Source organism: Sinohyriopsis cumingii, chromosome 9, assembly GCF_028554795.1.
Source record: "Sinohyriopsis cumingii isolate HCF-2022 chromosome 9, ASM2855479v2, whole genome shotgun sequence".
Lineage (NCBI taxonomy): Eukaryota > Metazoa > Mollusca > Bivalvia > Unionida > Unionidae > Sinohyriopsis > Sinohyriopsis cumingii.
This window is the reverse complement of record NC_142969.1, coordinates 61913331-62057509: the sequence shown is the minus strand read 5'-3', so window position 1 is coordinate 62057509 and position 144179 is coordinate 61913331. Positions and strand designations below refer to the sequence as shown.

At 35.1% G+C, this 144179-nt stretch overlaps 1 protein-coding gene and 2 long non-coding RNA genes across 4 annotated transcripts; 1 reads left to right on the top strand and 2 right to left on the bottom strand.

Moving 5' to 3' along the window:
- Window positions 1-36715: 36715 nt before the first annotated feature.
- LOC149791909 (uncharacterized) lies at window positions 36716-39127 on the bottom strand. The gene is made up of 4 exons (XR_016423227.1): window positions 38933-39127; window positions 38529-38569; window positions 37856-38110; window positions 36716-36924 (listed from the first exon to the last, which is right to left on the bottom strand). It is a non-coding gene; the product is annotated as an uncharacterized LOC149791909 (long non-coding RNA).
- A 28241-nt stretch (window positions 39128-67368) lies between these two features.
- Window positions 67369-89780, bottom strand: LOC149791908 (uncharacterized). Its single transcript, XR_016423434.1, has 3 exons — window positions 89261-89780; window positions 69250-69332; window positions 67369-67799 (listed from the first exon to the last, which is right to left on the bottom strand). It is a non-coding gene; the product is annotated as an uncharacterized LOC149791908 (long non-coding RNA).
- A 151-nt stretch (window positions 89781-89931) lies between these two features.
- Window positions 89932-132760, top strand: LOC149791907 (uncharacterized). Of its 2 annotated transcripts, none has more exons than XM_089970423.1 (2): window positions 89932-90369; window positions 125294-132760. In XM_089970423.1, the coding sequence occupies exons 1-2, from the start codon at window positions 90051-90053 to the stop codon at window positions 127105-127107; spliced, it is 2133 nt and encodes a 710-aa protein (XP_089826549.1). In that variant the 5' UTR covers window positions 89932-90050; the 3' UTR covers window positions 127108-132760. The 2 variants fall into 2 exon arrangements, with proteins under 2 accessions (XP_089826549.1, XP_089826550.1); XM_089970424.1 differs by lacking the exon at window positions 89932-90369 and adding an exon at window positions 91176-91444.
- The last annotated feature ends 11419 nt before the right edge of the window (window positions 132761-144179 follow it).

Below are 144179 nucleotides of genomic sequence, written 5' to 3'. Positions count from 1 at the left end.
AGATGCGGCATAAAAATATACGTTTGTGAACAGCAATCCGAGCATTTCAGGTGTTGATATTGTTGCGACACTCGCGAAATTACCAGAAACACCATGGGCTAAGTATCTAGGTGGAAAACGTCTTCCCGGATATAATTATTGTGTTCCTGAAACCCGACATGATATTAGACTTGATGATAAAATAATCAACCAACACCAGGTGATTGATCAAATTTTTCATACTCTTGATGTGTATAAAAACAAAGATATGCAACAAAGACATTTTGCGGTTGTCAAGTTCACACGGTGAAGTCGATGCAAAATAAAAACATACGAGAATCACTCTCGAACTGGTTGATAAGATCAGCTATGAGTGGTAAGTTAGCCATTGGTGCAGGGCAATTAATTGTCAAATATTTACATAGTCGAGTCGATTTTTTATAGTCTAAGAGGATATTGGAGAGGTAAAGCAGATATTAGCAAACTCGCCGATTCAGCATTTGTCACACGTGCCGCAGATTGGTTATTACGACAGGCAATATGGCTGATTTACTACCACGTCCCACAACAATTCAGCACGGTTTGATGTCGGGCATGCCCAAAGAAGTTCATCAAGCAGATTTCTTGTTTTTACCGTTGACGTCAAATACAAGCAAGCTGAAGCGCTGTCGACTAAAACAGCAGCTGAAATCTCAGCCGCGTTTGAACGAATTTATTTACGTGGTGGCCTGCAGTGGCTACAGTTGCTACAGGTTGATCCTGGCAAGGAATTTAATCTTATGCAACGGTGTGTATTATCAGATGACAACCCGTCGTAAATTTACCAATAAGTTTTCTGCAAATATCTTTATCATCACGTAGTAACGGGACAGATTTGTGCGGCCTTTACGACATTATCGCTGATGAAACAGTCAGCGACGTTAGTAGCAAACTAATAAAGCAATATTTTAGCCCAACCAAGAAGAAATTTTGCTCAGCAGTCATCGAGATTAATTGTTGTGTCTGATTTATTAAAATGACGACCAAACCAGGCAGGTAAAACCGCTGAAAACTCAAATGATTCAATCTTGGCAAGTCCTGTAAGATCGTCGTCAGTCTGAAGTTTGCCGTTTATTGCTAATTTGGTCATTTCATGTGCTGGATGACCGAATCGTTCAAAATACGGTTGACATTCACCGTATTTAGGAAAGCTAGAAAGATAAAATACCACATTGTCAACTGATGTCATATCTGCGGAATTATATTTTGTGTTCGATGTCCAACACGACACAAGATCGTGATTTAGAGTCGAGAAATTCGTTTTATAGTTAGATACCTTGAATGTTTGTATTGTGCTATATGAGCTACAACATATGAAGTAGTAAAAGAGGTATTGAGTAATTCATCACTGTCGCTGTATATTGTACCGCAATCACATTCATCGCACGTTGGAGAGATTTCTTCCGATGAAGTATACCGGACGCTAGCACAAACTGATCAAATGTTGATTCCTTTGTGGCAGACGTATCTGCGTCGTCATCTTGAAATAACCAGACAGATACAGGGTCACGCGCACTAATATTATAAATCTGCTCAAAAATATCAGCATCATAAAATCGTATTGTTCTTTCTTGTGGAAACTTTGCTATTGATTCAGTCCAGGCGTATGAATCATGGTCTATAATCTCTATTGGGGCTCCCATACTACAGCATTTGCAAGAATCATACAAAATCTCAGTAGTATTGTTGTTACCACGAGCGGAAACTTTTTTCCAACACTGGTACCTCGTTTATTTTTATACCGTTAATAAGAGAGTTTTTACAATGTGCTATTTTGTATTCGTGTGTTAATAAAATGTTCCCTTTCACGCTGGGCCACGCAATTTAATGTGCCTGTGGCCGCGGCATTGATGCTTGCACCACGCATCATGACAAGATTATCAATATCAGGACCGTTTAAACGGTAGAGTACATAAACCAATGCGGACACCGGATAGACGTTATTGTAGTATGGTTTGTTTATTCCGGTAAACGTGCTTGGTTTGGGAGTTTTTGTCCACGCTCTCTTTAACAAGGTCGAGTTTATTATGAAAAATATAAATTGGACCAACTTGGCTAACATGTTCGGTAATTTAAAAAAATTCTGAGCAGCTATCGTTTGTCATCCACAAGATTATTAATAATAATTGCTGTTCGTTTGTCGTTCATAGGAGAATCAATGAAAATAATATCGCTGTCTATCCTAAATGTTGAAAAAACATGAGACGCACCATCTTGCGCCAACCGTTTAGGACATTTCGATAAATTCGTGTAACTGTAACTCAAAATATGGTTGTTTTTTGTCAGCTGGTAAGTCTATCAAAATCAAATCTGGTGTTGTGTCGATAACCTCTCAATTTCACTCGTGGTTAATAATTCGTTAATCTGGAATATTACGGTTTGTTAGTGCAATTTTCGATCTCGGAAAAGGTGATGTTAAACTAGTTAGTTTAAAATGCTGTTCTTCAGATACTAATTAAGGAGCAAATAGACCTGGTGTTCTCAGAATTTGTAGTCATAAAACCTTATAGGAAATATCAATAATATGGGCTTCTTTTTTATTGTTATTTACAACAAGTTGTTTTAATTTTTTTCTCACAAATTTGTATATTAGTGTTTTCACGGTCTGGTAAATGATGGTTTTGTCACCGGTCATATTAATTTTGATATAACTGATAATCGTCAAGACAACCTTCAAAGCGAAAATAGCAGGCAATATGTAGTCCGATGTTCAGCTTTTCTTACTGTCGATTCAGAGTGTACAAACCTCCCACAATGCCCCATTGCAGATATACTCATTGCCTTGCTTTTGTTTTAGTTTTGGTTTCCTGAAATAGCTTTAATTGTAACTATAATTTTTAATAATATGTTCTAGTATTGTCTTAGTGTCATATTTTCCGGTGTTTGCTAGTTTGTTTAATGAGTATAATGATGTTAGCGTAGGTGAGTGCCATGTTTTGGTCCTTAGTCTGCTCGATACATCTGGGTAAGTCAATGCTGATTTAGATTATTGTTGTTTCCTTTGGATGGTGATTCTCTGCTTGTGATATTTTTGGACAGTCATTGAATGTATGATACAGATATTCCAGTGACGTGCAGTATGGAAAATGAGTGCCCCTAGGTCGAGTATCGATTATGTGCTTTCCAATTCTGTTTTATCATTTTCTGGTCTGTGTGGTGACTAACCTTTGGGGCTTTGATGTTCCGTATGAACTTTTTAAGAATGCCGAATAGTTTCCTACCTTTATTACATTTTCCCCATTTTTCGTGTTATTTTCTTTTGATTTTGGTCCTAATTTGGCTATAAAGTTATTGTACACAATAATGGATTGAAATCGGTTTTTGTTCAGCAGGTTTTCGTTTACTCTTTGATCTGCCTGTTCAATCTCGGATAGATTTATATGAGACGGGGCCAACATGAATTCAACTATTTGTTGGTTTTCTTAGATGTTTCTAATAAGCTGCATTGCTTCTTGTAGAAAGTTATCTCTACATGTTGAGCTGCATGTTTCAATGGATCATAGGACGCTGCGCAAGTCTGTAATGGTAATGATTAGGCTGTTGCTAGTGGTATTGGGTTTTGCTTCCCAGATAGTTTATTTGATTTTTTAAGGAGATTTAGGTCTTGGTTACATCTTACTAGCTCTTTGATGTGTGATTTTTAGCTGAACTAAAGGGGTATTCTGGAGTAGGAGCAGAGGGTAGGGTTGTTCCTTTTATTGGATGGGGAAACAACATTACTACTGTTTTATTAGTAGATATTTATCCGCCCATTTGCCAGTTGCGTTTAGGTTGGTTTGGAGTTCTTTGATTATATTGTTGCTTCCCTAATTTCTTGGTAGCCAGATTGGCGAACGCTTCCCTTTATATTTCCGAATCATCGACTTGAAGGAAATCATCCCCAACAAATCACATACAAAACATCCATAAATGAGAGTAGAAAACTGACTTTTCAACGTATTACAAACCAACACACAATTACAAACAAAACAGACTATACTCCATTCTAACATATTTTTTTGAGAATTGAAACCTTTTAAAGACGCTTACAAAATTATATACAATCACCAAACATACCAAAACACAAACTATCACACAAGCTTGACCTCGCGGGTCTGCTGCATCATCAGATTGAACAGTACCACCTTTGTATGTTCCTCTTCTTCTTTCTTCTTCTTCATTTTCCTCTTCGTTTAATGCCTTCATGGCCAGCTCGTCCGGGCGACAAGCATATTTCAAGTGAGTCTTGAGATGTTGCAATTTTTGTAGTCTGCTCATTTTTTAGTGGTGACACGTCAGCGATTTGTAGCCAGACTGGCGGAAACTCTGCGTTATATGCCCGAAACACCGACGTGAAGAAAACACAATTCACACAACCTAATGACATACAACACATACAAGACGCAAACATTGAAAACATTTACTGCGCGGACCTAAATGAAAAATATTCTCTTCACTTTAACATACAAACACACTATACTACAACATATGCATACAACCATACACCAAACACACGCTATCATACAAGTAAAGTTATAAAGTTTGTATAGACACGCCTCTAAACTCTTACGTATAAACACAGACTTACATTAGAGTAGGGAGATGGGTCTTTTGTTACGGAAAACACACACACACACACACTCTAATACCAACACACTATCATACAAACAAACACTTTATGTCAATTGATTAGTGTCTTTTCTAGCGATCTGGATACATGGTTAGTAGCATATTTCTTTCAAGATTTTCAAGTTTGTTTCGAGGTTTTTCAAGGTTCAAACGCATGTTTTTCAAGGTGCATTATTACATTAAGTTTAAAGGATACATAAATGAAACTGCATTTAAACACAAGTTAATACTTACTATTACTCCATACGAGGAACAGTTCTTTCAAACTTTAAAAAAACAAAACAAAATAAACATGAAGTCAATAGTATAATCATTGATATCTTTCCTATTAATATTAAACGTCCTACATATGCGCATTAGAACAATGTAGTCACTGAACAAATTTCATTTTACTCTGTCTACACTACACTATTTACAAAGTCCAAAATATTTTAGAGTGAATTTTTAAGTTCTTGTAGCTTGTCATCAAGATGTTTTTCAAGAGCTCTAAGTTTAACGGTTTTATCCTTTTCACTTTCCCTCAAATTATTTTGCTGTCGTAATAAAGGAAATTTTCCTATGGATATTTGCATTCAATCCATAGTCATCAGCGGTAGCTGTCAGTGTCTTGTTCAGCACCTTCCTTTCTTCTTCACGAATCCCCATAAACAAAAAAGTAAAGATATTTGTTTTTTATATAATCGCTTATTTAAAAACAGCGTATGGATATTTTAAACTATTTCATATTAATATTTCTCTCAGCTAAGCTGTATTCTATATTGTTTAGATTTATCGTGTTCATTGCAATTATCGTCTGTCCTATTTCAACTCAATCCAAAATTACGACTATGCATAGTTTCTATTTTATGTGTTCGCAAATATACCTCTTTTGTCAAAAATGATTTCATGCTGAACGCTTCTTGTTTTATCTGTATTAAGAACCATTATAAGAGCTTGGTTTTCTTCTCAGCTGCATGTGACCGAGTCTCACTCTCACCCTCTTTGGCATATTTGCATTTTGCAAAGCTCTCTGTGACAGATCTCGTAATCCAAACTTTATATTTTTCTTCGTCTAGCCATCAAAGTTGGAATCGGCAGTCAGCCGTGTTGAAGCGAATGATTCAGATTTTAAACTACTGCTACATCCTAGCTTCGTATAATCGGAAGTTCAAAATGTACGACTGCGCAGATGCCAGTTGTGGAAAAATATCCATTCCGGCATAAACTTAGCGATATATTGTTTTTGTTGTATTTTACCCATTTGTTTTTATTTAATTCGGTAAATCGAAAACTATTTATTAATTTATTTTGGTTGTATGAAAATCAATGCTATTCAATGTACCCAGATAATATTTTGAATTTTCAAGGTGTTTTCAAGGCCTTGAGGGAACAATTTATTTTTCAAGGCTTTTCAAGGTTTTCAAGGTCCCCTACGGACCCTATCAGTGTAGCCCCGAAAAGGGCTGTTTTGTTTTGGGGTTTTGACAACATCTTAACATAATCAAGACTTGCCACGTCTCGCTGCAGGTTTTTCCCACGGAATAAAGCCTGCTTGTGCGGTAGTAGAAGGAGAACTACTTGGTGACCACTCCACAAATCCTCAATATTGCACCTACTGCTATTGTTGGTGTTTCTGTTGTTTCTGCTGTCTATATATCCTAGTCCACTTTTTCTCTTCTTGATTCACATTTTAGTGGACAATTTTTTATGAGATCTTTTCGCCATTTTCAACATCCTGACAATCTCTTTTTCTTCTGGGTTCTGAATCAGGTTCTGTCTGACACGATGTAAAGCACGTGAGCCTCATTCAACTTGGCTTATTTTGACGGCATGTTTATATATTAACGAGTCAACGATGGATAGTCAGATTGATGATGATGATAATAAAATTTAGGTCGCATATACAACTAGTGCTTTCACGACCGATTAAGTCCTGAACGTCAGGATTCTTAATTGGTCGGGGATGTAAGTATGATGCCACCACAGCCTCGTTTTTATCTACAAATGTCGCACTCATTAATTTTGGACATGTCTAGGTGAGGCAAAGAGGAAAGGCACCCCGGGGACGCAAAAAGCTACAGGAAAGCGGAACGCCCTAAAACGTTGAAGCGCGTATGATGAAATGTTAGTCCAGTTTAGCTAGTGGACAATTACTTTCCCAATAGTGTGTAAGCCACCTGTGCAATTTTCCAATTTAACTGAGTTGTATAATTTCCTTTACTATTTTGACAAAAAGTTAGAATGTTGTGTACATGGTGTACTTTCAATTTTCTAAATAGTACCAATCAGCTTGGTGTCAGGCACCCTATGTGCTTTTTGTGTCCTGTTATGTTTTCTTTGGTTTTGAATTTTGATGGTGGTAATCAAAGGATCAGATCAGGATTTTGGGGATAAAGCTTTTGTTAAAAGAGGACTTCATAAGCCAAAGGAAGAACCTCAGATAAGAAGGCAATTTGAAAGTCCGTCTTCTTTTTTATTCTTCTTTGTTTTCTTTTCTCCTCTTCTTTCTTCTTTCTGTTGGTCTGGTTTTGGAGGAAGGTGTTTTGGTTCCGACCCGACTTTCAATGATCGAGGCCGGCCATGATGTTTGCGACTGGTCCATGGATGTCATTTCTTGTTTACTTGTTGGAATTTTTGCGAGTACATTGTACCTCTAAATTTTGTTATTTATAAATGTATTGGTCTGATGGGTAATGTTGGGATTTGAGTGTTGTATGTTTAATAATTTTAATAATTTTGAGTCTATGTTATTTATTTTATTTCCGCCTTGTGCGGTGGGCTGACGACTGGGCTTTTGTCACCTTATAGTCTTAATTCTTATGGGGACCTGAGTCTTTGTGGTGTTTGTTTATACATTACCAATCTTTGTCGCCTTGTGCAACCGGGCAGGGGGCCCCGAGTGGCCGAGTGGTCTAAAGCGCTCTTCGTTACGGATCACTGCCATCTCACCTCTGTCTGCGGCGGTTCGAGTCTAAGATTCAGCCAATGTGGGCATGTTAGAAAGCCTGCCAGTAGCTTCTCGTGGGTCGGTGGTTCTTTCCGGGGTTTTCCGGTTTCTTCCTCCACCATTAATACTGGCCGCCATGTATAGCCTATCGTGCTGAAAAATGGCGTTAAACCCCACAACAACAACAACAACAGCAACCGGGCAGGGTTAGACAACTTATAGACATTTTTTTTTTTTGGATAGTTGAGTTGTAGAGTTATTGGAATAGTTATTTCAGACCTGTATGGTTAATATTGTATTAATATCCTGAACACATGCAGTGGAAAGGAGTGTTAATTAATATAAAAAAATATTTGATTATTTTGTATCAATAATATATACACATACCTACATATACATACATACATATACATATAAACATACCTACACATACCTACACATATACACACATACATATAATAATAATAATAATAATAATAATAATAACGATGACTTTGTTTTGCGCCTAATCTTTAGAAGCTCTAAGCGCTTTACAACATTAGACAACACATATAAAAAAAAAAAACGTATAATGATATGATTACAAAAACAAACACCATACAATTAGAAAACATAAAGAAAAAACATGCTGAGAATATTTAAGGCAGGAAACATTATTAGGTCTTTAAGTTTGTTCCTTGCAGTCGAAATGAGTGAGTTTTGCGAACACTCTTGAATGTGATCTCTGTGTCATTGTGTCTAAGTTCAGTGGGCAATTCATTCCACGTTGCTGGTCCCTGGTACGGAAAAGAACGCTGTCCATGTGACTTTGTTTTCATAGTGGGAATATTGAGTATACGATTGTCAGAAGAGAGGCGTAAATATCTTGCGGGTGTTTACACATGGGTGATGTCGGACTGGTATGTTGGACTAGAGTTCAACAGTGAAACGTAGCACAGAGAACAAATTTTGTGTTTGATTCTGATCGAATGGATAGCCAGTATAGGGTACAGAGCAGCGGGGAAGTGTGATATGATCGTGGTACTTTAAGTATGATCCGAGCAGCTGTATTTTGAACTTTTTGAAGTTTCTGGAGCAGATATTGAGATGAACCAGACAGAACTGAGTTACAATAGTCCAGTCTTGAAAGTAATTAAACGCATCAGCTCAATTCGCAAATATCTTTCAGCTGATGCCACTAAAACACTTGTGTGTTCATTAGGAACATACAAGTGTTTTAGTGGCATCAGTTGAAAGATATTTGTGTTCATTAGGAACATACAAGTGTTTTAGTGGCATCAGTTGAAAGATATTTGTGTTCATTAGGAACATACAAGTGTTTTAGTGGCATCAGTTGAAAGATATTTGTGTTCATTAGGAACATACAAGTGTTTTAGTGGCATCAGTTGAAAGATATTTGTGTTCATTAGGAACATACAAGTGTTTTAGTGGCATCAGTTGAAAGATATTTGTGTTCATTAGGAACATACAAGTGTTTTAGTGGCATCAGTTGAAAGATATTTGTGTTCATTAGGAACATACAAGTGTTTTAGTGGCATCAACTGAAAGATATTTGCGAATTGAGCTGATGCGTTTCAGCTCAAGATATGCAGCCTTGCATATGTTCATGACATGTTGGTGCAATGTGAGAGTACTGTCCAGAGTAACACCTAGGTTTCGTACTGACTGTGTGAATTTAATGTTGGTGTTGCTGATATTTATTGTTTGAGGTAAAGGATGTGAATGAGAAAGTCTTTGTGTTGTGATCAGAATATACATATATCTAGACACACATATACATACACAGTTTTTTGAATGTTTTTCTTAAATAATTTTTTTCATTCTCTCCCCCCCCCCCCTTTTCTCAATATTGACTTGCCCTTCGGTTAGCGGTCTTACCCTACCGCTTTAGTCCTGTCTGGTGATTGATGTATTGATTTGATTGTTTTCCTAGTTTGTGGATATATTTATTTATGTGATGTTATTTTCAGGCTAGATCTATATTTGTTTTGGTTTGATTATTTTCCTATTTTGTTGATTTAGTTATTTATGTGATGTTATTTTCAGGCTAAATCTATTTTGATAAGACAGATATCTTTGACGAATTTTAAGTTTGTTAGCCTTTCTACTAGTTATGATAGGTTTGGACTTATTTGTTTTGTTTATTTACATAGCCTGTGGTTAGGTTTACTTATGTGATGTTATTTATGTGATATTTTACTCTACCACTTTAGTCCTGCTCAGCGATTGATGTTTTTTTATGTTATGTTTTTATGTTCTTATGTTTGCTTATATTTTATCATATTTGTTAATTTGTTTAAGGTACCATAGTATATTTTTGTATGTAGTTCGATGATTTTATTATATACCTTGTTTAATATGTCTGTGTATGTTGTAGGGAATCCGTATTTCTTCTGTTGTTCTTGAAAGTTAGTTCGTTGATTATGATATATGGGGCAGGTGTTGAAATATTTTCTAATGTTTCGATTGGCGACTGAACCGTTTATATACACCTCAAGCGCGGACGCTATGGAAAACATCCCATTTCAATTGCAACTAAAACATGACCCAGAGGGTTAGTGAGCGGTTAAAGAGCAAATATTCATAAAATGTTAATTTAAAAACATTTTTTGTACTGATCGCTGCTGCTGCCGATAGCCTCTCAGAGATAGTCTGCATAGAGGGAGTGAACGACTGGGTTGGAATGTTTGGCTCGGGAAGGTCTTTTACTCTCAGATCGAGTTAAAGAATTCTAAAACATTTGCCTCAGGTACGTTAACTCTGACAACATGTATAGTAGCACCGTTACCTTTTGACTTTCACTATCGCTCTTCTCTCCTTTGCACTGCCTCTTCTCTTCTTCATCTCGTTTTCGCCCTTCCTCTTCTTGATGTTGCTGTTAAATGGCAATGGTTTATTCCGATTCTTTCTTCTGGTGTACAAAATTTCTCCAATTCTTATTTCTGCCTCTGTCTAAAATCCTCTGCTTGAGGTATGGATGGGGAAGGCGGTGAAGGTACTGGTACCGGTAAAATTTCTTGCGAAGATGAGAGAAAAGAGACTAAATTCCAATTAAAAACATTCTCTTCTGGAAGTATCACTCCACCGCAGACACATCCAATACATCGTCTTCTTAGTTTCAGCCATGTTCCTACTATGACGCATCGATTCACTGCGCAGAGACGCTAGCACACATATATAGGATATGTGACGTCACACATATCTTTCCTTTGATTGGAAGAGAGCCTCCTTGCTGTCACTGAATGTTGTAACGCTCGCGGTGAAAGATATGAATCAGTTTCAATCCGTCCTTAGATTATAAATAGCCGTAGCTCACGTATTTGATTTCACCTGTTCCCATGACAAGATGTGGACTAACGCTGAGTCGTCTACCCTAATATCGGGGATGCTGTTCTGCCCTGACTATCCCATGTATGTGAAATCATCACGGGTATCAGACAAAATTTGAGGAAATGAAGAAGACCAATGCAGTGTTCAGTACGTTAACTCGATGGCTTTAGGACACTCATCGGTCCTTCTCATAATCACTTAATTGTCTCTGAAAGGTGTTTTTGGGTATGTGTATCCCTATGTGTTGTTTGTTCAGTATCACCTTGGTGTGTTTGTTCGTATGTGTATCTCTATGTATTGTTTGTTCAATATCAACTTGGTGTGTTTGTTCGTATGTGTATCTCTATGTGTTGTGTGTTCAATATCACCTTGGTGTGTTTGTTCGTATGTGTATCTCTATGTATTGTTTGTTCAATATCACCTTGGTGTGTTTGTTTGTATGTGTATCTCTATGTATTGTTTGTTCAATATCAACTTGATGTGTTTGTTCGTATGTGTATCTCTATGTGTTGTTTGTTCAATATCAACTTAGTGTTTGCTCGTAGGTGTTTGTTCGTATGTGTATCTCTATGTGTTGTTTGTTCAATATCAACTTAGCCTTTTCCATACCTACCTACAGTAGTGGGTATTGAGGTCAACTCGAACACTGTTGCTAATTCAATGCCCGAATTAGGTCAGCCATTTTAAGCCATTTTTCTCTAGTGTCCATTACCCAGATGAAGTCAACAAACATTTTTTAAATATTACACGTTCATGACTTATTGTTTAAAATGCTTTTGTATTTTGTTCGAAGAGGCGGTCAATCCGTATGCTTTACTTTATTGTTGGTATTTAACACTACAATATATTGCTTTGAATTTAATGTCATATTCATTCAATCATTCTACTGCGTCAAATGTTCAATGATACTGTTGGTCTTTTGTGCTCATGGACCTTATAATGATTGGTATTGCTTTGAATATTTTCCACTTTGTAAATCCCATTTTCAGCCTTATCATGCTTGAAAATATCCATTTTGATTTTCAAATATCAAAGAATCCATTCGTCGAATATGCAACTATTTTCTACAGGATATATTTTCATGAATCCTTTGAAGATGCCGATCTGTATTTAAAGTGGAAACGGAAATAGACGATAAAAGGTGATGTACTTACTCATTTTGCAAAATCGCCACATAAGTCGTTTTTAACCTTGGTTTTAATGTCAAAATTGGTCATTGATGCCATATAAAATGTTATTTAAGTTTTTCATCTTTTGGCACAGGGAACATAAAATATAAGGTTTACGACTGTCTTAAATTTTATGACTTTTCACACAAAGTATTTATTGGTCGACATCAGCAGCGAACTTTGAATCTGTTTCCATTTTTATAAAGAAAGGTTCTAATCTCTCCTAAATTTGTATTACAGGTGTTCGAATAATAGGTATCAGTGCAACCTCATCAACCCTTGAATAGCATTCGCATTAGATGTACAAAACAATACTTACCTAGAGAGAAAATACCTCAGTTTCGTTTCTCTTGAACTTCATTATTTTTATATTTTGGGAATGAATAATTAGCATATATTTACATTTTGAAACAAAATTTGCAATTAGCCAGGTTTATTTGATTTTGATATTCACTGGCCCTGTAAAGGTGTCATGTGTAATAATAATAGTAGCAATAATAAACATAAACGGTGACAAAGGAGTCCTAGTTGTCATCACCGTCACCATCATCAGAATGTCATCAATATTATAGCTCTAATTTTCTTCACTTAAGATACTCGATTTCAACTAATTTTTACATAATTTTCTTCGTTTTTTAGGTAAAAACTGTATTTTCTTCGGTACAATGCCATTGTTACCCGCCATTGCTACCCGTGTTTGATATTTTTCATATTTAATGTAATGCCATCAACTGTTTCGATAGTTGTTTCAATTTGTCTTTTACTCCTTTACTTTGCTTGTTGGTTGATTTTCACATTATTTTGTCCCTCTGACGGCACATTTTTCTCGGGTACCTCAAACGGGATGGTATACCAAATTCCGTTATGTTTTTTGTAATATATACTCCTTGAGACACCGGAAGTATTTAAATGGTGTCTTTAGAGTCCTGTCCTTACCTAGGTCACATAAACTGTTCAAAGGTAATGAGAGTTTTGAAAATTTAGTAAAATCTTTGTTTATGTGGCGTTTTGGGGGGTTGCGTTGAAGCTATATCACTGACACACAGCGAAATAGTCGATAACGACTATACCTGCTGTCTGGACGATCTATCCTGCTACCACAAAACGTCATTTAAGGAGCCAATTACAATGATGACTATTGGTCTACCTCATAATACAGGCTTCAAAACCATTTACAACACGTAGTCCTCCAGAGTCATAGATACACTATCCATTGACTTCAACTCGTATACTGGACAGTCTGACAAATTAATTGTTGCTTTTTAGCTTCAATAGAATGTAATGTACTGACTCAAAAACAATAGCTCAAAATGTGACTAACGTTACAAACGTAAGATGTTTCCTTTCGGGAAAGCAATTTATTTGACATACAAGACCGCGGCTTTTTACTGGTATAATAAATACAGTGCCCCTCCAATGAGTTTCTTGTTGATGGAACCTGACCTACCTCTTTTTCTTTTGTCATACTTTGTCCTTCAGCGTTAATAAACGTGTCTACCAAAGTTTTAAAATTTCTCCACCTTGCACAAAGTACATCAATTAATAACAATTAAGTCACTTCGTGTACAATTAATTATATCCATTACAACAACTCGTGGCAGAGGCTTGTACCTCTCACCTTTGCAATTACTCCATTTACATTACAATTTTGGAAGGAAAATAACAAAACATCAGGACTTGGACCAAGATGAAAGATACTGTTTTCATTTACAAGACAATTAGTTTAAGAAATATCATGAGCCGTTCTTCTTGAGTCAGTCGATTAAATTCTATTGAAATTCTGGATTAGACTATTGTTTCGTTTCACCATTTTGAGAAGGTAGCATAGTTGTTAAACTTATCAAAAGACTTTTAATTCGTTGTGTCACATTAAAGTAATGTACAGGGTGAAAATTGCATTTAACGTATGCCTGCAAGTCGGTTGTGTATACACATTTATTTTATATATATTCTGTTTAGAAGGTTTGGTGGTAACACACTCGCTTTGCATATGTGAAAGTGTCGATTAGACTATTGTTTCCTGCACGTATTATACAAGATAGTTTTGCCTAGTTTATGCAACTACCTTCGGTACCCCCTCCATCAATCATGCTAATATCGGGGTGTTACAGAAGTCATTCTATATGTCGACATGTAATGGTGGTCGTCGTATATATATATATATATATATATATATATATATATATATATATATATATATATATATGACCACCACTTTTTATTTATTTATTCATTTATTGCTGCTTTTTTCACCATCTTTGATTGGTTCCTTCTTATCGAGGGAAACTTCTTTGCGGACCATCATCAAGTGTTACTTAACTTTGTTCATGTGTGTAAATTGAAATGATATGCCAAAGGGACAAATGATTTTGTATTCTGTACTCCTTTGACACCAGCATTTTCTGTATGTTCTCCGTATCTTTCTGTAATTTCCAGGTTCAAAGAAATTTAACGAGAGTCCGTAAGTTTTAGTAATGACTTTGGTGTCATTGGCCGAAATTATTCAACTCGTATACTTCACAGTCTGAAAATTGAATTACTGCTTTTCAGTTTCATTATAATTTAATATATTTACTCATCAAAAGTCACCCAAAATGTGGAGAAAGTTCAAAACATAACATCTTTCATTTTGGGAAAGCAATTTGTTTGCCATTGCAAGCTAACTTAATGTTCCTGTCGCCTCTGTCATTTATTATCCTTCAGTTTTGATAAAAGTGTCTACCAAGGCTTTAAATTCACCATCTGCTACAGAGTGCATCAGTTAGTAACAATTAGGTTACTTCTTTCAACATTAGTTATGTCCATTACGTCAGTTGGTGGCAGGGGTTTGTATCTATTAACCTTGCTCAGTTTACAATTTATTTTCTGGTGGAATATAGCAAATGAACAACATCAAAATCTGAAATGAAATTAAATGTCTTCCTGTGTTTAGAGGACAAATATTGCATTATTCACAAATCAATATGTGATAGAAGATGACTGTTTTACTATTTTGAGAAGTTTAGTTTCCTACATTTGTTTGGGAAATATGAACGAGTTCTTTTTCGCCCTCTAAAAAATACAACATAACCTTACGAGTGCAGTATGGCTTAGATAAAATTCAATCATAATTTCCGAATAAAATATAGAAAGTTGGTTGGCATCCATTAGTCTTGAGCGACGATGTAAGTGCCCCCATGAGAGATGTCCCGGTTGGTGGTTGTGTATTGTCTGCTGTAGCTACAGAGTCCAACATGGGAGTGGCAGTCTGATGTGGGTGGGATTGGAGCTGCTTCTTCTTCCTCTGAGATCGCTTTTTATCAGATAGCAAGCGTTGCTTGTCCTCGCCGGTTTTCAGGCCAGTGATGAAAGCGTGTCGCCAGCTGGACCTGTCTCTGCCCAAGTGTTGACATCGATGCCAAGGGCTTTCATGTCGCGCTTGCAGATATCCTAGAAGCGAATATGTGGCCGTCTGATCGACCTTTTGCCAGAGGCAAGTTTAGAATAAAGAAGGGTTTTAGAGATGCGTCCGTCATCCATCCGACGAACATGGCCCAACCGTCTGATGCGTCGTTGGCGGAGGACTGTGACCATGCTGAGAATCTTGACACGTTCAAGCACCTCGTTGTTTGTTACTCGATCGCTCCAGTCGATCCCGAGTATGCGTCGGAGGTATTGCATGTGAAAGGCGCTCAGTATTTTCTCTTGTGAGGCGTAGAGTCCAGGTTTCACTGGCGTGCAGGAGAGTGCTTACACGTATCGGCTTGTCCTTTCCCTAGGACCCATTAGCTGCGTGTAGAGGGGGAATCAGTTGCATAGGCAACAACTGGTTTTCATATCACCCTGACCAGGCTTGCGACCTGGAGAGGACACTCCGGCTTGGCTTCACAGCGTCGACACAACACGGGAACCAGCAGTTTACCGGTTATAAGTCATCGCTCGATTAGTATAGGGTCAGACGCAACCCCTGGCGTCTGACCCTACACCAAACGAGCGGTGACTTATAACCAACATGTGTCATTGAACAGCTATAGCCCACCTCAAGCTGGGCAGCCCCCGCCCAAAAAGATTCCGCCCCTCCACAGTTCATCTGCCTTGGTGGGTGCGTAGTGCTTAAGGTACGCGAGTACCTGACAAGCGGACTGCAACTACTGCACCAAGACATAACAGACGAAAGCCAACAAGGACACCGTCAAGCCCGAAGCTAGATACCTGGAACGTCCTGACCATGCTGACTGGGCTATCAGATGATCTCCAGGCAATCGGCGATGTTCGAAAGCCTTCAGACATCAACGACGAACTCGCAAGAGTCCTGGTCGACATTGCCGCACTACAGGAGACACGGCTACCAGATTACAGGTCCCTCAGAGAAAAGAACTACACCTTGCTCTGGTAAGGAAAGAGAGCCGACGAAGCCAGAGGGTTTGGTGTTGGAACTCTCTGCTGGGGATGATAGAACCCTGCCAAAAAGGAAACGGAAGACTGCTATCCTTCTGCATCCACACCACAACCGGGCATGTCAACCTGACCTGATTTAAGCTCTACACTAAGCACCACCGCATATACTAGAGGATGATTTCCACGACGAGTTAAACTCGCTCATCGGCAACATTCCCAAGGAAGAGAACTTGATATAACTGGGCGACTTCAATGCAAGGGTGGGTGCCGACCGTGACTCTTGGCCTTCCTGTCTTGGTACGTTTGGCATTCGGAAAATGAATGAGAATGGTCAGCGAATCCTAGAAATGTGATATTATCACGACCTCAAAATCACCAATTCATTCTTTCCGACAAAGTCACAGTATAACGTGTCTTGGAGGTGTCCCCGGGCCAAACACTGGTATCAGATGAACTTGATTATTACGAGACGGTCTGCCATGAAGGGTGTGCTTCTTCCGCGTACCTTCCACAGCGCTGACTGCGAAACTGACCATTCGCTATTGTGTTGCAAAATGAAGCTTCAGTCAAAGAAAATACTTCGTTCTAGGCAAGAGGGTAAAGCCCGCACTGATGTGAGCAGGACGTCATATCCTGACAAGGCTGAGGAATTAAAGTATGCCCTCTCCATGTCGTTTGATTAAGAACCTCCCAACGGCAGTGCCTAAGAGAGATGGGATGACAGCACAGCCACACGGATCTTTGGTAAGAAGCAGTCAAAGAACAACGACTAGTTTGAGGCTAACTCTGCCACACTCATGCCAGCCATAGAAGATCGTCGCAGTGTTCACCTGGAATACAAACGATCCCCCTGCCAGAGGACACTACAGGCATACAGGTCTACTAGGACATGAGAGGCGCCAACATTGTAACCTTGTACAAGAATAAAGGCGACAGAAGTAATTGCAACAACTACAGGGACATATCCCTTCTCAGCATCTTGGGTAAAGTCTTCGCACGCGTCATCCTGAACAGACTGCAGACGCTTGCTGACAGAGTGTATCCAGAATCGCAGTGCGGTTTCCGAGCAGAGAGGTCCACAATCGACATGATCTTCTCGGTCAGGCAACTGCAGGCGAAATGCAGAGAACAACACAGACCCCTCTTCCTGGTCTGTATAGACCTCACCAAGGCGTTCGATCTGGTCAGAAGAGACAGACTCTTCACAATCCTGGCACGTCCTCCAAAGCTGCTAAGCATGATCCATTTCTTCCACGTTGACATGAAAAGCACAGTGTAGTACGATGGCTCAACGTCTGACCCCTTTGACATCCGAAGCGGAGTGAAACAGGAATACGTCCTTGCCCCCACGCTCTTCGGCATATTCTTTGTTGTCCTGCTCATCCACACTGTTGGGACGTCCACAGAAGGGATCTACCTGCACACGCGATCAGACGCCAGACTGTTCAACTTGGCACGACTGAAGGCTAAGATCAAAGTGCGTGAATCTACCATCAAGAACATTCTCTTCGCAGACGATGATGCTCTAGCCAATCACACAGACGCTGAGCTACAGCACTTGATGGACCGCTTTGCAAAAGCGTACGATGAGTTTGGGTTGACCATCAGCCGAAAGAAAACAAACGTTATGGCTTTGAATGCGGACCCTCCAAGCATCATCATCAACAACTACGAAATTGAGGTAGTCAGGCAGTTCTCGTACCTCGGCTCTACCATCACCAACAACCTCTCGTTCGATGATGGGTTCAGCAAGCGGATTGGAAAGGCATCAACAAATCTCTCCAGGTTGTCGCAGAGAGTGTGGAACAACATCATGCTGACCTTGAACACTAAGATCTTCGTATAGAAACTTACTTATAATATAATAATTTTGCTATATCTGGAAGTCATTAAATAGAGGATGTTTACTTGAAACGAGTGAATAACATATATTTCATTCTGTGGTTAAAGCACTTAGAAATATGTCCATTATTGTGATTTTCTTTTTCGTTTTCTGCTCATACGTATTGAATTAGCAATTTATTCTTACTGGATCCCGTGAGATGTCTGTAGTTAACCGGTTATGTTCTGCTGTGTTTTGTGACTATTTACACAGAAAATAGAAACAGTCCAATTCTCCATCCCAATTCAAAGTAAAATAGCACATTCAGAAAAGTCGTCTTCATTGACTTAACAAACGCGGGGCGCGATTTGGATCATTTTGGGCGTGCGGGGTCCACTCTGAGCACGACATTAAAAATAAACTTTTAAACAAGATTCATATGATGGTGAATTTAAAATTTTCTCCCATCTCTTTAAAATAGCTGTCTCTCTAAAGATATAGTTTCAAAAATTACCAACGCGAGGGGCCTTTGTGAGCGAGGCGGCCCTATTAGGTCCTAAAGCCGACCCTGTTCATCGGGAGGCAGACTTTTTTTACTCCTCTGCCACGTAAGCATCTAATAAGAACTTCAAATGTCACGGTTACCTTATTATCGACGAGGCTGTGAAAAATTATTTATCGTATTTCATTCCTGTGAATTATCAGAATTAATTTATTTGGAAAATCCAGTAATATAAAATAACAAAATGTTCATTTGAACCTGACTCGTCTCTATGTACAAAACACTGAGGTACGTAGGTAGTTATGTTTCACAACCGATGTCTCCTTATGATGTCCGCGCATATTAGCAAAATTAAAGCTCTTTATTATACGTTCATGTTTTTTCTCAGTCATGTCAGAATCGTGCAATATTTTTTCCATATTGTACGATACGTGCGTCTAAAATAGTATTGTTGGGATATATATGAACACCTGGTGCATGATTTTATCTAATTTTTTAAACTGTACTCATGGATGTAAACTGATTAAGGATTAAGAGAGTAGTAATTACATAGGACCTTTAAATAGATACTTACGAATTTGTTGACAATTATCATTACTACTCTTAAAAATAAGACTTTACTAGAACCTTAGTCTCTTTTACTCATTGGGTAGTGGGGATTCGGCGTTTCTAGAATAATGATGCAACTTCCCATTGATTGTGCTCGGTCACATGAATAGTCCGAAGCGTTGCAAACTGAGTAGTGTATTCTGTCACAATGGGTCTGTTGTGAAATACAGTGGCTATATATAGTGTAATTAAGGGGAAAATTAAACTATCACTTTCATTCCGATTTTGGAGTCATTCTTACTTATGTTGTTCATGTTGTAAGTCTGCAGACATGTTTTATGTTATACTTTGATATTATTCGAGAGGGAAAAGCATTTGTTCAGAGTAAATTGAAAGTGCTCATTTTTCGGACTATAACATTATTATGGAACTGTTATAAATTATTCAACATAATTCTGGACAACGCCATCTTCACATTGTCTCGGTCTTGGAGGACCAGTATATTTCCAATTTGAAAGTTATAAGGACCGCTTCATTCATTAGGACTTACACAGACATTTATAATGACTAGTTTATATTTACTTCATAATACTGTAATTTTCTCTCATATTTTCATTTGCAACTTTGATAATCAATTGTTTGTTGCGTTTTACAATACTTGCAGGTTTAGCTTTCTTTTCTGTTACTTAGTTTGTGACTATAGAATCTTAACAAAAAAATTGCGGCTCGACCGTGATACGAATTTCAGAGTAATTATATTATTTTTTAAATTTAAATTCTTTTTTGAGAATATTCTATGTCATTAATCTTTTGATTTTACATAGTAAAACCAACAACCATTGAAAAGGACATATATCTCCAACTTGCCAGACAGCATCATCTTCAGAGGCAAATCCATCCTTGTTAAAACAAGAAATATAAATATATTGGTTCAATATTTGGTTAAAAAATACTTCTAGTAGACCTGGCTCTAACTTGAAAGTTATGGAATGTAAATTGAAAGACAAGAATGAAATGCGGTTTAGAAATCTTGAACTTGAAAAAAAAAAAAAAAATAACGAAGAGGGTCAAATTCAAAAGGAAAAAAGAAACGAAAATGAAAATGCAAATGCAAAAAGAAGATACAAACCATGTCCACACATACAGTGGACAATTTATTTTTTAGTTTATTAGATGCATATGGATGAACTACACAAGCTGTTTCATCTATTTGAAGGTAGAGATGATAAAGATAACGATGTGGACGAGTTTACTGAGACACAAGGGAAACAATCCAATAAGCATGCGAATGAATGTGATATTCGCTGCGCCCGCAACAAACGTGAGACGCCGCATTCAAAATACCATTCTGATCATTTATTCAGTTATTTAAGAGAAATGTTCGCAACGTTTCGTAAATAGAATGGTTCAGACTATGACCAGTGCTTTTTGGGTACATAGGAAAGTATACTGAGGCCAAGGGCTATCGCATGTATATCAGAGACGTACCATTTTATAAGTCAAAGTAATAAATTCGAAAAATGGCAACTGAAAGTTGTTTTAGAAAGTAAGGGCTTCAGAGTCAATAAGCCAATATGACGAAAAACATTATTTCTGCTGGCTGAACGGACTCTTAAAAACTAGCTGCTTTGCAATTGTCAACGTTACCTTTATTTTATACAATGATTCGAGTTTATGCTAGAGATAGAAGCAATACTACAATAGAGATCATAACATAGCTCGGGTCCCTAAAAAGAGCATGCAGGTGAAAAAGCATAAACATATCTTCTTTAGCTGGTAATAAGAATGGCAAAAAATATATCTACACTTTTGCATCTTGAATTTACTCAAAACATACTTTCTTGGCTCTGCAAATCCAATTGACATTAATTATGCTATGGGTTCTAAAACTTTATTACACACCGCGAAATTGTAATTTCAATTAAAATTCAAAATGCAATTACGTTCTCCTTGCTGCACCCAAAATTAATGAACGTGATATTTCATAATGTCTTTTTGCTAATTGCAACTGAAAGAGTTCATATTTGTCTTACATTATGATTCAAAACAATTAATGACAGAACAGAAACAAACATGCAGCTTATTCAAGGAGGGTCCGTCCCTGCTCAAATCACATATATTCATGCGGATTTATTCAGCTATAAAACAATCCTGTCCATCATAAGCAGAAAAGCGGAATTGAGTTGGATCAACAGAAAAACAAGATCTATCCATTCCAGACTAACTGGACAAGTTGTTTCTATGCTTTCAATATGACTCTAAAATATCACCCATAAGTAGACCAAAACAATATTAGTTTTAAAAACAAATGTCGAGTGCGCGACGAAGTTCAAAAGTCTATCACGTTTGTTGTTGATATTGAGACTATCACGTTCATTCGCTTACTTCTTAAAGTTTCATTTGTGACTTAGCGAACTCGTCTGCATCGTTAAATTTATCATCTCTACTTTCAGATAGACAAAACATCTTTCGGTATCCACAAGCGAATCTAATAAAGCAAACGCTAAAGCGTCTACTAAGCCTATATAAGCGTACATGCTTTTTTACAAAGTAGTTTCTAATACACGATGCTATTTTTAGACACCCGTGAAAAGTGAAACCCTGTGGTAAGGAAAAAGTATTGAACGATTCACACAATGTAAAGTTAACGGAGACAAAAAATGAGCATGTAATAATATTGCATATAAAATTATGATCCGACTATGGCGGATTAATACGGATAAAAAAATACTGTTTCAATATTATGTTATATTTCAGCAGTAGTGTTGTAATAAAATAACGATACAAATGTTAATAATCTCCGTCTTAAAAATGAATTAAAAATGGTACAGAATTTCATCAAAATCCTCTCTGTTTCCCCCTTGATATATCATGCATAAGGGAGAAAATAAAAGTAAGTATATGAAATGAGAGAAAAAAGAAAACGAATTTACACCAAGTAAACTACAAAAACCTGGGACATCGTAACGGTTATGTGTACATACTAAACCGAGGGAAAGCGCATATCCCTAAATCCCAAATCCCATATTATACGTTATGATGTTTGTATTTATGTCGTCAACTTTTGCTGACATTAGTTTGTGTATCTTTGACTTTAAGTGTTCTGTTATATAAAACAGATCTCTTCAACATTTATATCTAACATATTTATATTTTCTTTACATCCTATTTCTCCTTTGCTTATTGAACATTTTATTTATATCCACAATTTTGTACATCGTACAGCAAAATTTTGAATAGGCAACGAAAAATGTCAAAAATCTTAACAAAAGAAATCGACAATTAATTGTTTGTTTCACAGAAGAAGAGAATAAACAAAGTAAAATGTATTATTTAGCTGAATGAGCTAGTTATGAGTTGTTTTGTTTATTAAAATAAACTATATCATTTCAAAACACGAGGCATGGCCAGACCTATTCTTAATCAGGTTGCACCAAGTACAACGGCATAGCCTCTGTAGATCACAACGTTAAAGCCTATATCATAGCGCAACGTTTAATAGCGTGTCTTTGCTGGACGGAGACGAAGTGCAACAACACAAATACGTTACATTACAGCTGCCAAGCGTATGTCAGAATGGTAGAACCTGAGCATGGCACAATGACGATACCTACGTTATGTAATAGTAACTTTCCCTACATGCTGTACAGGTGATAAACAAATGGCACTGCGGCCAAATTGTTCCAGTTTAAATGGATGTCAACATGTGAAAGGAAAACACTATCATTATCACGACTTACCAGGAAACATTAAATATAGGGATAACTGATTGCAATGGTAGACTACTTGAAAAAATATTCAATTAAAAGATAGGTCCGCAATCTAAAACGGAGTAAATAAATAGTGACTTCGTTTTAAGATAGCTGAAATTAACTATTAAAAATAGCGAATCGTGATACCTGTTCACTGAACGATTAAATTGTTGTGTTCTTGTTTTGCAAACATATGATCGAACTCGCGTGTATGTGTACGTGTAGACAAATGCTTTGTATGCTTGAACGAAAAGCAATAATTTTAGACCTTGATCAGAAAATATATGTGGACAAAGGGTGCTATCATGCAAAAGACACCCTTTTCATGTAGATCACAGATTTGCTAAACCCCATGGGCTTTGATTTAACAGATTCGTTTCATGTCACTGATTAAAATTGTATTGATTTAGACTTTATACAATTCTCGTGATTACTCTCTGTACACCATTACTCAAGTGAATAGTTACTAAAATGAATCACTATTTTATCTTCGTTAATATAGGGTTTAAAAAAAGCTGCTTTTTGTTCGCTATGTATTCTATTTTAAGTGATACCCACAGTCTTTAATAATGGATTACATATTCAGTTTGGGGAAGAAAAAAAAAAACATTAGTATAACAAGTAGCAACTACATTACGGAAAATTAAATTTTGTGTATTACTACTAAGAATAAAGGAGAAAAGACATTGTGTTTCAAATCAGTGTATGTATATTTTCCTCTTTACGAAATAAAGAAACAATAGAAGCTAAGAAATAGGAAGACAGAGAATTCACTTAGATTGAATTGTCCCAAAGTTAGATCTGTTCAATTGCAGTTGTGCTAGAAATGGAAATCACAGACAATACGGATAAAGAGGATTTCTAAAAACTGAAGCATTATAAAAGGAGTTTGATATGGACGGTCAAAAGGTGGCTAAATTGCAAGCTTTATAATTGGTAAATTTCAGATCTACCACTAATTGGATTATTTGATTTGGAACAATGCTTTGGTTGAATAACTTTCTGTCAGCTGGGAGACAAGGAAATATCCACGGTCTTCTCTGAACAGAATTTAATTATATACTCATCTTTGTTAACATTTAAACACTCGTAGGTGGGGTGCCTGTTAAAGGTATATACCCTCAGCCTTCTAGTCATTGACCAATATCTAAGTTTGTTTGTAACAAGGTCCTCTGGGCTTAATTGGCTCTATCTGAATCCATGTAACCTCGTTTTTCCCTGTGCCCCTTGGTCAATCGATTCGAAAATCATAGAATAAATATTCCAGAAGGAGGAGGAAAGGACAATTCGCACGGTGGCAACAAATATGTAAAGGGAACACTGGGCAAGAATTTCATAGGTTTATTTGAAAAAATTAGATTCGCATAAAGTGATAATTTACTGTGATGACATATCGAAAATAGGAAACTACAGACACTATATGTATAGGGTACCAACTATGCGATAATTTTACTTATGTAAGACTTCTAATACCTGACTAAGTCATAAACAACGTGTTAACGTCGTGGGATGGAAACGCGCAACGACCGAGGCATCCGAATGTATTTCAAAGTCGGTGTACTGCACTAATCTGCGATACAATCTAATAAATTCTGTATTTTCATCGAGCGATAAAATGCAGTTTTGCATTTATGCTCATTGCAAATATAATTTATGAAAATATATGAAGCATTTCAAGACAACAATTATTCAACTCGGTTCATTGAAATGAGCACTCATGTGAGAGCCTCGATGCATACAACGGACATGTACCACATTTTTAATTTGTAAGGGTATGTTGAAAAACATGATCCTCATTTATTATATATTGCATAATGAGATTCTTTAAATATATCAATGGGACAAAACCTATACTTCCTGTATGGTCACAACGGCTCGATATATCACTTTTGGCACTACTTTACTTCTTCCATTTAGCAATATGTATATTACTGAAATATGTATTTATATGTTGAAGACTATTTAATTTGTCATCTTCAGCGCTCTCTCTCTCTCTCTCTCTCTCTCTCTCTCTCTCTCACACACACACACACACACAGGATGAACATATACTTAAAGTTGCAAAGCCTTACATCCTCTAATGAACATTTATGTAGTCTACAAGGAAACGTCATCAAGAAACTTCTAAACACGAACTCAAAACAGCAAAATGTAGGCTTCTTGTATTCATTTTTTAATGATAAGTTTTAGATATCAACTGTGTACATTTTAATTGACAGAACGTACAGGTCTTGTTGCCATGCAATATTATGTGTCACTGGTATAGTTCGTATACCTTTTACAACGCACGAAAAATAACACATATTTTTAGGAATAATTATTGATTAAATATATCAAAAAAAATGTTTAAGTAGCGCGTTTAACTCCCCTGACAATTAAAGCCATGTCGGAAAACGATGAAAATGAAGTGACATTCGAAATTTGGGTGCATCGTCTGTTATCGAATTATGCTGAAAGCCTGACAAAACCACACAAAAATTCACATTTGAATGTATAAATATACAAACTAAAAAAGACAAATTCCTGAAAACTCACAATCATTAAAATATTCCGTTTAAAGATGTTACGTTCCGACTATATTATATTAGATATCATCTGTGATGTTTCAACAGTAATTATACCGTAACAATGTTTATGGTATCGATCCGCGCAAGAAAATATAATGCTGAGATAAAAAAATCTCTTCATTTTCGTTTGAAAAAACATTAATTTGACAATATTATGCACTTTATGTACAAGCTACATTTGTAAAACATCGAAGTCGTAAAAGTATTGCAAACCATATTGGAAGTTCTTTATTTTATGTAGCCTTAAATTGCATTGGCACATGATGGAAATACAAACCATACAAAATCGACAGTTTTATGCCTAAAACAATTGCAACAGAAAGAACACATAGGTTTCGTGACAGTACAATATTTCCACTTCACGAGTGAAATATTTCCTTTTATCTACCAAACAATCCCCGCTAGATATCATCCGTCTAGTGTACACTTAATGGTTTAATGTCACACTTAATAGTTCAATCTCACACTTAATGGTTTAATGTCACACTTAATAGTTTAATGTCACACGTAATGGTTTAATGTCACACTTAATAGTTTAATGTCACACGTAATGGTTCAACGTCACACTTAATAGTTTAATGTCACACTTAATGGTTTAATGGCACACTTAATAGTTTAATGTCACACTTAATGGTTTAATGCTACAATTGATGGTTGAATAGTATTTTCATGATTGTTAATCAAAGAAAGCTGCAGATACTTGTACAATATAGGTAAATACTCGTTCTTATATTCATAATTTCTCTTTTCATATATAATAATGTCCGAAATAATAGTTTGAATTCAATCTACAAAATGGTGTAACAGTTGATATTATTTATTATTTCTTTGACATTATCTATTGAAACGATTTTGTATATTGCAACAGTCCCTTTAGACCTTTGATACGTTTCATATATAATTTCGAATTGCTAAAAATCAGACGCAGTAATCATGCACTAACTCGGAATGGGCTTACAGTGAAATATGGCTCTGAGTGCCAGTAATAACAGTCCCTACCTTGATTTTCTCATTTTTAGGCACAAATGATTAATGGTAACTATTCAGCTTCATAAATAGGAAATAGAAACAGAAACAAAGAAACACACACTCTTTCTTGAAAATATTCCTTTTAGGCATACATTTCCAAACGTAGCATGAAGACATCTGACAACAATTTAAAACACGCTGAGGATATTGAAATTGTATAATAGGACAAAAAGGAACAAGGATCGCATTCCAAAAATAGGAACAAATATACATATTCGCATGCGTATCATGCTATAAAGTTATCTTTTGCGATGGATACATTATTCCTGTACACGATTTTTAGTGATCATGTTTGACATAGAAACAGGACGAAACCTTAAACATTCAATTTCTCGCTGAGACAGCAGTAATTTGGAATTTCATGTTGTTGATCAATATTTCTCAGGAAAAGACTTATTCCATGTTGTCGTCCAACATAACATGAAATTCGACATATCAACAGTAGTATTATTCCACGTGCATTTAAACATATGCATCCATTTCATGTTCTGTAGAGCTTTTTTGTCCAGAGAGGTTGGTAAACTCTTGCACAAAGAACGAATTGGTAGAGATTATGCATATTGCATTTTAGTATAATTTCTCACGTACTTGACTAGAACGACCTACTTTCAAAACGTGATATGAGGCAGCTTATTGTTGTCTACGTAACACCCAAAACATCACACTCATCTATACCAGGTTTCGGTGTCTCTGCTTCCTTTTTCAGAGGTTCTTTCCCTCATGTACTACTTGTCTTTGGGACTCTTTTCCTGAAGATATCTGAAAGCTCCTATTCTTTATGTGTTTGAAATAAATTTATCATCACCGTGTTATGATATTGTCGAAAGTCACCTTAATATTCTACATATCAAACTTATTCACTCTTGTAGTCCCATCCAATCCGATGTTTGCAGAATGAATTTACTGAATTCCCCAGTGTGTGCATGGTGCTGTGTACTGTTTCCCCTATTACCTTTTATTTAATACCCAAATATATTCCATTCTATCTTTTGTTAGATACCTTGTGCAGCTCTGGATTTAATAACAATAGGTGAAGTCGAACTAAGAAAAGAAATAGAGCCTGACATACTCCTAAATGCTCAGAAATATATATACAAAACTGGACGTATGTATTACTTCCAATTATATTCTACATTGAGTTGCTCGAACAGCTTCGGATATTATCCCCAGTGTTACTTTATGATAAGCTGATAGTATCCACAGTGTTACTTTATGATAAGCTGAATGTAAAATTCATGTCAAATACTACAGGACTTCTTCAGTTCTACTTTCCATTGCACTAAACTTTGCTTTCTAAATTAAAGAGCTAATATTTACAAAGACACGTATTCATTCAACATGATTTCCGTTTCAACATCACAGCGCCTGTACACGTGTCCGTTTCGCTATTGTTTCTTTCTTCTTATTTTGCTATTATTTTATTATTGCATGCAAACTCAAGTATCCCAATTATATATTTGTAAAAGCCGGTACTGCCAATTTAACTTTAAGGCGTTTTGCAAGGAGATTTTAGTTAGTTCTGTTGGACAATTAAAGTAAAGTGTATTACCTACGGATACAACGCTTGGCATGGAAACTGAAGCAGTTATTTCTGTATTGGAGCCCATCACTTTAATCCTTTTAAAGTTAATGAAATACATCAGAATAATTAATAAATAAAAACCCATTTTGGTTGAGCCGAGCCTGCTTTATGGTATTTTGCCATAGAAGACTATGCTGTTTAATTTTTTTATTTACACTCAATCCTTTAATGATAAGGAAAGATATATACTAATCTTTTTGTGCTTCTAAATTGTGAATTTGAGACCTTCCTGATATCACAATATAAGCAATTTGTGTAAAATGGAACCAAAACGCTAACTTGATGGCTTTGTATACGTTCCTGTAAGGTAAACTGGAGGCCATTTTGAGACTAACTCCACCTTTCCACGGATTAAACGGCTTAGTATCAATATATATTTTTGTTATTGCCTCCATTGGATATTAAGACCAGTAACTCCATTAAGAAAGATTGGACAATAGAGAGCACATTTATAGTCTCTAGGCATATTAAAAGACCATTAACACCTGCCTTGTCTGCTGATTGACAATTTATTCTAAGAAGTTATTCTCGTCACATGATAGAAGAGGGTCGACTTACAAACGCTTTAATTTAACCGCACGACATCAAAATTAGATTACGCAGAGACTGTCAAGAGTGGAGATCATCTGGTTGAGACACAATTAATTCAAACTGACTACTTTTCTTATTATTCTGCGACAATAGGATGAATCCATATTTCTAGAACGAATTATTGAATTCCTTGAGGAAAAAAATGTTTTACATATTTGTTAATTGCTACAAACAAAACAGAGGCAAATTTGTATGTATGTGTATATTAGTGTTTAACGGTACCGCAGCCAAATAATAGCTATAAGGTATCTACTAAGGAATGTTCTGAAACTGTCCAACTGAAAAATTGTACAAAATGATGATACTGCCCTTAAAATAAATGTAAACATGAAATATGTACAAGATATATTTTTTAAGAAACCGGTTAAACGGTTAAGATTATGGAAAAAGGTATATAAAACAAAAACAATAACGGTAACCCATGTAAACGTAATAAATACAGATGTTCGAAATTTGTTATATTAACGCATTCCTCTAAACATCCATTCTGGTGATGCATGAAATTGAAATTTCTTTTGTGTGTGGAAGTGATATGCATTCTTATCGATGTTCACCATCTAGAGGGTGTGTACGCGTCCGATATGGGTCCGATACAAAGCGAACGACACAATACCACCTCACCTATGCCAGTTGTCTTCAATTTTTAACGCAGATGTTGCACTCATATTAAGATCGTAAGTTTAAATGATACATTTCAAATAACTAATTTCATCATCTGTTTGGATTCTTTTTCGAACCATATAAACCTTACTGAAGACTGAATTTGAAATCCTGCTAAAGCCATGAATGCTCATATAATCGGGGGGGGGGGGGGGGGAGTATGGTATAGAGAAAGCTGATCTGTAGACACCCGATTCCAGATGGAAAATTCCCCATCCTGACTTCAAAAAAGTATTCAACTCTGCATGTTCTTTATACATAGGAAAAGCATGTGGAATGAAAATTCTACAAAAATGCCGCGGAATATCAATCCTAAAATTGGAGAGTGGCGGTTCTCGTGTAGGTTTAAAATTGGAGAGTGGCGGTTCTTGTGTAATTTTAAAATTGGAGAGTGGCGGTTCTCGTGTAGATTTAAAATTGGAGAGTGGCGGTTCTCGTGCAGTTTTAAAATTGGAGAGTGGCGGTTCTCGTGTAGGTTTAAAATTGGAGAGTGGCGGTTCTCGTGTAGTTTTAAAATTGGAGAGTGACGGTTCTCGTGTACGTTTAAAATTGGCGAGTGACGGTTCTCGTGTAGGTTTTATCTGAAAACGGATTGAGATGTTGCAGTGGCAGCAATCCTTGTCTCCGTCGTGTCTCCATAGAGGGACGAATGACCACGATGTGAGGCTCTGGTTTCACTGAATTTAAACAAGAGAATTTGTTGAGGACTTTGTGAACGAACGTTGATCAAATATAGTTATAGCCAGTGCGGAGTTTCTGGAACATATGCTTGCAATATTTCTAATATTGTTTTATGTTATTTCTAAGTGGGGACGAATTCGTATGTCATGGAATGAAATTAGGTTCCTGAGCAGTCAATGTTTGGTCCTTGGACCTAAACACTACATCACATTCCGGATTAGATGGATTATAATTTCCTGATTGCCAGAACGACAATACATACATACATACATACATACATACATACATACATACATACATACATACATACATACATACACACAGTAAAACGTAACTTTGGTCAACTAGGAATACGACAAAGAAATCAATCAGATTCATAGGGACAATGCTTTTGAGGAATGAAGTTTTTAAACGACTGATTTGGCTAGAATTGTCAGAAAACATGTTACACATCCACTGTGATTGGTCGATTATTTATAGTTTAGCTATCTGTTTGTGTCAAGGTGCTAAAATACCTTTTAATCTACTGGTTAATCTCGTGTGTACGGTGCTTTATCAAACAAGTCTTCCGTTGCAGCCAATTTACACTTTAAAGGTTTCAAACTTCAACTGTGAGTAGCTGATAATATATGCTAACAGACTCTGTTCTCTAAAGACTTAATGAAAGGATGGAGATAGACAACATGTAAGTGGGTCTTCTCTGTCATAAATATGTGCATTTTAAACGACTACTTGTCTGATGAGCCACACGTAGTGAATGCAGATACCAATGGTATCATATTCAATTGATCACGTGTACTAATAACATAATATTGCTTTGCACGCAACACCATACAATTCATAAATATTTTAACTATCATCACATTTAAGCACATAAAGTAATGAATTTTAACATAGAAATAATTATGGATGTAATAGGAATGTTCACAATATATTTGTCTTAAACAGTCAGTTGTCAATGGTGAGTTAAATAGCCGCAAACGTCATGTTGGTGATCCCTTGTTATTTTTTGAAGCCAGCATACTCTCTGGCGGGAGGTGGTCGATGTGATTCACAAGGCTGTTTGTACACTCCATGAGAAATGTAAGGAGCAGAACCCGAACCTGTACACGACATGTCTCAACCAGACTAAAGGCTCTGACACAGCCAGCTATATGGGCCTTTGGCTGCCCAAATAAATTAAAAGTATAGGTTCGGTGCTTCCTTGATGGCATGTTCGCTCAAGTCGTGGACGACAGCAAGTCATCTGAAGCATTCCATTCACTAATGGAGTCAAGCAGGGCTATGTGTAGGCCCCAACCCTGTTCAGTTTGATGTTCTCTGCGAAGCTTGCAGTTGCCTTCCATGACCATGGCACTGGAATATACAATAGATACGTGACGGCGAGCTCTTTAATCTGAGGAGACTACAGACGAATGCGAAGCTACAGGAAGTGACTGTTCTTGATCTCGTATTTGCTGACGACTGTTCCCTGCCACATCTAAGTCTGACATGTATCAAAGTCAGCTTATGACAAGTTCGGTCTCACAATCAGTATCAAGACAATAGCGGTGATGCACCAAGATGCACCAGAAAAGCCTTATAAGTAGTTTACCATCAGAGTAAATGGCAAACCCCTGGTGGCAGTGGACACGTTCATCTATCTTTACAGAATACTGTCACGTGCAGTCCACAGGGATGATGCGGATCGGTGCTTTAGAACTGCATAGCAAGTATTTTCTTTGGCAGGCAACGTTAGACATGTTGGAGTACAGAGGTGGTAGTCGACAATAGAAATTCATGGTCAGCAAAACCATTGTGTTGCCGACCCTGCTGTATGATTGTAAATTCTGGACGGTAACAGACGCCATGCCAAAAGTTGAATCATTTTCATATGGACTGCCTGAGGAAACTGATGAAGATAATATTGCAAGGCATTGTCATAGACAATGAGGTTCTTACAAGAGCAGATATTCCAATGATTCACACTTTGTTTATAAAATCACGTTTGAGATGGGCGTCACCAGGATATCAGAATAACGAACACTGAAGATATTCTTCTACGGCTAGCTGAACAACTCACGGTACTAATTCAGTTTCCATAGTAAACCTATTAAAAATGCAATAATTTTAAATTTCTGGGTGCTCATGATCAAAGCTATATTTATCAGTATAGATGAAACCTGGATGTTACCTTCCGTGTAGAGAAAAGGATATCACCTGGACCTACATTTGTTTGAAGCATGTGCTTTCAATTCCGCACCAAAGAATCAGCTGCTAATTTCAGTAATGAGTGTTCCAAGCTCAATACTGATTAAGGACTGAAATTACATCAAGAAAACAATGTCTATGTTTTCGGTTACAACTAGGATAATGTGGCCAATAGACTATGGAACGATGTTTGAATTTGAAATGTTCTTAGCATAGTCGTTCTCCCAGCGCTAAAATGGTTTTATGTTCGATATATAATTGTACAGTAGATTATATCAACAATGCTTTTTATTATATTTGTCTTCTTACCAAATGACCATATGTACTCATATAAGATACACACTTAAAGTAAATGACCTTAAAATGTCTTCAACGATGTTAACAAAATGTTGCAATATATATATATATATATATATATATATATATATATATATATATATATATATATATATATATATATATATATATATATATATATATATATATATATATATATATATATATATATATATATTCATTCTAATTTTGGTACAACGAGAGCCAGTACTACTTTCCAGACATATTTTATACTAAAGAACTTAACTGTGTTGCAGAACTGTGAAGCAGCAAACCAAAATAAAAGTAGGCCAATATGACCTACCCTCATGCTTCCCTGACATAAGATAAGTTTTTGGTCACTCATTATTGGTTAGAGAGACATGCAACTTACACGGTGGATGCATCTTCTGTAAAATACCAAATCACCCAAAGTAGACTAGTCTGAACTAGTTCCTGGGAATTGATATGTCGATGTTTCTTGACAGTTGTAGGTCCATTCAACTTCTACTGGAAGAGATAAAATAATAGGTCATGCAAGATATTAAATTAATATATAATAATTACATACAATTGAATAATATATTTATGTTGCTTAATATTGAATTAACATTGATATCATATCTAAATAAAGGCTTAGATGTTGTACAATGCCTACACAATGCTATACTATTATAGGAGATCAAGATAATACATGTCCAGTTACGTTCTTGACGTATTTGAAAAAGCTATATAAGATCATGAGCCTAACAAATGAATCACAAGCAAACTTCCGCATAGGTACTCAGCAGCATAAATTATATTTTCTCTTTTGGTAAACTGGTTGATTTACTTCTATTTCAAAATAAGAAAATGTTCGATGTATTTATTAATTTTCCGAAATAGTTTAATCTCTATTGATGAGAGAACTTTGGTATGAACTTCATGTATAACTGACGGAAGTGTGCGAATGAAAATATGAATATGAATAAGCAAATAGCGTGAAGTTTGGAGACAAACTATCACTAGCTTTTTGTTCACAAAGATTTCAAATTAAGTTTTTGGTTTGTATCATTAGTACTTTAACTTGTCAGCATAATATTCATTATGGTTGACAACGAAAAACTGGGACCGGACGGAAACCAGAGACACACGTTTTTGTTTTTCTTATGCACATATTATCTTTCACATGTTTACACATGTACATATTTCATTTAAAAATGATCAAAATAACCGAAGAACTAAATGGAATTCTCTCTGCATTTTCAGGTACGACACTCGCAGCGTATCAATGACACAGCATTAAAACCGTGGTTAACTGTAGAAAAAAACAGGTATTATTGAGGCAGCCCATTGTGATTGTATGGCCAGCCTTGGGGAGGCCTGTAGTCATATCGGTGCACTCCTTTATTTTCCATTGAGACAGCTGTGCGCATAGAAATACAAAGACAGTTCCTCAGAAAAAGCATACTGGTAGCTACCATCACGCATTGACAAGGTTGACTACAGAGGAAATTCCCAGATTATTTGACATCAGCTGAAAAGAACCTGGACAATGTCATCCGTAGAACCACCCATAACAGGGAACAAACGAAAACCAAGCCGACACTCCCATATATTCCTGCAGCAACAGATACTAAATTGGATGACTTCATATCAAAGTATTTTTCGACCAAAACTAAACCTGTATTGCTTTCAATCATGCCCAAGTATGCGGATCATTTTATTGCTTCAATTGTAGGTAATAATCTTCCACATCCTCTTTGCAAACTCACAGATGATAATTGTACTGTTGTGAAAATATGTTCCAAGACATTAATGTTACTGCAGAACAACCACAAAAGCATGCAAAGAGGCTCACCCGTGGACAAGCTGAGTGTAAAGACTAACACCTGTTAAGAATAACGTCATCACTAAGCAATATGCTATCTTACATTGATAAGCCGTCTTTTTCCACCATAAGAGACAATGCCACCAAGTGAAATTTTCTAATAGGGTAACAAGGTGAAAAAGTTGCAGTGTATGCATATCAGGGCATGTTCATGACAATCTCACAGTTGTTGAATGTGGTTTTATAATCAAATATGAATTTCCCCATATTTGGATCATCTCCCGATGCCATTGCCATTGTTTCATGTAATTGTTATGAAGAGGGGACAGTAGAGGTGAAGTGTCCGTATTCTGACAGATTCTGATATTAAAAATGAAAATACAAAGACAACAGGCTGAAAAACATGCCATCTGTATTATTATCGGGTACAAACACAAATCTTTTTTTTTGTCAGTAAAAAGAGGTTTTGTGACTTTGTTATCTGGACACGCACAGAAAGGTATATTTGTGGAAAGGATACTGCCACACACTGAGCAGTGGAACGATATAGTAGCGAAGTCAAGAGAATTCTTTGTTCATGTTATTCTCTCTGAACCGACAGGAAAATGATTCACCAGACCACAGCCTACAGGAATGAAACCTATTGCATAAATGGAAAGGAAGCTGCATTCATCAGTGTTGTAACTCTCTCTCTCTCTCTCTCTCTCTCTCTCTCTCTCTCTCTCTCGTCTGTGATAATGAGAAATTCAAATTGAAATGGCTTTACTTTAGGCACATTAATATGACTAGAGCACCAAAAGGATCATACATTTGTCCAGAATGTCTTCCAATGTATGACAATAAAGCTAGAAAGCATAAAAAGTGTTAGAAGGACAGTCTCAAAACATTTGCATGTAAGAAAACATATACATGCACATTGTGGTGCTTGTACAATATAACAATGACAGAATGTTGAATATATTGTGTTCAGTTATTTCTTGCACGTTCTATTGCATATAATAATAATAATAATAATAATAATAATAATAATAAACAAATTTCTTTAACAATGATAACACATTTGGTAATGACTGACATATCTGTCATGTTCTCCTCAGTTTTTGTAATTGGTTATCTTTAAAACAATAAACAAAAATAAAAACAGAATCATGCATATACCCAGGTATCGTCGCACACTCACCCATGCGTATTCAACATGAAAAACTATGTGCGACTGTATTGGAAAATATATACATGTATAAAAAAGATTCTATACACTGTCCGCCTCTCCAAGTTTTACACCATCTAGCACTATCTATCACTCCATTGTGACTGCTAGGTATCCTATCTCTACTCCATTCCAATTTCGTATCTCAGCTTGTATCTGGTTCTCGTTTCTTTTCTTGTTCTTATTCTCCTGAATATGTGCACACTATCTCTTACTATTACATACATACATACATATTTATATATATATATATATATATATATATATATATATATATATATATATATATATATATATATATATATATATACATATACATATGTATATATATACATATACATATGTATATATACACATATACATATACATATGTATATATATATATATATATATATATATATATATATATATATATATATATATATATATATATATATATATATATATATATATATATATATATATGGTTATTTATATTTGATTTATATTTGATTTAATTATATCTGACTTAATATATATTTATTTCAATTGAATTGTTTGTCAGTTTAATTTTTTGCGTTTCATTTACATGATATTGTAGTGTAACTTTATTCACTAGAGATGATCCATTTTTTTCAGAAAATAGTTTGACAGTGACTGTTAATTATATGAACACCAGGTGTTGATCTAAAACCTGACCTTGATTCAAAATTTGTAGCAATCACGTAAACAAGTTATATTTTTATTTCAAAATGATTGGTTGTTGTCGAGGTCATGATGGGACTACGAGATTAAAATGTAAACAATTTTTTACTTTTTTTATTTCTTAGAGTAAAATGATTGGTTTTCGTCAGAGCCATACTGGGTGTACGTGTATCTTAACAAATCCCTAACTTCTATAAGCTTCCAGAATATGATCACGTGACCCCTTTTTACGTTTTAGGAGACGATATAATCTCTGTTTTGGAGAATTATTCTCAGTTACACTGTGCGTTCTCTTACGCTGATAGTTGTATGTTGTGCTGTTTGGATTTATTGCAAATCACTTTGATTCAAAAGATTAATTCTGTTGTTTTTTCTGGAAAATATGTGTGCTCATGTGAAATTGTTGAATAACGACAGTTTTTTTATATAAACTTTATTCAAATATCCTAAACCGGAGTGATAATTCTTGTTTTTGCAAGGAACTGTAGACTTCAACACTACAGATTGCAGCTTAAGTTATCGTCTTCCATCTTGGATTCTTCGTCGGGATTCGAACTTGAAATAAGAAGAACAATTTGTTATTAGGACTACCAAAATTTTATTCTTGGATTATTTTGGATTTGATTCTATAAAACCGTATGTTCATATTTTTTCATTTTTACATAATTTTTCCAGGGAAATAAATTATTTTATTTTTTTCAAAGCTTGTTAATTTCACTCTTTCTTGTGGTACTATTTATTCGAGCCTAACACACACACACACACATATATATATATATATATATATATATATATATATATATATATATATATATATATATATATATACAAAATCATCTCATCTCATAAGCCCAGACCCTGGCTAACTAATATTAAATTATGTAGAACAAACCTTTCCCACCCCAGATCATACCTTAACTAAATTGTGCTGATATAGCATTACATATGACCCAGTTACCCAGATTTGTCATGATGCTAATTTATTACCCAGAGTTGTCATTGCTTCACCCACATCCATCCCAGAAATTCGTATATTTTCCAAATTCTCACAACCAACATATTGCTGATTAAAAACGTGTTATTCTGTTAAAAACGTGTATATTTTACTTTTTTCCCACACTGAAATCCTTTTTATCATAGGTACTAAAACTCCTTATGGTCATAGTAAGCTGAAGCTCTTCCCTCTAGGGCCAGAACAGAAGAGGCTTTAATTTAATATATACAATACGAATAACATCTAAAAATGCCCTTAACACGGATTGATACCTCAGATAGCTTTGCAAGAGGATGTTGAGTTTAAGTCTCGTTAGAGTCATCATCATTTATTTTTCAAACATCGCATCATCATGTCCTCTATTGATTAGAATGTATGGAACTGCAAAATCAAACAGGGGTGTCAGGGTCATGTAGCTTGGCATTCCAGTGTAATATTTAACTTATCGTCATTTTCACAAACCGAGTCCTGTTTCATTTTGTAGCAACTTACTTTATTTTTCAGCACTGTGCTTTCTGTAATCAGGTGTTGAATTTCACTATGGCTAGAGGAGTTAGTCTTTGATGATGGTTCTTTATATTGTTTCATGTTTCCCATGACTAGAACGGAACAAACATTGCTAACCCTGTGATCAGCAGGTTCATCCATTTCCTGGGCAAGAATGGTTTCTGAAAATGCTGCAAATGCAGCAACACTCTAGCTATGTCAAGTTCTTATCTGGTCTCCTAATTTTGTTTTCAGCTGTACCTGTAATTTAAAAATATATGACTGAAGCTCTATCAAATGGAATATATCTGAATACAAGGAAGTGTAGTGCTGTGGGAACTGCTTTCATTTATTTCTTCATTTAGCACTACACCACTGATTATACAACATATCAAAATTATTGCACAGTTCTGGAAATTCCAGGAAATGCAACTGTTAATGTTATTTTATAAATAAGTATAATGGTATTTTAAATACTGACAATCTAATAACTATTAGAAATGCAAACCCTTAGTGAATAAATGCCATCAAACGATATTGTTCTGATAATGTTCTTATTTGGTTATGAATATAATATATTGTATTAAATTGAGTGATATCAGTCAAACGGAAGGCTGGATGAAAAACAAAATGCTGTTTTAGAATATACAATATAAGGAATAATATTTTGGTAAGTCACCAAATTTAAGGTTGAGAGTACAATCAGGTCTGCAGGTTTTCCTGAAAAAGAAAACAAAACTAACTTTTGTAAATATTTCAAAGCGACCAGATATATAATAATGGCATTGTTACAAACCTAGTCAGAATCGTGATGACATATAAGAAATTGAAAAATGAGAAAATTATCAGCATAATTATTTTCAGAAAAACATTGATAATAACTGTAGCTCACGTTCACTTGAAGTTTCTAAACATATAAAGAGAAAACAGCCACAAAGTTCTACCTTTCTGTGTTATTCACTGTACGAATTACATTTGGTAGATACTGCTACTATTACTACTACTACTACTACTACTACTACTACTAATAATAATAATAATAATAATAATAATAATAATCCTTAGTACATTCCATAAAAGTACCGTGAATAAAGTGGTCTGTGCAGATTTTTGGAATACTTCAACGGCAGGTCTTTTCTGTTCGTGTTGGGCAATCGTGTCCGTCGTCGCTCATCACTTAGTTTCTTCGTTTGCTCTCCTTTAAATTTCCTCACAGCAGGTATAATGTCAAACAAAATATATTTCACGTAATCATATGCACGGTTTGAAGATCCTTTAACAGAGCATGCATGAACCATTGTGCGACTGCAAATTATATTCAGTAACGTTATTCGAAACAAAATCATTGACCCACAAAATGACGGATGACCTTACGGTGCCTGGATACATTGACGTCATAACTATGTATAGCAAAAAAGCACTGATTGCAGCAGATCTAAGTCAATTAATGGTTCTCTTAACCAAACTTGAATCTGAGCCATGACAACAGATGCAGACGACAGAACAGGCAAGCAAAGATAATGTACACAGTTCAAGATTCACGCCTGCTGATGATTCTGAAATATATAACAGTATCGTAAAGCACCCCAACATAATACTTTATTTAAGGAGAACGTTCTATGCTATGAAATTGATAACAGCTTTCTTCAAACAACCCGCGACAGTGGATTACAAGGGGGGGGGGTCATCAAATCATCCATCCATCCCGCCCCAACACCAACACCAATTAACTTTGCAATCTCAGGTATTCTTTACGTTATTAGGAATAGGATTATCAAACTATGTCGCATTTTAAACTTGAAGTTTGCGATTATGTTTTCAAGTGTAATGACATACAATGCAAACGAGAAGGAAAGTGAAATTTTTCGAGCAGAGCGAAGCCAGTTTCTAAGAATAAAATTAAACCTTGGTGGAAATCTGGCCAACAAGGTGAGACAACACCCGAGAACGTGATCAATACATTCTGATATTTTAAAACAGTGCTCTTCGGTCTGCGAGGGTCGGCAGAGGACTGAGATACATGTTATTGGGACGTACAAGACAAAAGTAAAGACCTATGATCAGACTTACTTGGAAGTTTCAAAAACAAGCTAAAAGAAACGAACCGGTCAAAACCAGCTAGATTTCGAGTTAAATGGAAACAAATGGGACAAATTATGGCAGGCCAAATCGTTCAAACCGGATGAGATAGAAGCGTTCGTATAGCGAGCTGAAGAGTTTGCAAAATGAGCTGAATATATCGTAGGGTGAGCTGGAGAGATTGTAGGGTGAGCTGTACCGATCGTAGGGTGAGCTCTATTGTATACTGTGCTGGTGAAGGCAGCTGGAGATAATGGAGGGTGATTTAGAGAGATTGAAGGATGTGCTGGACAGATCATAGGGTGAGCTCGATAGACCGTAAGCTGAGCTCGAGAATGTACGTTGTTTCATTCATAAAGTTCCAAGCTTGAGTTGTACAATAGTTCAGATAAACAGCATGTGATCCAACAAGGACCCTGACCTATTTCCTGATTTGTCAGTGTAAATTAGCGAATTTGTTTACAGACAGAGTATTTCAAAATACCATGAATTTTCATTCAAAGCCTTGCATTGCATTCTGGCTAGAATTATTACACAGATCTATGCTTTCTTAGTAGTAAGATTGATCTCGGAAGAGTCTCATAGAGAGCATTGCTTCATTTATTTAATATAATTATTCCTTGGCATTGCAGTGTTCTAACATTCATTTAAAGACTATTGAGATATATAATAGCTGTAATGACTGTGAAAAATTCAAAGACATTGGGATTATTAGCTATATTTGAACAAACAAGATGGCCGCTATCGCTTAACCGGCTTGAAGCAGCTGTTCCGTTTTTTAGTGCCGTTTTCATGATATTTGTGCTTGTTGCCTGTTTTCATCCACGTCATTTTGTTCATTATGTATTGGCTGTTAAATTTGTGTGTGTTTCTTCATCTCCTTGTTTTGGAAATGAGAACAATTAGACTTTCTCTCAGCTGTCTTCCTCCACTGTTTTTGAACAAACCGCCATCATGTGATACTCGCCAGTCAACCCGTTTATGCTATGATGGACACTCATTAATTGCTTTAAATGATCACTCCTTGGCTCTCCACACTACATTGTGCTTTAGACTAAACGAACTGGGACAACATTCATCATTACCTAAATGTAAACAGAAGCCAAAAAAGAAAGGTTGTTTCAAAGCTGGCCGGCGTAGAACAGGAAGAAGAATTCCAGTTATCTCCCTTATTTCGGTTCAACAATTTTTAAAAATTCGACCGTTAATTTAAATAACCTAATTCAAATCCCTATTAATTCGTCAACCTTTGTGTCAACTATCCAAGAGATACCTCTGCGTATTGCATTATTCAATGCCCAGTCAGTAGGACCACCGGAAAAGCGCACAGAAATAATTAATTTTATCAACGACTAGAATATTGACGTCTTTTTCCTGACAGAAACATGGCTAAAAACATCAGGCGATGTGCCCAAGTGTGTGGATCTAACACCCACTGGTTACTCCATCAAGTCGTTCCCCCGTAATTCTCGCGGAGGTGGAATTGCTGTCATCACAAAGAACACCCTGATCAAACGTCTTAACCACACCACAACATTCAATTTCGACCACACATCGTTTGAACTAGTCCAAACCCACACTGAGCAAAGGTCAGTCCATTTTTTCTGCCTATACCGCCCTCCTCCTAGTAGAAAAAACAAGCTGGCTGACTCTCTCTTTTTGGAGCAGTTTCCGAATCTCCTGGACTATGGAAATTCGATAGGTGGCAACCTGATTATTCTTGGAGATTTCAACTTTCACTTTGACTGTCCCGGAAACCCAAATACATAAAAACTCATAGATTCCATTAATGTTTTCAACCTCAAACAGTCAGTTAACCAACCCACCCATATGCATAGTCACATTTTAGACTGGATTCTTCATAGACCTGGTGATAATATTCTACGGTCCTCCCTGGTATCCCATTACCTTGCATAAGATCACCTCTGCATTATATGCCATCTTGACGTATCAGTCCCTAATCCTCCACCTTTATCTGCTACTAAGAGAAACCTCCGTTTGATAAATAGAACCAAACTAATGCACGACATCCAAGCTAACCTAACAACTTGCTTGCCTACTACCGCAAAACAGCTCGATAACTGCCTCCGTTCATTGCTTGACAAACATGCCCCAGCTACCAAGTGCAGATTATCAATTCAAAAGTGTCATCCATGGTATAGCAGTGTTAGGGACCAGCTTCGCACTGCTGAAAGAGACCGCCGTAAAGCAGAGAGGCTTTGGCTTTCCACCAGACTCACTATTCTAAGCAAATCTATGAAGCCGCTAAGAAGAATGTCACAAATATAGTCCATGCAGCGAAATCAGCCCACTACACTACTGATATCATGGACAGTTTCAGCTGCAAAGAGCTCTTCGAGATTACTAACAAGCTAATGTCAAGGAACAAATCTACACCACTTCCAAGTACCTTCTTTCCAGTCGACCTTCCGGACATGTTTTCGCAAATTTCTTCCGTGACAAAGTACAAACCATTAGAGATAAACTTGACACCACAATTTCATCTGACTGGTCGTCACCATACAGTTGGGATACAGAATTTGAGCGGCAGCCATTAGCAGCTCTTGAACCTGTCTCTATGGATTTCGTACGCACAATCCTGATGAAGAGTGCACCAAAGTCATGTGAACTTGATCAAATTCTAACATCACTGCTGCTTGAGTGCTTCGTTCCAGTATTACCTTCACTAACTGATGTTATTAATACCTCCCTCTCATCAGGGGAATTTCCCTCATTTTTCAAAACTGCCATTGTAAAGCCTCTGCTGAAGAAACTAACACTAGACCATAACGATTTAAAGAACTACCGCCCAATTTCTAATCTCCCATTCATATAAAATATCTTAGAAAAGGTTGTTCTATCCCAGCTTGTATCTCATCTAAATTCAAACAGTCTTTTTAGCAATGTACAATATGCATATCGCCCTTGCCACAGTATTGAAACTACTCTTCTAAAAGTAGTTAATGACATTCTCTCTGCGTTGGATAGCGGAAAGATTACAGTCCTCACCCTCCTTGATTTGTCTGCAGCATTTGACACAATAGACCATTATATATTACTTCACCGTCTCCAGCATGTATTTGGCATTCATGATACAGCCTTACTGTGGTTCAAGTCCTACTTGGTCAACAGGACACAAATTGTATCTGCAAATGGAATACACTCCAGCCCAGTTGATCTATGTTGTGGTGTTCCACAGGGGTCTGTTCTTGGACCTGTTCTCTTCATTTTGTACACTCAGTCGCTCTCAAGTGTCATAGATCATCATCCAGTGTCTCACCAATTGTACGCTGATGACACCCAAATATACAAATCTAACCACCCAACTGAAGTTGATGCTACCATCCAAGGTGTAGAGAGGTGCATTTCTGATGTGAAATCATGGATGACATGTAACAAGCTGCAGATGAATGATGATAAAACTGAGGCCATTCTGATCACAACACAAAGACTTTCTCATTCGCATCCTTTATCTCAAACAATAAATATCAGGAACACCAACATTAAATTCACACAATCAGTACGAAACCTAAGTGTTACTCTGGATAGCAGTCTCACATTGCACCAACATGTCACGAACATATGCAAGGCTGCATATCTTGAGCTGAGACGCATCAGCTCAATTCGCAAATATTTTTCAGTTGATGCCACTAAAACACTTGTGTGTTCATTAGTACTTTCAAGAGTGGACTATTGGAACTCAATTATGTCTGGTTCATATCAATATCTGTTCCAGAAACTTCAAAAAGTTCAACACATCTGCTCGGATCATACTTAGAGTATCACGATCGGAGCACACCTTCCCGCTACTATGTACGCTACAGTAGCTATCCATTCGATCCAGAATCAAACACAAAATTTGTTCTCTGTGCTACGTTTCACTGTCGGACTCTAGTCCAACATACCTATCCGACCTCACCCATGTGTAGACACCTGCAAGATACTTACGCTCCTCTTCTGACAATCGTATACTGATTATTCCCACTATGAAAACAAAGTCATATGGACAGCGTTCTTTTGCATACCAGGGCCCAGCAACGTGGAATAAATTGCCCACTGAACTTAAACACAAAGACACAGTGATCCCATTCAAGAGGGCTCTCAAAACTCACTTATTTCGACAGCAAGAACAAACTTAAAGACTGATTAATGTTTCCTACCTTAAATATTCTCAGCATGTTTTTTAATGTTTTCTAATTTCATTGTGTTTATTTTTGTAATCATATCATTATGTTTTTATCTTATAGGTGTTGTCTAATGTTGTAAAGCACTTAGAGCTTCTAAAGATTAGGCGCTATACAAAGTTCTCATTATTATTATATTTAAATAACTGTGACTTCATTTAAAGGCCTATTTGGGATTATCACAGTGATTTAGTCCGTACTGTTGACACATTAGTACAGTAGTGACATCGTCCGGAATACCTTTGGAACTTATTTCGATTACTCTGAACCATTGGAATTAATAGAACTTTTAGGATGTTAGGAAATGATTTACCATACAGTAAGTTTTTTTAAACTCTTTCACTTTTTATTTTTATGACATATATTATCCTTTCACAATTATGCACACAAAAGTATTTGATTTTGTTCTTTCTTGTTACTTATTTTTTGACCATAGAGTCGTAACAGTACGATGTCATGATTCTTTATTCCTCGGTTTACCCTACGATGTATGTTGTTCACCCTACTTTCTCTCCATCATGTATTACGATCTCTCCATTTCACCCGACAATCGTTCCAGCTCTCATTCTTTAACTCACCCCATGATCTCGGCAGTTCACCCTACGATCACTCCAGATCACCGTACGATCTCCCCTGCTCACCCTACGATCTCTCCAGCTCACCCTAAAATCTCTCCAGGTAACCCTAAAAATTTTCCAGCTCGCCTTATTATCTCTCCACTTCACCATTAGCTCTCTCTAGCTCATGCATTGTGAACGATAAACAGCATGCTGCCGTTTAAGAATCGACAGTTTAATGTGGAAATTCATCTGACAGCCTAATTCTCACAAAACAACAAACACATGATCTGAATCTTGTACCCCACTACACCTATAAGCTATAAGACTAAAATGAACTCACCACTTTTGTGAATAGAAATTGGGCAAATTCATGTTGTACGACTAGAAAAACATTATCCAATCACAGTGCCGAAAGCCGTTAATTCCATTTAGAGTTTAATGTTGTTTTTCTCTCCGAGCTTATCGTGGTATAAACTCGGAAAAACTATATTAAATTCTTATAACTGCAATTCTTTATAATTTTATTTTTAATTTGGAATTTTTTCTCTTTTTAAAAAGATTTTTCTATCAGTTCTAGACCTCTGTTTCAACGAATGAATTTTTGTTGATCGCGTCTGCTTCGTAGCTGGGGATTCTCCATATGCAAAGTAACATCTACGTCAACAGCAAACAAAGAATTCTACCAAAGGTAGGCAATCTAAGGTCGTACACATTCCATAGCATGGTCTTAATCGGAATCGAAATTGGCAAAAGTGATCTGAGTAAAGTTGAATATTCAAAGCAAAAGATTGTTTGACGTATGAACGACTCTTGGATTTGATGCTCTCATGAGTTCGTTGTGACTTGGCCGAATCGTTGTTGTCCAGACACATAAGTAACGGATTTTTGTTTCTATAAATCCATTTTCGTGTTCCTTAACAGTTTAGGTTACCTAGAGGGGTTACTTACAATTGCAATTAAAAATTAGGGAAATGGTTATAGTGATAGTGGTCCCATAAACAAACAGTACAATATACTGACTCTGACAGTTAAGATTGGGGAGTAGCGAGATTTCATCCTTCCCATACCCCACATCGTAACTATCAACAAGGTGCATAGTACATAAACTACACTAGCTGAGATGACTGGTTCAAATATGTGATATCACACAGGAGTTTTCAGTAGAGATCCAGTGCTGAAAAATTATGTTATCTGTTTTAAATGGTATATATATATATATATATATATATATATATATATATATATATATATATATATATATATATATATGTGTGTGTGTGTGTGACTATTTGGTCTTTAAGTAACAGAAAAGAGCAAAAATCAACAAGATTTATAAAATTCAACAAAAATCTTAGTTCCTAGAATTCAAAGTGAAAATTTTAAACGAACTTAAAGTAGTGTGAATTAAATCCCAAATAGTCCTAAATGTACTATCACATGTCCAAATGTAAGAAGTTCCAATTGAATTCCAGTGGTGTTGCAAATAATTCCAATATTGAATGTGTTGATGCGTCTGGAGCATGCTAATGTGCCAGTGGCCTGGAATATGGCGATGTATCACAATACTATAATCTAAAACGTAACTGACTGAATATAATTCCAAATTCACGTTTAGTCCAAGACTATTATAGAGCACTTTGCCATTCCAGTGAATACTAATTTGAATAAATAAATCCACCCAAATTAAGAACTGAACACAAAAATAAGACTGATTTTGATTCAGATGTTATTGCAAGAAAGAGTAATTTATAAAGCAAACGACATTGATATAAAAAGCTAAGACTATTAATAAAATAGTCCCCTCTCTAAAACATTTAAAGTTATTACAAGTTTAGGGATTTCGAGTGGGAAAATGATGTCGTAGACTCACATTCAAATAAACAATTTTACCTCCATTAATAATGATCTGAATATTAAATTTATGCTCATAGAGGAATTTAGTTATGTATTTTATTATTTTGTATGCGACACTGTTTAGTAGCAAATATTATACAGTTTTACAAAATAAATTGGAGCTTCTTGATATAAATGGAGCATAAGCGGATACGAAATCACCTGAGTATAATTTATCAGACTTTGGAAGATGTTGAGTCATAGTTTTATCTCGGAGTTTTTTAAAAATATAATGGAATATTATACAGGGACAAAAACAGATATTTCAAGAAGCAAATACAGGTATGATCGTCATGTATAGAAATATTCTCAATTTATCATTTCCAATACATTGTCACATGAAGTTTTTAATCAGTTATTATTGCCGTTTCTGTCCGTACAGAATTGAAAGATGGTGCTTTGAAATTAAATAGTGATTTGAAGTAATGCATTTAAAATTTAGTGAAAATGTTTAGATTGTTCGCCTGTCAGTACCAACTTGTATGATATATGGATATTTGGGGCATTTATATCGATTGCGATCATATCTCGCGCTATCTTTTAAGACGAAACTACTTCAAGGTAAAGAATATACACTGAAAAAGATGTAATGACTTGACTTTGATCTGCATTATTCTGCAAGTCTACACTTTGCAGGAAACAAAAATAGTTACGAAGTTTTAGAAGGCACGTGTCTTGCGTATATTTAAAACAAACAAGAAATGGTTACGTATAATCCATTAAAATAAGTTAAGAAAGAGAAGAGTTCACGAAAGGATCCGTTCATTAAAATATGGGATGCTCAGTTTCATCTCGAGACTTGCATTCAATGATCTTAAAAGAGGAATAATCATGAAAAACTTTTCTTTGTTTGCATGATACATATAGACAATTTATTGATTTTACAGTTTATCGTATGCATTAGTCTGTTATGTGCTTTAGTGTGTACATTATGCATTAGTCTGTTATATGCTTTAGTGTGCATTAGTTTGTTATATGCTTTAATGTGTACAATATGCATTAGTCTATTATATACATTAGTGTGTACACTATGCATTAGTGTGCTATATGCATTAGTGTGTACATTATGCATTAGTGTGTTATTTGCATTAGTGTGTACATTATGCATTAATTTGTACATGAATTAGTGTGTATATTATGCATTAATGTGTTATATGCATTAGTGTGTTATTTGCAGTAGTGAGTAGATTATGCATGAATGTATTATATGCATTAATGTGTATATTATGCATTAGTGTGTGTGTGATTTGGATTTTTAACGTAGCTTTAACAATGTTTCAGTCATATCGCTACGATGTCTGCAGTGTGACAGTTTATAGTGTTGTCTAGCACTGGGGCATCATGCCGCAGACATTTAGCATGATGTCCCACCCAGTCACATTATTCTGACACCAGGCCGACCAGTACTAACACTAGCCTCTTAATGCTGAGCGCCAAGCCAGGCAACTGTTAGTAACTTTTTTGTAAGTCTTTGGTATGACTCGGCCGGGGATCGAACCCACGATCGCCCGCATATGAGGCGGACGCTTTAACCACTAGGCCACAGGAGCGGTCACTATATGCAATAGTGTGTACATTATCCATTAGTCTGCATACGAGGGCTTCTCTTATTTTTTGTGTCGTACATATATGATTTTTTTCTTTATACAATTAACGCTTACGTTGGTTATTCAGTGTATTTCCTTACAAAATATATACCAGCTGAAAGTATGTTAATTACTCTTTTGCATGGGAATCCAAATATTTTATATAATTTATTTTGTATATGTGCATCGAGAAACATAATGTTTGGTGATATAAGTTAGTCGTGAGTGAACATCTTGAAATCTGTTTCATTAAATTTATGCCACTGTTTTAAGGCCACTTTTCTTCTGATGACCCAAATGTAATTCTACCTTACCCATATCTGAACTTATGCAATGGGACTTGTCTCTACTTTCGGAAAAAGTAGCGACTGGTGTGATTGTCACTAATTTCAGTGTAAGTAGTTTTAAAGTGTAACACGGCAAAGGAACTTAGGAGTGAAAATGTAAGACAGTCTAATGAGAGTAATTCATATTGGCAAGGGTACCTATGAATAACTTAAGGCGCAAGCAACCATAAACATATAGCTGTATTTAGAGAGTTGCCACTTTATTAAGTATTGCTTGCCAGTATCGGAAACAATCTCGGCATACCCGTTTAAAAAAAAAAATATACGAAAAGAGCTGAAAAGGAAAACCTAAATATCAGTATGTTTAATTAAACAGCCTTTCTGAAAAGTAATGAGAGAGAGAGAGAGAAAAACACTTACATGTGTGTGTGTGCTTGTGTGTGTGTGTGTTTGCGTCTGCTGATACTGTCCTTCTTCTCTGTGTGCCTTTTCTCACAACTGTCCTCGGACTTTATAAAAACGGAAGGAAAAAATATTGTTTATTTTCTTGATTTTTCAGTTAGCCATGGTTGCAGGTATACCACTCGTTAATTGTTTAGTTAGTCCTGGTTGCAGTTATACCATTCATACATTTCTCAAGGGTAATAATTTGCTTTAGTTTGTACCATGTGACCTAATTACCTTTCTCGCTTCTTAATGGGCGTTTAAAGTTTCCTTTTCAAGTCAAATGAACAAATTTTGTACTGCCCACGTGGCGAGCAGTTAATGTGTCAAACACCGCATAATGTGTCATTTGCATTATACAAGAAGGCAAAATGCGTGACAATTTTGACAACGTATTTCATTTGCTTTCTTACGAATTTGAAGTATGTGGCTTGCATGAATAATTGTGTGCTGAAACACAAAAACGAAACTCTCATGCATTATTATATATATGCAGTATATTCCGTGTACATGACTGTCATTTGCACTGATTATTAAATATTATTTCTTCTTTCTTTTTAAAGTACTAAAACATGTGACTCGTGGAGCAAGTTGCTGAGAAAATGTGGCCAATCAAATATGGAAGGGATGGAGTACTATTTGATTGGTCGGATTACTATTTGATTGGTCAGATTACTATTTGATTAGACTAATTGCTCTAATACTTAGACTCAGTTATATTGATAGATGATTGCTGTTAATAGTCAATAGCATTCGACAGTTAAATTGCTAAGTTCTTACATATTCCGCCGCTTTTATTTTCTATACCAGTAGCATATCCCGGTGAAATTACTATATTTTATATTGAATCACGTTAAAACCAATGGCGGGGCTTTTACAGAGAGCTTTAAACTTAAACCACCAGTTTCATTGTACAGTTAATTTTCAATATATTTGTTCCTTTGTTTCTGAATTCGAACACGTATCAATTATTTAATAGACACAGTTTTACTAGATCACTCCGGTGGCCTAGTGGTTAGAGCGTACGCCTCGGATGCGGGAGGTCGTGGGTTTGAACCCCGGCTGAGTCATACCAAAAGTTTGTTTAAAATTAGTACTAACAGTTGCCTTGCTAGGCGCTCAGCATTAAGAGGTTAGTGTTAGGACTGGGCGGCCTGGTGTCAGGATAATGTGACTAGATGGGACACCATATGCCATGATGCCCCAATGCTAAACATCAATATAAACTGCCACACTGCAGACTTCGCAGCGATATGACTGCAAAATTGTTAAAGCTACGTTAAAAATTTAAAGCGCGCACACACACACATATATTTATGCTACCTAGCAGATGACGTAAAAGGGAGCCAATGACATATACATCTGCGACGTCGAGCTGACGAGCAACAATGTACTGGCGCACGTCTCGAAAGTATGGTTTCACAGTGATACATTTATTACGCTGTGATGATGTTTCGTTCTTAATATGAGCTGATAAATCTGAATTTTAAATAATGCAACCCATTTATCAGATCCTATTTATAGCTTCTGAGATTGTGTTTGAGATTCGTATTCAAACCAGTTACGGCTTTACATCACAGATTACACAATGATGACGTGAGAATACCAGGAAATAGGTTGATTCCAAATCAAGAGACGATACAAATGCTATATTGATTGGACTTCAATCGGTCTTCTGTTAAGATCTTAAAAACATCAGCCTTATATCCACACTGATAAAATTAGTGCAACAAAGAGTTCTGACTACAAGAAATTGACTACGGGCAGAATTAAGATCTTGAGGTTTTACTTGCCTCTATGCTTGTAAAAAAAAGTCCTTTATCTCGTACAACATTTCACTTGAGATACACAAGTGCCAATGATATTTGATCTTTATGCCCTATATTATCACTAAAGACAGAGATAATTTTACAAAACCTTAATAGAGAGAACATTTGCATGCATTCCCTCTGGAAACTCTATCTACCCATGGATGTTAAAATGTAAACTTCATGTACGTTGATGAGATTTGCGAATCATATAGGATTTAAATTCATTTAGAGAGCAGCATGAATCAGGCCTTTTTTGGAGTTCAATTGCTGTCGTTGATGAATCACATGCTTTGTTAGTTTGTATACTGGCATACGTGTCAGTATGTATGCAGAGAACCTCGATTAAGCGGTTAATGTGTCATACGTGTCACTATGTATGTATAGATCCTCCATTGAGCGATTAATGGATCATACGTGTCAACATTTATCTAGAGAACCTCCTGTAATCGATTAATTGATCATACGTATCAACATGTATGTAGAGATCCTTCATTAAGCGATTAATGGATCATACTCATCAACATGTATGTATAGATCGTCCATCAAGTGATCAAAGGATTATACGTGTCAAAATGTATGTAGAGATCCTCCATTAAGTGATTCATGGATCCTAATTATCAACATGTATGTATAGATCCTCCATCAAGCGATCCATGTATTTATACGTGTCAAAATGTATGTAGAGATCCTCCATTAAGAGATCCATGTATTATACGTGTAATAATGTATGTAGAGATCCTCCATTAAGCGATCCATGTATTTATACGCGTCAAAATGTATGTAGAGATCCTCCATTAAGCGATCCATGTATTATACGTGTCAAAATGTATGTAGAGATCCTCCATTATGCGATCCATGTATTATACGTGTCAAAATGTATGTAGAGATCCTCCATTAAGCGATCCATGTATTATACGTGTCAAAATGTATGTAGAGATCCTCCATTAAGCGATCCATGTATTATACGTGTCAAAATGTATGTAGAGATCCTCCATTAAGCGATCCATGTATTATACGTGTAATAATGTATGTATAGATCCTCCATTAAGCGATCCATGTATTATTATACGTGTCAAAATGTATGTAGAGATCCTCCATTAAGCGATCCATGTATTATATGTGTAATAATGTATGTAGAGATCCTCCATTAAGCGATCCATGTATTTATACGTGTCAAAATGTATGTAGAGATCCTCCATTAAGCGATCCATGTATTATACGTGTCAAAATGTATGTAGAGATCCTCCATTAAGCGATCCATGTATTATACGTGTAATAATGTATGTATAGATCCTCCATTAAGCGATCCATGTATTATTATACGTGGCAGAATGTATGTATAGATCCTCCATTAAGCGATCCATGTATTATACGTGTAATAATGTATGTAGAGATCCTCCATTAAGCGATCCATGTATTATTATTCGTGTCAAAATGTATGTAGAGATCCTCCATTAAGCGATCCATGTATTATTATTCGTGTCAAAATGTATGTAGAGATCCTCCATTAAGCGATCCATGTATTATACGTGACAAAATGTATGTATGGTACGTATCAAAATGTATGTAGAGATCCTCCATTAAGCGAATAATGGGTCATACGTGTCAACATGTAATCTAAGAGCCTCGATTAAGCGATTAATGGGTCATACGTGTCAATATGTATACAGAGAGAATACATATTGCATTTCATGGATCATAATTGTCAACATGCATGCAGACAGCCTCTCTATAATGTGTCATGGTTTATACTTATATATATATATATATATATATATATATATATATATATATATATATATATATATATATATATATATATATATATATATATTACATATAGTGATCCTGATGATTTCTAACACTAAAGCTTTAGTTATTGGTTCTCATTTCTCCTTAATCTATACTCTATACACAAGACGTGTTCAAAATTGGAAGAGAGTATAGATTAAGGAGAAAGGAGGGCCAATAACTACACGCTATTGCCCTCCTTGTCCGTCTTTTCCTCCATTTTCTGTTTTATAACTTTTGTCTCATATCCTCAAAGATTCTTTCCAAGCTTCTTAACCCCATCGATCTGTTGTTTTCTTTGAAACTTCTTGAGCATATTTAACCTCCTTATGTCTAATTCTGTGAAACTCGATACGTTGAATTGAATGAAAATCCTGCTTCCATTTTAACCTGTGCTTTACTCACTTTTTAATTAGTTTCAAAGACTGTTGTCCGCTATAATATTTCATTTCGTACGATGGAATACTTTAATGTCTGATAGATTATTTATATTATTCACTCATGTACTTCACCTGTAGAATTATTATAGTTAGGGTTCATATTACGTGTTTCGTACAATTCTTAAAAATGTTTTTACTCTGTTTTTAAATTTTGTTGGTACCTTGTAAATTCTTGTCTAATCTTTAACCTGTACATTTTATTACATCACATCCATCCATAATTTCGTTTGTCGAGTTCATCACATCCAGCCATCATTTCGTTTGTCGAGTTCATCACATCCAGCCATCATTTCGTTTGTCGAGTTCATCACATCCAGCCATCATTTCGTTTGTCGAGTTCATCACATCCAGCCATTATTTCGTTTGTCGAGTTCATCACATCCAGCCATCATTTCGTTTGTCGAGTTCATCACATCCAGCTATAATTTCGTTTGTTGAGTTCATCACATCCAGCCATCATTTCGTTTGTCGAGTTCATCACATCCAGCCATCATTTCGTTTGTCGAGTTCATCACATCCAGCCATTATTTCGTTTGTCGAGTTCATCACATCCAGCCATAATTTCGTTTGTCGAGTTCATCACATCCAGCCATCATTTCGTTTGTCGAGTTCATCACATGCATCCATCATTTCGTTTGTCGAGTTCATCACATCCAGCCATCATTTCGTTTGTTGAGTTCATCACATCCAGCCATCATTTTGTTTGTCGAGTTCATCACATCCAGCCATAATTTCGTTTGTTGAGTTCATCACATCCAGCCATTATTTCGTTTGTCGAGTTCATCACATCCAGCCATTATTTCGTTTGTCGAGTTCATCACATCCAGCCATTATTTCGTTTGTCGAGTTCATCACATCCATCCATCATTTCGTTTGTCGAGTTCATCACATCCATCCATCATTTCGTTTCTCGAGTTCATCACATCCAGCCATCATTTTGTTTGTTGAGTTCATCACATCCAGCCATTATTTCGTTTGTCGAGTTCATCACATCCAGCCATAATTTCGTTTGTCGAGTTCATCACATCCAGCCATCATTTCGTTTGTCGAGTTCATCACATCCAGCCATTATTTTGTTTGTCGAGTTCATCACATCCAGCCATTATTTCGTTTGTCGAGTTCATCACATCCAGCCATCATTTCCTTTGTTGAGTTCATCACATCCAGCCATCATTTCGTTTGTCGAGTTCATCACATCCATCCATCATTTCGTTTGTCGAGTTCATCACATCCAGCCATCATTTCGTTTGTTGAGTTCATCACATCCAGCCATCATTTCGTTTGTCGAGTTCATCACATCCAGCTATAATTTCGTTTGTCGAGTTCATCACATCCAGCCATCATTTCGTTTGTTGAGTTCATCACATCCAGCCATCATTTCGTTTGTCGAGTTCATCACATCCAGCCATCATTTCGTTTGTCGAGTTCATCACATCCAGCCATCATTTCGTTTGTCGAGTTCATCACATCCAGCCATCATTTCGTTTGTCGAGTTCATCACATCCATCCATCATTTCGTTTGTCGAGTTCATCACATCCAGCCATCATTTCGTTTGTCGAGTTCATCACATGCATCCATCATTTCGTTTGTCGAGTTCATCACATCCAGCCATCATTTCGTTTGTTGAGTTCATCACATCCAGCCATCATTTTGTTTGTCGAGTTCATCACATCCAGCCATAATTTCGTTTGTTGAGTTCATCACATCCAGCCATTATTTCGTTTGTCGAGTTCATCACATCCAGCCATTATTTCGTTTGTCGAGTTCATCACATCCAGCCATTATTTCGTTTGTCGAGTTCATCACATCCATCCATCATTTCGTTTGTTGAGTTCATCACATCCATCCATCATTTCGTTTCTCGAGTTCATCACATCCAGCCATCATTTTGTTTGTTGAGTTCATCACATCCAGCCATTATTTCGTTTGTCGAGTTCATCACATCCAGCCATCATTTCGTTTGTCGAGTTCATCACATCCAGCCATCATTTCGTTTGTCGAGTTCATCACATCCAGCCATTATTTTGTTTGTCGAGTTCATCACATCCAGCCATTATTTCGTTTGTCGAGTTCATCACATCCAGCCATCATTTCATTTGTTGAGTTCATCACATCCAGCCATCATTTCGTTTGTCGAGTTCATCACATCCATCCATCATTTCGTTTGTCGAGTTCATCACATCCAGCCATAATTTCGTTTGTTGAGTTCATCACATCCAGCCATTATTTCGTTTGTCGAGTTCATCACATCCATCCATCATTTCGTTTGTCGAGTTCATCACATCCAGCCATCATTTCGTTTATCGAGTTCATCACATCCAGCCATCATTTCGTTTGTTGAGTTCGTCACATCCAGCCACCATTTCGTTTGTCGAGTTCATCAAGATATTTAAATCAACAATACTTTTGTTATCACATTGCAGTTTTTACGTCCGAGATACAACACTGTATCCATGGCCATTTTGCACTAACAATTATTATGTTAGACAGCCTTCAATATCTGTATCAAATTTCAGGGTAGGAGTAGTATAACGTGCGCTTTATTAACTGAATAAAAGTTACATTACGGTAGCTACTGTGTATATACTTTTATATTAATTTATTAGACTCTGTTTGTGACAGTTATTACTTATGTTTTCCTACTAAATAGCTGATTATACATAAGCAATGACAGTACTGCCTTGATAATTCTAGTGACAAGTGAAATTCAACAATGAGTGTGGAAGGAAAGTATCCACGTAATTTAGAAGAATTTATTGCATTAAGAGCAGCAAAGATTTTACGAGCAATTACAACAAGTAAAACAATAAAGAGAAACAAGATGAAACAAATATCAAACAGTCTGAGATAACAAAAAATCATTAGGTGAAGCAGACAAGACAGTGAATAATTTGATTCCAAACGAATTTAAACGTTTTAATACGAAAATATATTGCTTGCAAAGAAAGGATTGATGAAGTTTTAATTTAACGTAAATCAAATGTTTGTCTTTGATGAAAAACATGAAAGAAAGAAACGGCTGTTAGAGATTTAGAAAAGAATCAGTTAATAAGGAATGAAAGCATGAAATGGGAGAGAGTATGGTTTTAAAATCAATCTTATAGTATACCCTATATTTGCATAACTTACTTCCAGTATTTAAAATTGGTTGTGGCAATGTCTAAAGAAGTTGAAAATAAATTAAACACAAAGTAACAATTTCATCAATTAATTATATGAATTACGTATCATAAATAATGGCTGCACCTTTGACATGATCTGACAATGTTACGGGATTTCGTGAATAAATGAATGAATGAATGGAATTATGAATACACTATGTCACGCATCACTCAATACCATTTTCATGCTATGTACTTCTATACCCAATTTCCGACTTGAAATTGGAACACCCTACATACTAAGATTCGAAAAGATGTTACATCTGAGTTGTGCCCATATTAGATTTTGCGAGGTTGACAAAGAATTACTTGCTGAATAGCGGGTTGTCACCAGGTATGATTCTGTCATAAGTACTCTTTTTAAGTGTCGTATATACCTTGCTGACGTAATGCCTACGTCTGTACTGTTGTTATTAATTGTACCATTTACGAACGTTTCGGCAACATCATCAAACAGCTTTCATCTATCAATGAAGCGGCAATTGATCGACTGCTCCAAGTGGAAATCAACACATTACTTGCTGATCATTCACAGCTGACTGAACCTGTGAAAGTACTTGTCATGATGTCAAATGGCAAAGCATCGGCAGCAGAAGTCTGAAAAGAAACTGTCTGAATTCTTTCAATCACTGTGTACTCAGAGAAATATACCATAGGAGTACAAAGATACATCAATCATCCACTATTATAAGCGGTAAGGCAACATACAATCCTGTGAAAACCATCGGGCATCGCCTTGCTGTCAATAGCAGGAAGACTTCTTGCCAGAATTATACTGAATCGCCTTGTGTATCACCTCGATCTAGGGCTCCTCCCAGAAAGTCAATGTGGCTTCAGGAAAGGACGAGAAGCCACAGACATGGTGTTTGCAGCTCGCCAACTCCAAGAGAAATACAAGTAACAGAACTCTACTCTATATACAGCATGCGTTGAACTGACAAAATCCTTTGACGCATTCATCCGTTGAGGCCTTTGGAAGCTCATGACGAACTTTTGATGCCCAGAGAAATTCATTGCGATGGTTTCGGCAATTCCATGATGGCATGCTGGTTAATGTCTTGGACGACGGCGAGTCACCTGAACCATTCCCAATCACCAATGGAGTCAAACATGTCTGCGTGTTGGACCCAGCCATGTTCAGTATGATGTTCTCCTCCATGCTTAATGATGCCTTCCGTGATTAAGACACTGGGATCGACATCAGATACCGGACTGACGGCAAGCTGTTCAATCCGAGAAGACTGCAGGCAAAGACAAAACCACAGGAAGTGACTGTTCTTGATATCCACTTTGTTGACGACTGTTCCCAGACAACGAAATCTGAGCCTGACATGCAATATAGTATAGACTATTACTCTTCAGCTTGTGACAATTTCGGTCTCACAGTTAGTACCAAGAAGACAGCAGTGATGTACTAAACTGCACCAGGAAAGCCTTATGCACAGCCTACCATCACATAAAAAAGTCCAAACCCTCGAGGCAGTGTACAAGTTCGCCTCTCTCGGTAGCACACTCTCACGTGAAGTCCACATGGATGATGAAACCGATTGCAGAATTTTTAAAGCAAGCGTGTCCTTTGGAAGACTAAGTGCAAATGTGTGAGAGGGCAGAGGTATCCGTCTATAAACAAAACTTAAGATCTACAAAGCCAATGTTATGCGACCCTGCCTTACGCTTACGAAACTTGGACGGCATATAGACAGCATGCAAACAAGTTGAACCATTTAAACATGTGCTGCCTGAGGAAACTGATGAGGATACGATGGCACGACAGAGTTCCAAACCCTGAGGTTCCCACACAAACAGGCTTTCCAAGCATCCACACTCTTCGGATAAAATCACGGTTAAGATGGGTAGGCAATGTCACCAGGTGGTCAGAAGAGCTTGTACCAAAGAAGATCCTCTACAGTGAAATGATGGAGGGAAAGCGATCTCCGGGTGGCAAGACGAAATGCTTCAAAGATGCACTAAAGTAATTCTTGAAGTTCATATTGTTATCTTGTAATGAAAACATGTATTATAAAAGTGGTCGATTTGTACTTTGTGTATTGTGTTCTTATGTTCTAGTAGCAATAGTGTCAGGTACACTTTGTTTATGTTTAACACACACACACACACACACACACACACACACACACATGATCGATCCCTACTATAATAAAACCACCTAATTCAAACAGAATGAAACATAACCTGGTGTTATAGCATGATGGATCGTGAAAGAGCTACCATGTAATTCGGACCCCTTAAATCTGAATGTCGAACTTAGTATCGATGCTATTTTTCCAGTTGTTATTAAATTTTATCCTTTGGTTCAGATTTCTGGATGCCAAAATATTTCAAATTTTGATAATGTTCGTAACTCGTTAAACTTAGATTATAAAAATGTCCAGTGAAGATTTGTCTCATGTGCAAAGTACGGCGATTTCTTTTCTTAACTTATAGATAACTCACATAAGCTTTGCGCCTCAGATGGGTTGTTAAAATATAATTCTTTTTTATGTCTGTCTCAAAGTAATGAAAGGTTACAGTTAATAATTTCATAGTTCATCAGGTATGATACTTGTTCGAGGCTTTGTTTGCTCAGTATTTGTCTCGTGCTGTTCTTTCACCGAATTCATCAACTAAAACGTTAAAATATTAAAATATACCATTTTCTACAATCCTTTAGAGAAAAAGATAGACCTACAAACAAACAACCATATAAACATACAGACAGAGGAGGCTTATATCAAGACTATCAGACAAGCAAACAGAACCCAACAGAGATAATAGAGACAGACATATACACAGTCATATGTGGACATACAGAAAGACGAGCAATTTAGACGATAATAGGTTACGGAGACTCGATAAAATGTACAGAGTGTAGTGAAAAGCCATGTGGATGGGAACGTCCACTGCAAGAAGAATAACAATTCAGGATTTCGTCCAAGATATGTCCTTAAGAGAATAGGGAATTATGTAAGATACAGTGAAAATAGCATCTGGCGATTCGAACGTATTCTCATATGTGTGGGTCATATATACGCGAATTATGCTCCACAATACAGAAGTACTGTTTTATAGAATGAAGTAAAGTTATACAATATCGAGACGTATCTTGCTGACATATACTTTTGACATATACATATCAAGAAATAATTCAGTGAAATGATGCCGTAAACTGAAAATGTTACCTTTGCTTTGAGACAGGTAAATGGTGATACCTGCGGTCGTAAAAGTAGTATCGCGCCAGTAACACCAGTAGCAAAATTTAAAAAAAAAAAACCTAGTCATGGTAATAGTAGTATTAGTAGTATTATTATCAGCATAATCGCCATCATGATCACTAATATCATATTATTCCGTTTCTGTCACATTGTCAAAGTAAAATGTAAATTAAAAACGACCACCTTTACCAATGAACATTTATGTTAATGCTCCCTTACTTCCGTACCAGATGCATATGTTTCAGGTGCAGGTATTGTGGTACACTTATACCACTACCACTAATGCACTCTCACTACCACTACTGCGTTATCACTGATGATGCAACAAGCGCTACTTCAGTTATGACACTGCTATCACGACGATGAAGACAACAACGAAAATAACAACGATGACGAAACTCTAAGTGAAATAACACCATCGCGTATGCTTCACTACATGCAAAGGAAGTCCAAAATGTTCAAATATATTTAAAACAATTATTGATTTAATGGCATACGAAACGTAATCTTCCTATTCTCGCTAATACGCCTTCCAAAACATCATTTGTTCACGTTCAATGTTTATTTGTCATTTTTTGAAATTCTGCTAACATGATTGTCACGAAACTTTTAACTCCAAAATGGTTCAAATATTACAAATGAAAACATGAAAGTATCATTTGGTAGTCTATATCTGCATATATCATGTACACCAAATTTCTTTTGGCGGCATCAAAATTTCTTACGTAATCGTGCTAACAAACTTAGTGGGATGGACACATGGACGGTCAGACAGTGATGTGATGTGATGTGATGTGATTTTGATTTTTTACGTAGCTTTAACAATTTTTCAGTCATATCGCTACAATGTCTGCAGTGTGGCAGTTTATAGTGATGTCTAACACTGGGGCATCATGATGCAGATATGTAGCATGATGTCCGACCCAGTTACATTATCCTTACACCAGGCCGACCACTCCTAACACTAACCTCTTAATGCTGAACGCCAAGCGAGGCAGCGGTCAGACAGACGAGACCAAATAAATATACATCCTCTGCGAGAAGGTGCGGAATAAAAAAAATTTAAAAAAAAGACAAATAATGTACCTAAATTTTTAGGTCACTGGCGACTATCACTTAAAATCTATGATAAACTGATTTGTTTAACTCGTATTAAGCCCTGTTTCCAATTAAATCGACGAAGATCAATGAAATATAATACTAATTTGATAATGACAAAATTTAAATTATGGACACCTTGCATGAATTAATGTGGGCTCTCATGAAAGAATATTAATAAAATTAATTGGACTTTAACATTGCATCCTTTCCTCTAGAAACTAACTATACAATTTCTACTACACTTTCAACGCAGATTACATATACACTTTGTCCATAATATTTCTTCAAAGTTTTCTACTTTTGAAAAGCGTTGTTTCTTTCGTAGAACTGTGTTTGTTGAAGAAAACATTTTCACGGATGATTTATAATAACATAATACATATGGAGATTCAACAGAATGCTTATTGAAAACTGTCTTCACCATTACAGAGAAATTTTAACAATAAATAATTGTGTGCTGATTTAAAGCAGATACTTCATATGCAAATATAAACGTATACTTGATCATTTCTAGTATATCTAACTGTTTCAAAGATATTTTCATGACAAAAGTTAGATCGAATACAATTTGTGTGGTTGTGACCTGTGTCTCACATTGAAAATCGTTTTGATAATTTTATGAAGATTTGCACTGTCATACATATTTGCGTATTAATTTTGTCAGAATATATCAGGTTGCCAGATAATGTTCCACCCTATCAAGAACAAAATAAATATAATGAATTTTATGTTGTCCCATTTCAGATAAGATTTAAAATTTTGAATGGATGGGTTACTAATTATTTCAACTGGCAACGTGTTCTACAGATTAATTGTGAAAGGCAGAACTGATTTTTGATAAAGTATCGTTGGGCACAAGGGAGGTCGAATGGTATTCGATGATCGAGTGGTGTGGGTATTGTTGTTAACAACAAGAGATTGAATTATATCGTGTAAATTTGCTTGGATCAAAGCCATAATAGATGTTAAACAACTTTATTAATTTATGCTTATATAGAGTCAATGATTCAGGCTATCCCACCCAACTTCCTCATATGGCCCGAGTCGCACTCTTGGTAGTACAAGCTACTATTCTTATATCCCCCAAATTTATTTTATCCAGTGACTCTTGTTCGTACATATTATAATTATCCCAGCATAATCAAACTGAAAGTTTAAGAGACATATATTATTTTCAAGGACAAGTAATCCAAAAAATATTTCAAAGTATTCTAAATATCAACTTTTTCTCAAGCCTTATGTGGGAATACTTGTTGAATATCTTTGATGGACATCTGCAGTTTAGAATGGTCATTTGAATTTTGATTTCGTGTTATGAGAATTGACTCTGTTTTGTCGGGGTTAAAGGTCACTACCCAAAGACAGGACCAGTCCTGTAAATTTTAATGTCCGAGTTTAGTATTTGGCCAAGCTCGTTTCGATTATGTATAGTGTAGCATCATCAGCGAATAGTCCTATGGATGACTGTATGTCATTTATGATATCATGTCTATATACCAGAAATAATAATGTCCAAGTTTCGATCCTTGAGGGGCTCTAGCATTTATTGGTTTAAAATCCTAGAGTCAGGAATTCAGGACAAGTCTTTGTTTTCCTAATGACAAGTCATGTACTACCTACGACAGTAAAGTACCTCAGACGCCGGTCTTCTTAAGTTTAATAAGTAACCTAGAATGCCAAACACGATCAAGCGCTCTGCTTATGTAAAACAAATGTTCTAACTTCCTTTCCTTGGTATCAAACTAAACAAATTGTATCAAAAATATATAATAATTGAATTGTTTCAGAGTCACCGGGAATAAAACTGATAGAAATTAAGTAATGCGGAATCATGTAATCATGCAAATATCTGTAGAGACATTTCTCAAAACACCTTGGACAAAATACAAAAGAGTGATATTGGGTGATAGTTTGAGACATTTGTTTTGCAACTTTTTTTTGTATATTGGAACCCTAATTTCCAAGAATCAATAAACCTTGACGTATTAAGAGAAAAGTTGAATATCCGACACTGCGGATAGTTAATCGAACATGCAATGCTTTTAAATACCTTAGGATGCAATGGGTCTGGACCACACCCTTGGATTGACTTAAACCAATAATAACGCTGTATACATCACCCTCGCTGATGTTAATGTCATATTATCAAGATGTTTTCTAGACTGTTCGCACACAAAATAGCTATATGTGTCAGCTTCCGCTCCATTATCTGTTAAATTAGGCACGTTTATAATCAATGAATCAAAGTTTCTTCGTGGACTTTCCCTGGATGCCTTTCACAAGTGTCCACTACTCCTTCAATTTTGCAGCCAACCGCTGATTTTGGAAATATTTAGATTCACTTATCTCACTAATAATTTTATTTCTTTTTTGACGATATAACAACCAGTGTTCGATTGTAAAGCCGCTTGGTTTGTCTGGTGAGTTTTTAAATTTCATTGTGCATCCAGGGTGGGTCTTTAGTACGTAGAGTTACCGTTTCCTTTTTGTGTCAGTTTTACTTAATGCATTCCAAATTAGACTTGTGAATGCAGTAACGTTATATCATTAATGACGTTATTTTCAAATATTTCATTCGATAAAAAAAAAAAATTCCAGAAGCGAATTCAGCATTAGGTGGTCTGTATAACACTAAACTATAGGATTCACAATTTTTGGTGATCTGTAAGGCCCTGCAACAGATAATTTACAATTTTAGTGGTTGATATAGCCATACAACAGCTGATTCACTATTTGGTCGTCTGTATAGCCCTCCAGTTAGTAATTTCTTCCGATTTAAAGATATTTATACAAAAATACATTGAAGCTCCGGCAAATCAAGATTAGATAGTAGAATTACAGTAATGTTTCTTTTGACGAATATAGTTGTCCGACCTCCTAGTGTTTTTCTAGTCTTACGGAATGGATCAGGAAAACTTAACAACGAGATTTCATTGTTCGATGTGAATTGATTAAGCCAAGTTTCAGTAAAACATAAAACTGCATAGTATTTGCATGAATTAAGTCAATTGAAGATTTCAGACTCAGAATATTTAGATTGTTGATGTAATACATAGAATCTGGCCCAGGGTTAGGTTCAAAGTCTACCATAACTAAATGGAATCATTCATAACCAGTACATAAGAATAACATAAGATATAATTATTGCCTGCGACGAAAAATAGACCACTGGTTGACTCAAGAAGCAATTAAGCTTATATAACTAAATTAGACTAACATAATTATATCTCTGTTTAGAGAACATGAAGTAGCTATCACCATGGAGAATTATTAAATTAATCAGTAGCAACAGACCAATGCATGCATATTTTCCAATGTACAAATACATAAGCTGTGTGTTAGTACTACGTTAGATCAGTCATGTAAGTGAGCACGTAAAAACCATTGATGACTATTTTCAAAGGTATGCATTCTCCTTTGATCTATTCTTTGGCCGTTCCATGAAAGTCAAATCTGCCTAATAGTATAAAAGGGCTATTCTGTATTCTTAAACACTTTTACAAATTCTCTTGCATCTCATACTAAACTATCACTCCCAGAGTGTCAAATAAAGGCCGTTCCGTGATGAAAAAAGACAATTTAGACTGTATGAAACCACCGATTTCTTCCGACGCTAATCCGATTAGTGCTATCACACGATAGATTTCTAACTGGAAATGTTGAACAATTGCCTCGGTCTGGCATCAGGTGAACGGTCTAATACCAATACAGAGTCATGGAAACTAGAATACATGACCATGTAAAATTAATATCACCCAGAGGGATGATGGTTTAGGAAAATATCCGTATTCAATACTCACGTTTGCCCTTCAACTTGACCTTTTTTGTTGACATACGTGGCCTTAGCTTTCATTTCCTTTCGTTTTTCTCGTCGAACAAAGAAGATATTTTGTAAGGGGCCAAAATAAAGATGGTCACACATTGAGTCTTTAATCTTTGATCCTATGTTTGCTTTAACATTCAAAAATTACTAAGCCTTGAAATGCAATGCAATTCTCAAGTCATCTCCATAGTTGCCGCAAAAAAAGCTTAACTAAACTCAACATTTTACGATTCGAATTATATGCCTTTATGTAACAAATTTTTTTATCTGAAACTGGCCTTAATTTCTGCTTGTCCAATTAAAATATGAAGGAAATAGAAAGATCATAAACGACACAAGGAAAAAATACACTAAATACAATAATTACATAATTTTGGTTCAAGTTGATCGCTTCTGAAATGTTGGAGCACCCAACGTTGCTGAAATATTGACAGTTGTGCACACTGAAGTGTCCGAATCACTAAAGTATTTATAGGTTTGCATTTTCATGTCTTGGAATGATGTGATCATAACAGCGCACTTAGCTGGCTAAGTGAATAGGGTATAACTTGATCTGCAAACAAAAGATAGCAGAGCAAATTAAAATCTCCTGATAAATTTGATTGATTCTCAATAATTCAAGAAATAAAACATTTATTTTTACGTTTATTATATGCTTAAGTTTGAAATACAGAAACTCATTGGCGAAATAATTTTCATATTTTTTCATTCCTATATTTTCCCATGTGAAAAATATATCCTTATATTTTCAGATGTGAAAAATATATCCATATATTTTCACATTTGAAAATATAAGATTTCCCATTATGACATGCGAGGCTTGATTGTGTATGCCTACAAAAGTTGTACCTCCTACAACAGCAAAAAAGCCGAGTACTTTCCTTGCTAGAATAAACAAATAGAACCTGCATTACATTTCAGACATGGAAATAATTCTTTGATAAATAAAATTTGACTAGATACCGTTCGCGTATCTCTGACGTTATTTCCCTTTACTTCCTTGACAACAACGATAAACCCACTATGATGCATTCCTGAATCAGACTTGCATTGTTTTCAGATGGCGTCAAATAGCTTACAGAATGACAAAAATCTAATTTACAAATTAAGTCATCCCATTTTCTACAACTTTCCTAAGTTGTATATTTATATGATCAGGCTTTTAAAATGAGGTGAATTTAGGAAAAGGTTTGGGGTAAGAGTGTTGTCTCAAAGAGTGAGTTTAATCTCCTAAACTTCGATTCTTGAGCAAGTTTGGTATATAATAAAGCCACTCGTTAAACTGTCATGTTTTTTTGGTACCACACTATGAAATATATCCGGTATGTCACGACAAACGACATAGTTGCATGGGTTTCTTTTTCTTGTTCAAGAACAAACATATCTGGCAAGAATAAAAGAGCTACCAGACAATCTGGGCCAATCAAAAGGAAATCAATACGCAAAAACAAATTCTGGCTATTTTTTGGTTTATCAAATTAAGCTATAAATTCATTTAGGAAAAGTCAGTGATATGATCGTTGGGTCTCTTCTCTTGGACAAAGATGTTGTCGTGTTTGTTATTCATATTTCATGCCAGAAACAAATTATCAATATAAGAATGTCCAGAAGAGTTTATAGATCAACGAAATTGCCAGCACCAATCGGGATGACTATGTCGTAAGTTTGCATCAATATGCAAGTTGACAATCTATTTGACCGATAACGATTGAGAGGCTATGACTCGTATTACTGAATTATACACATTGGTTGCTTTAAATTATATCCCCAATCTCTCTCTCTCTCTCTCTCTCTCTCTCTCTCTCTCTCTCTCTCTCTCTCTCTTGATCATTGGGTCCGTTCGGAATATTGTGCTCCCTTGTCTACGAATGCATGTACAAGGTTTGATCAAAGGATAATTTACAAAATGACATTATACGTATTCAGGTTTGTTCTATTTCTGATCTATGAACAACTCCATCAGATTCCAGATGTCCAACAGTAGAGACCCAAAGATCATATCATTTTTTGCCGATTGTTACAAAAAAAATAATCTATGCACCAAGTTTGGTGGATGTACATTCAACGGTTGAGGAGGTGATGTGGTTATAGACGGGCACACGGACTGATGGATACAGATGACTGATGAAAATACCGTTCATTGAAGCGTGGGGAAAGATGTTTGCCTTGTAACACATTTACCCCATGTTATCCAAACTGTTCACGTTTTATTTGAAAGAAATTGCTGCCTGAAGAGTTTGAAGCACCTCTGACCAAGAGTTTTGTCATTAAAACCTCATTCGAATAATATGTATGTATGTATGTATGTATGTATGTATGTATGTATGTATGCAAGTATGGATGGATGGATGGATGGATGGATGTAGTATGTATATATGTATGTATGTATGCATTCATGCATGCACGCACGTACGTATATATGGAATATTTTCGAAAATGTTTAAACTTCTGAATTTGTTACTTTGTAAGAAGGAAGAACCTGTGTGATATGCTCTAAGACTGAAATGTCAAGGGCGTTCATCCAATGGCTTATCAAAATCTTTATTTGCCAAAATATTGGAAAGAACATAATTTTCGCATGCACATTTCACAAAGTTGAATTGTCTTTACGTTTTCACAAAGCATTATCATTCTAAACTACATGACACGCAACAGTACGCGTCGGGCCAGTTCTGCATTGCCTGACATGCAAGAGTGCGAATAAGGCCAATTTTACATCCCCGCTTCAGTTTCATATTAGCTTTCTAAGCAAATACATTTAATACGATATAAGTCGTAGAAATGTCAAGCAGAGCAGCTATGTGGCAGGTAAGTGAAGATTATCTTCTACTCTAGGAACTAAGTTGTGCTATGTAGAGTTCTTGTGCTACATACACGTATAAGTTTTGCTTTAGTGACGATATCATATTTATTATGCAAGAAGAATGGAAGATTGTTCATGAATGATTGTCTTCCCAACGACATATCTGAAGCAACTAAACAGCATATCCGGACCATCATAATGGCATATCTAGACCATCAAACGGCATATCCGGAACATCATAACAGCATATCTAGACCATCATAACGGGATATCCGGACCATCAAACGGCATATCCGGACAATCAAAACGTTCATGCAGCAGAAACGATCAAACAAAAATAGTATCATTTAGTTCAGTCTTTTTAATGTAAGTAGAATAGCACCGTTGAAAGTAATTATGGATTGTTTGGCACCCACGGCCTGAGGATGTATACAAGTAAAAATAAAGAAATGAAGGTTATGTTTTTAAATGGAAGAAAGGCTGTGGCGACCTATAGTTATTTCCTGTCATAATGTGCAATAGACAATTTAGTATTTTATCAGCAATACTGTGTGGTATTTTCCACCTCAATCTCTTCCTCCGCTGCACATGATGTCAACGTTTCTGGACATTTTGTGAAATGTGCAGTTTCATATATCTCAGACAGTATTGCCTTCCATTGTATTCAAATACATCCCTCTTTGTCGCGGAAATATTTTCGTTCTCCTTTAGGTTTTTCTTGCCATTTCACTTTAGTCCAATAGCTCATCATCTTCATTTTGTACCTCCAAAAACCTGAAGTGGAATTAATTAAATACATGTAGTCAATATGTCAATATGCATCTTTCTAATGACTAACATTTCAAAAATATACAATCATGAGTTCAGTTTGTGTGTGTGTGTGCGCGCGCGCGTGTGCATATATATATATATATATATATATATATATATATATATATATATATATATATATATATATATATATATATATATATATATATATATATATAACAATAAATAAGGCAATTGGCGACCTTACATATCCGAGCTCACCTACACCATCGAGTCGATTTAAAATTTCAAGAATGGCTGCATCTGTTTGTTTGGTCCTGAGTCGAAGATATAATCAATCCCAAAGGAGCACCTCACCCCCCATTTCACAGTAGGAAAGGACGATGAAGCCTGTCCTAATCCTAATCTCATCTATATGTTTTGGTCGAGTGTTTAGTTACATTATGACTGCATTTGACTGTCACTGTGTGTGTGTGTGTGTGTGTGTGTGTGTGTGTGTGTGTGTGTGTGTTTGTGTGTGTGTGTGTGTGTGATTTGGGTTTTGAACGAAGATTTAAAACATTTCAGTCATAACGCTACGATGTCTGCAGCGTGGCTGTTTAGAGTGATAATTAGCACTGGAACTTCATGTCGCAGACATGTAGTATGATGTCCCACCCAGTCACATTAACCAGACACCAGGCCGACCAGTCCTAACACTAACCTCTAAATGCAGAAGGCCATGCGAGGCAGCTGTTAGTGCCATTTTTGTAAGTCTTTGGTATGATTCGGCCGGAGATCGAACCCACGACCTCCCGCATTGAGATCCATTTCTTCAGCAAGTTTATTGAATTCTCATAACCCCATCAGACTGGATACAAAAGCGAAAATCCGCACCAGAAAACCTTATGTTTGTTATGGAAACATTTTTGATGTTTTAGTACGGATTATTTTCGTTAAAAAAAAATTGGTTTATATAAAATATCCATGACCAATTGTTTTTGTATGACTACGTCAAGCGTTCTAAAATAGAACTACGTGCATGACAAATTTCGGATACTACTCATGAGGAAGTCCTAGGATTTTCCGAAACAAACTCATTCACATATGCAATTTGGTCCAAACGAACAAAGTTAGGAAGGGGATTTTCCGATCCGTAAACGGGGCCTATGTGTACAGTTCACGGGTACAGGTTATCATTCCATTCTGTAGCAAGAAGGTTATTTATTTTCAAAGCTATTTACATTCCCATAAAGTGGACAGTTGTAAGGTCTTTGAGTTAGCGATGTTAGTGTTGCTCATATCATTTCACTTGATATATCTGCTTCGTCTCAAACAATGTATGTGGCCTCTTTTTCCAACTAAAATAATATATGCATGAAAGTCGTTTACAATATGACAAAACATTAGCACACTGTGTAATTTTATATTTTCATAAAAACCGAGCCATATAGTGTACATAATACTGCCTTACTTGCTTTACACGCCATCTGCGTCGTACTGTTCATTTGTATCCCCGTCCATCCTTACATGTATTCTTTTTTTCCCTGCTGAACGCTGTAAAGAATAAGGCATAAATCCTGACAGAGATCATACTGTTGGAAAAAAATCAATGAACGAATAATATATCCAAAACTTTATAAAACATTACACAAATTTCTCTAATTGACATTGACCGTCAGCTAAAAGCTGTGTACGTTTTGAATGCGTATATATTCTACATTCCCAGCTGTGAACACAGACCGAGCATACGAATATTTCACCCTTCTACCCAACCACTTTCAAAAACTAATGCAAATCGATCAGACACTCATGCGACCGATAATCAGCTTTGCATAAACGAGATACCTCAATACAATAACAACAAGTTTAGGAAGTGCGTCCCATTATATTATAAATAAGAACATATCTCACTTTCAGTTAATTTGAAGACAGTTTTGATTGGTTTAAATGGAAGAATTATGTACGCCTATTAATGAAGCTTAACATGTGATGTTATGCGCAATAATGGATACATGGTGGCGACATCAAGCACGAAGATAATAATTTAATAACTTACATATTTATGATGTTCAGAGTAACAAACGTTAGGTCAATTTTCCAAAATTTAGATTTATTCGTGAATTATGTAGCTATTTACTATATATTTACTCTACTCGCCCTCTAAATCTTACTGGACCGAAGAAGTATATTACTGGCCCGATGCAAAATCTTAGTGGACCGATCCAATATCTTACTAGACCGATGCAATATCCTACTGGACCGATGCAATATCTTACTGAACCGATCCAATATCTTAGTGGACCAATGCAATATCTTACTGGACCAATGCAATATCTTAGTGGACCAATGCAATATCTTACTGGACCGATGCAATATCTTACTGGACCGATGCAATATCTTACTGGACCGATCCATTATCTTAGTGGACCGATGCAATATCTTACTGGACCAATGCAATATCCTACTGGACCGATGCAATATCTTACTGGACCGATCCAATATCCTACTGGACCGATCCAGTATCTTAGTGGACCATTGCAATATCTTACTGGACCGATCCAATGTCTTACTGGACCGATCCAATATCTTACTAGACCGATGCAATGACTTACTGGACGATGCAATATCTTACTGGACCGATGCAATCTCTTACTGGACCGATGCAATATCTTACTGGACTGATCCAATATCTTACTGGACCGATGCAATGTCTTACTGGACCGATGCAATATCTTCCTGGACCGATCCAGTATCCTACTGGACCGATCAATATCTTACTGGACCGATGCAATATCTTACTAGACCGATGCAATATCTTACTGAACCGATCCAATATCTTAGTGGACCAATGCAATATCTTACTGGATCAATGCAATATCCTACTGGACCGATGCAATATCTTACTGGACCGATGCAATATCTTAGTGGACCAATGCAATATCTTACTGGACCGATGCAATATCTTAGTGGACCAATGCAATATCTTACTGGACCGATGCAATATCTTACTGGACCGATCCAATATTTCAGTGGACCGATCCAATATCTTAGTGGACCAATGCAATATCATAGTGGACCAATGCAATATCTTACTGGACCGATGCAATATCTTACTGGACCGATGCAATACCTTACTGGACCAATGCAATATCTTACTGGACCAATGCAATATCTTAGTGGACCAATGCAATATCTTACTAGACCGATGCAATATCTTACTGGACCGATCCAGTATCTTAGTGGACCAATGCAATATCTTACTGGACCAATGCAATATCCTACTGGACCGATGCAATATCTTACTGGACCGATTCAATATCCTACTGGATCGATCCAATATCTTAGTGCACCATTGCAATATCTTACTGGACCGATCCAATACCTAACTGGACCGATCCAATATCTTACCAGACCGATGCAATGACTTACAGGACGATGCAATATCTTACTGGACCGATGCAATATCTTACTGGACTGATCCAATATCTTACTGGACCGATCCAATATCTTTGTGGACCGATACAATATCTTACTAGACCGATGCAATATCTTACTGAACCGATCCAATATCTTACTGGACCGATGCAATATCTTACTGGACCGATCCAATATCTTTGTGGACCGATGCAATATCTTACTGAACCGATCCAATATCTTACTGGACCGATCCAGTATCTTAGTGGACCATTGCAATATCTTACTGGACCGATCCAATATCTTACTGCACCGATCCAATATCTTACTAGACCGATGCACTGTCTTACTGGACGATGCAGTGTCTTACTAGACCGATCCAATATCTTACTGGACTGATCCAATATCTTACTGGACTGATCCAATATCTTACTGGACCGATGCAATGTCTTACTGGACCGATGCAATATCTTACTGGACCGATCCAATATCCTACTGGACCGATCCAATATCTTACTGGACAGATGCAATATCTTACTAGACCGATGCAATATCTTAGTGGACCAATGCAATATCTTACTGGACCGATGCAGTATCTTACTGGACCGATGCAATATCTTACTGGACCGATCCATTATCTTAGTGGACCAATGCAATGTCTTACTGGACCGATGCAATATCTTACTGCACCGATCCAATATCTTACTAGACCGATGCACTGTCTTACTGGACGATGCAGTATCTTACTAGACCGATCCAATATCTTACTGGACTGATCCAATATCTTACTGGACCGATGCAATGTCTTACTGGACCGATCCAATATCCTACTGGACCGATCCAATATCTTACTGGACCGATGCAATATCTTACTAGACCGATGCAATATCTTAGTGGACCAATGCAATATCTTACTGGACCGATTCAATATCCTACTGGACCGATCCAATATCTTAGTGCACCATTGCAATATCTTACTGGACCGATCCAATACCTTACTGGACCGATCCAATATCTTACCAGACCGATGCAATGACTTACAGGACGATGCAATATCTTACTGGACCGATGCAATATCTTACTGGACTGATCCAATATCTTACTGGACCGATGCAATGTCTTACTGAACCGATCCAATATCTTACTGGACCGATGCAATATCTTACTGGACCGATCCAATATCTTAGTGGACCGATACAATATCTTACTAGACCGATGCAATATCTTACTGGACCGATCCAATATCTTACTGGACCGATGCAATATCTTACTAGACCGATGCAATATCTTACTGAACCGATCCAATATCTTACTGGACCGATGCAATATCTTACTGAACCGATCCAATATCTTACTGGACCGATCCAGTATCTTAGTGTACCATTGCAATATCTTACTGGACCGATCCAATATCTTACTGCACCGATCCAATATCTTACTAGACCGATGCACTGTCTTACTGGACGATGCAGTATCTTACTAGACCGATCCAATATCTTACTGGACTGATCCAATATCTTACTGGACTGAGCCAATATCTTACTGGACCGATGCAATGTCTTACTGGACCGATGCAATATCTTACTGGACCGATCCAATATCCTACTGGACCGATCCAATATCTTACTGGACAGATGCAATATCTTACTAGACCGATGCAATATCTTAGTGGACCAATGCAATATCTTACTGGACCGATGCAGTATCTTACTGGACCGGTGCAATATCTTACTGGACCGATCCATTATCTTAGTGGACCAATGCAATGTCTTACTGGACCGATGCAATATCTTACTGCACCGATCCAATATCTTACTAGACCGATGCACTGTCTTCCTGGACGATGCAGTATCTTACTAGACCGATCCAATATCTTACTGGACTGATCCAATATCTTACTGGACTGATCCAGTATCTTACTGGACCGATGCAATGTCTTACTGGACCGATGCAATATCTTACTGGACCGATCCAATATCCTACTGGACCGATCCAATATCTTACTGGACCGATGCAATATCTTACTAGACCGATGCAATATTTTAGTGGACCAATGCAATATCTTACTGGACCGATGCAGTATCTTACTGGACCGATGCAATATCTTACTGGACCGATCCATTATCTTAGTGGACCAATGCAATGTCTTACTGGACCAATGCAATATCTTAGTGGACCGATGCAATATCTTACTGGACCGATGCAGTGTCTTACTGGACCGATGCAATATCTTACTGGACCGATGCAATATCTTAGTGGACCAATGCAATGTCTTACTGGACCGATCCAATATCTTAGTGTACCAATGCAATGTCTTACTGGACCGATGCAATATCTTACTGGACCGATGCAATGTCTTACTGGACCGATGCAATATCTTAGTGGACCGATCCAATATCTTATTGGACCGATGCAATATCTTACTGGACCAATGCAATATTTTACTGGACCGATCCAATATCTTACTGGACCGATGCAATATCTTACTGGACCGATGCAATATCTTACTGGGCCGATGCAATGTCTTACTGGGCCGATGCAATGTCTTACTGGACCGATGCAATATCTTACTGGACCTATGCAATATCTTACTGGACCGATGCAATATCTTACTGGGCCGATGCAATGTCTTACTGGACCGATGCAATATCTTACTGGGCCGATGCAATATCTTACTGGACCGATACAGTATCTTACTGGACCGATGCAATATCTTACTGGGCCGATGCAATGTCTTACTGGACCTATGCAATATCTTACTGGACCGATGCAATATCTTACTGGAGCGATGCAGTGTCTTCTTGGACCGATGCAATATTTTTCCACATATCCAATATTTTACTGGACGGATGCAGTATTTTACTGGACCTATGCAATATTTTATTGCACAGATCCAATACCTTACTGGACCGATGAAGTATCTTACTGGACCGATACAATATCTTACACAACCGATGCAGTATGATACCTGACCGATTCAATATCTGACTGGACCGATGCAATATCTTAAAGAGCGATGCAGTATCTTACTGGACCGATGCAGTATGATACCTGACCGATGCAATATCTTATTGCACAGATCCAATATCTTACTGGACCGATCAAAAAGTACAATTATTCATTTCGATTAAGACATCCATGACTGGATCAGACTTTAAAGTGCAATATTTGAATAAAGTATTTTAGCAGAGGGACCGGGGGACAAATAATAACAACTGTAAAATGTAGACAAGAAACGTCGAGAACAAATTCCATTCTAGATGTAACACATAATGAAACTGCGTTTCTTTATCAAAGGAAAATGTTTAGAAGCATATAACTTCCTATTTTTAAGTAGAAACTACCCCTTGTAAGAGTCGTTATTAAGGTGAGGTATAGCTGCAAAGTTATTTATTCATAAACAATGGATGTTATATTTCAAATCTTGCGTCAATAATGCTACAGTAAATGTCATTATATTATCTGTTAGTTTCACTCAGAATTTTTTTATATCGGTGTATAGTGAAAAATACTAAGCATTTAATTTTTTTCTCTTTGCTATATCTAAAGAAATATTGAAATGGGTTATGTGTGCAGAGGAAACATAATACTAAACTTCCTAGTTCATACAGGAATCAGGGTTGTGTCGAGTTCAGAAGCACAGTATCTTTAGAAAGTAAGCTCTTGTTAAGGTGTCTTTTGCATAGTGCAGTAAACTAATGCGGATCAGGTGACCATGGCAAAAAAAAAAATTATACACCTTTTTCTTTCAAAGACATTTGGTTTAGCTGGTTTTAAAGGTACTTGTAACACATTTTTGGCTATATCTTGCCAAGGAAATGGTAGTCAATTGCTTTTTATAAGGATAGGCCGAGGAAATGGTAGCCAAGTGCCTTTCACAAGGATAGGCTGAGGAAGCAGACCTAGGCTATTTTCGAACATATTCGTTATAACACGTAAAGAGACAACAACAGAAAGACACCTTCCTACAAAAAATTACAAAGTTAATTGATGGGAAGTTTGGGCCTTCGCTGGGCCTGACCTCCTCTTCTCCCACCGTTACCGCAACCAAATTTGCTTATCATCTTACAGATACTACTCGGGAGATAAAGAACCCGCGTACTAGGATATATGAACTTCAATGTAACTAGGATATATGAACTTCAATGTAACTAGGATATATGAACTTCAATGTAACTAGGATATATGAACTTCAATGTAACTAGGATATATGAACTTCAATGTAACTAGGATGTATTAACTTTAATGTAAGTAGGATATATTAACTTTATTGTAACTAGGATATACTAACTTTAATGTAACTAGGATGTATTAGCTTTACTGTAACTAGGATATATTAACTTTAACGTAACTAGGATATATGAACTTCAATGTAACTAGGATATATGAACTTCAATGTAACTAGGATATATGAACTTCAATGTAACTAGGATGTATTAACTTTAATGTAAGTAGGATATATTAACTTTATTGTAACTAGGATATACTAACTTTAATGTAACTAGGATGTATTAGCTTTACTGTAACTAGGATATATTAACTTTAACGTAACTAGGATATATTAACTTTAATGTAACTATGATGTATTAACTTTAATGTAACAGAGATACATTAACTTTAACGTAACTAGGACACGTTAACTTTAATGTAACAAGGATATATTAACTTTAACGTAACTAGGATGTATTAGCTTTACTGTAACTAAGATATATTAACTTCAATGTAACTAGGATATATTAACTTTACTGTAACTAGGATATATTAACTTTAACGTAACTAGGATGTATTAGCTTTACTGTAACTAGGACATATTAACTTCAGTGTAACTAGGATATATTAACTTTACTGTAACTAGGATATATTAACTTCCATAGCTCTGATTGCAAATGAGACGCCATGTGTCTTCACAAATGAAGCTTTCTTGCATTGAATGCATGATTAATTTGTCTTTCTATTTTATTAAATGTATAATGTACCTCAAAATAAAAGCGCATAAAATAGAATATGTGATGATGATAGCGATGAAACCCCAAAACGGCCAGGTGTCAAAAATGAATATATATAAAACTTAAAGTATGAGACAAGCTGAATAATTATATTTGTATTAAATTATCAGCGATACAGTTTTGGGGCCAACTTTGTTTTAACGACTGGCTCATACATCAAAGCAGCTACTTCACTTGCCTCATCGTGTTAGCCTTGAACATTTAAATTTTGCTTATTTTATATTAGAAGTCAAGAAAATTTCGTTAAGTGTCAATGCAACGAATAGGAACTGATAAACTTTAGCAACAATTAGAGTTAAAGAACTTTCTACTTTCACGTTGGCTTGCGTAATGTTGCGCTAAGTATGAGATAAAATAAAATTGTTCTGACGCATTGGATTACATTACGCGCCAAGTCTGATGCAATATGTTCGGCAATCATAATACAATTAGTCACATTTGTACCAACTCCATGACGGTAACTGCTTCATCGCGAGTGTTTACATGTTTCCTAAACAAAGTGGTCATATATAAATGTACACTGCCCCCGGTGGTTTTTACTGGTCGGAAGCTACAGCTATCTAAATCATTATCAAATTAAGTACCAGCCTGTCAATGAATACTTTCCTGAGACTAATGGCAATTTCATCAATCGTATGGCTAGTGCCATCCGAGGTCGAAAGTGTCCTTCAAAAGAACCAACAGAACGCGTCCGTATGGTGAGGATCGTGCGAGCGATGAGGTAACTGCCCAACAAGTGATATTGATCCGAGAAGGTTTGGATACAATCGACCATTGTACTGTATTTTCAGCGAGTATTCAATTGAGACGCTGTATGACTAAACAAGTGATTGGTCGCTCGAATAATTTCATTAAGAATTTAGAACAAAGAGAGGACCTTTGAATAATTTAGAAATACTGATTGAATTAAGATCACTTTGTTCCCCCATCCATTTCATATTTGATTGTCCATTGTTGTATTTCTTTTTTCTCATCTGTTTCCATTCTTAATCAATTGCCAGTGTAATGTATCCTCTGTTGATATGAATCTTTCTTTGCTTTGACATAAATTGAATGTGAGTTTGTTCTTATTTCAGTGCAAGTTGCATTATACAACGTAATGATTAGAGTTAATAGTTAACTAATTTGAAAATCCATCCCCTACATCAATACGTTATAAATGACTTGAGTGGTATAGGATTGTTGACATTTAGAATTTCGTGCTTTAAAAACACCGGGAAGAAATAATGGAATGCAGATAATAAAGTGTGAGACACGTAAAGATGAGCGCGTGTATGTGTGTGTGTGTGTGTGTGTGTGTGTGTGTGTGTGTGATATCGCTATGATATCTGCAGTGTTGCCGTTTATAGTGATATCTAGCACTGGGGCATCATGCCGCAGTCATGTAGCATCATGTTCCGCCCTGTCACACTATCCTGACACAGGGACCACCAGTCATAACCTCTTAATGCTGAGTGCCAAGCGAGGCAGCTGCTAGGATAATTTGTTTATAAGTTGTAGGTATGACTCGACCTGGGTTCGGACCAGTGACCTCCCGTATCCCAGACGGATGCTCTAACCACTTGGCCAACGGAGCGGTAAAGATACAATTTTCGTTAAATTGTATCAGCAGGCTGTTCCAGATTCGTGTGTATCAGTTTCATAGTTTACTTGGACTTTATACTAACTACATACTTAGATTCGTGTGTATCAGTTTCATAGTTTACTTGGACTTTATACTAACTACATACCTAGATTCGTGTGTATCAGTTTCATAGTTTACTTGGACTTTATACTAACTACATACTTGGATTTGTGTGTATCAGTTTCACAGTTTACTTGGACTTTATACTAACTACATACTTAGATGAGTGTGTATCAGTTTTATAGTTTACTTGGACTTTATACTAACAACACACTTAGATGAGTGTGTATCAGTTTCATAGTTTACTTGGACTTTATACTAACTACATACTTAGATGAGTGTGTTGCAAACCAGACCTTAGATGATTGTGTTGTAGACCAAACCTAACTGCAAATAGCTTAATACAGTCAGAAAGAAATGATAGCCGCGAGAAGCGTTTAAAACAGTTGTCGATGACATGAGAACTGCATGTTTCATAAGTATGCAACTTTCTTTACGGGAGAAACCATTGGCATGGATATGAAGAAGTGCAGAAAGAGTAATTTATCTAAGCCATCTCCATAGATGTGAATGAATGAACAAATAATAATTTATCAAATTTATTAATTTCACAAAGAAAACTATTAAGAATAAGAAGTTTGTATTATTATTTGTTGTTATTGGTATGGGGTTTAACGCCGTTTCTCATCGCAAGATAGGCTATATATGGAGGCCTGCATAACTGGTTGAAAAAGAATTCAGGAAAACACCGGTAAGAACCACTGACCCGCGGGAAGTTACTGTCAGCTTTTTCACATATCCAAATTAGCCGAGGCCGAGATTCGACACGATGCGGACAGAGGTGAGATGGCAGTGATCGGTAATGTCATGAGCTTTAGGCTACTCGGCCACCCGGGGCCCCTATATGCTACTCGGCCACCCGGGGCCCCTATATGCTACTCGGCCACCCGGGGCCCCTATATGCGATATTTGAAAACATAATGAACGTATAGCAAATTGGGTATTGGAGACCATAACGTGCCGTATAAGATTCTTTAACAATTTCCTAATGAGCAGAATAAAATGGTGTGAAATCCTTTTGAATGTTCAATGATATGCGCACTGACCATCACATGGACAACATCACTCACTCACCCGCCCCCGAGTGGCCGAGTGGTCTAAAGCGCTCACCGTTACGGATCACTGCCATCTCACCTCTGTCTGCGTCGGTTCGAGTCTCGGATTCGGCTAATGTGGTTATGTGAGAAAGCTTGCCAGTAGCTTCTCGTGGGTCGGTGGTTCTTTCCGGGGTTTTTCCGGGTTCTTCCTCCATCATTAATACTGGCCGCCATGTATAGCCTATCTTGTGCTGAAAAATGGCGTTAAACCTTACAACAACAACAACAACAACCAAAAAACAGCAGAGCGGATATATATTTTATATATTGTTTAATGTTTCTTTTGTTCCTATGTTTGTTTGTTTCTTTGTTCTATTTTAAAGGCACTATGTTGCGATACACTTACAACCTTCTGACCTTACGATATATCGTCCTTATTCTGCCATATTTTTTGTTACTAATGTTCTAATATAATGATATGAAATGCTGAGCGAGTGAATTGTCAATTAAGTCACCTGTTTCCAATATTAGTCGATTTTGAAACAACAAATTGCACGTACGAAAAATATCTTGCGGATGAAGACGGTAATAGAAGGAAACGGGCTTTCGAGCAAAATAAAAGCATCCATCAAATGTAAGGTTGTTATAAAACAAAATGCTGTTTTGACCTTCACGTAGACAAATTAGCAGAAACATGCTGTCTTTTCACATATTATGTCACATTTTGTCTTGTAAATGACTGCATTATGATATACAGAAGGCGTGACAATGCAATTTAATTATAGTTTTCTTCACTCCTGTTCTTAAAAAAAGATGAAATGTAGTTTTATTGTCTCCTGTACATCCATGAAAGTTTTTGTCTGAAAGTGACGAAACATGGTTATCTTTATCAAATTATAATACTGTTTTCCTTTCTAGATTATAAAAATTGGTTTTGTTGTTGATTGTATAGATTATGGCTTAACAAGAAGTGTTACTTAACATTTAATGAAACAATTGGTTTAGTATGTTATTATTATATTGTATCGAGGCAAGCAAATAAAAGTGCAGATTGCTACACAACAGCAGCCTGTCCAGACTGATTAGATATCGAAAATCAAACCAACAGCTGCTGGTCACGAGTCAACTATAATAATCAGCGCGGCTTCCTCTAAACAATAGTTTTCGCAAATTGACGTGTTGAACTGTTCAATCTTTGTAAACTGTGTACAAAGATTTGAGGAAGGGAGAATTTGAGTCCAAGGGTACAAAGTCTTTCCAGTGTACCAGTAGAGACACAAGTCACGAAAAAACTCTCACCCAAGCACTCACTCTACTTATATAAACAGACCTGGGGTGGGGTGATGCTTGCGACGTTTTACTCCAGTTGTATGCTTCTTTAGTACAATCTTGTGTGTGTGGGTGTGTGTGTGTGTGTGTGTGTGTAAAACCTTATTATTGCAGGTATTTGGTAAATAAATTTTGTACTAACTAAAAATCATCAAAGTAATGATTATGCGTGTTCTGTTCGTAGTAATCTTATGCAGTACCGCTGATGCTCGTACTACTCACAAAAAGCATGTACGCATTAATCTGTGATCCAGATTGATTGTTTTACATGTACACCAAACCAACGCCTCTGAAGCCCGAATTCACAAAAAAAAAAAAAAAACCCCGTACGCATCAATCTGTCTGTGATCTCTATACTTTTTATATGTACACCAAACCAACGCCGTTTAAGCTCCAATTCACAAAATCATGCTGGCATCAGAACGACTGTGATCCATATTTTGTGTGTGTGTGTGTATATATATATATATATATATATATATATATATATATATATATATACACACACACACACACACACTAAGCCTTTGAACCTCTTCTTCACAACAATACGGATAAACCAACACGGACAGATGTTGTCATTTTTTTGCAATGCTTTTGAGGTCATATCAAGTAACAGAAAACATTCATACCACTGCTGGACACTTTAGGCCTTGCATTTCATTATCACACACACCACTGTCCCTTCCCCGTCACTGCCACCACACACAGACACAAGCTCTCTATCTCTGTTTATCTGTCTCTGTCACACACACACACACACCGGAACGTTGACCCTAAAGACACACAAATTGGTAAAATTAAATCTAAAATATTTCGATGTGAAATTTGTGTACATTTGACCTTGGAACGTCATACCTAGGGACACAAGTGGGGGATTTACCCCTCCCCCCCCCACAAGTGGGGGATTTACCCCCCCCCCCCCCGCAAGAGTTCGAGTCGGGTCTCTGACGTTACAAAAAGAAATTACAGTGCCCCAACCTTTATGTGGAAAGAATAATAAACTATTTAGCAATGTGATAAAATACACAGAGCAAAAGGTTTGCCTTTTCATTGCCTTAGGGTATTTAGCATATTCCAGGTTAACGTAGGCTGGTTTACCATCTGTCCCGATGAGAGAAAGATACTGTCATTTACAACTTGTCGGCAACAGTATTTGTTCTGATTCCAGTCCATATGATAAAATCGGGAGCGTAAAGTCACTGAAACTATTTTACCTGAATGTGACATGTTTGAAGATGATTATCGTCTTGTTTATGTGAATAACACACGATGTTTGTCTCGATATGTATAGGCTCTGAAAATCCCTGTAGGCCGAAAGTAGCACATAAGGATGTTATCTCAAATTTGTGATCGTTTTGTGACTTTGCAGAGAGAGAGAGAGAGAGAGAGAGAGAGAAGGCGCACATTCAAACAAGAGAAAGACATCTAACTGGAAATTGAAAGTGTGTTCCATATATTGTAAGTGTACTTAATGAATAGAGTATTAAACTGTTTTACATTCAGTGAGAATTAACATTCTCTGGAGGTTTCTAGCTGCGTACTTCTTCTCTAAGCAGTTAAGAACATGAAGAAACAAAATATGTCATCTTGCAAATGGCATCGGTATAGTTTGATTCATACTATTTTTTTCCTTCTGGAGACATCTGAGTCCAATTACGAAATGCCGCCACAAATCGCAATTTACGGTCGCCAGTTGTATACAGGGTTTTGCAAAAAAGCAGCACTTTATTGGAGAAGTTACAGCCAGTGAAGTTTTACATTCTGATGTAATCATGTACATTGATAATAAACATACCTAAGATTAAGATTAAGGGTTCACCATGAAAGTTGCATACGACACTTGTGAAACTTCACTCCATTAGCAGAAAGAAAATCACGTTATACAAACTATTCTGAGATATGTTCTATCAGTCGAGACTAGTTATGTGAACTGCTAGGTCCATATCATGAAATATATCAAGTTAAAGATAAAAATGAGTCATTGAATTAAATAAACCATCAGTCATATTTGTAGTGGGTAATATATCAAGTGATGTGAATAATGACGTCATTTCTGCTATCAGATATATTTTATGTCCATACCTGCATCAGAGAATTCGAGAGTGAACACTACTTGCAACTGCAGCTTTGCGATGAATTACTGGCAACTTAAAATCCGTCACGAAAAGTAATTGTATTGATCATAACTGAACTCATCATCTTTTCTGACTGTGTTAGGATTGAATTTAACTTTTTATCTGCAAATTACTCAAATGTGCCTGGTTCATATTACCATCTATATATATATTTATAAGTAGAGTAGCCCAGCAACGGCCAATGTGGGTAAGTGAGAAAGCTTGCCAGTAGCTTCTCGTGGGTCGGTGGTTCTTTCTGTGGTTTTCCGGGGTTCTTCCTCCACCATTAATACTGGCCGCCATGTATAGCCTATCGTGTGCTGAAAAATGGCGTTAAACTCTACAACAACAACAACAACAAGTAGCCCAGCAAACAACACCTACGTTGATCTGCGTTCGTACAGTACGCAGGTATCTCATAGTCTATGCCATTTGTTCTACTCATTACTAATATCAAAATGGATAGATGCAGTTCTACCGGCGCAGTATGTGATTTCAGATCAAAGTATGTGCTACTTCCAGCTGAATTAATAAATAAGTATATGCAGTATTCCCATGCCTGGTTTTGCCCCTATCTTTCAAAGACTGAGTAACCTAAATATAAGTATTGCAGAATAAAAATTTTAAAGTTCAAAACTGCGCAGTAGTGTGTACCGAAGATCAGTTGGAACAACATTAGTATCAGAGAAGTGTGGACAAGAAAATGAATAAAGTTACCCAAAAAAATGGTACTGACATACATACACACATGTATAGCCAGAAAATTTAAAAATTAAAACTAAAAAACAATACATTATTCATTCTTTTTGACTAATAAATGCTTACATCGTTCTTTTTCTAAAGAAATAGCACGAACAAAATAATTTTAAATTACCTAGACAGTAGGTGGTGACAGTTGTGGTAACATTCGGTCAAAATGAGACATTTTCTTGACTGTGATTACTTTATTTAGAAAACGAAAGGAATCATAGGTACACTCTTGGGATATACTTTTTAGCTTCCGGATGTTTGACAAGTGTATGCAAGCGACTTCACTTGATTGAGTGTATGTGTCAAATGATGGCGTTAAGTGGGACTGATTTAAAATATTGGGAAAGGAAACACGAACTGGGAAATGGGTGGGTGGATTGAAGGTGGATGTATTAGAGAATTTGTCATGTAATGTCTGCTTCCTCATGACTTGGATGTAAAAACAGGAAAGTATTAAAAATATTAAGACATTATTAAGTACAAGGTGTCAAATCTAATATAATAACTTCATAGATTTTTTTAAAACCTTGAATTCAATGTTTTGACGAAAATATGTCGATAATCTCGTTTCCACCTATTATAAGAATATTTACAATGAAAAACGTGGCATAAAAATAATACGCCTTAACCTTCTTCTCACATACATTGTACCAGTGCCATATGTGTGCGATCGGTCAACATACATTGTACCAGTGCCATATGTGTGCGATCGGTCAACATACATTGTACCAGTGCCATATGTGTGCGATCGGTCAACCTTGCAATAGACTGACAATAGAGGGAATCTAATATCACTGATGCTAATATATCAATAGAAATTTTGAATTCCAACACAGCGTATGTGAAGACATTTTCTTTCACTCGACCCAATTTGAAAATGCTAAATCCAAAAGTACCTTTTGTTTAAAAGAAAACTTGAAACTTTGTGAATCTTTATTGCAGTTTGCCTTCTGACTTAGTTATAAAGCTGTTGCCACTGTTTAAGAATGGTATTTGTTATAAAGATAAAGGAGGAGAAAGGATAGTTACCAAGGAACTAATCTCTACAAATAATCAGTGGGTGACCTCTAACGCATAAGTTACAAGGTTAACGAATAAATAGTAACTGTATTATGTTGATGGGGATCGTCTTTACATACAATTACCATGCTCATCTATACCTACATACCTACCTAGGGTCAATTGTTGCTATATATATATATATATATATATATATATATATATATATATATATATATATATATATATATATATATATATATATATATATATCTGACACGCAATGTTGATTATCAAACTCATTCAAGATGTGTTTCAGATCCATATGTACACCAACCCCGAACTAGATTGTGTCTTATAAAACATTTCATTCTATGGTGTTCTAAAGTGATTTGTGGAACAATAATCCGCGTTTGAATCTTTAAACCAAGAACACTGGGAACTGGTTGTTAAACACTTCTCAGACATAGTCGATTTAAACAATTGTGCCAAATTTGATGAATAAAACAACATAAAGCATATTTACCTCTTATAAATATACTTTGTTCACAAACTATTATAGTTGAAAAGTAATATGAGATATAATTGAGATGCACAGATGATCCATTTTGGTTAATTGTATCTGTTTACAATCGTCAGTTTTTGAAATGCACAGATCTTGAACTGAACATTAATATCCGTTAATGGTCTAGGTAAACAAATCTAAGTAAAGTCTGACTAAAATCCTGTGTATTTCTTTAACCTATTTTAATGTCGTTTGTGCAAAAATTCTAAATATTTGACCATGAACTTAGTTCCAAAGGACAAAAGAGTTTAGTTGCAAAACTCGTATGAAATGGCGTGGATGTACACAATCAAGTAATGCTAAACAAAAATCCTTTTAAATTTTTCAGTCATTTTGTTCACTAGCCATTATAGTTCACACACTAACTTTATGATCTTTGACCTTGAGCCTTGGGTGACAGAATTATTTATATTGCATTAATCCGGAAATGTGATTCGGATGTACCAGTATGTCATGACCAAGTAAATTATATCGATCTGTGTTAAAGTAATGTGACAAGAAATAATACGTTGGTAAGAATCGAATTTTCTACCCTTGATCTTGAACCTTTCGGAAATATTGTCAAGATATATTCAGATGAAATGCTTGACCAATACAGCTAAGTATTTCTTGGCTTATCGTGAATAATACTATGTTTGTTCACGCACTCATCTCTTATCTCTATGGTTCTGGATTCTATCTCCGGCTTTGAGGGGTGCGAAGATAAGTGGTAGCTTATTTGAGTGAGTTTTTTTCCATAATGGTTTTGGTTTCTCTTTCTTTTCAAAGACAACGTATCGCCTGCATCGTTTCCCTCGTGTTCGATTAGCATAAATTCTTTATTCAGTAGACGTAAACTAGAATGAATTTTAATCATAATAATATGATTGAAAAAGTAAAGATAAAATATAGTATTTTAGAAGAAAAAAATCTGCTATATCTCTCACAGAATAGGTATTGACTTAATTTAGTGGCAAATTATTCCAATAAATCTTATCATGGAAAATTTCCTGGTAAAGAAAATATATAAATAAAACAGTTAAAGCAACATCCGCTTTACACCATTTGCGCATTATCATGCAACACGCTTTATTTTGATTTACTAGCATGGAGCAGGGCAGCTCTAACGGCATACAAATGCTTTCAAACATCAGATCTGATAGCTGCACAACAACATTCTATTGCACGCAAGAATGGCTGGCTGGATCTAAGCATATCTGACGACAAACAAATAAAGCAAGTACCAATGATGAATATTGACATTGGGCCGTTGCTGCACCAATTTGCGCGACACGGATTATAATTGCGACTGCGAAAAGATGTTTCCGTTGGGGTTTTTTTTTTGTTGTTTTTTTCAAGCAAAAATCTGTTGGCAGCCGCAAAAATGATACAAGTATTTACATCTTTAAGACTAAGATTTGAATTTCTTAAATCCAAAATTGAAGTGACTGTATGTACAATTTAAAGTTTATTTTTAAGTCTACAACACGAGGGTTGGAAGGTCATAGGAAATTCCCATGTTATTTTGTTGATGCTCCTAATAGATGGTTGACGAGAAATAACAAAATTCTCAGGAAGTATTAAGTTTCTTTCATATTTATTTTAATGTTTCATCACCCTTCATTTTGATAGCATTTTAGTATCTAAATTATACTGATATAATATTAACACCCATTTTATTGGCGTAATTTTACAGACAATACATAGTATGAGATCTAGACAATGCTGTAATCATTTTACGGAGAGACAGATATATATATATATATATATATATATATATATATATATATATATATATATATATATATATATATATATATATATATATATATAATCATACAATCGTGTTCTTTCTCTCCATAAAATGATTACAGCATGTAAGCACGTACTAAGTTGTCATGGAAAACCTAACGGAAAAACACAGTAATAGCCAAGCTTGCTTGTACAATGGAAAATCATGTATGTAAGGTTACATTTTAAGATACAATTAACAATTTTCAGACAAATTACAAAATCAAATAAACGCAAAAAAGAAGATAAATAAAACAGAATAGAAAAGAAATAGAGAAAGATAAAATTGGAATAAATAAATAAAAATTCGACAAAAGTGGGTCTGAGTCTGTGTAAACTGGCAAACACATAAAAATAAGCACAAACGAATTATTCAGCATAAAATAAATTATAAAAAGAGGCTGTAGATTCAACATGTTTACACTTCATTTTCATTTGAAGCATGAATGTATTATATTTTTATCTAGGAAATCTTAACGTTGTATATGTAACTATCTTAGATATTTAAGAAATAAACCCCATTTCGTACGGTAAATGAATATAAATTAGAATCATTAAATAGGAAACTTTATTTAATAACTAAACAATTATTAGTACTATAAAATTTTATATGTACCTAAATCTAATACTAGTTCTCAACAGACATAGAATTATATTTTATAAAGAAGCAAAACCGTGTGCATGTATATATATATATATATATATATATATATATATATATATATATATATATATATATATATATATATATATAACGACAATTTAACTCAGTCCATCCATTAAATAAAAAATTAATATATTATAAATAATAATTTAAACTAATAATTTCCCAACTTTTTAAATTTTCTGTATAATTGATTGATTGTAATTTTGCAGTTGTTTTGTTATAATTTTCCTCACTTTTACAGTGAGGAAATGCTATAAAAGAACTAACTAATGTACTCTAATAGCACTGAAACTGATTTCTGTTTAAATATGGTTTGCAAAACTTAATGTATCATGATGTATCCATGATGATATGGTTTGCACAACAACAGATGAGCACTGATTATGCATGGCGTCATACAGTAGTTGGAAACAATAATAGAGGAAATCACTATCATTGTTAAAAAAATAAATAAATAAATAAATAAATAAATAAATAAATAAATAACAGACATATATGGTAGCTAAGAACAAATCAATACTGGAACAAATAAATAAGAAAAAAATAAATCACGCAAGACGGTTATTTTAATGTTTAAAGACACCATCTAATGTCATTGATATGCTTGAAAATGAAAACAAAATCCATTTATTTAAGAAAAAAACATTATTAGGTATATTGGGAAAGTTTTCCTAGATATACAATAATTAGTAATTTAGATAAATATCACAGTTTTACAGGACGAATCCATCATTGTTGCTTATCCTAGCTGTATTGCTCTAGTAAATGTTAGATCATATATGTGAATTTTCCAAACAACTGGTCGATTTGAAATCCTTCTGAACGCCTCGGATGCTATTGTTTGAGAGCACTAACATGTCACCGTCAAAATGAGCGGAACCTTGACTTTCACCTCCTCGTTATCTAGCCCGAATTAACAAACTTTTAAGTGGATTTTATATTCCGAATCGTTTTAACATTTTTTTTTATAGGATTATAGTCAATAGTGCCACTGTACCGTACAGTTAATTTGTGAGATGAAACTGGCATTATACTTCAGTTTAAAGTACCACATAAAGTAACAAGAAATAATACTTCGGATACACTCTGAGAGAAACAAAACATCGCGGACTGATGTTACTATTTTGACTGGATCGAGTAAAAAGCGTGTATAATTTACATACAACAAAACGTTTTAGTCATCGGCCCGTTTGCTTCTCGAATCAAATGAAACTGAAATTAAATAAACGGAGGTGGTGTTTTTCAATCCCTTTACCCCGATTTTATCACTTGAAAAATAAATTAATTCAAGTGGATTTGACTCAAACCAAGCAGGAAGACTTCTAGTGCCCACTTCACAGACATAGCAAAAGGTTTTGGGTGAATTTTCAGCTGTATTAAATATACAGAACAAGTACCTAATCTCGATTTAAAAGCAAACGAAGTTCTCCACGGGAATACAGTCTCGATTAAGAAAAACTTTTCATAATACGCCGACATTTTCCATATACAATTTACATGGTCGAATTCACTAAGTCTAGATTTTAGGTCACTGGGGAAGAAGAAAGCCCAAACACCCCGTGGCTATGTAATGCCTGAACAAGTTTGATCCATTTACGATGAGTATGAAAGAGGATGGACGCTATAATGAAGAAAATGCAGTCTTTGTCAGTGTTAAAATACATGAAAACCTTGAAGCAATCAAATCCATAGATACAATTACTTTTGCAACATACTAATAATCAAAGTCGTGCGTCAATTTGGAATCGGCGCCTGTCGGAATTTTGATTCTAACCTTATCGTCAATTGATTCATAATGTCAGTATTAGTACAATAAGTGGATAAAAGTCCAACTGAATGGGATCAAAAGTAACCCCTACTGGTCTAGGGGACATCCTATTATTGTCTCTATTCTCATTGAAATAGGTTTAGCTGGTGTGATAAACAAGTCCGTTTACTTGTCGGCTTCTTCAAAGGGGAATCACGGACCCCCTTAGGAAGCATACCTAAATTTTCCCCACAAATTGTCTCTGTAGCAGCCAGATACATTTCAATTGATCTTAATAAAATTCAGTCATATATCGATTCAGAGATTTTAAGTGTGTAGAATTAATATATAAATATGCTACAATAACTATCTATAAAATTCCTAGAGGTGTACTTACCTATCTATAGTTCTGGTAACGGAATGTCAGTGTATGTCCAGTATGACTGAATGTTTACTGAGTAAAACGTCCTGGGCAGTCGCACCATACAAATGAAACCAGTCAGAACTCTCCACAGAAATTTAGTAGTAATTAAGCATCATTTAATAAAGTTTTAAAAGGCTCACTTCAATATAAGCTGATCTAGTTCGAACTAGGCAGGTCAGAAAGTAATGCATCCACAGATATGCTGGCCTTTGCCAGTACTGCCAGAAGTTTATTACTGCAAAGTGAGAAAATGGAGTTTCAAATGATTAGTGAGCCGTCGGAAAGGGAAATGACAGGCAATGAAAAATAACAGAAATATTGGCTATAATGTGTTTCGCATGAACTGAGAGACTTAACTGCCGGAGCAGACGATTTTTCAAACAGATGTAAATTGACACAAATAAAAGGCAATTAAAAGAGACTTTTCCGAGTAAAGTGATATAAATTATCCAGCGTGGATCAAAAGTTGGTAAGGTTTTAAATAATTTCTACAAATTGATTCACACCCTAACAACAGGTTGTATTAATCCATTGGACTCTCCGATCAAAAACCTGTCAAGATCGGTTGACTAGTGATGTTGATTGGTTGATGGATATCACGTGATCTATCAGCAATGGGATATTCCCGATTGCACTACAAACATACGAGTAGTTTTAACGTTAACTGGACACGTAAAATGAAAATAGAGACGAAAATACTAAAAATATACTTTATTCAATTATATGGCAAAACTATTACAACTTTTTTTCACCGTTCATTATAATGGAGGCTGATCAAGAGACAGGATTTATCAACAGCCAGCCGTGTATCGCGGAATTTATGACAAACATTCCCCACATCAATGAAGTTATAGCGGTGTCATCAATCACCGGTGATGCGGCCGTTCAGGCGTACTGTCAGAGTTTCAATGGAGCTCAGCCCGTCCCGACACCTCAAACACAAGACACTGTAGGAAACCTGGGACACGACCCCGGGGGTCGAGATCCAGTCGCAATTGGAGTAAAATTTCAGGAATTCGCATGGATGAAGGATAAAAAAAATCTACGAAAAGGAGACCAAAGTCGAACGCCTCCGGATTTAGGTATGTTTATGTGTGCAGACTATTGATTGTAATGTTATTTATTAGGCTGACATTTTAAATTACACCCTATCTGAAATGTGAGATCGTGTATATTGATTGGCGTTAAGGTACAATGGCTATTTATATATATGGTGTGTTTGATATTTTCCCCGGTACGTTTAATATATGTGTATACGTGCCTTTTACCCGGCTGTGACCGACACAAAGTCAGATGTTTGTGTCAGATAACGCTCGTTTAGCCAGGTTTATTTTTTCCTCCCCTGTCGGTTCTTTACACAAGTATAAAACCAAGCTTGAATCAAGTTTCAACAAATACACCGCCTTTTCACGTAAGAGAGGCAGTATCCAACACAATCACATACCCTGCAGCATACATGTACAAAAGAAGATCTTAAATTCCAAATGGTGAATTATTTTACTTCTTTTTCCATAACAAATCTGACCCTGCATTCACCCTATCCGTCTTCTGTAAAGCAGTTCCTTTACCTTCAACTACAACCTCTGCCCCCACCATTATTCCCACCTTACGCTTCGTGGTTAAAGACAGTAACCATGTGTAATTGCATTAAATAAAGACGTAGCGCTACTTTTTTTCTGCTCTCCTTTTAAATCGTGCTTAAATTCGGCACACGTCGCGGTGAAAAATAAAATGTCAACTTTGAGACCATTTGCATGTGAAAATGTACCAAAAGAATTCAAGAGTTAGCTAAAACTATTTTTACGGTTTAAAATGAAATATTGCCTTTGTTTTGTTTGCTTTAAAACTGGCACACACAGAAAATTACAGTACCGTATCGCCATTAAATTTAAACCATTGTAAGACCAACGATATATCTGTTCGGAGTTTTAGTGCGTAAGAGTCGTACACAATTTTAGAACAAGCAGTCTTCCAGCAGGGTCATTGTTACGACTGATGAAAAGGAATGTGGCTACTGTATCTTACACAATACGAACTTTTTTTATCTTGAGAGTATATAGATGTCTGTACACAGGATTCCATTACGGAATTTACGAATTTAAATAATCTGCAAATTCTAGATGGATTTACATATTGACGATTACGATTTTTTATTAGGTATGTATTCGGTTGATTCTGTTTGTTTATTGAACTATCTCTTTCTCTCATGCTAGTATTTCCCTCGTAAAACATTTTGCCGCAACTTATCTTCGAAATTTGAAATGCTTAGTTTTTTTTTACGCTTTAATTTAATAATATATTTTCATTCTTATGAATGAAATATATTGATATTATAGGAATGAAAACCAAATTAAACGTAATAATGCAGCAAAGTATAATGTTACGTAACCATAATGAGATTAAAAAAATATGTGCATCGTTCCATATAATACAAAATCTGGTAAACCAGATTTCAGTGCATAGTTAGTCTCTTTCTTGAAAAAGAAATGTTAATGTTTGTGACTGTATTTAGAATAAATCTAGAACCGTATATTGTAGACATGACGTTTATTTTCAAATGAAATAAACTGTAAAAAAATGGCATGACTCTAAGGAGACTAACTTGTAGAGATAAGGTGAATTTACAAATTAACAGATAAATCTAAAATATTACATTCATATGGTTTTACAAGCGCGAAGAATACCCACACTATGTAAGATCGGAATAACGACCGATTTGAACGGATTCAATGTTTTAATGGTCATTTTCACACATTAACATCTCGATCTGTCTGTCTCGTATGATCCATGCGACCCCTTAAATATGTACATGAAATAGTACTGTGTGATACTTATTTTTTTATAATTATTTTTAATACAATTTATGAATGACCATTTTCTTGTTTTCAATATAAGTTTTTATATATATATATATATATATATATATATATATATATATATATATATATATATATATATATATATATATATATATATACTTATTTATTTATTTATATATCGATTTTTGTTAAACAGAAGATACAACATATGGCATATGATATCAATGTGAACAAAATCTAAATTGTTGTCCATGTTGGAATAGTATTTTATTATTTAATTTTTGGATCGCATGATTGATGTATTGGCTATTCACTTGTCATACTGAGTGTTTGTATGCATTTGCGTTTCTAAAAATGTTAAATTCTTTTCTTAGCTTTACAATTTTTGACCCCACTGATATTATAATTTCAGGTAATGTATTTGCATCGAAAGAAATCGTTCATATAACTAAGAACCGTTGCCACAAACCAATAAATTGTATTTGTCTATGATGTCAAGTTAGGCTTGAATTAGTGACAGGGAGTTAAAAACGCCAACATATACATGATTTAGAGTAGAACTTCATTATTACAATTAATCCATATTAATTCATTATTACAATTAATCCATATTAATTCATTATTACAATTAATCCATATTAATTCATTATTACAATTAAGCCATATTAATTTATTATTACAATTAAGCCATTTATTCTTGAGGACATATTTTGATAAAATGATGACATTAATGTTGATTTTAAAGTGAATACATTCTTGCAAAGGAAATATTGATCATTTATAGTGTTAAAGCTACTAGAACAATATGTATTCCATAATCTCGCAGATCTGCTTGTCTCTATCTATATCTTTCTCTGTCTCTGTCTCTCTCTTTCTGTGTTGAGGAAACATATTTATGAAAACAATATTGGTCATGAATAAAAATGCGAATTGTTCTTTTTTTAAAACAGATAGCAGATTCTAAATTAGATCATATTACAAAACCTGTTAGCAAAACAAAATATGTCAGTCAAAACGACTAAAGTGAATAGAACGCAAAAGAATAATTTATATTTTAAAATATAGAATGAAACATGAAAATATAATCTATGTTTATGCGCCGGTCCATAAATAGCATAAATCGTTAATTCAGATGAAAATCAGCTATATATTCATACTTCATTTCATCAAGCATACACACACACACACACACACACACACACACACACACACACACTTCGAGTTAATGAAGCTAAACATCTACAAAAATGTGAAAATAGATATTCAGTTCTTAATATTCAACCAAATGACTTACATCTCTTGGAGTGTTAATATAGAATGTATTTTTCCTATGCGTATGAGGTTGAAATAGTTTTCTTTCTTTTTTAAATAGATACGATTAATTATTAAAATAGAATAGAAACGTTTTTCTCATATCAGGAAACCAACATTAGCAAAAGGACGTATTCTTTGTAGAATATTTCGATATTTATTTAATTTAAAAAAAAAGCTTGATTTAACTGAACAGCATGTAATATTGGTGAATTTATTAAGAGTTATCCGAATTAAAATTTAGGACTAACTCATGATTAATACAGTCGATATGTCATGTACCCTACGATATTATCAGAACTTATAGTAGAACGATATTGTGGTTCATATAACAACTGCAAAGAACAGCACATCATATCTTACTGTTCGATAAAGTACCTTATAATACACATTTATATCCGTTACGTTTCCTTATTATAATACACGTTTATATCCGTTACCTTTCCTTATTATAATACACGTTTATATCCGTTACCTTTCCTTATTATAATACACATTTATATCCGTTACGTTTCCTTATTATAATACACATTTATATCCATTACGTTTCCTTATTATAATACACATTTATATCAGTTACGTTTCTTTATTATAATACACATTTATATCCTTTACGTTTCCTTATTATAATACACATTTATATCAGTTACGTTTCCTTATTATAATACACATTTATATCCATTACGTTTCCTTATTATAATACACATTTATATCCGTTACGTTTCCTTATTATAATACACATTTATATCCGTTACGTTTCCTTTATTATCGATATGGCTAAATGACTGAGAAAAATGTTAGGCTCAACTTGTTCCAGCTTCCATTACAGTAACATCATCATCAACAGCAACAACAGCTACAACAAAAACCAGTACCACTACTACTACAACAACAACTACCACTACTTTTGCTGTTACTATTACTACCATCGCTACTGCTACAACTTCTACTGCTACTGTTGGTGATACTATTAGTACTACTGCTGCTACGATCACTCACAATCATTAAAAGTAGCATTACTAAATTTACATGTGATATGTTTTTGAGAAGAGGAGCCTTGCATTCGTTTTTGACATTTGCACTTTCTTAAAGACTCCTGTGTAAGAATGATTGATGGGTTACGAATTTTCCATTAAATGATAAATGGAGTTGGATTGCACCTATATTTAATTTGCGTGTTGTAGAAATGTAATCAATAGACCCATTAGAGTCGGTTTACCATGAACAAATATTTATAATTAACAGGTCTGATGCAATTTTCTAAAATTTTACATCTTTAATAGTTGGCGCATGATACTATAGTGTTCCCTTTTTATAGCTCAAATATTTCAAATACTTTTCAGTTTCTGAAAGGGGAGGACAAAAAAGATGACACAGTGTTCCTTAAATTACTATTATTTTTTATTACACACACACACACACACACACACACACACACACACACACACACACACACACATATATATATATATATATATATATATATATATATATATATATATATATATATATATATATATATATTCATGTGGTACTTTTAAAAAAAAAGATTTGATCCGGAAATTTGAAATGACATGATAATATGGACTACATCCTCTTCTCGCATTAAATTCGTATGATATACTGAAATGATTAATTTTTCATTAATGATTGAACGTATGCATGCATCGACATTTATGTATCTATATATGGATTTTCGCACAGATTTATTTCTTTATTCCTGAACAAATAAACCCCATAAATATAATGCGGAGTTAAACTGAGTTATGGGGGGAGGAGGAAAGGAGAGAGGTGAGATGTTCATAGATATCTTTATACATGTATTGATCGCTTCATGTAGTATGTTGTTGCTTAATTGACATAGTGAGGTTTCGTAACCGAAATTTCTTTCTCTGATGTGAAGCTAATTAAAACTGGAGCCATATCTAAATTATTAATATTCCCATAAATTAAAAATCAAGGATTTTTCTAAAGTACTAAATAGTACTTCCTTCTTTAGACTGATTATTTCTTATAATATTTAAAAATTCCGTTTATTAACATTTTATCTTCTGTGCGATACAGCAAGTGTTGCAAGACAAGTTGCAACATCACAACTTCAAAACTATGTAATGGGCGAATATTTATTTTTTCTACATTACAAAATGGCCTGCCGTTTCAAAACATTGTAACGTAAGAAAAAACTCGTCAGTTATGAAATTTACGAAATAGGTCTGGTTATTTTAGGACCATGAAAAGGTCGCGAAATAACACTGGACTGGACACAACGCCATTTCATGACCAGTCAGAGCCTGCCAAACACTCAAATTCAGATGCTCAATTTTCTCTCACAATTACATTCCCAAAGTTTCCTGAAATAAATTAATTTTGATTTGTAGCATTATCAGACACAATAATCATAATTGGTAACCTTGCGAATCATTTGTATGCAAATCAGTTCGTTCTTAAATATCAGAAATAAGTGTCCACTTCTATTGAAGAGTTTTGCTATTACTGGTAGCTGGTCTCGAAATAGCATCCAACAAAATGACCAATATGCTGATATTTTGATTTAGAGTTTTAAACAAAATTAGTAAAATAACCTATGAAATAAATACAATAGTCCAGTACATATAAAATAATCGAAATATACACAGAATGCCGACTAGTAAACGAGTACTTTTTCCTGTGTATTTTTTCATATATTACACTGGGTTTGAATTATCCATTGCAAGCTTCTTTTTTTCACTCTTTGAATGCAATCGTTTTCAACACTTTATCGATTAATAAAACACTAAATTGAAACAAGAAATTCAAATTAAATTAGTTTTAATATTATAATATGGCAGAAAAAAGACAAAATTGACCGTATTATTATTGACTGATTGATATTATTGTTTTAATATGAATAATATATATTCTAATAATGTGGGAGGGTGACAGCGCGGGGGGGGGGGGGGTTAGCAAATAATCTAAAACTCACGCCTTTACCGACGACTGCTCTCTCATGTCACTCCACGTGTGTTCGAGTCTCTGGTTAAGCCTATGTGGGTTTATGAGAAAGTTTGCCAGTAGTTTTCCGTTGGTCGGTGGTTCTTGCTTCTTTCTTTTTCATTTTTTTCCCCGTTTTTTCTTTCTTTTTTTGCGTGTCAGTTACACTTGCCGTGTATCGTGTGCAAAACATGTTGGCAAACCTACAATAACAACAGCTATTAACGCCCACTGCGTCTGTTTTATTTATATAAAGCTTGTTAAACACGCGGATTTACTCAGCTTTGTTGCGTTTTACACTTGCATGATGTAACCACCACTAATAACAATGCATCGTGTATGCGATAGCTCGGTAGGTATATAAGATTATCCTTACATATCTGGTTGTTTACACATCCATCCATCAATCCATTCAAACATCCAGCTATGTATACAAGTAGTTATCCACATGTATTTACAAATGTGTGTACCTACCTGTCCAGTCAGACAGATAGAAGGAACAACAGACATATACCAATGGAAAGCCATTCACCTTCGACAAAGAAGTGAAAGTGATATTGTAAATTCGCTTACAACTCTACTATTTTTTTTGACTTCCGTGCTTGTTTCATCTGGTGACAAATGATCATGTTTTTGTTTATCATACATTATTTTGTAGTTCAAATCGTCGGATGTCTAATACGTGCATTTGTAATCATGTAGGAAGTGGGAAAAAAATAAGTATGACCGCTCTCCGCTCTTCAGTTACCGGTTGTTTAATCGCGTAGTGCGCGGTGTACACTATTCAAAGATCTAACTATAATTTTAGTTCTTGAGGACTGTCACATTTACTTAGTTATTTGAGAAGCCTTTATCGCATTAAACTCATAAATGAATATTCATGTACAAACACGTCACGTGTGCTGTATTACATACTCACAGTGACACGTCTTTGTTCCACAAAGAGTGGTTTGCGTGTCATCTTTCTCTACCAAACATGGCATGAATGAGAGAGAGAGAGAGAGATAGAGAGAGAGAGAGAGAGATAGAGAGAGAGAGAGAGAGAATGTACTATTACAACCTACATTTTCATAACCTCCTGCAGTTTGTGTCTCTATTCTTTCATTTATGCAATGATTATTTCCCATTTCTTTGCTTTCATGTTATCGGTAATCGATTCTCGTGGGTCGGTGGTTCTTCCCGGGGTTTTCCCGGGTTCTTCCTCCACCATTAATACTGGCCGCCATACATAGCCTATCGTGTGCTGAAAAATGGCGTTAAACCCAACAACAACAACAACAACAACATCGGTAATCGATGCTACTTTCTGTTCCTGCCTTTCATCTGATAGTTCCCTTCCATCAGTACAATCTTTCTTCAACTGAATCTTATCCGTTTCACCTCTTTCATTTCTCTTTCCTTTTCATTTCATCTCTTCGTTTGTTTAAATTTCTGCCTGCCATCATTGCAATTTTAAACGATTTTTTTGTGTTCCTTTTGCTTCAGATATGTTATTGTATTTCGTCACTATGTACTTTTTAATCAGAGATGATCACTGTCTTAAGCCCATACACCTAAATGGAAATTTAAATGTTTAGTTTGTTACTTTCTATCTTTTATATATCACTGCAGGCTTCAAAAGACAATTTACAGTCTTTTATTTAAACTCAAATTATCAATATTTACTTAAATAATAAATCCGCCAGAGAATTAAATAAATAAATACATAAATAAAGAAATTAAAAATCTGCTATCATCTAAGGTGATCACCTTTTACTTTACACTTATAAACAAAGCAACTTATTACTGAGTATTGAAAATTCATTAGGTATGACTTCTTGCGGTTAACACCAGTGAAATAAAATTTACAGAAGGCACAAAAGTGATTGAAGTATATGTGACAGTACGAGAAGTGATTATCAAAATAATAACTGCATGTCATGTTTTAGCAGCAGATAACAGCAATAAATCAGATATTAACGAGTAGTGGTCTTGTTTAATAGATATGTTGATGTGTCATATATCTGATTAAAATAAGTGTATATCAACATCACTCCATCGTATGAAAAATCATTGGTGAATATATTCTTTGGAAGCATGAGAAAACGAACGAATGAATGAATGAATGAATGAATGAATGAATGAATTTAGTTATATGATTGAACTAATCTGCAGGTGAATGAATATCAGAAAGACCAAAAGCTATTAAATGTAATTGCATATAATTTAGGTCCCATGGATGATATCGATTGTATGTGTAAAACTGCATATAATTTAGGTCCCATGGATGATATCGATTGTATGTGTAAAACTGCATATAATTTAGGTCCCATGGATACTATCGATTGTATGTGTAAAATTGCATATAATTTAGGTCCCATGGATGATATCGACTGTATGTGTAAAATTGCATATAATTTAGGTTCCATGGATGCTATCGATTCTGATCGAGGATAGGGATGAGCTTTTTGTTTTTGAAAGATTCCAAGGTGCGCACTCGCGCTATATAAATATTGGTGTTGCCGTTGCTGGCGGTGTTATTGTCTGATACCTCATCTCTTACATTAATAGTATCATATGCAGTTGACAGTAACGACACCAAGTCGAAATTGTAGTGTAGGATATGCAAAGGTTATCTTTACAGTGAATATGATCTCTCGAATGCTCCGATAGCAAATAGTAAATCTGAATTCATTATGAACATGCATTTATAAGAATGCTATATCGATATATAAAACATGACAAAGTATTTATTGAACATAACATCAAAATAAAACATTTCATCATATGACCTGTCAAATCTTGGAAGCTCTTTGGGATTACCCCAATTTATATTCCATGGTTCCACCAACGAATATTCTAAGAACTCTCTATCTTACGAGACACATCTTGCAAAAGATTCAATATACCCAATGTTACCAATCATTTACCTTTCGACATATATACAAAGACGATTTTTCGATATATGTATTAGCTATATTTAATAACCAGTTTGAAAATTTCGTCGCTATTCTCATGAATTAATGGTCTTATCAACAAGGGTTTTGCACGAAGCGACTTCATATGATATAGTTCGTCCTAAAAGAAGATGGGGCAGATCTGATTTTTAATATGATTGCCACAATGGATATCTTGAAAATCTCCTTATTGCTAATCCTCAGGAACGAAGTGTGATAGGAATATTGACAGGGGTTTTGCCAGAAGACTTCATGTGATATATACTTGTTCAAAGTATAAATGATGTCAATCAGTGACCATCTTGAAAATCTTGTCGCTATTTCTCCTGAATGGCTGATAATAACAGCATGAGATTTAACTGAAAGACTTCTGACGATGTCTATTTGGTTATGACTGAAAATGATTCGGATCCGACTTCTATCATGACCATCTTGAAAATTCTGTTTTCATTACTTTTCCTAGACGACTTGTCATATCAACATTCTTGTAATGTATAGTAGCTATTACCTGATCGAAATGGTGTCAGTCTGATCTCAAATATGGCCACAATGACATCCATCTTGAACATCTTGTTATCCTTGTTCTTCCGAAACTGAAAATCATATCCACGCTAGGTCTTCATAACAAGACGTCTTATGATGTCTTTTTGGTCTTAAATCAAACTGATGTCAAGCTGACATCCAGTCTGTTCATCAAACAACGAATCGTTATCGCTGACGAATATAAATAAATGATGGTTACAACACTCGGCAGATAAAAGAAGAAACGATCTTTCTTGTATTCTTCGAAATTCTTTTCTGCCTGTAGAGCACCATCCTTTCGGCTCCTCTTACTGTAATTAATAATTTACGTTATATAGAGGATACAACACTGGTAAGTACTTGTTTTTCAAGTCGATGATTCTGTATATGCTTTTACGTTAGATCTTATATTTTACGACTATTCGTTAGGCTTTAACAAGGTTTCAGTTATCGACATATGTCTCCTCATCGTGCATAGATGACTATGTACTTACCGATATGTATTTCAATTTCCATTATTTGTTGTATTTTCTTAATGATTATGTTATATATATATATATATATATATATATATATATATATATATATATATATATATATATATATATATATATATATATATATATATATTACAACATACTTTGTCTAGAATCAAGGTCATTGTCTACCTGACCAGGGAAATTTATTTGGTAAACAACATACTACATAGCTAAACTTTTCACTTCGAGGGTGGATTAAATATTCAGATCATTAATAATTTAAACATAGTTACCTGAATTTGAGTTAAATGATACAGTCTTGATTCTGATCTTGGAATCTTCTAGAATGAAAATTTCCAAGTGAGAGCATTTCCAAAAATAGGTATATAATGTTGTTTATCTAAAACTTATTTATTCTTGCCTTAATATCTTGATGTACAAAAAGTCTTATTGTTGTGTTCAGTTTGTTTTGCATTCTTTTTTCATTTGGGTGGATTTAATTAGTCAAATTATTATTAATTGGAATTACAGGGTTCTCTATAATCTTTTTGGACTAGAATTCAGACAAGGATATTTTTGGGCTATATTATTATGATACATCTAAAGGCTCCTAGCACATCGCTACAATGCAGGACACTGACAGATCAATACATTCAATACTGGAATGTATTTGGGATACCACAGGAATTCAATTGGAACGTTATATATTTGGACTTGTGATGTAACCTCTAGGACTACTTGGTGTTCGTCAGAGGTGGTGGTTGTGTGTGTGAGATCCTCTGTCCCTATAGTTCTTGGTTATCGTTATGTAAATTATGATTTTTCTCCGATTTAAAGCGGAATTCCGCTTTTCTCCTGACTTGAATCCGATTTTTCTTGATATAGTCCGTTTTATTTTTTATTATGTCCGATCCGGTTTTTTTTCCGGTTTTTAAACGGTCTGTTCGGTCCCATTCTGCAACGACCGCTGCATATATTAGTTAGCCCACGACTCTCGTAAAGAGTATTCTGATTGGTCAAAAGTTTAAATTCATCCAATGAATCTTCGTGTAAATGAAACTGATGGCAATGGAAAGAAGAAGCGTGCTTACATAAAATGGCGTACCGAGTTGTTGAGAGAGACCATGACACGAGAAGTTTAGATAAAGGTTTAAAAAATGTATGGAAATGGGATTGGCTGGAGCGAAATGTCGACGGAATATTAGTTGGTCAGTTTATAAGAAAACTGAACGCTAGAGGACTGGCATTTTGTGACCTCTGCAATAAAGGTATAAATTACGGAAGTCGTGGTTGAAAGAGTCTGGAATAGATGTAGCCCTCTGTCAGAATATGGGCATTTTGTGACATCTGCAATAAAGATATAAATTACGGAAGTCGTGGTTGGAAAAGTCTGGAACAGATGTAGCCCTCTGTCAGAATATGTGCACTGCCTGTCGCCAACACAAGCTGGGGCTTGAAAGGAAAAAGGCTCTCGTTGAGAAGGAAAAAAACTTAAAACGATTGCACACTGAGCCAACAAAATCATTGTTGACAAAAAAGGAAGGCTTAAGAAATCTTTGATAAAGCCGCAAAAATAGCTCGACTGGCATATCAACAGGTTTTGTCCAGTGGACAAAAAGACAAGTGAATATGTGGGATTATTTGTATATAGGTGATGTACTTGGGTGTTTATTTTACAGATTTGTTATAAAAAGAGAGAAGTGTAATATGTTGGCAGCAAAAAATACCTAATTATTGACTTAATTACGATGTGAACACTGACATGCACTTGAAATAACTTAAGCACCAATAGTATTGGAGAAAAAATCATGTGACAATAAAGTTTATTGATTGTGAAATTATTCAAGTTGAATATTTTTGGTAAGTTTGTTAGTTTTTCAAATGATTATTTTGTTATATAATATGATCATAAGTTGCACTCGTAGCAGCTTTTCATGAGTGTAAAATGCATTTTGGCCGATGGCATTCGGCCCCCTGGACCCCCGGATCGGGGGCACTGCCCCTCGAAACCCCGTTGGGGGAGGACCCCCAAAAACACCTTTAAGATTGTCAGCTTCTTTATGAAAGACCAAAATCATGTCAGATTATGGATGATCAACGACGGTGTTATTGCCCGGATCGAGTAAACAATGAAATAAAATATGAAATTCATGAATGGAATAACAGAGATCTGAGCAGAGGTATAGAATATAACACAGTAAAACATAACAATTTAATCAATTACAAGAACAAAATGAAACAGATACTCACATCCGACCATCATAAACTAATGTTTAGTTGTTATTGGGGGTGGGTGTGTTTTGACATAATTAGTGTTCTTAGATAACTCATCATACCCCATTATGGCTGTAAATTAGTAGTCAGTCGGCACATGTTCCAAATGCTAATATCATCGATTATCGACTGAAAAAAAATCCTAACTTAATTATGCAAACGAATTTATGGACTTCACTTATGGTCCTATATACGTTACTTTGCTAATTAGTGACTCATTTACCTACATATTCCAGACAAAGAAAAATCAATTCTTAGCATACATGACACAAATCATTTAAGATGCACATTTCGCAATTCGCATCCGAAGAAACCCATGCAATTCGTACGATACGTGATTTCTATTACATTACAAAACCACCAAATCCAAAATATTTAAGATCAATGAAATACTGTATGACATTCTTGCAATGCAGTAATCATAACATTCCAGACCATTAACACACGATTATTTTCTGAACTCAAGGAAAAATTGAAGTATGAATTTAAAATAAACAAATTCAACAAATAATTACAAATAATTACAGACTTACATCAACGAACATACTATACGCTACTCAGACAATACTGTTGTTCCATCCTGAGCACTCACTCGTTTATCATAAGGGAATTCCTTATGTCCCTTCCCGGTACTGATTCTTACATATTTCCAGACCCTATTCCCTTGGACAATTTATTTAACGAGAAGATTACTTTTTACTGATCTCGGAACCAGCTCCTCTTTTCGGCAGAAAAAAAACCGGATTGACTAATATTACGAAGGAGCTTACTTTAAAACCTGGAATTTCCTTATGTCCCTTCCCTGGTACTGATTCTTACATATTTCCAGGCCCTATTCCCTTGGACAATTTATTTAACGAGAAGATTACTTTTTACTGATCTCGGAACCAGCTCCTCTTTTCAGCAGAAAAAAACCGGATTGACTAATATTACGAAGGAGCTTACTTTAAAACCTGGAATTTCGTATGGGAAATACATCACATCGTTTAACGTACCCAATCAGGATTATTTTCTCTTACTGGCAAAAGTTTATCAATCCAGTTAAAATAATCCTCTCTACTAGTCTGCCTTTATTAATACCCTTTCAGGAAAATATCATTTTATGACACCTTTTTCAAATGGCCGAATTTTCCCACTTTTTGTGTGCTCTGGTTGTTTCAACCATGTTATTCCCTTCACCTAACCCTAACTTGATACAACTGTCAGACCGTTGTCGAACGAACTCTAATTAAGATTCATTTCATGTCCTAAACAGAACAGATCTCTTCCGTCGCTGCTATAAGTGAAAATTAATGGCTACGTGTCACGCTGACCACGACAGCATGTACTGCGAAATTTATAAAAGTTGCGCCATTAGTTTTTAATTTACAATCCTGTAATTTTTTTAAATTTCTCTTTTATATTCTACATAAATAAATTATTTGTTGAACTTTGCAATACTTGCTGGTTTTCGCTCATTTATGTTACTTAGTTTAAGACCACAGAGTCGTAACACTACTCAATACGTTTGTATTTTCTTCTGACATTTCCTTTGCTAATATTGAAAACATCAATGCATTTCAATCGGGAAATTCATGCAGATGTTTGAAACTGCCAATATGTTAAACGTTTCATAAATTTTCGTTGCAGGAAAGACAAATGTTTTATCACCAGTCATTCGCCTATTTGAAAATCTCTGTTTCACACTTAATTATTGTGACATGATTATAATCATCGGTTTCACGGAGCCTGGGGAATGCAATATGTCTAGTCATACTTTATGAAATGACGCAATATGATGGACAAGGAGACCGTAGCCGCTTTCGCTACAGAACTTTGCTATGTTTCTGCAGATTTATTACTGGTAAATTCCAGACAACTGTTTCAGGGCGCAAAATCGCTTCCTTGGTGGTTGTTCATGGCTAACGTGCTAATACTCATTCAGTGCCCAAATTCTAAAGCCCGGGCTTATAATTGACACCCATTCACGAGTGTTTAGAGTCTTTACTTCAAACGCTTTACCAGCCTAACACTGTGCGACCAAATATTGAATGGATGACAATTGCTTGCCTGTCATACATTTTAACGCGCCAGGCACTAATTGTTAGCACAATTTCAAATTTAACTGTAACAGGAACAATACTGATAAACATTCAAAATCTGATTGAGTGGGATACATTGGAAAATTGGGAATATATCTGAGTGTATTTTAAACATGTTGCTAAATGTACGTCATGTTTACCAAGAAGAGAGAGAGAGAGAGAGAGAGAGAGAGAGAGAGAGAGAGAGTTCATTCATTTGCATGGAAACTTGAAAAACGATCTATACAAAGAAATAAAAATGTCCCCCATTATTAAAAATATTTCACGAACTACTATTAAATCATTTTTTAAAATATCATCAATTTGATAATAATGCATTAAATCCACATTTAGTTATTCATTATATCCACTAATTAATAAAATCTAAGTTCGCCATGAAAAGAGACCAAACCATATAGGCCGAAGTTTTTTAACCCTATTTTGTCGATTTTGACCTAAAAGGAGAAGAAGAAAGAGTAATTAAAATAACATACTACTGAACTCTTTTGAAAGGCACCAAAGACTTATTTTGGGGAAATGACCCTAATTGTTGCCGGTTGAATGATTATGCGTGTAATACGCTCAAATTGCCCGCGGAATACTGTCAAACCACACAGTTAAATATTTGTCACATACATTTTGCCAATTTTCTGATTACAGTGCATGTGTTCAAGAAAACATTTAGGCCAATACTCTATATATGAACTTCGAAAAGTCAATTACTTGTGATAAATACCATGCGGGCTTTACAATTAATTCAATACTTACCGATTATTGTAAGCAGTAATATAACATTAGTCCGTCGTTTCATCAGATGTCTCTATTAATATTGAAAAGAAATGCATGCAACGACTTGTTAAGACATGGAAAGAATATTGTCATAGTTTCCTGGAAGTTTATTTGCTACTTATTTACAATATCGACAATCGTTTGTCTAAATTACTCTGGGTACTATCGTCAGATAGGTAATTCGTTCCAATTTGTTGTACATACTCTTTCAATATTCCAAATCCACATATAACTTCCCGAAATCATTGGGGTTTTATCCAATGGTAATCATATTAACGAAATGTGTATGTGCTATCAGCCCCCTTCCACCCGATACCGAAGCAAAAAGATCTTATTAGGGTTGCATGTGTCCTAAAAGGAGAAATCAAAGAAAAGAAGATTAAACAAGTAATAATAATAATGAGAAAAACAAAGAGAAACCACCTCTCTGAAAACAGTTTAGTTTTAATGAAGGCACCAAGTATGAAGAACATGAGTCATGTGATAAGGATTCCATAATCCGAATCTCACAGATTGACGCTGGTTTATTTTATCGCATTATAAATTAGCGTATGGAAACTGATTTTCTTTGACCATCTTTGGAAATAATAGAAGATAAAAATTTCCTATGAAATAATATTTCCTTTAGTAATTTTCTAGAGACTTGAGGCTTCTTAAGCTAGAAATAAACCTGAAATTGGTGCTGCAATTAAGAAATAAGTTTAAAAAAGGACCAGAAACTAAATATGGAAGCTGGTAAATATAATTTTGGTTTGATGCAGACCAATACAAACTTGACCGTTTCAAGAAAATCAGTATTAGTATTATGTGAGATTTAGATTTCGCAATTTAACAAGTTGTGAGCCATTGCTCACTGGGACAGATTTGTTGTCAGAGTATGAAATTTGACTTAACAGTGCTGATGAAAACGAAAAGAGTTTAGAATTTCTGATCTGATGACATTGATAATGTTAGTAGGGATATTCATATTCCGCAGCTAGGATGTAAACCGGGTTTGTGAGAAAAGAAAATAATTAAAACGAAACAATTTTGATTATTGCATGAAAATGTTCGATTTTGATAACATTAGTGGGCATATTGATATGTTTGCAAAAGGACATGTAGCAAAACTTTACCTTATGTTCATGCTTTGAAACATATGTAATATAGACTATGGCATAACTCCTCATCCTACTACTACTACTACTACTACTACTACAAATGATGATGATGATGATGGAATTATAGTGGCCTAGGTAGCATAGTGGGTAATTCGTTCGCTTGGCATCTCTGTGGTCTCGGGTTATAATCCTGGTTATATCGAAGAAAGATGCTCCTCCGATTTCGTCGAATTTTTAACAGAAACAACTGCCAAATAACGATATAGAACTTTGTTACGTTAAAACAACTCTCATAGATATAGAGTTAAGATTCATGAATATATTACTCTCGAGTCTTAACCATGACAAATTCAAACCACCTATAATAAGAGTAATATATGGACTAATAAACGCAAATTAGTCTGTGAACAGTCAATATGAAATGTCTAAAATCAGGAGTCTATATGATATATATCAATGAAACTATTTTTGTTAAGTTTATATATAATTTACAAAGAATACAAAACTGACTATAAAAAATGACCCAATAAATCTAGTAATAACAATTGGATCGGATTCACACCAAGGGTAATTTAAAACAATATCGTTAGTAAAATGTATGCTAAACTTAACGAAAACTATGAAAATGTTATTTACAGACCCGATCGACTTTACAAGTCGTGACAGTCAAACTTTGATGTACATTAAGGGGCATATTTGATGACATAATTAATTGAAGTTATTTTCTTGCTTACCCTATAGTTCTGAAGCAATTGTAAAACACACGGCGTACTTATCATAAATAATTGACCTTCTGAAGACTGTAGACTGTAGTGTCCCGTGGTCTGCAATTTCACTTGAAAGCACAAGGCTTGATGCCAAATGTATATACCTTTGGCGAGCATTTAGACACATGATTATATATATATATATATATATATATATATATATATATATATATATATATATATATATATATATATATATATATATATGACCGCTCCGATGGTCTAGTGGTTAGAGCGTCCGCCTCGGATGCGGGAGTTTGCGGGTTCTAACCCCGGTCGAGTCATACCAAAGACTTATAAAACTGGTACTAACAGCTACCTCGCTAGGCGCTCATCATTAAGAGGTTAGTATTAGGCCTGGTCGGCCTGGTGTCATGGTAATGTGTCTGGATGGGACATCATGCCACATGTCTACGGCATGATGCCCCAGTGCTAGATATCACTATAAACTGTCACACTGTAGACATAGTAGCGATATGACTAAAAAAAAAATTTAAGCTACGTTCAAAATCCAGATCACACAGAAAATGAGAGAGAGACATATATATGTTCTCTGTTTGTGTGTGTGTGTATTTACGTTCATTTCTCCATTCTACGCATGACTAAGTGTTCGTAATTCAAGAGTCAACACCACAAGTTAGTAACTAGTTTCAATTGTATGAAATGGGTTTCTGTACACTATGGTATACAGTGTAGAAAGCAATACGTGATGGAAGGTAACTTTCTTTCGTACATCTCTCTATTCTTGTTTGTTGTTGTTGGTGCTGTTGTTGAAGGGTTTAACGCCATTTTTCAGCACAAGTTAGGCTATACATGGCGGTCAGTATCAGTGGTGGAGGAAGAACCCGGAAAACCCCGGAAAAGAACCACCGACATACGAAAAGCTACTGGCAAGCTTTCTTACGTACACACATTGTATTCTTGTTTGTACATACATACATACATACATACATACATACATACATGCATACAAAGTGTTCTTATTTTTTATCTCCATTATACGCATGTGTAATTTGTACTTGAAAGGTTTTCATTTTGAAATCAATATTTTGATTTTTCAATATGACGTCATGTGATAATCAACTCGATGTAACCCATATATCACTCTTATCTGTCACAAGGTGCAATATGTATGTCTAGACTGATTCTCTGTGTTATTGTCTTTACTAATGAGGAAACCTCTGAATCATGGAACCAAAAGGTTGATAATACACATATGATGTTTGGAAGAGTAATGTTTGGGGTAGTTTCTTTGGAATGTCCGTGTTTTCTCTTTTATTTGTGGTTACCTTAGCGGCAAACGATACTTCCGGTCCATATAACTCAGATGAAATGATCAGGCACCAATTTCAACAGCATAATTTTTAAAGATGCGTGAAGACTTGAAATTTTTAATTCATCGAATCTAAGTCTTTCTTCACTGTCATTCAATTCTGGATGAATTTCACAAACAGAACTTAAGTTTGCATTTAAATTCAAGCCTAGAAGCCAGCGATCACATTGGTTTAAATAAACTGATCAATAAAATGTCTTAATTACAGACTTAAACTACTTTATCTGACGGTGACATCTTTAATGGTTGGCTAAAGTTTATGTTTGACTTTAATCCAACCAATCACATATCTCGTGTCAAGAGTTAATTTAAAAATGTACTTGGTAACTTTGGGCGAGAATCTTTTAGTCTTAAGTTTAAGCCTAGGTTCAAGTTTCGTTGGCGAAATTGGGGCCAGATTGACAAATATTAATGATCTGGAACTTTCCTGTTACATCTACCTAATGTATGTGCTTGCCTTCACAAGAATGCAAATTTTTAAAGGCTTTTACTAAGCTCTGCCTTTCCGCCTAAACTTGAACAGTAACAGATTCAGAAGCTTTCACTAATCCATCTTGTCTTTTCCCAGATACACTTGTAATCCCTTACAGTTACATAGATAATAACTTGCACATTATTTTCACATTATTTTAAGCTTCTGATTCCAGGTCTAGTGGCTAACATGCCCGCACGGACTGCCAGCTACAAATATATATGGCACGCATTTATTTTCACTGGGTGCCGTTTAGTCCATTAAACGCCTCGTTATCCATATTCGAGATCAATTTCAAGATCCCACTTTATCTAGTGATTGACTATCTTGAGCAAGTAGCGGAAGAAATATTTATATCGACTAAATCTATTGAATACAATCACATCCTATAGCATTTATCTAACTTACTTGATGCAGTCATTATATAGACTCTAGAGCAAGTAGTGGAAGAAATATGTATAGGGCTAATTCGGTTGTAGAGCAGTGAATAAATTCCCAGCAAAATACATTTAACTAGCGATCAGCTGCCGTGGCTCAGAAGGGAATGGGTTCGATTCCTACCAACGGTTCGAGTAGAATAGGCTATCTTGGCGTGTACATGAGCAGGGCGATTTGGTACATTTACCTTTGTGCAATATAAACTTCAATGTGTTTATGTCCTTAAATCAAGGAACCAGATCTGTGTATCTGTATCAGTGAACCTAGTGTGTACCTATCAACCTATGTATCTATGTCTACCCGTTTCAATTACCTACCGGCATAAATAGTTGTGAATGTATGTATTTACCCATTGCGATGCAGTAAGTTTTGTATAGGCATTTTGTAATACCCCATACACAAGAAAACCCTTCAAACCAAAATCCACGAATATATACATACATACATACATACATACATACATACATACATACACACACACACAGATATATATATATATATATATATATATATATATATATATATATATATATATATATATATATATATATATATATATATATATATATATATATATATATCTTTATTGTTGGCCAAACTAGGATTGTAAACACGATTGAAACAAATTAGTTTCCTTCATTTACTGGAATGCTGGCCTTCTTTATGTCTGAAATTTTCTCGGTATGTTTATTCATGCATTCTATTCTTTCTATTTCGTATAGTATCAATTACTACTCGAATGCACATAAATTCATTTTTCATTTCTCCAGGAGCGAGTCCCAATTCTTTGAGTTCAAGTTGAAAAAAGTGGATAATATGGCACGATGTACTTGCTCTATGGTATAATATACTTGTTATAAATTAGTTCACTGACAAAGAATGCTTAGAATGCACTCATTTTAGAAAATGTAATTATAACAGGCGAAAATAGACGGGTAGCTAGCTGATAATTTAGTAAGCACCACGTGTCACAACGAGAGCAAACACTTTTGATCTTTGAAGCAAAATAATTATTCAGTCAAATATATGTCACTCTCGGGAAGATGGTAACACCCGAAATAGCGGATGACGTGTGATCCTTTTATGTGCCAGATGACTTTATTAGCATGCAACTGACAAACGAGTGTGAATTTTACACCAAGGCATGTTTGATATCGGACATTTAAAATAACGTTGTTTCCACATCTATGCACCATACTAGTTCTAAACGATAGCCGTGTACATACGAACCTAAACTGACAAAGTTCAACAAAGCTACGACAAAAAAAAATGTCTCTCCAACTGTAAGTTAGTGTTAAGTTATGAAATGTGTCTCCCATACCATCAGTTATTGTTAAATTACAAAATGTTTTGCCCAACTGTAAGTTAGTGTTAAGTTACAAACAGTGTCTTTCCAACTTGGAGAAAAAGGGCATGCTTGAATTAAGCTTATGAATGGAGAAAAGCCAATGCAACTGTTCTTCTTTATCTTAGAAAATAAGAACTTATATGTTTGTAAAAGAAACATGAAAGTCCCTATGATGTAAAATTAACTATTCTTACTAGAATGCGTTGAACAACTATTTATCAGTTTATCTTGTACCGAGTCAACTGTTCTTTTTACATTCTTTTGTTTGGTACTTTTCATAACAATCAGTATGTAACATAGTGTAGCGTATGTAATCTTGGTTCAAGTCAGGCTTATCATTTGCCCGATGTCATCTGTGACGTAACCGCTCCGGTGGCCTAAGTGGCAAGAGCGTTCACCTCTCATGCGGTAGGTCGCGGGTTCGATTCCCGGCCGAAGACCAAAGACTTTTAAAAAAGGAACTTGTAGCGGCCTGTTTTGCGCTGAGCATTAAGAGGTTAGTGTTAGGAGTGGTCGGTCAATTTATCTGCGGCATGATGATCTAGTGCTATACATCACTGTTGATATCGTAGCAATATGACTCAAACTACTAAAGCTACGTTAAAAATAGAAAACACGTACAAATGTTGCGTCATGTGGTGTTACTACACACACACACACACACACACACATATATATATATATATATATATATATATATATATATATATATATATATATATATATATATATATGCAACTATTATTCTTTATCTTAGAAAATAAGAACTTATTTGTGTGTGGTTGTACTAATAGTATTTAAACAGTATTCAGTTGTATTTAAGCAGTGCAAATATGTGTTGGTGGGTGTGCGTGTGTGAGTGGTTATACTAATAGTATTTAAACAGTAGTGCAAATATGGAAACTGTATAAAGTTGTTGTATTCAGGTACGTTAACCATTGATAAGCGTATATAGAACAACCTTAGACGTCTTTCACCATGTTCATCAGTAAAAGATTATTTACCGAGGTTAACAAATATTCGAAAATTAAATCAATAGACCCAATATGTTTTATATATTTGTTTATCTAATTATTCCTTCCTATGTTTTGCATTACACGAGTCTTCATATTCGTTCTTGATTTTCTTATCTCACCAAAAAATGCCATTCCAGAAAAATACTCAACGTCTTTGCAAATTGCAATATGAGAAGACTATATCCTTTATTTTTGTAGTTCTATTATTATATGCAAAGAAAGGAAATCTAAATTTTGATGTTATGTTCTTGCCGTATTATCGGGTTGCATGTACTATTTCGATGTAATTAATATCGAATACAACATGCAATACAAAATGTAAGATAACAAAAGAAAGTTGCAATTGTCTATTTATATGACTCTTTCAACAATTCTCATTATAAGTTGCTCAAAATACTAATGCGTAAGAAACTATTTGATTTTTTAAATACTTGTATTACATTCGGTATCTAAATAAGCTCTGGATAAACAACAACGAAGGATCAATTATTAGTCACTCAAAATAATATTGACATGGGATAATTTAATATATATGACTTTGAAGGAAACATGATATTGTAATTTATAGATGAATAAATTACAGCGGAAATAATGTCAACTTTGCTTTCCCTCACCTCACTGTGACACACATACACGCTGCTTTGCTTTCAGTATGATAGTATTATAATAACTTAGAGTTGTGGGAAATAACTCTTAATGGAGAGAGAAATTGCCATACTTATTTCCTGTCAAATTATTACATTTGTCTATGCATGAACCGACAAACGGACATATTGAAGTTTTTATATTTCATTTTTTATCAATTAAAATATATCTCTGAAAATTAGTTTTTGCATACTCTCCATTGGAATCGTTTTGCTGATACATTTTGATTTTAATGACCAATATATTTTTCATTAAGATATTATTTAAATATAAAAAATCATCTGCCAGCTCGTAAAATAGGCGATTGAAATTTGGTTACTTGACCAATATTGACTCATTTTATTTAGTGAGTATTAAACTTTATGATGATGATGATGATGGTGATGATGATAATGATGATGATGATGACGATTTTTATTATTATTATCATTATTGTTATTATTATTATATGATGAAAATATGTTCGAATACTAGCAGGATTTTTTAAACAAATGTTGCAGAAGAGTTGATTAATGAATAAAAAGATGGATGGATGGGTAAATGAACGAGTATGGATAATACTGGCTAGATACTTTTATATGCACTTTCCCGCCATGAGTTTGCATTATTATCAATTATTTGTCTGGAAACGCAAATGCATGTGTCGTATATATATATATATATATATATATATATATATATATATATATATATAATATATATATATATATATACACACACACACACACACACACACACACACACACACACACACAGTCGGAAGCGAACAATGGGGATGAGGAAAAAAATTGGTGAGTGAGTAGATGATAAGGTATAAATAATGTACAAATTAATTTTATATTTCTTTTAGAATGGTAATGGCAAAATATATTTTTCTTTAGGAAGTCATATTTCTTTCTCCTCAAGCTTAATGTGTTATCGTTGGCGTAATTATTGATGATAATATATTGATTGTTATGAATTATCATTGATGTAAATCTTAATAATTTTATGTTGATAATTGCGCAATATCGTTGGTGTAGTCATGATAATTTTGTACTGATTATTATCGATTATCCTTGGTTTAGTAATTTTAATATTATCTGATGATTATTATTGCTGATGCAATCTAAATAATTTTTTTTTATTGATGAGTATGGATCATCGTTGCTGAAATCTTAATGATTTAAAATTGATTGATATTGATTATCGTTGATGTAATCTTGATTATTTTATATTAATGATTATGGATTATCATTTATGTAACCTTGGAAATTTTAAATTGACGATAATTGATTATTGTTGGTGTAATCTGGATGATTATATATGGATGTTTATGCATTATTTAAAACACTTTGCTGAACAGTTGCACGTGTGATTATTATTATTATTATTATTATTATTATTTAATCATTGCCTTGGTGTGTATAATGATCGCACGTATCACCTTATATATATATATATATATATATATATATATATATATATATATATATATATATATATATATATATATATATATATACCGTTACTTTAAACTGTCATCTAACTAGTTGAAAATGAATCTTTACAAAATCTTTCAAAACTCTTTGCATATATTACATCATTTAATTTAAGAAGTAAAATAGGGAGTAATTTGCACTATATTTATAGACCAACAGATCCCTTCTGGGAATCAATGTTGAATTTAATTCGGTTAAATTTTATATCAACATTTGTAGCCACTTTGGTATATCGGATTAAACTATATACAACACACATATTGCGTTTGCATGTACTTGGCTTAGCGATGATTTTGTGGAAGAACGTTAATAATGTTTAAATATGAGGCGCGTGTGTGTGTGTGTGTGTGTGTGTGTGTGTGTGTGTGTGTGTGTGATTTGGATTTTTAAAGTAGCGTTAACAATTTTTCTGCAGAGTGGCAGTTAATAGTGATCTCTAACACCGGGACATCATGCCACAGACATGTAGCTTCATGTCCTACCGAGTCACATTATCCTGGCACCAGGCCGACCAGTCCTAACATTAACCTCTTAATGCTGAGCGCCAAGCGATGCAGCTGTTAGTACCATTTTATAAGTCTTTTTTATAACTCGGTCGGGGTTCGAACCCTTGACCCCCCTCATCCGTGGCAGACACTCTTACCACTTTCTTTTCTATAACTCGGTCAGGGTTCGAACCCTTGACCCCCCCTCATCCGTGGCAGACACTCTTACCACTTAGGTCACCCGATCGTTCTTATCGGGCATGTTATATTACGAATAGTTTTTAATTTTATGACTAGAATTTACATTGCAATATCTCAGGATTATGGAGATTAATGGATAATATGTAAAAAATAATATACCAAAGTATGAGAAAGAGAATTTACAAGTGTGGCATTACATGGCTAGATGTAAAGTTTGAAGGACTATACAGCCAACGTGCTTTACTCCTGGTTTACCATCCACAAAATTTCGTGGGTAGATTTTCTGGCTCACCATCCAAAAATATTTATTAACCAGAACTAAACTTTCTTTCTAGTAAGTAGATTATACGTGGCATTAAGCTTTCTTCTTGAGCATAAGAGAGCACGAGTAACAGTGCCTAACTCAATTCAGAATACATTATTACCAATATATAAACAATATCATTACTAATCACAGCAAATATGGGCGATGCTTTACATAAATACTTCAGGAAATTAGATTTAAAGAAAAACATATTAACAAGCAACTTTTGCTGTTTTGTCCAACAATAATATTTAGCACATTAAGCTGGTTAATTAGAGCCAAACTGGTAAAATCAGTATATAGATGTCACATATTTTCACATGAGAAAACTTTTTCTGAATGCTTAATGCCGTTTTCTGATGCTCCGTCTTCTAATCCAGGAATGTAAGCATCATTGATCTTTAAAGAATATTCATCCTCATAAATGTAAATTTCAAAAACCTTTATGACTTATGCAAAAACAATGTGGACTTTTTTGTTTGCACAAGATAGCAACGGAATGAATATCTGGCGCAATTTACTTTTTAAAGTAGATTGCATAAAAATTGAACATATTTTTATTTGTTCCAGGGTATTCTTTTCGTTTTTAGTCATGTGTGTCCCCAAAATACATCATTTAGTATAATTCAAAGAACAAGCTGGTTAATCAAGGCATAATGAAAATGGCATAACTAGGCAATAGAGTCAAACACTTTTCAAGCATATAGTCCGCTTCTTTCACAACCACTGATACCAAGCAATGATGATAATGTTTTTGTACTTAACCTACGCAAAACGTGTTATCAACATAGTGCATACATTTTAAAGATTTATAACTGAATGAATAACTACTGTTACCACTATCTCCACTGTTACCACCTGCTTCTCCGGAGCGTTTTATAACATTTGCTATGGTTTGACCAATAATTGCTGTTATCTTACTAATTACTGCAAACATAGGAGCAATTGCTTTACATTTGTGTTGGAAACCTTCCTCTTAATGGGAACCTTTATTTAACTTTGAGATTTATGTGGTTGATATTTTCTTAAAAGTTATTTCCTTACCCTTTTAATCGTATAAGTATTTTAACTCTTTTGCTTTTAGTACTAGGTACTTTTGCTCTAGATGCATTGATTGAACTATATTAATGAAGGGAACAAAGAATAAAAAAAATCAGTGTTAAAATATGTTTTATGCTTCAGATGTTCATTTGAAATTCGGTTCTTGTCATTTGTTATCATCTCTTTTCCAGCCTATTGACTTTAGAAAAAAACTTCCCACAGTTTGTCTAGTTACTATTGTTACATTTTAAAGTTTTTTGTATAAATGAGATTTCGTTAGTTTATATTGAACTTTATTTTTGGCCTAGTTTGTTCTTTGTATTTATGAGACGAAGCTTCTTTTGCAGGAGTTGAAGCTGTGAAGCATTCCTTTTTGAAAACTTAGACTTGTTTATTAAATAAAGTCTTCACCGTTAAGTTGACCAGAATCTTCAAAATTCAAATCCATAAAATCTGCCATTTTACACTATGTAACTGGGTCAAAAGGCACTTGGGAAAGAATTTAGTTTCTTTAAGGATTATATAAAAGTAAAAGTGAAACTGGATAAGACACTAAGGACAAGGCCTAGAAAAACATTATAAGAAAGATTTAAAATTTAGTTTAGGGAAATGACACATACAAGAAAATAACTGACAAACACTTAACTGGCATAAGTTTCAAAATGTTAGAGGTTTTGTAAATGTTAGAACTGCTAAAATATCACATTTATTATCATATTTAATAATATTAGGTCAGACGTCTATAATTAGTACATTTCGTCTACTTGCAAAATTAAATTAATTGCAGACCGAACTGAAAGATGATTAATTAACAAGAAATATCGAAGTTGGATACTTTACCTGATTTTAACCCTTTAGAATGAGATTGCATATTTCACCTTAAGTGCAGAGTTGATAATTTCTAAATACACTAATTTAATACATACAAATCACCAGGGAAAAAACACAAAATAATGAATAAAAATCACAAACAAAGAAAAACAAAGTTGTGCATGATGAACCAGGAACTTTAGAAATGACAATTATGCAGAGTGAGCCAGAATATTATAAACAAAACAAAACAAACCAAGACAAGACAACCCAAGAAAAACAAACAAACATTATGAAGAGTGAGCCAGGCTATTTTCATACAAACCTTTATGTATGGTGAACAGAAAAGTTTCACAAATTATATTGGTTGGGGTCATGGTGTTCATGGCCATTTTCATAATTTTTTTCGTGATGTGGTAGAGTGCTTTTTTTAAAGCCTAAACTATCCAGAATAAAAATGATATGTCGCAGGGTATAGGTTTTGTAAATCACTAACGTCTTTCTTAACATGTGCACGTATATTATTCTCAAAGTGGTCGTTGATTGTAAGGAAATGAACAACATGAATCATTCGATGTAACACGGAATAAAGTGGCCGACGTCTAGTATCTTTCGTTTGATAGGTTTCTGTCTTATCTAATTACTTGGTAGAATTACTTCGTAGATGCACGTTAAGAACATAGATTCGAAGGTAGGTGAACGACACGCATCGGTCTTTTATCAGTAAAAGTATTTTTAAAAAATAAAAGATGGATCTTACTCCGTTTTCATCCGAAGTTTTATAATAGATGCAGATATTAAAATTTCACTGTTCATTTGAAGCGGTGATTTATTTAGTACTTTGTTATTTTAAAAATGGTACTAGAACACTGCGTATTTGTATAACAATAAATATTTATCAATAACATCTAAACATGTATTATATAGGTATCGTGGTGGTCATGAATTTCTTTTCATGGTGGGTGGACCGTTGTATTTTGTTATTTATTTTTGTTGTGTTTATAATACAAAGAATAAAAATGGGAGGAGGGAGGGTAATCAGTGACATATGTTTATTATACTACTAAAATATTTCCTAACAGTTACAAACAAATTATTCAAGTCTGGGCGCTGGCTGTTACAAAATGATCCAACATTAATCAATAAACGTAAAACTCGACAATGAATATGTTTCGTTTAAAATTTATTTTTCCTTCTTTTCCTTCCTATTTGTTTGGTCGGGTGGCCTAAGTGGTAAGTCGCTGGTTGGAACCCCCGCCGACCATACCAAAAATAGTACAAACAGCTGCCTCGCTAGGCGGTCGGAATTAAGTTAGTGTTAGGACTGGTCGGCCTTGTGTCAGGATAATGCGTCTGCGGCATGATGTCCCAGTGCTAGACATCACGATAGACTGCCACATGACATACATTGTAGCGATATGACTGAAAAATTGATAAAGCTCCGTTAAAAATCCAAACATACAGAGAAAGAGACTCTTTAATTAGTTGCTACATATGTTTGATGATTGAGACGCGGCAGGTGAAACGAAACGCAAATGTCTTTTAGGGAAACATGTATTTCTTATAAAATAGGAATATTATTCAAATTTTCATCCATAATTTTGCAATTACGTCATTCAGCCAATCTGGATCATTACGTTACGTCATTCAGCCAATCTGAATCATTACGTTACGTCATTCAGCCAATCTGAATCATTTCGTTACGTCGTTCAGCCAGTCAGATGCATATATTAAGGTTCTACTGTACATTCAAGGCGGTGATTTATTCGCTATATATCCTTTACAATAGTTTGATTTAGTTTTCAAAATTGTTACTAGAACACCATTGCTGTTAAAGTATAAAACATAATTTTACCAATAGCATATATTTCCAGGATTTTCAGATAGCTGTTTGACAATACCATTGGATAAATATTTGCTAGACGAACTATTAGACTTGAGTAAATCGAATGTTTTTGCCTGCCAAACGGTGATCTAGAAAGTATGCAAAACATTATTTTTAATAGTCTTTTACGTGATTAGCGACACCATTTCTCCCCAATTAGTCTGAGAAAATAAGGTGGCATGAAAACTAAAATTGCATTGCCTAACATGGTATGTTTCCTCATGATCATTAGATTTCCTAGCCCTTCAGAGACCGAGTTAGAATCGTTGCTTGCAATGTCACCTGCTTTATCTCAAACCATCGCTCCACTACTAAAAGCAGCAGGGGCCCCGAGTGGCCGAGTGGTCTAAAGCGCTCTCCGTTACGGCTCATTGCCATCTCATCGCTGTCTGCATGGGTTCGAGTCTCGAGTTCGGACAATGTGGGTATGTGAGAAAGCTTGCCAGTAGCTTGTCGTGGGTCGGTGGTTCTTACCGGGATTTTCCCCATATTCTTCCTCCACCATTTATACTGGCCGTCATGTATAGCCTATCCTGTGCTGAATAATGGCATTGAACTCTACAAAAACAACAACAACTAAAAGCTGTAGCAACAACAACAAGCAAAATATATTTACCACCCGACGGTCCTTTAAACTTGTACACCGATTATTTAGATACCTTGGTCGATCTTATCACTTGATCATCACATAATTAGCGATTAAATTGTCCAAATTTAAAAAATTTATAAAGTTTGGTTACTCTGTCCTCTCACAGTAATTTTGTGAATATAGGGGAAATGCAAGGATACAGGAATAATTCGAACCTATGGGGGAATACGAGAACACGAGACTACTTTCAGCATACAGGGTTAGTTTCAGGCTATAGAGGAAATTAATGTTCAGTGCTGGCAATATTTAGCTGGGGAAATGTGAAGACATTTGTACTTTAATTTCAAACAATTATTCTTTATAAGAAGGGAGGAAAGAAAGGAATAGGAAATAATGAATTAAAGAGTGACTGATAGAAACATGTAATATTTAGAAAATATAGAAATTAAGGAAATAAACATTCTTTTCATGTAAGGTTACATATATTAAGTTTACAAAGTAAGTAGATACGTATGTAGTAGTTCATATTCTACAAACTAAAGTCCCTTGTCTAGGTTTCATATACCAATTGCATTGGTCTGCAGCATTTTGGATAATACAGACTAATGACCTAATCGTATCTGTTTTGAATCCTTAATTGCCTCCATCACTTGATGAACCTACTCTGAGCACAAGAGCAACGTATTCGTTATTTGTCATTGAAATGTGTATTTATACATTGGACTAGCATAGCTGTTTTTTGAAATTGTCTCCTGTAAAATGCATCGTATACAAGAGAAGCCGAAATCACTGACTGCTCCGTACCGTATCGACAAAAATAAATAACGATCACAATACAAGTTTAAATCTGCCCGACTTTGATTTATGTGTATGTCACGTTGGACGCATTTCTATTGTGCACTTTACGTCGCTCGATTTGTAAAGAAATGGAACCGTTCAAATCAGTGGAACACTCGTTTCGGATCATGGTTTGGCACGTATGAGCTTACATCCTGAGGCACACATTATTAGTGCTAATGTGTCGTCTTTTGGGTTATTGTTTACATTCCAGGAAGAGATCGATATGGTCTGACCTGGGTCACATCGTGTGACGCAAGACAAATAATGAGGTAGTCTATGGTTTTACTGCAAACATTACGCGGGCTTCTATTTAAAACGAAGGCAATTCAGGACAGTTTTTACTGCTTACACTATGCTAAACAAGACTCGTATTTTTAAATCATTTTTCTTCAGCTTTGATGAAACCCGTTGCATTTGATATAAGATCAAATGCACCATGACTATCAAACTTACGTTAGGCTCTAACGTGGACATGACGTATAATAAAAATCAGTATAGTCGGCTATGTTGAATTCTGGAAATAGTTGAATCTGTATGACATAACTAAACCACCTCTCTAGAATCACACTGTTTTCTTTTTCATTCAACTCAAAAGGCAAGGGGCTGAATTCAGTATACATACTGTTTTCTGTTTAGGCACTATTGGTGCATTATTTTGAATACACGTAATATTACTCACTGCTCAGCAAATTTCCAGGAACAATCAAATGAAAAATTACAATGACTTTCTTTGGGTCTGCAATAGGATGCAACGACAGTTATTTGCTCAGTTAGTATAGGGGTACCTTGACAAATATATTTTTAGGTGATAATATGCCTTTATTTTACCTCAGGTGAAAATTTGGTTTGTTGTCTTGTCTGTACTAATGAAAACAATACTTTTTGTTGCATGCAAAACGTTTTATATGTGTTATAAATCCTTTCTAAAAAGTATCAAAGTATATTGTTGAATGTCTGTGTCAAAACGGTTCAAAGCCCAATAATGCGTCCGAAATGGTTCTCTTCCGTCAATTAATGACACGATACACGCGATAGCGCATCAGCATAAAACTACCATGTATGTTTACATGAGCTTTCAATATCGCTAACAAATTTACATCAGCGGTATATATATATATATATATATATATATATATATATATTGTATAATTATATACATATTTAATGCGTACAGGTAGGGTATAACACCCTTAATGTCGGGTTTGATATGGTCACACTCTAGATCCTACGTCATTCTTCATTCAGTTTATCAAATTATCGGCTTTAGAATACGAGTAGAAGTAATGTTTGAATGAAACATTCGATACATACACTCCTACATTACCATTAGCAGGCCCTGTGTTGAAGTTATCATTTGAAGAAAGCTACATTATCATAAACTAACCTCGATTTGAAGCTATCATTTGAATAAAGTGTTAACTATTTTGGATATATATATATATATATATATATATATATATATATATATATATATATATATGGATGTTTTTGTTTCGATGAAATGTCTGTCAAACTAGTCGCTAGTTTGACAGACATTTCATCGAAACAAAAATATCCCTTTTTCAGAATTGCACGTATGGCATTGCTATAGGTACACCACTTGACTAGTTTCATACTGCCATCCTTCATCCTAGTGAACGTACGTTATTTCCGTACTCGATTCCTATGATGCACCTGGCCGATGTGAAACTACCAACTAATCACTGTACTAGAGGGAAATGTTTGTCTTGTCAATGCATGTCGGGTACCAGCAAACTCGAAAGTACTTCAGCGTAATCAGGGGAGAATCGCTGGAAAATGACAATGAACTCACTGGCACTGGGCAAAGTAAACTTTGGTCCAAAGTCAGTGCGATACCTTACAAAATTATTCGCACATTTTCAATAAAAGATAGTGCTCTTTAGTCGATACTTGAAAATAACAACCAAAGTTGGGAATATTTCGACCAATAATAATTGGTCTTATTCTAGTCGCCAGTAATGAACTATACGATGTGTAAATGGCCTCAGTTTACACACATGGTATAGGTATATGCACTTGTGGTTAAAATAGTATTTCAGAGCTATCAGAACATCGCTCGGCCATTTCGTTAGTGTGTTGTATAACCCCAGAAGATGTTGCTAGAATCCACATCAGTTGATGATTTGGTGATTTGCCTGTTGCGAAATGTACTACGTCTGTTGCGATAGCAAAGTCCGACAATGTTCATATTCTACCATGTAACTAAAAATAGCGCAAATATAGTTCTGAATGGCGGTGTGTGTGTGTGTGTGTGTGTGTGTGTGTGTGTGTGTGTGATTTGGATCTCTAACATAGCTTTAAAAACATTTCTTGGCGGCGAATTACATATAATGCTTTTCTTTACTTTGTCGGAAAAGGTCTCGAGGATGTTCCGATTGTATATCGAATGTATTTGTCCGATCGTTGGCAGAGATGTTGAAGAAGACTGAGACTGAGACTTATGGTCGTTGCTAAAATTGCAGGATTGAAAAACAACGGACAATTCGTCGTTGCAGAAGAATCAGCATGTTTTTGGGTGGGTGAAGGTGCATTAACCAGTATTAAGAATGATTTCATTAATACAATCATGGACAGGACATGTAAAACAGGCCGAGTTGTGCCTGAAGAACCATTTACGGTCCACGTGGCGTATATGCACTGTATCTGAAAAACCCATCCTTGCATTGGGATCTGGAAAATTTAATACATCATCCGAGGTGTTGGTTTGACACTAAACATATTGCTTCTGTTTGTATAACACGAGCACAGGACCCAGTATAAGTATAAATATGTCAATCAGATTGGCCGAATTAAACATGGTGTCCCCCAGAAATGAATACATTTTGCTGCAAATTCATTTCAATGGAGCCTGTAAAAGATTCCTGATTTTCTCTATTAAGATTTTCTTGTCAAGAATCACCAAAGGCACACATAATTTAAAAATAGTTTTTATTTACGTTACTTTAAACACTTTTGCATGGTGTCCGCCATATTTTGTGTCAACATTCTGTAGTATCTTTCTAATTTACAGGACGAGTAATTTCTTTAGTGTACTATATTAGTACTCCATAAATACTTTTTATTGTGGATATAAATTTGTCATAAATTCACAAAAGGTGCACTTGTCCGGAAGTCATAATGTCCTTTATAGAACCAACTTTTCCCATACGTTCACAAATATGGTAGGATGATACCTCAGCCTGCACTACACCAATAAAAGCTGACAAGGATGATGGTTTCAACAGAAGTTATCATTACTTGAAATGGAAAAGCACGGGAAACAGCGTATAAAGTAAAATGGAACAGCATGGGAAATGGCGTAGAAGGTGTGTGTGTGTGTGTGTGTGTGTGTGTGTGTGTGTGTAATTTGGTATTTTAACGTAGCTTTAACAATGTTTTAGTCATATCGCTACGATGTCTGCAGTGTGGCAGTTTATAGTACTGCATAGCACTGGGGCATAATGTCGCAGTCATGTATTATGATGTCCCACCCAGTCACATTATCCTGACACCATGTCGACCAGTTCTAACACTAATCTCTTAATGTTGAGCGCCAAGCGAGGCAGTTGTTAGTACCATTTTTGTAAGTCTTTGGTATGATTCGGCCGGGGATCGAATCCACAACCTCCCGCATCCGAGGCGGACGCTCTAACCACAAGGTCACCGGAGCGGTCGGCATAGAAGGTAAAATGGAAAGTCTGGAAAATGGATGGCATATACGGTAAAATAAAGTATAGAAAATGGCATGTACCGTAAAATGGAAACGTATGGAAAATGACATATACGTTAAAGGGAAAAGTGTTTAATAGCATTACTATTTCATTGGCAGAACTTTTAATTTGACCAAATATTTTTGCATCAACAAAGCTGTCTATATAAAAAAAAAAGATTTGAGAGTTAAAATTCCGTAATCCGTTTGCTCGTTTTATTAAATGGTCCCATCTTTTCAAACTGTTGGAGCATTTTCTTTGAAGGCATAGTTACTGTTTGTACACGATATGTGTTCTTCGATAGTCTCACTGGTATTTTGTCGAGATCAAGCTATTTATAAATGTGTAAAATTGCATAGTAATGAACATTATCACAGATTTCTCAATTATAAATATCTTTACATACCGTAATTCTGTGTTCTAAAGAGCGTGCGATTTATGGGATGTCAACATTTACATATTGGCACTTTTTTTTTCAATAGCTACCCAATGACGACTACATTTGTTCTATTTTTTCGGCTAGAAATTAGACTTGTGGCATCCAGCTATGTTTCGTCTTCATTCAATTATTCATCACAAAAGCAGTATAATGCTATTTATATATGTACTGCCTCCTTTGTTTTCCGTTTCAGAACCGACCATTTATACGAATTTTTGTCCTTACATGTCGAGTGTTTCTTATTATGAGCTCAGGCTCAAATGATAATACAATTCATACAATATGTTGTTTGCCTTTCAAGCGTACCAATATACACACTTCAAACGTACCATGACACATATCGCCTTTCAAATGTACCATGACACACATCGCCCTTAAAACGTATCATGACACACATCGCCTTTCAAGCGTACCTTGACACACATCGCCATTCAGACGTACCATGACACACATAGCCCTTCCAACGTATCATTTACACACATCGCACTTCAAACGTACCATACCATACATCGCCTTTCAAACGTACCATCACACACATCGCTTTTCAAATGAATCCAAGGACAACGTATACCGAATGTTTTTGTTTTTACAAGAGCTAGCAAATAGCCTGTTATGTAATTAGAGAAAAGCATGATCTAAGTTGTAAATTTTGCTTTTGGCTTTATGTTGACAGCGTACATGGCATGCAAAAAAGGATATGTTTATTTCTATATATAAACATATAGAAACATATAGAAACCCCTATCAACTTACAATAAATATATCGTATATTTCTCAAAAAGCTTGTTTGAAAAATCGTCAACAGTGTTTAAAACACCGAAATTTTCAAACATGCAGTTTTGTAGTAGAGCTAGACTCTGAGATCCTGTTATTTACAAACACTCAAACGCAAAGATAAACGCATAGATCAAATATCTGAGACTGAGTTTCGCTGTTTTTCAGATTTTCCGCCAAGCCAACCCGCCAACAGTACCAGCAACAGTAACACCGTCAATGGGAATACCAGCGGAACAAGACGGCTTCGGACTGCTTACACAAATACACAGCTCTTGGAACTTGAGAAAGAATTTCATTTCAATAAGTATTTATGCAGACCCAGGCGTATAGAGATAGCAGCCTCCCTTGAGCTTACGGAGCGGCAAGTAAAGGTGTGGTTCCAAAACAGGCGAATGAAATACAAGCGCCAAACACAGTCTCAGCGAAATAAGGCAGATACAGAACTAAGACTTGCAGATTCTGGTGATTCAAATGATGAAAACCTTCAGTCTTTAACAGAAAATGGTTCGGTCAAGTCAGACAAAGATTCCACTGAAATGGGTGAAATAAATTTTGATGAGACGCAAATGTTAAAAGGCATGATTAAAACAAGTGACGGCATAAAAACAAAGTTAGAGAAAGAGTTTGGTGTGTGCTCACCACACAGCAATATGAAATCACCCCTAGGTGAGTCACTCAAGTTAGAACTAAACACTAATATGTCAAAAAATAATGTTACTAAAACTGAGGAAGAGAGTAACCATTCCAGTAATAACACTCTTCCATCTCCATTGTCAGAAGTACGAAGTCCGGCCTCCACACAGTCACTTAATAGTCAAAATTTGACGACATCCCACCCATCCCCAGTCACAGGATCACCACCAGTTACGTCAGTGAGCACCGAAAGAGAGTTGATTACTTCTCCGCATGTGCCATCTTCAAAATCTCAGCTTCTACCTCAAAATCCTATTTCTCCGATAGAATCAGGGGTCAATTCGACTTTGCTGGTTGGTGGCAAAAAGAATGGTAGGAAAAACTTCGCATCACCGAACCAAATGTATATGCCCCCTCCCCTCTCCCCAGTTGATTCTTACCAAGAGTTGAATGTTTGTGATAGAAATAAAAGCCTTCCGAATAAACAACATTATCACCATGGAAACGAATCAGTAGCCAGCGCGAGTCCAGAGAGAACAAATCTTCCAAGAGCTCTCATGCCATATACATGTCAATTTAGCGGCGAAACGCATGATGTGTACTATAACTATGATGTTGATGACCCATTATATCGAAACAATGTAATGGCATATCCCATAGTAGGAATAAATGGCAAAGGCATCGAAATGTGTCAAAAACCAGTTCTAGATGGGAGATCTGGTATTCGGTCTTTTCACCACGTCTACGGTAACCAACAAATTTCTACTCCAGTTTCGTCTGATAATGTAGCACGACCTGATAAAATTTCTCAAATGCCACAGCAAAAACGATCCAGATTTGCTGAAAATGGCATGATGTGCGAAACTGAATGTCGAGGTGGGAATTACAACCTACCATATCCAGCACACGGTAATTTTAGTATGGAGCCCCACAGTATTACTTCTCAGAGTTTTGTCAGTTTTAACAATGGGATAGGCAATGATACTATAGACGGGCACCGTCCTATTCATTCCGAAGGCTATAATCACGATTATCTTCAGCTGAAGCCTTCTCCCTTTTCACAGCCTAGTGTGTCAATAAACCGGTGTCCTGTCACATTTAGTGACAATAATTACATAGGTGGACATGAAATAAACGTTGCAAGAACAATGCCTCACGCCATCTATGGCCAGACTGCGTATTCTAGTTCTCCCTCTTTACTTCCGGGGAATTCCCTGCAGGAAACGGAAAGGGCAACGAGTCAGTTCGATACAGAGTCTAGTTATTTAAGCATGGCGTCGGATTTTGGCTCCATATTTAACGAATTTTATGGTATTCAATCACAAGGATATCAGACCATTAATTAAGATATTTTAAGTTTTATGACTTTTTTTATGGCTCATGAATCTCTATTTGTCGCTATTTAAATAATATTAATGTCATTTTATTACCTTTGAATTGTTCCATATATGTTTTCAAGATTGATTTATCAGCTCAGTAGCTGATATATGTCTTCTAGTGGCATGAGATGATACCAAAAACAATATTTTTTCAATTCATCTGCATTATTATGTACCTCTCAAGTGTGCAATTAGTCAAGTATTAAAGGATTTGTAGCTTCATTCATTATATCTATATATATATATATATATATATATATATATATATATATATATATATATATATATATAGAGAGAGAGAGAGAGAGAGAGAGAGAGAGAGAGAGAGAGTCCCTAGAGGCCGAGTAGTCTACAGCGCTCACCGTTACAGATCAATGCCATCTCACCTTTATCTGCTTGAGTTCGAATCTTGGGTTGGGCCAATGTGAGTACATGAGAAAGCTTGCCAGTAGGTTATCGTGGGTCTGTGGTTTATTCCAGGGTCTTCCCGGGTTCCTCCTCTACCATTTATACTGGCCGCCATGTATAGCCTATCTTGGGCTGAAAAAAGGCGTTGACCCCTACAACAACAACAACAACAATATATATATATATATATATATATATATATATATATATATATATATATATATATATATATATATATATATATATATATATATATATATATATGTGTGTGTGTGTGTGTGTGTGTGTGTGTGTGTATCGAAAGCTAGTTGTTCTAAAATTGAACTTAAAACAATATTATATTTGAACAACTACAGCTACAAAGCTTTCTCACCAGGCAGTGTGATATGTTTCTTACAGAATTCACTTATTTTTTCATTCTGAAAGACGATGAACTATTCCGAGAACGAAGTGTAGGGTATCAACTGACAAACATGGTAAGACATATATCACAAATCGTCTTCGCTAGCAGTTTCCGATATCATATATTATTGATATGGTAACCTTGTGTAGGGACGATGATCACCAAGTTATTGTCTACACTGACTTTTAACTAACACAAGTGTCTAAGTAATTAAATGTGAATCATTTTCGGTATTTATTGTAGTCATGTTTGATTACCATAAAAGAAAAATAAAACTTATTTGGGAGAAAAAATATGCATATTTAGTATTGTTTTCGTAAATCTATTGTCTTGATTTCTAAATTATCATAATACAAGGACAATACAACTATTAAGGAATAAATCAATGGAATCTCCTCTTCCTGACTGTCGTTCTCTTCATTTGCTAACATTTTGTAACATATGTCTGATCATTTGGGAATGAGAAAAACAATCTACAACACAATAGACAAGTAAAAATGCAATACTTATATGTATCTTACTTGCACTATCTGGCATTTATGTGACTCTACTAGCAGTAAGGCCTATTTATGTGACTCTACTAGCAATAAGGCCTATTTATGTGACTCTACTAGCAATAAGGCCTATTTATGTGACTCTACTAGCAATAAGGCCTATTTATGTGACTCTACTAGCAATAAGGCCTATTTATGTGACTCTACTAGCAATAAGGCCTATTTATGTGACTCTACTAGCAATAAGGCCTGTTTATGTACTTTGTGTGCAGATTTCGATACAGTAAGTTCCATCGTGAAATACAATAATTATTATTTGAATAACATGAAATGAAGAAATAAATTACACCTTTCATGAAATAGTTTATACAGCGATCTGAACTTCATGCTAGAATCAAGCCGTCAAAGGCTAAAATGTTTGTGAAATGTTCTTTTATTATGGATATATGTAAAGGTATTGCCTTTCACCTGTGTATTGCCCACTAGGATTAATGACGTCATGATGTTTGCTCACTGAACTGATACGTAATGTTTTATTTTCTTGATGAATTTACATACCTTCTCACAGTGTTATGAATCTGCATAGATCAAGGCTTTATGGTAGCTTTGTCGTGATTACTTTATTTCTTGGGCATTTTAAAATCTGATAAGGGCAGAAAAGTACTGTATAGAAAGGCCGCTTCCAAGGGGGTGTCTTTTTCGCTATATTAGGTTACCAGTCATTTTTTTCTGAAATTTAAATATTCGTGAACATTTCATTTAAAAGACCAGTATTGCAAATTCGAACGAAGAGAATATAGTCTGATGCGCAGCATAACGAAATTCCCTCACCATAAAAAACGTCAGATCGAAAGCGCTTAACTATGGCATGGCGAGAGCAAATGAATTCCGACTATACATTGCAAGTGATTGTAATATTTACTTTCAACCTTTTATTTTCATCTTTCCTGGCAGGCATTGCTATATTCTTATCCTTTCACCAAGCCTTACGCCAGTAAGAGCGATAGGGACCATGTCCTTAAACTGGTGTGGTCACCCAATTGTGAGCGAGCTTACTTTTGTAATTTTATATGTGATTGGCTGAGAAAGAAAATCAAATTTAAATCCATGCTCAGAGCTTTTATTATCTCAAGGCCAGGTCCACTAAGCTTTCTTGGGAACGCATGGTAAACGCAGAATGTGTTCTTTAACAACTTTATACAACTGTTATTGCTTATTAAAATTCTTTAACAAAGTTTCCTTACAAGTCTGATTGGCAAATGATAGACTATCCATAGCTCGTTCCTTCAGACGGAACGAGACAGTTACTGTTCATCAGCCATACTTTATGGAAATCATTATTGACATGTAGTCTGGTACACTGCTTCACTACGTTCATAACAGTGAAAAGGAGAGGGTACCAGACAACTGATAGAAATGTACATAACGGACGTACTTAGTCTGCCCAATTGGCCATATACATAATATACAAAGAGTTAATATGAATGTCATAACTCTCTACTCTTATCAGTTTTAATGGAATAGAGCAATTACTTTCATCAAATGTTCTCTCCACTCCCAGCTAGTTTAAGGGCATTGAAATATTGCCATCATTCAATGTTTTAACTTTCTACTCCTAGCCAATTATAATGGCATTGGGAAACTACTTTCACACACTTCTTATATATGGATCGGTGTGTTTCAAAGCAAGGTTTGTGCTTAGACGATTTTAAGGATACACTATTAGGCATTATACTTAATCTTATTACTGTATAGGAAATAAATTCAATTCGTATTTTCGTGAAGTTGCTAACTGTAACTATTGTAACGACGTTAAAATTTACCATAAATAATTGATTGTTTTGACGACATATTTTAATTTTCCGAGTATGTTAAAGTATGAATCAGATAATTGTATGATTCTATGTATATCTTCTTCTTACAGCAGGTATACGTCTATTCTACGTTTACGTTAAACATGTCTCAGAACATTACAACTTCAGAATTAGCACGTGCATATGTTTTGACTGAGATTTGCTTGCATGATTATTTCTGCAAATGAACAAATTATTTCGAGAAAGAACTCTAGCAGATATGCATTTGGAAATTCTACTATCAGATGGAGAAAAACAAAGGCCTGGACTTTTTTCATGTCATGTGTAGCTTAATTATAATCACGTTGAAACAAATGATAGCCCGAATAGAAATCGGTAACCCCAACTAATGTAATTAGTGATTAAGGATTTAAAAAATCTTAATTTGTATAACCAATTGAAGTTTAAGTAAAAAAAAAAGTTTCTGGTATGCTATTGTAAAATGCACCACATGGACTGATAAAATGTCATTTAATGAATTCCACATTTGGTTTGCTCAATACAAACACACAAAAACATTGAGACTGCTTTATTTGAGTCTACGTCTTTTGATTCCATGTTATTCTCTATTATTTGCTTATACCTAATCATATATATTATTTACGGTGCACGAGAATTCAACTGTAATTTCTGATATTTTACATAAGATATGTCGAGTCTATTATATATGGTGTGGTAGTCCAACAGAAAAACCGATGATGGCTAATGTTTTGAGTGAGCCACTTTACACGGGCTAATAAATAAATGCCTGACTGGTTGGCTTCTGCATTGTGTAAAAGCGGTAACACAATATAGCCCGTCAACGAAACACTCTGCTGTCTTTTTTTAACTGTACTTTAATCAGATGTTCCAGCCGACTCCCTAACTTGTAATTTTCATGCAAATTTTCAAAGACTATGGTTTCAGCTTTAGCCCCTACTCACGATACTGCAGCGTGTACCCCCCACCTTAACGATTTTTATAATAAAAAGCATCAAGAATTTCAAATATGTAGAAAACTAACTCATTTCATTTATTGATTGATAATTTCTAACTCGATAGTCACCAAGCAATTCCAAAAATATTTAAGCTAGAAGAGTCCATTTTCTTGGAAAGGGTGAATGCATGGCCACACAGAAAGAAAGCACTTTGTCTTCTTCATCCAGTGTACGCAATATCTAATTCTGGTATTTCTCGGAGAATTGCAAACAAGGGGAAAATATAATGTTACATCTCAGCGTTAGGAAAATGATCAGGAGTTGATGGAAAACTATGACCTACACTTCACTCGTGTAAACACACAAAACTCGCCCTCCCAAATATGGACGCGCACTGTTTTGGACCACTTGGTAGCAATCACGTTAGAGATTGTAAATCAAGGAATGAAATAAGACGTTTGCTTCATCCTTGATGCTTTTCGTTTTTAAATCGGTAGGGGACGGGGACATAGGCTGAAACTATAGAACATACATTGCTGGTAGAAAGAAGGCAAAATCCATGAGAGATTATGTCATCTCTAATAAATCAGCATAGCAAGCAAAACGTAAGATATGGATATATTTAAAAATAGCTTTACCATGCAGTATCCCATCCCCCAAACAAATGAACAGGATAGGCAAGGAATATATGAGAGATAAGAGATTGACTGGACGATATACATTATATTTAAAATCTCTATCAGAAATGAGAGATTATCAGTTTTGTTATTAAATGTACTGATCGAACATTCTGAAATACTGTGCCAGTTTAAACAAGATATATTTAGGTTGTTTGTGATTAACAAGCTGTAAATATTTAGTCTCATTAATTTTATTTAAAAAATACTGAGTATATTGTAATAACTAACCAATCTACTTCGGTCCGTCCGTTCCAAAATATTTCCCTCAGATTTGGGGTATTTGCTCTGCATACAGTATTTCCCAAACAAAGGCAGACTGAAGAAAGCAAACATGGGATGAACAGATACCTTTCCTGTACACAGTAGGATATTTAGGAAGGCCAGGATACCAGGCTAGATTCAGGCTGTTTGTTAATGCAATCGTTTGTATAAGCAAGATGCAAAAACAAATAATAATTTCACCTCCCTTCTCGCTCTCGGTCCCCGTATAATGGGATTTAAGCTTTCTTGCATTATAATCGCAATTACGAAACAGTCTTACTCAAATCAAAACAAGGTAATTAGTTATCTCTTGAATTAATTCTTGGATTAGATTTTGAATACCTTTTATAAAGTGAAAATGTTTCTTTTACTTTTTTTTATCGAGATTGATTCTATAGTCACATTTCATACTGCACCATTTTCATCATGTATATTGTGTTATTCGCTTTTCCTGTGCATTGTAATTCCTTTCAGTGTTGTTCAACATGAACTTCTTACATTTTATTTACCTTCGGCGGTTATGACTGTGACACTATTTCATTCATTATATTCTTGTCATGGAATATTCTAAAACTATTGAATTCATTAAAGCAATTGAACCAAGCCTTGGTTGTATTTCATGAAATTGTGAGGTTTGAACATAATACCATCAAGAGTCTGAAATGGTATAATTCTTGTATGCTTATAAACTATATTTTACGGTAAAGATTCACTGTGCATGAAACAATATTTTGGGTCGTACAGTTTGCATTTCACTTACTGCTTGTGAAATCAAAATACTTTGTTCATGCTGATTTTTCACTGATTGCTTGAATGGCATTATTATTAAATAAAACGCAGTGTTTCGGGTTCACATACCGTCAGTGATATAAAAGTTTTACATCACAAAAAAAAATAGTTTCATGCACAGTAAATATTTACCAAAAATAATTTAAAATTATACAAGTAAAGATATAGACAAGGATATACGAGATTTAACCATTTTTTACATAACAACCTTAAACTATCCGCGAGGCAGGCGATTAGAAACTTTCATTTTGAGTGAAGTAGCTGACACAGAATTCCGTCAAATTTGTTACTCATGCTTTGAAAGAAAGCTGAGAAAGTCTACTCGTTACCAAGATTCGCTTGCTTATATTTCCACGCAGAAGGCACACATGTTTCTTATGTCAATCAACAATTTGTGTGCGAGATAACACTATAGTTGGCTATCGGGACAGCTGTCAAAAACACGAGATTAACGCAGTGTCTATAAAAGGGTGATTGTATCTGAGCTAAAAAATGAAATGTCCTTCAAACGGTAACAGTTATGTCTTTTGGAAGTGAGTCGGAAGCTTATTTGATAAGGCGAAATAATACGACATTAATGGTCAATAATCAACCATGATATGGAATAATGGATTCGTAGCTGTACAAAAAACGAGAACGTGTGAAGAACATTTTTTCAACATTAACTGCATATATATATATATATATATATATATATATATATATATATATATATATATATATATATATATATATATATATATCCGTTTTGATCGGAGTAATCACATTATTGTCTGCGACGAATACGAGGTACGGTTTAGAAATGTATGAATGAACACATAATTAAAGTATCGTAACAATGAAAATGTTATGTATTGCAACAAAGTAAATGTGATTATTAGAAATGGCAAAATATATCATTCATTCATGTAACAAGTGCATATTGAAAAGATTCTCCTCCCCAAAAAAACATAAAAGAGACAAACCAACCACGAACAAACGATCTTTGAATTCTCTGCGATTTTTTTCTTTCTTCCTAAAAGCAATCATTGGACGAGAAATACAGATCCAATTCTGTATTCAAAAGACTAATGGTTAATACGCTATTTATGGTTTAGCCTTGAGATAGACGGAACATAATCAACTAGTGTAGTATATTATTATATTATTATATATAATCCACTAGCAATATATATATATATATATATATATATATATATATATATATATATATATATATATATATATATATATATATATATATATATATATATATATATATATATATATATATATTTGTTGACGACCTATAGCCCCTTTGCGAATCTGAAGAGAATTTGTTAATGTGCATCACACACTCGCACACACGCACGTACGCACACATACACTTATTTATTCAATCCAATGCTATGCATACTTAACAAAATGTCTTGTGGGGAAAACATCGATTTCACAACGCTAAAGCTGCATTATATATATATATATATATATATATATATATATATATATATATATATATATATATATATATATATATATATAGCATTATCACTGTTCCTTGAAAAACGGTTTACTGTTGTTTATTTCCTGTATCGAATCTTTTGAACACATTGTTTGTTTTTACATGGCAGACAGCTGTAACTGAGATATATCCCAGAATGCCACTCGTTCCAATACGCCAGCTCTGGATTCCCAGGAGTCTGTCTGAAATGACAAGGTATCTGCTATTGTAATCAAATGTTGTCGACGTCTGGAGAAGTAGTTTGTAAACAGAGAAGGAACTATTTCCTCGATTTCATCAACAGTACCGAATGTCAGCCAAGCGTGTTAGGAAGTTTATTGATAAATTCCGTTGCCATGGAAACGTGTATGATTCGTGTTAAACGATTCCATCCGAGTTTTGACAAACGAATACCTTTAAAGAAAATCTGTCAAATAGGTAAACTGAAACGTACATCCTTTGAATATCGTGTATAGCGTGGTCTAAATAGGCGTGAAAGCCGTTCCTTTCGAGAAAATGGAAAATGGAAACTGCATATTTGATCTTGCCTTATGGCAGAAGCAGATATTCTTCCGTATTATGGTATTTGGCAAAACAGCAGTTATGTGTAACCCCGTACGCATTTTTTCTCATGCTATTTTGGTTTATCGAAATACATAATTAGTATACATATAGTTATTATACGATACTAGCAATCCATCCATACATCCATCCTTCCATCATCACAGTTTGGAGTAATTTCGCTCATACAGTCGCAATTTTATCAAACTGCATTGAAACAAAACCATTAATTTCTTGATAGTAATTAGTGTCACTATTTAAATATATAAAGAGTATGCAAGACCGATTCTTTACTGAAAATGATATTGAATAAAACCCAAAAGAGTATATGATCGTAAGCATACCGTGGTTTAATCAAAATAATGTTTGATTTTCTTTCCTGTTATTAACTCGAGAACTATCTTGCCAGATGATTTAAAACGGTACACCGTATAATATCTACAGACCAATCCATGTTAAAATTTTTTTAGTCATTTCCGTCGTCTCCCCCTCTTTTAATTTATTTTATGTCAATTTTTATTTTCTTTCTATTTGTATTTCTGCATGTGTGTCCGTCCAGTCATCAATCTACTCATATACCCATTAACTCTCCCACGCGTATATATATTTTTCTTCATCTTAAACAATCATTAAATAGTTTCTGAAGTAACTGCGTAATGTTTCTCATATATACAAGTATTGTTCAAACATGCACAACACGAAACATCAGAGCATGTCATATATTCTCATTTTGATTTTCCTTCCTTCCTTCCTGCCTTTCTTTCTTCTTTCTTTCTTTCTTTCTTTCTTTCTTTCTTTCTTTCTTTCTTTGCCTTTTGCAATCGAAGTGGAGTTTTTATCTGACATTATTATTATTATTGTTGTTTTATTATTATTATTATACATTATTATTATTATAGAGGTATCAATTATCATGTAAAGTAAACCTTTTGACCCTCAGTACGCATTTAATATGCCCTACTCCAGCGTGCCACATGACGTAGCGCCTTAAAGTGCATTTAACACCAATATGTTCAGTGATCACCCTCAACCTGTATCGTTTATCGCGGTTGCAATTCGAGTCATAAAGGTAAAAGAACAGGCATGTTGAATTAAAGGACCTTTATTTGTCTTTTGTAGCCAAATTCTAAAAAATATCGAGTCTACCACTCATCATTTTATTTTCCATAACAAAGCAATTTCGGTTTAGTGTGTCACTATTAGTGGAAAACCTTTGTTCTAGGCCAGTCAGTCGGCAGTAATGCGCAGGTGCGAAACAGCGGCAGTATTGTAATTTAATGTTTATGGTCACGAAAAGGTGATTTTAAAAGCCGATGCAAGCGAAGAAAATTATGTAATATTAAGTTACTGCGGCGATATCTCCATTTGGACACATATCCAAATTTAGGCCAACGATGTGGCTCCCCTCCCAAGTCTTTATTTAACCCGTCTGGCCTTTCCTTCTCAAGGACTATTTGTCACCATTGGTCTTGTCACACAATTCAGCAATCACTTTCCGTTGGTTGTGTCATTTCTTTTACATGGTTTCAGTTTCTAGTAATTTTCTGAAAAACGTTTACCTGGTGAACTTGCTAGAATCTTCAAATAGAACGTTAGAGATTTTAGTGTGATATGGACCAAAATTAAAACCATATCAGGAAATAAATTGCTATTAGCAACCATTATATAGGGACTAATGTACCGTCAGAACCTTTCCAGCCCATTTTGTGCCAAACGTTAGCTTAGCTTGTAGAAGTATAACTCAGTAATTATACTGTCTTTTTCTACGTAGTTGGCTACCTCTTTGTAATCTTGGTGTCGTTTACAAACTTTTCGAGACTGCGTTTTCTGTTAAACAAGTAGACAAACTGTTTCAAAACACTCCAACACGCCATGAATTGTGACTAAAATTTTGGTGTATTTATCAGTGAGTATATGGAAAAATAAATCTCTTGTGCTTATATGTATGTGATATAGAGGTTCATAAAGCTCATGTAGACAAATAGGGTACCCCCAAAATGGAACCGACATATAGCAATGAAAGAAATATAAAAAGGGTACAGCCGGGTGAAAGCAAATTCAACAATTTATAGTCAAAAGCTGTAGGTAACATGACGTAAAAATTTATTCAAGACATTTAAATCGGGATGCGATACAACTACTACTTAAACATGCATACATACACTACTACTAATACAAGACACATTCACCAATGATACTACTACTACTACAAGACACATTCACTAATGATACTACTACTACTACTACAAGACACATTCACTAATGATACTACTACTACTACTACAAGACACATTCACTAATGATACTACTACTACTACTACAAGACACATTCACTAATGATACTACTACTACTACTACAAGACACATTAACTAATGATACTACTACTACTACAAGACGCATTGACTAATGATACTACAACTACTACAAAACACATTCACTAATGATACTATTACTACCACAAAACACATTCACTAATGATACTATTACTACTACAAGACGCATTGACTAATGATACTACTACTACTGCAAAACACATTCACTAATGATACTATTACTACTACAACAAGAAGCATTGACTAATGATACTACTACTACTACAAAACACATTCACTAATGACACTACTACTACTACTACAAGACACATTCACTTATGATAAGACTACTACAACAAAACACATTCACTAATGATACTACTACTACTACTACAAGACATATTCACTAATGATACTACTACTACTACAAGACACATTCACTAATGATAAGACTACTACTACAAAACACATTCACTAATGATAAGACTACTACTACAAGACACATTCACTAATGATAAGACTACTACTACAAAACACATTCACTAATGCTACTACTACTACTACTACAAAACACATTCACTAATGATACTACTACTACTACAAGACGCATTCACTAATGATACTACTACAACTACAAGACGTATTCACTAATGATACTACTACTACTACAAGACGCATTCACTAATGATACTACTACTACTACAAGACGAATTCACTAATGATACTACTACTACTACAAGACGCATTCACTAATGATACTACTACTACTACAAGACGCATTCACTAATGATACTACTACTACAAGACGCATTCACTAATGATACTACTACTACTACAAGACGCATTCACTAATGATACTACTACTACTACAAGACGCATTCACTAATCATACTACTACTACTACTACAAGACACATTCACTAATGATACTACTACTACTACAAGACGCAGTCACTAATGATACTACTACTACTACAAGACGCATTCACTAATGATACTACTACTACTACAAGACGCAGTCACTAATGATACTACTACTACTACAAGACGCATTCACTAATGATACTACTACTACTACAAGACATATTCACTAATGATACTACTACAACTACTACAAGACACATTCACTAATGATACTACTACTACTACTACAAGACACATTCACTAATGATACTACTACTACTACTACAAGACACATTCACTAATGATACTACTACTACTACAAGACGCATTCACTAATGATACTACTACTACTACAAGACGCATTCACTAATGATACTATTACTACTACTACAAGGCACATTCACTAATGATACTACTACTACTACTACAAGACACATTCACTAATGATACTACTACTACTACTACAAGACACATTCACTAATGATACTACTACTACTACAAAACACATTCACTAATGATACTACTACTACTACAAGACGCATTCACTAATGATACTATTACTACTACAAGACGCATTCACTAATGATACTACTACTACTACTACAAGACACATTCACTAATGATACTACTACTACTACAAAACACATTCACTAATGATACTACTACTACTACAAGACGCATTCACTAATTATGCTATTACTACTACTACTACAAAACACATTCACTAATGATACTATTACTACTACTATTACAAAACGCATTCACTAATGATACCATTACTACTACTATTACAAGACGCATTCACTAATGATACTACTACTACTACAAGACGCATTCACTAATGATACTACTATTACTACTACAAGACACATTCACTAATGATACTACTACCACTACTGCAAGACACATTCACTAATGATACTACTACTACTACTACAAGACACATTCACTAATGATAATACTATTACTACAAGACGCATTCACTAATGATACTATTACTACTACAAGACGCATTCACCAATGATACTACTACTACTACAAGACGCATTCACTAATGATACTACTACTACTACTACAAGACACATTCACTAATGATACTACTACTACTACTACAAGACACATTCACTAATGATACTACTACTGCTACTAAAAGACACATTCACTAATGATACTACTAATACTACTACAAGACACATTCACTAATGATACAACTACTACTACAAGACGCATTCACTAATGATACTACTACTACTACAAGACGCATTCACTAATGATACTACTACGACTACTACAAGACACATTCACTAATCATACTACAATACTACTACAAGACACATTCACTAATGATACTACTAATACTACAAGACGCATTCACTAATGATATTATTACTACTACAAAACACATTCACTAATGATACTACTACTACTACAAAACACATTCACTAATGATACTACTACTACTACAAAACAGATTCACTAATGATACTACTACTACTACAAAACACATTCACTAATGATACTACTACTACTACTACAAAACACATTCACTAATGATACTACTACTACAAAACACATTCACTAATGATACTACTACTACTACAAAACACATTCACTAATGATACTACTACTACTACAAAACACATTCACTAATGATACTACTACTACTACAAAACACGTTCACTAATGATACTACTACTACTACTACAAAACACGTTCACTAATGATACTACTACTACTACAAAACACATTCACTAATGATACTACTACTACTACAAGACGCATTCACTAATAATACAAATACTACTACAAAACACATTCACTAATGATACTACTACTACTACAAGACGCATTCACTAATGATACTATTACTACTACTACTAAAAAACACATTCACTAATGATACTATTACTACTACTATTACAAAACGCATTCACTAATGATACTACTACTACTACAAGACGCATTCACTAATGATACTACTACTACTACTACTACAAAACACATTCACTAATGATACTACTACTACTACTATTACAAAACGCATTCACTAATGATACTACTACTACTACAAGACGCATTCACTAATGATACTACTACTACAAAACACATTCACTAATGATACTACTACTACTACTACAAGACGCATTCACTAATGACACTACTACTAATACTAAAAGACGCATTCACTAATGACACTACAACTACTACTACAAGACGAATTCACTAATGATACTACTACTACTACTACTACAAAACACATTCACTAATGATACTATTGCTACTACTATTACAAAACGCATTCACTAATGATACTACTACTACTACAAGACGCATTCACTAATGATACTACTACTGCAAAACACATTCACTAATGATACTACTACTACTACTACAAGACGCATTCACTAATGACACTACTACTAATATTAAAGCCGCATTCACTAATGACACTACTACTACTACTACAAGACGCATTCACTAATGACACTAATACTACTACTACTAAACACATTCACTAATGATACTATTACTACTACTACAAAACACATTCACTAATCGTACTACTACTACTACTACAAGACGTATTCACTAATGATACTACTACTACTACTAAAAGACGCATTCACTAATGATACTACTACTACTACTACAAGACGCATTCACTAATGATAATATTACTACTGCTACTACAAGACGCATTCACTAATGATACTACTACTACTACTACAAGACACATTCACTAATGATACTACCACCACTACTACAAGACGCATTAACTAATGATACTACTACTACTACTACAAGACATATTCACTAATGATACTATTACTACTAATACTACTAGACGCATTCACTAATGATACTATTACTACTACTACAAAACACATTCACTAATGATACTACTACTACTACAAGACGCATTCACTAATGATACTACTACTACTACAAGACGCATTCACTAATGATACTACTACTGCTACAAAACACATTCACTAATGATACTACTACTACAAAACACATTCACTAATGGTACTACTACTACTACTACAAGACGCATTCACTAATGACACTACTACTAATACTAAAAGACGCATTCACTAATGACACTACTACTACTACTACAAGACGCATTCACTAATGACACTAATACTACTACTACTAAACACATTCACTAATGATACTATTACTACTACTACAAAACACATTCACTAATGATACTACTTAAACAACTACAAGACGCATTCACTAATGATACTACTACTACTACTACAAGACGCATTCACTAATGATACTACTACAACTACTACAAGACGCATTCACTAATGATACTATTACTACTACTACTACAAGACGCATTCACTAATGATACTACTGCTACTAGTACAAGACGCATTCACTAATGATGCTACTACTACTAGTACAAGACGCATTCACTAATGATACTGCTACTACTGCTACAAGACGCATCCACTAATGATACTACTACTACTACTACTACAAGACGCATTCACTAATGATGCTATTACTACTACTACAAAACACATTCACTAATGATACTACTACTACTACTACAAGACGAATTAACTAATGATACTACTACTACTACAAGACGCATTCACTAAAGATACTACTACTACTACAAAACACATTGACTAATGATACTACTACTACTACAAAACACATTCACTAATGATAATAGTATTACTACAAGACGCATTCACTAATGATACTACTACTACTACAAAACACATTCACTAACGATAATACTATTACTACAAGACGCATTCACTAATGATACTATTACTACAACTACAAAACACATTCACTAATGATACTACTACTACTACAAGACGCATTCACTAATGATACTACTACTACTACAAGACGCATTCACTAATGATACTACTACTACTACAAGACGCATTCACTAATGATACTACTACTACTACTACTACTCCAAGACGCATTCACTAATGATACTACTACTACTACAAAACACATTCACTAATGATACTACTACTACTACTACTACTACAAAACACATTCACTAATGATACTATTACTACTACTACAAGACGCATTCACTAATGATACTATTACTACTACTACAAGACGCATTCACTAATGATACTATTACTACTACTACATGACGCATTCACTAATGATACTATTACTACTACTACAAAACGCATTCACTAATGATAATATTACTACTACTACAAGACGCATTCACTAATGATACTATTACTGCTACTACAAGACGCATTCACTAATGATACTATTACTACTACTACAAGACGCATTCACTAATGATACTACTACTACTACTACTACAAGACGCATTCACTAATGATACTATTAATACTACTACAAGACGCATTCACTAATGATGCTACTAATACTACTACAAGACGCATTCACTAATGATACTATTACTACTACTACAAGACGCATTCACTAATGATACTACTACTACTGCTACTACAAGACGCATTCACTAATGATACTATTACTACTACTACAGGACGCACTCACTAATCATACTACTACTACTACAAGACGCATTCACTAATGATACTATTACTACTACTACTAAAAACACATTCACTAATGATACTATTACTACTACTATTACAAAACGCATTCACTAATGATACTACTACTACTACAAGACGCATTCACTAATGATACTACTACTACTACAAAACACATTCACTAATGATACTATTACTACTACTATTACAAAACGCATTCACTAATGATACTACTACTACTACAAGACGCATTCACTAATGATACTACTACAACAAAACACATTCACTAATGATACTACTACTACTACTACAAGACGCATTCACTAATGACACTACTACTAATACTAAAAGACGCATTCACTAATGACACTACTACTACTACTAATACAAGACGCATTCACTAATGATACTACTACTACTACTACAAAAAACATTCACTAATAATACTATTACTACTACTATTACAAAACGCATTCACTAATGATACTACTACTACTACAAGACGCATTCACTAATGATACTAATAGTACAAAACACATTCACTAATGATACTACTACTACTACAAGACGCATTCAATAATGACACTACTACTAATACTAAAAGACGCATTCACTAATGACACTACTACTACTACTACAAGACGCATTCACTAATGACACTAATACTACTACTACTAAACACGTTCACTAATGATACTATTACTACTACTACAAAACACATTCACTAATCGTACTACTACTACTACAAGACGTATTCACTAATGATACTACTACTACTACTAAAAGACGCATTCACTAATGATACTACTACTACTACTACAAGACGCATTCACTAATGATACTATTACTACTGCTACTACAAGACGCATTCATTAATGATACTACTACTACTACTACAAGACGCATTCACTAATGATAGTACAACCACTACTACAAGACGCATTCACTAATGATACTACTACTACTACTATAAGACATATTCACTAATGATACTATTACTACTACTACTACAAGACGCATTCACTAATGATACTATTCCTACTACTACAAAACACATTCACTAATGATACTACTACTACTACAAGACGCATTCACTAATGATACTACTACTACTACAAGACGCATTCACTAATGATACTACCACTGCTACAAAACACATTCACTAATGATACTACTACTACTACAAAACACATTCACTAATGGTACTACTACTACTACTACAAGACGCATTCACTAATGACACTACTACTAATACTAAAAGACGCATTCACTAATGACACTATTACTACTACTACAAGACGCATTCACTAATGACACTAATACTACTACTACTAAACACATTCACTAATGGTACTATTACTACTACTACAAAACACATTCACTAATGATACTACTACAACTACTACAAGACGCATTCACTAATGATACTACTACTACTACTAC

What these genes read in the sequence shown, in the direction of transcription:
- LOC149791907 (XM_089970423.1), top strand. Translation starts at nt 90,051, where the DNA reads ATGGAGGCTGATCAAGAGACAGGATTTATCAACAGCCAGCCGTGTATC. An exon ending in TCGAACGCCTCCGGATTTAG is followed by an intron (nt 90,370 to 125,293) that starts GTATGTTTATGT and finishes GCTGTTTTTCAG; the next exon opens with ATTTTCCGCCAAGCCAACCC.